Genomic DNA, 121,896 nt, shown 5'->3' with positions numbered 1-121,896 from the left:
GTACTAAGTGTTCAAAATCTGGTGTGTATTTTGCACTTAGAGCTCATCTCAAATTCGAATTAGCCACATTTCAATACTCAAGCCACACGTAGTTAGTGGCTATCTGTTTTGTGCTGGTCTCAGCCTCTGGGTAGTGCTGAGGTGAGTCCCCACAGACTTTTCCTGGTTCAGAGCCATTGTTGCGGTTGGACCAGCCCTCGTGGTTCTTTTTTTTTTTTTTAGGGATTTTATTTATCTATTTGACAGAGAGAGGCATAGCGAGAGAGGGAACACAAGCAGGGGGAGTGGGAGAGGGAGAAGCAGGCTTCCCACTGAGCAGGGAGCCCGGTGCGAGGCTCAATCCCAGGACCCTGAGATCATGACCTGAGCTGAAGGCAGATGCTTAAGGACTGAGCCACCCAGGCACCCCTCAGCCCTTGTGGTTCTTGTTATGATTACAAGATGTGCCCCAGCAACAACCATCAGGGAACTTTGAAAAAACAATGTTTATTATCCACAGGTTCTGGAAGGTACAAGGCACGCATGGGGGCCACACAGCAAGGTCAATATTGGCTTGACATTCATCTGTGAGCCAACTAAATTTCAATTCAGAAGCGGGTTTTTATCCAGCAGATAATCTGGTATTTTAGAAGGAGATTGTCGGCGTCTCCCACATTCTAGGAAGGTGGTCACATCAGCCCCACTAGGATAGAGTGAGATCCAATTCTGTCTCCATCACATGGCTCTTGACCATTTGGCAAGACAGTATTTATGGTCTCGATGTCAAAGGCTTTGCTCCCCAAACTAAAGACCTGAGGTGTGAACGTCAGGAAGCAAAAGTTAACAGCGTTCTGGTTTATCACTGCAGGCTTTTTTTCCACATCCCCCCCACCCCCACCCCACACCTGAGCTGTTTTAAACAGCTCTGGCATGTTCTAAACATCCTCTCCCCTCTCTTGATATCCCTCCTTTATTCTTTCTTCACTACCTTCTTCAAGCGAGAAGCAAAATTCAGTAGAAACTGGTTGGAAGGGTTGGGGAGACAAAATGGAAGGATAAAGAGTAGACCTTGTCCTCCTACCCCTGTGCCTCAATTCTGAAGCAGAACCAAGAGAAACAGTGGTGTGGCTTTACTCGGGGTCAGCAGGTCTGGCGTCTGGTGTGATTTCAGGCAAAGTGCTCCCCATCCTGGAGGAAAGGGTTAAGGACCAGCGGCAAGTCTGTGCTTTGGTCTGAGATGCTACGTGGCAGACAACAGGGTATCCGGCTACCTTCAGCATCAGACGTGGCATCCAGTGGCTGCAACTGGCCTCGTGAACGTCTTCAGCACATGCAGTGGGTCTTCTCCTTCGGACCCTGGGCCACAAGGACCGGCCTAGAATCCGGGGCCAGGCTGTTCAGGGTGCTCTCCCCAAATAAGTGCAGGCTGTTGCGGGTGATCAGCTCCCTGGCCATCAGCATGAAGACCTCGTCTATGTTCTTAGACTCCTTGGCAGATGTTTCTAAAACAGCAAGGAGGCCGTACTTCTCAGCCAGTGTGCAGGCATCCTCAAACAGGACATTCCGTTTTTCCCACAGGTCACATTTGTTCCCTGGGAGCGAGAAAGAAGCAAATATTCCATGGACGAACTAAATCTGTGTTGTTTTTTTTTTAATGAACCTTTAGTAGAAACATTTTAGTTCAACAGTATTCACGCGTGATTCATTCCTAAACAGCCATTGTGGGCAGATTTACTGAAAATGAAACCACGGATCGATGGAAAAAGAGCCACTGTCTTAATTCACTGTCAAATGAGATCCTGAGGAGCTGTGAGAAACGGGCCGGAGGTGTGTGTTTTATTGGCAGGGACAGTTGGAGCCTCTACGTTCTACGGAGGGACAGTCATTCCTTCCTTCTAAGTCTAACTAGGTAAAGACTGTGCCGGAGAGGGTGTCTCGGGCTTCTCTGTTATTCCTTCAAATCTTGTTTCTCTTTCTGCTCTCTTTTCCAAACCACAAAGGGTTGGATACTGTGGGATGGGGCCTGGGCTAGCTGAGGAGCTTGTGATGAGGATTTGCCGGATTGAAGGTACGAAATGAATAATGCAGGATTTAGCTACAACTTAAATATTAACAGGAGGCAGACTTTAAGTATGCAGTTCATGAATTCTGACAAACGGATATGCTCTGTAACCATCATTCCCCTCAGGATATAGAACATTCCGTATTACCCCAGAAAGTTCAGTGAAGGGTTTTGTGAGCATGGCCCAGGACTGGTTATAGAAGGAAGAGTGACCCATCTCTTTTGCTTTTCCACTTCAACCCTACATGCATCCAATCATTGGACTTTGATTTCTCTGAGGCAGGAATCTAAAGGTAAAATTGTTTTCCTGCAGGATTTGTTCTACCAGACATCAGGATTTATTACAAAGCTACTGTAATTAAGACGGGCCAGACCAGTGTTTCTCAACTTGTTTTTTCTCATAAAGGAGCCTTCTTAGACCCTTTTCCCCCATAATTAACCCTCCCCACCATGAAAACCTTTAAAGCTTTTCATTTTGAAACAATTATAGACTCACAGGTTGTTGAAGGAGGTCCTTCAGGGAGGTCTAGCGTACTGTTCATCCAGTTTCCCCACTGGTAACCTCTTGGGGAATGATCGTCTGACATCAAAACCAGGAAATTACCATTGGTACATCCCATAGAGCTTATTCAGATTTCCCCAGTGATACAATGCACTCCTTTGCATGTGTGTGCATGCATGTGTGTGCATGCAAAGGAGTGCACCGTATCACTGGGGAAAGATTGATGGATTGACATATATTGAAATTTAAAATATCTATTTAGGGGGCATCTGGGTGGCTCAGTTGGTTAAGCAGCCAACTCTTTTTTTTTTTTTTTTTAAGATTTTATTTGACAGCGAGAAAGGGAACACAAGCAGGGGGAGTGGGAGAGGGAGAAGCAGGCTTCCCGCGGAGCAGGGAGCCCGATGTGGGGCTCGATCCCAGGACCCTGGGACCCTGGGATCATGACCTGAGCCGAAGGCAGCCACTTAACCGACTAAGCCAGCCAGGTGCCCCAGCGGCCAACTCTTGATTTCAACTCAGGTCATGGTCTCGGGGTGTGGGATCAGGCCCCATGTCAGGCTCCACGCTCGGTGTGGAGTCTGCTTGTCCCTCTGCTCCTCCCCCCCACTCATGCTCTCTCTCTCAAATAAATAAACATAATCTTTTAAAAAAAATGTCTACTCAGGGGCGCCTGGCTGGCTCAGTTGGTAGAGCATGGGACTCTTGATCTCAGGATTGTAAGTTCGAGCTGCACATTGGGTGTAGAGATTACCTAAAAATAATTTTTTTTTTTTTTTTTTTTAAGTAGGCTAAAGTAGGGCTTGCTAATGCAGACCCAGGCTGCAGGTTGCAGGACTCCATCCCCCAGGCAATGTTGGCTCAGGGCTGAAGGAACCTTTCTTACAACTGTGTTCAGGCTGAGACACCACCTACCTACTGGGCTGGGCTGAAAACTGACTCCCAAAGATATCGGGTTCTATTCCCTGGAAACTGAATGTCACCTTATTTGGAAGACGGGTCTTTGCAGATGTTATTAAGAATCTCGAGATGGGGAGATGATCCTGGATTAGCTGGATGGGCCCCAATACAGCCACAGGTACCCTGATGAGTGGGCTGGGGGGTGGGGGGAGACGTCACACACACAGAGGAGGTAAGATGAAGAGGGACGTACACACTAGATGTTGTGGCCACAGCACAGAATCTGGCAGCCACCAGAAGCGGAAAGAGGCAAAGAACAGATGCTCCCCTGGAGCCCCCGGAGCCGTGCGGCCCTGCGGACGCCTTGATTTTGGCCCAGTGATACCGAGTTCAGATTTCTGGCCTCCAGAATTGAGAGAGAACACCCTCCACGATTTTAAGCTGCTCGTTGTGTGGTAATTTGTCACAGCAGCCCCTGGAAACGAACTCAGGCACATCTCTTCAAGACAGCTGCGTGCATATTCATAGCCCGGGAGGCCGAAGCTCAGGGCACAGCTCTGCTTCTGGAAGGCAGGGGTGAGAGCCTCTTGGGGGGTGGGGTGGGGAGGGATGCTGTAGGAGTGGGAGCTCCTGAGCTGGGAGTCGGGTCTGCTCCTTGCATCCCTCACTTTGAGCTGTAGGTGCTGGGCTCAGTGGCACTGGTTCTGCCTTTTATGACCTGCTCCGCCAACCTGCCCCATTGCCATGGCAGGTCAGCAGCACTGTCTGCCCAGTGCCCAGCCCCTCCACACACCTCACGATGAGCCGGGACACCTGGTGGAAGGGAAAGAAACCGTGTGTTTGCCCCTCGCAATCCAAGTCCTTGCTTGCTAAGTAAGGGCTGTGTGCTGGGCACCCAGAGATGTTCCTGCCCCGAAGGAAGGAGCGCCTCATCTTGTTAGGGAGACAAGACAGACACACAGGTAATTCAACAACTGTACAGGAATTTTCTGATCCGAGACAGGCCACGAAATAATATAGGCCAAGGACCAGGTGAATGGTAACAGTTGTTAGTAGTACAGGTGTATAATCCCTTGTCCACATTTCCCAAACCCAAAAACCTCGGAAACCCCTAAGTGTATTTGGCAATTCCTCTGACAGTAACATCTGCCCTAAACTGGCATTTGAGGTTTTTATTCAACCTGCTTTGTAGGACTATGTCACACATTTCACTGCACTGCCTAAGTAAGAAGGCATTTGACCTTGGGGTGTTGGCCCAGACCTACTGAGGGTGTTACATGACATAGAATGCATTCTTCTAAAATCTGACAGATTCTGAAGGCTGAACTCTTAGGCACAAAGAGTTTTTGCTGAGAGACCGTGGACTTGGAAATATAGCAGCAGTTGAAGTGGAAGGTTTGCCTGAAATCCTAAGGGGACAGATCGCAGGTGCCGAGGGACGTCAGGAGAACATCCTGTATAACCTATAAAGGAAGTTGGCTCCTGACCCCTCCCTCTGATGGGGGTACTGAGAGCTGGGAGGCCACAAACAGCAGAAGGGATGAGGCAAAGATAAGAGCCAGCCTTCTCGAGGAGGAAAGCGGGGTGCTTGTAGGCTGTGCTCAGGAATTTGTATGCTATCTTGGGGGCAGTGGGGGTCCACCAAGGATTTTAAACACAGGGACACTACCAAGGGGCTGGTCTTCCGGTAAATGGCCGGAGAGAAGGGGCAGTACAAATCGGTGCACAATCAGCTTTCTGACATTTGTGTGAAAGTCTGCGTCCTAAACTGACACATCCTGATCATCTTTGGGGGCATTTCTAGAACCAATCGTAAAGTGAGGCAGAGATGGTTGTGAGGAATGACAGACTAGGGTGTAGATACCACAACAGCTGTGAGATTCCTCGAAATCCTGCAACATCTTAGCATTCTTTAAAAGATTTTATTTATTTTACTTGAGATAGAGCGATCTAGAGGGAGAGAGCGAGAGAGAGAGCACAAGCAGGGGGAGAGGCAGAGGGAGAGGGAGAAGCAGGCTCTCCACTGAGCAGGGAGCCCGATGCGGGGCTCCATCCCAGGACCCCGGGATCATGACCTGAACTGAAGGCAGATGCTTAACCGACTAAGCTACCCAGGTGCCTCCATCTTAGCATTTGTTACCTCCTCCTCTGCCCCATCTGTGTCTGCTGCAGAGGAATTAGCAGTTAAGGAGAGTGCTGGGGGGAGAGTCAGCGAGGGAGGCCCAGGACATTGGAGAAAAGGCTTTGTCTTCCAAAGATAGCTCGGAAGGGAAGGGGTCCTGGGGGCATGCAGCTTTGCCTTGCAGGCTTCCAGGCCTCAAGGAACAACTACTTCATTGTTGGGAGCACAGGAATTTAATGGAAAAGAGATCCAGTCCACCTTCCTGGGAAAACTTAAAGTGTGATCAGAACGTCTTCATTCCCCTTAGTGAGATGCATGTTTTCCACCCTTGTTGTCCCTTCTCTGGGAGCTACCCCTGGTGGGGTTTCCTTCTGCCCCGGAGGTCATGGATGTCCCTCCCCGTTGGCTCCGCTCTCCACCCGGGGGGCCTCTGAGCCCCTCTATCTAGCACAGCAGAGCCTCATCTTTGCTCCACCAGGAAATAATGGCTTCCCCTTACTGAGGTCTTAGCACCACGCTAAGTGCTTCAGATATATCCATTCAACTCAACAGTACACCTGAAGCAGGTATCTGTTTCATAGATGAGGAAATAGAAATTTAGAGAGAGCAACGAGCCCAAGTTCAGAAGGGAAGGCAGAGAAGGAGCTCTGAACCCCAATCTGTCTGACTCCAAAGTCCAGTTAAATGCAGTGACTCAGAGGGCTCAGAATTGGACCTGGATCGGCTAAGCATTTAGTGTCACCTGTCACCAGCATCTCCCTAGCACGGCCCATCGTCCTCACACCCCAAGGGTGGGGCCCTGCTATCCTGAAGGATGCAGGACACCTCCTGAGCATCCTCCTTTTTGTTGTTCCCAGAAGTGGTTGTTGGGGAAGAAATACAGCTCTTTTGGGGTCAATGCTTATTCCTCGAACTCTGAACTCTGCTTGTAGAAGTGTCCTTTATACCAGAAGTCAAATTACAAAAGTTTCTGGTCCAAACGGGGGCCTTTGGGTGAGAAGCTGCAGGAAAGAGGCATCTCGCTCCTCCCAGAGAGACGAGGTGCCCTCCGTGGGGAAGCCTCACTAATCTCTCCCCCCTGCTTTCTGCCATGTGGGACAAGCCCCTCGGAGAAAACGAGGGGACGGAAGCTGAGGGGCATCTACTTTGGCAGCAGACTGTGGAATCTGGGGCTTTGGATCTGAGGTAGCAGGAAGGAGGGAGCGCACTCTAGGCTCTTGGAATGACTTTGTTTCTCAAGTTAGAGGAACGGCATGAGCTCCCTTCAAGTCTGTGCGTACGACAGGAGCCGAACTATGAATCAAAACGCCCTTTCTGGAATCATGGCAGTAATAATGAATGGGCTAGATGTGCTCAGAACACGTGCCAGTGACCTCTTCTAGGGCCCGCCTGTGGTCAGGCTTTGCATCCTGTGACCGCCTTCACCATCGGGGCCCAGCTCTTGGTCTCAGGTAGGCACCTTGCCGCGCACCTGCCCGTCCTTGGGTTGACCAGCAGCCTGGGTCATGCTTTGCCATGAAAAGAAGAAACGGGGATTGCCTTGTGAGCAAGGAGATACTGAGAGAATGAGGTCTGTAGCGGGAGCAGGTCGGAGATGATGTTTTGAGGGATTCCACGAGTAAGGTGTGAGAAGCAGCTGAGAGAGAGAGGGAACAGGTGCACAATACAGCACAAAGGGGCTGGCTCCCAGAGCCCAGCCCTGAGAGGAGGGTGCACAGGTCCTGCCTGTTGGTGGTGGCGGGCAGGGCGGCGGGGGGGGGGGGGGGGGTTGGAAGGGTGGGGGTTGGGGAGGGGGAGAAGCAGGCTGGCTCCACTGTGTCTCCTGCTCTGGCTGGGGCTTGATTGCTGGCTTTTCCTAGGTCCTGGGAACTTGCACCCTCCCCTCTAAGCCCTGAATTATTTGGAACATAGATGAGACAGTTCCTCAAACAAACTTCCTAGAACACATCCTACGGTCTATTAAACACTTACTTGGTGCCAGGCACTGCTAAGCAATTTATATACAGTATCTCATTAGAGTTTTACCGCAACCCATTAAGTATTAGTCACATCTTATAGATCAGGAACAAGGCTCAGAGGATGACTGGCCACAGAGCTAGGACATGCTTGTCAGAGGATGAATCAGCCATTAAACACGGTGTGTTTAGCTCTTTCTCAATCTCACAGCTAGCTGTCTAGACTTGTTCTGTGTAAACTTCCATTTGCCTATGAATCTCCTTAGGATCCTCTTAAAATGAAGATTCTGATTCAGGAAGTGTGGGATGTGGCCTAAGATCTTGCACTTTTCACAAACTCTGGCTGGTAACTGCTAGCCCACAGACCGCACTTTGAGGAGCAAGGGCCTAAACATCTTGCCAAAATGAAACAGCCACTTAGTTAATAGTCATGTTCATAGGAGGAAGGAAAAGGCAGCTCTGTTTGCACAACTCAAACTACTGAGAAGGGATGGAAATATACACCTTCTGAATATGCAGTAGGACCGCTCACGTTAACCGGCCGTTTCCTTTGCGCAGTTGAAGTTGCTGTTCATTTTGATGGTGGTTGGTCGTTAAGATTTGCTTAGGATCCTAGCAGTTGTAACGGAGTCATTCATGGGTGCGGTCCCAGGCCTGTGAGTGGCTCCCTTGGGGATTTGGAGCCGTTTGATATTGTGAACCTCAGCCTCCAGGGGATTTCCTGTGTGGTCTACACACCTTTGCATCAAATCAGTTGGGGTATGATGCCTTCATCGAGTAGCCCGGGCCCCATCCCAGGTGTCTGGGACCAGACACTCTAAGGTGGGGCCTTGGAAACCGTATTATTAACAAGTTCACACCCCACCACCCACATTCTCAAGTGAATCTGGTGGGAGTTTGGGGGCCACTTTGTGAGGTCCCGTCCACCACCTGCACTTTTATGATTTCACATTCCCTTGCCATCAGAAACACACAAAAACCTGAGCATCCGCAGAGGGGCCCAGGAAAGAAAAGCCAAATGCTTTGAAAACGCCATACCAATCAGCATAATGACCAAGTTCGCTGCTCCGTATTTTTCTATCTCGTGGATCCAGTGAGGAACAGACTCGAAGGTGGACTGTCGGGTGAGGTCGTAGGCAATGATGGCGGCGTGGGCACTGCGGTAGTAGCTCTGAGTGATGGTCCGGAACCGCTCCTGGCCCGCCGTGTCCCACACTTGCATCTGGAAGAGGGCAGGAAAGGGGGTCTGCATCAGGAGTTCCCGCGCCTGATGGGAGCTTGCTCACCTACTTCGTCTGAAAAAGGCAGTTTCCTGGGTCTCACTTGGAGATATTCAGTAGGTCGGGAGTGGGGCCCAGGGATTCGTGTTTCCTTTTGCTCCTCAGGGTGATTTGGATGTGCTTTCAGGTTTGGGAGCCACCACCTAAGGGACACTTTAGTCGGAGAGGTGGACCCAATGTCATGGGTCTGGTGTTCTTGACCTTTTTACCTCCATCATCCCTTTGTCTAGATTTCGGGGTTAACCTTTGGAACCTGCTCGTTGATCCCACTCAAGGTGATAACACTGGCTGAACCGTTCTGATTTTAAAGGACCACTCAGCTGTGTCTGTTTAGGAGTGTCCTTATGATAATACCTTCTCAGTGACCATCCCACGCCGGGGCACCTGATTATACACCCTCCCACTGTGTCTGAGGGTACCCGTTTGTTCACTCTCTCACACTATTTATAAAATATACTAATTAATTAATTAATTATTTCAGTAAGTAAACTCGGCACCCAATGTGGGGCTTGTACTCATGACCCTGAGATCAAGAGTCGCATGCTCTACCGACTGAGCCAGCCAAGAGCCCCTAAAGAAAGATGCAAACGTACCCCAAACTAGAGAGAATAAAGCAAGGAACCCTCATATAGCCAATATCCAGACTCAGTAATTATCAAGATTTCACCACTCTTGCTTCATCTAGCCCCTTCTGTTGATTTCTTTGAGGTGTTATTTTATTTATTTTTTATTAAAGAAATTTATTTATTTATTGACAGAGACACACCAAGAGGGAACACAAGCAGGGGGAGTGGGAGAGGGAGAAGCAGGCTTCCCGCTGAGCAGGGAGCCCGATGCGGGGCTCGATCCCAGGACCCTGAGATCATGACCTGAGCCGAAGGCAGACACTCAACCACTGAGCTACCCAGGCGCCCCTGAGGTGTTACTGACCTGGGTGAATCCCAGACGTCATGTCATTTCATCTGTGTCAAAAGTAGACGTTTTCATACAGAAGCACAATGCCCTAATCACTGCTAATCAGCTTCTCACTAACTCCTTGGTATCATCTAATATGTTAAAATTCTCTTGATTGTCTCCAAAATGTCTTTTTACTGTTGTTTTTATTTAATAAAGATCCCAAGCTTTACATGCTTTACATTTTCACCAACACTTTCACCAACATTTTCTGATCTTTTCTAACCAAATGGGTAAAAGTCTCTCACTGTTATTTGAATTTGCACTTTTATTTTTATTTTTTAAATTTTATTATGTTATGTTAATCACCATACATTAATTACATCATTAGTTTTTGATTCAAATTTGCACTTTTAAAATCATGAGTGAGGATGGGCACCTTTATATCTTGACATGAATTTCTGAGCTAGTTCTTATCGAATTTATGAAATAGCAATTGTGTCCAATCTGTGGATTGCCTACTTTTTGTATTTGGTTGTTAGTCTTTTTCTTAGATATTTATTGGGGCTCCTTTCATGTTAAAGAAATTAGCCTTTTGTCAGTTCCATATTTGCAAGTATTTCTTTACAGTTTGTCATTCATCTTTTGACTTTGTTTATGGTATTTTTGTGGATGTAGAAATTTGACCTTTATATCATTATATAGAGATATATAAACTTGGCCTTTAGGTAGTTATGATTGAGCGATCTTTTCCTTTATGGCTTCTGGGTTCTTGTCTTAAAAGGCTTATTTCCCGGGGCGCCTGGGTGGCTCAGTCAGTTAAGCGTCTGATTTCGGCTTGGGTCATGATCTCGGGGTCCTGGGATCAGCCTTGCGTTGGGCTCTGCGCTCAGCAGGGAGTCTGCCTGTCCCTCTCCCTCTCTCTCTGCTTCCTCATACCCCTCTCCCCCGCTTTGCTCTCTCTCTCTTTCAAATAAATACATAAAATCTTAAAAAAAAAAAAAAAGACTGCTGGTGCCTCGGTGGCTCAGTCAGTTAAGCATCTGCCTTTGGCTCAGGTCATGATCTCAGGGTCCTGGGATCGAGTCCTGCATCAGGCTCCCTGCTCGCGGGTAGTCGGCTTCTCCCTCTGCCCCTCCTCCCACTCGTTCTCTCAATCTTTCTCTCAAATAAATAAAATCTTAAAAAAAAAAAAGGCTGATTTCCCCATCCCACCATGATAAAAATAAATATTTCAATGGTCTTTTTTTCTGGTATTCCTATGATTTCATGTTTTATATTTAAATCTTTTATTCCTCAGGCATGTGTTGCGGTGTTAAGAACTCTACCTAAGGGGCACCTGGGTGGCTCAGTCAGTTGGGCATTTGCCTTCGACTCAGGTCATGATCCCAGGGTCCTGGGATGGAGCCCCACGTTGGCTCCTTGCTCAGTAGGGATCTGCTTCTCCCTCTACCCCTCCCCCCTGCTGATGCTCTCTCTCTCTCTCAAATAAATAAAATCTTAAAAAAAAAAAAAGAACTCTAGCTAAGAGAGGAGGAGCCAACCCCGTGCCTTTCTGACCTTCACTTTCTTGCCATCGATCTCAAGGGAGCGCACAGTGAAGTCCACCCCAATCGTGTTCTGCTGTGTCTCTGTGTAGACCCCAGATTTGAAATGCTGTACCACACACGTCTTCCCCACATTGGAATCCCCAATGAGGATAATCTTGAACAAATAGTCAAAATTCTCATCTGCTGCCCTGGATGAGCTGGAGAATTGCATGGCTCCTTGCCACCTAGAATGGACCTAGGAAGAAAAGAAGGAATCCAGCATCTTTTTAGTGAACTAGACACTGTTCCATCAGGCACCAGGCACTGTTCTAGGCACTCGGGATGTAGGACAGGACAAGAGAAAGGGAGGTTGTTCATTCATAGCACTCGCATTCTTGTGGGAGAAGGATATTAATTCCTGGTCAGGTACAAGGGAGCTGTCCCCACATGCCCACACCTAGTCTCCATGGGTTGGCATTGCTTTAAAATGAAGAGGTTTAACTGCCATTCTCTGTGGGGGCCAGCACACAAGCAACACTCTCAGATGACAACATTGACTGAAATCTTAGTCACTGAGGCGAGGAAGTACCCCATGCTCTGTCAAGCGCCCAGAGCAGGAGGATGGCAGGGGAGATGCCTACGGGAGGGTCCCACTGCCATTCATCAGCTGGAGAACACTCCTCGCTGTCATCCTAGCTTCGCTTCTCATGGGGAGGAAAACTCCCAACTACAGAAGACAGACCGTCCAGGCAACCAGCAACAAGGACCGGCAAGATTTGATACACAAGTCAGTTTGGGGAAGAGAGACATGGCCTTTTTCTTCTGGTTTTCTTGACCAGGAAATTACGATTTCGAGAATATTCAAGATGAAAACTATGTGGAGCACCTGGCTGGCTCAGTTGGTAGAGCACATGACTCTTGATCTCAGGGTTGTGAGTTCAAGCCCCATGTTGGGTGTAGAAATCACTTAAAAATAAACTTAAAAAAAACCCCAAAATGAAAACTATGGTTTTCAAGTGTTTATGGCATATTTTACTCTGGGCTGAGAAATAACTTAAAGTTTCTAATGACAGTGTTTCCCAAACTGATTATGTCACAACTATCTGAAAGAGATACTTAGAAAGATATATTGCTAGAGCCCATTCGAGATCTGCCAAATATATTTAAAGACACACACACACACACACAGGCACACACTTCCCAGGTGATTCTGATGACCATCCAGGTTTGGGGGGCACTGATCAACAGAATCACTCACCTGAAACTTTAGTCCCACCTCAGCATTTCTGCCTCAATATCTACCTGTACTTTGATATCTTTGATCACAGGGAACTTACTACCTCCTGCAAGAATCCACTTGGCATGTCCAACTCTAACTTACATGGGTTGAACTCTATCTCCATGGGGTTTCCATCTGTTGCCCCTCGGGCTGTGCCAGGACTTGGCAGATTCCGATTCCACATGACAGCCCATCAGAAATCTGAGGCAGCAAACATATCCCCTCAAGGCAAATATCCCTGGGCCTTTCAACCGTTCTTCACATGATGTTGTGTTGGGTCTCCTCATCCAATGTTTCATAAAAATACATGAAAACTTATCCCATTGGATGATTAAATTTGACATGCTTCACGTTGCTCCTGCCTTATGACACCCTCCTCCATTTCTTCCAGTTTTATTTTTTGGTTTTCTCTGAAGTCAGAAAAGGACAGGTCTGAATCATCACACAAATAAGAAAGCGCACAGACTCATAATCTGTACATGAAAACCCTGAGCTTTAAACAGATGAAGAAGGCTCCCATTCCTCTCTTGGACGCCTCTGAAAACCACCTCTGGCAAATGATGCAGCAGACAAAAGACCCAATGAAACCACTTTTTTCCTTCTGGCTTTTCAAATAAAGAAGGCCATTCCACTTCCGGTGTCATATCACTACCTTGAGCAGGGAGGGACCTTACTTCCACCTTCCCCCTGCCCCAAGCAAGTCCTCCGGGTTTGTTTCCACAAAAGCCCTCTTTACCTTAGCCGGCGCCCCCTGCAAGGAGAAATGAGCAGTGCCCACCCGCCGGTGCCGGATGCCCTCCACCCCGCATCCTGTAGCCTTCACCTTCCTGGTTCACCTGTTGCTTACCTGGCTCGCTCTCCCACCTCTGCTGGCAGGTAATGTTTACTTTATTCTCCTAGTTTTCCTTCCCGGCCCTCCGCGCCTTTCTTCCTCCCGCCGGGCCTGGCCGGAGTGGTGGGAGCTGGTGTTCGGTCCCCAGGTGTCAGGCTTGGCGACCTGAGAAAGTGAAAGGAAAGCGCGAGCCCTCCCACCGCCCTGGCCTCAGCTGCCGTTGGGTACAAAGCGCAGGGCGAGCCGCTGGCCAGTGCTCCCCACGCAGTCAGCTTGCCCTCCCGACATTCGGCACCTAGCAGAGCCAGACGACAAGGACTAGCCCTTAACTATTCAGCCACCCTGTTCCTTCCTTCTCCTCACCTTCTCTTTTGCAGTCCTTGCGTCCCGGTTTTTCCTGGGGTCCCTTGTTTGGCTGGGGTGGGGGGCGGCTAGTTGAGGGGGAGCAAGGTCAAGGAGAATACAGATCCAGGTCTTGAGTCATTTGGCTGTTTTGTGGACTTGAATAACTCTTTCTGAGGAGCCACGGAGAGAAAGGAGGCGACCCAAAGAGAAGATTAAAAAACAAAAACAAAAAGAAGAACAAAACAACTCTGAACTTGCATGGGAAGAAAGAGCTGAAAAACATTTGTTTTCCTTCCTCAAAAAATCTACCACAGAATGAAGGTTGATTTCTAGGTCTGAGAAAACCCAGAATTTACCAGTCTCCTACTGGCAGTAAAAGCATAAAACTTAAGTTTTTCCCTCACCGAGTCTGGAAGAGTCACCGCTTATCATATCTTAGGGACTAGATTTTCTCCATAATGCAGAATGTAAGGTGTAGGCAGTTAAGCTACCATGTGCAAAATGGAAACATCAGATTGATAAAATATTTAAATTGGTAAAGTGTTTTCAAACTGTGGGCTGAGACCTATTAGTGAGTCATGAAATCCATTTTTTTTGTGGGTGGCAACCAGCATATTTTTTTTTTTTTAAAGAAGGCTCCATGCCCAACATGGGCCTTTAATTCACGACCCGAGACTGAGAGTCATTGTGCTCTGCCGACTGAGCCAGCCAGGTGTCCTGCAACCAGCATTTTTACAGAAGAAACTAGGACAGAATTTCAGAATGTATCTCATGCGGTAAGGCTAAGTACTGTTTCGTACCCTGTTTGGGTCAGTTGTGTCCATGCATGGATGTACCCAGGTGATGTAAAATGTATCTCTTACTGTGGGTTGAGGTCTAAAAAGATCGAGAAGCACTGAAATAGAGGAGGGTTTATTCACTTTCCAAGAGCATTTCTTTCTGTAATTCCTTCAGAAAACCTGTAAGTTATAATTTCTCTTACCCCATATTCCATTTACGCGTCACTTTTCAGGAACCTCTCTTGAGTCATAAACCCGGTGCTGGCAGGTAGAGCAAGAAAACAAAGGCACTGCCGAGTGCAGCTGGGGCACGTTGTCACTTGGGGAGTCACAGGCAGACGTCTGTGCACTGAAAATGACATATAGTTCAAGATCCAGCACCCTGTATGGGCGGGAGGCAGGAAATAAAACCTGTTAGATGTGCATGTCGGTGAGGCTAGGTGTCAAAACGGTTTCTTCTTCTGGTAATGGTTACTGGGGAAGAAAAAAAAAGTCAGCTGACTCAGCCCCAGTACTTGGAGAACATCTAGAAGTAGAAATCAAATAGTAAAATGTCTAGGGCGCCTGGGAGGTTCAGTTGGTTAAGCGTCTGCCTTTGGCTCAGGTCATGATCTCAGGGTCCTGGGATCGAGCCCTGCGGGCAGGTTCCCTGCTCAGCGGGGAGCCTGCTTCTCCCTCTGTCCTCCCCCCTCCATGTTCTCTCTCTCTCTCTCCCTCGCAAATAAATAAATAAAATCTTAAAAAAAATAATCAAATAGTAAAATGCCTAGATGGTTATGGAAGTTAAGGAGAGAGAGAGATTCCGTCTCCCCCATTCTGACTTTCTCCACTAGACCCTTTCTGCCAACATGACTATGAGCGCAGAGAGTGTGGTGTGGGCTTCTTGGCCTGGGTGGTAGTGACGCAGGTTATATACTTATTTTATTTTATTTATTTATTTTTTTAAAGATTTTATTTATTTATTTGAGAGAGAGTGAGCTAGAGAGAGAGAGCACAAACCAGGGGAGGGCAGAGGGAGAGGGAGGAGCAGACTCCCCACTGAGCAAGGAGACCCTGGGATCATGACCTGAGCTGAAGGCAGACACTTAACTGACTGAGCCACCCAGGCGCCCTATACTTATTTTATTCCTCTCCACACATGCATACATAGACATATGTACATGCACACACATATGTTTCACAATATGTACACTTTACCATTTTAGCTTTTTTTTTTTTTTTTTGAGAGAGAGAGAGAGAGAGAGAGAGAGTGAGAGCCGGGGTGGGGAGGGGCAGAGGGAAAGGGAGAGAATCTTAAGCAGACTCTGTGCTGAGTGTGAGACCCAACAAAGCGCTCGATCTCACGACCCTGAGATCACGACCTGAGCTGAAATCAAGAGTTGGATGCTTAACCGACTGAGCCACCCAGGTGCCTCCATTTTAGCCATTTTTAAGGATTCTGTTCAATGGCATTAAACATATTCACATTGTTGTGCAACCATCCCTACTATCCATCTCCAGAACTTTTGCATCATCCCCAACTGAAACTCTACCCATTAAATAATAACTCCCATTTCTACTAACCATGATCCTACTTTCTCTCCCTATGATTTTGATTACTCTAGGTACTTCATGTAAATGGAATCATACATATCTGTCCTTTTGTGACTGGCTTATTTCATTTAGCATAATGCTCTCCAGGTTCATCTATGTTGTAGCGTGTGTCAGAATTTCATTCCTTTTAAAGGCTGAATAATATTTCATATATGCATGTGTAGGGATTTTATTAAGTAATCTCTACACCTAACATGGGGCTCGAACTCACCACCCCAAGATCAAGAGTTGCATACTTCACCAACTGAGCCAGCCAGGAACCCCTCCACATTTTTTAAAAGAAAAGTGAACCATTTGGCTGATTTGGTTTTGCTCACCCTGACATCACATGGCAAATACAAATTGAAAATAAGAGGCTTAATTCTCCCTTAGAAATAAGGGAAGGGAAGGGAGGGGCGCCTGGGTGGCTCAGTTGTTATGCGTCTGCCTTCGGCTCAGGTCATGATCCCAGGGTCTTGGGATCGAGCCCCACATCGGGAAGCCTGCTTCTCCTTTCCCACTCCCCCTGCTTGTGTTCCCTCTCTCACTGTGTCTCTCTCTGTCAAATAAATAAATAAGTCTTTAAAAAAAAAAAAGAAAGAAGGGAAGAGAGAAACTAAAGAAGAACTCCCACCTCCACCCTGCCCTTTTCTTTCTTTGTCTTTCAAAATTTCTTTCTTTGTCCCTTTCAAATAGATGAATAGCTTCGTAATGGCTAAATAACCTCTTGCCAGTCTCCTATCAGGAACCTTTCCAGGACCCGGGAGCCAGCTTTTGAAATAAACATCCGGGGAGTGCTCCAGGCCCCTAGTTCCCAAGCCTAACATCTGTGGGCGCCTTGCTCCAACTTGCAACACTATCTCTTGTCCTAAAGATATGAGAAGTTTGTTTCTCCTTTGAATAAGCCAACATAGGCAGTCTCCCCAATTACCATGATAAAGTTAGGACCAACTATATGTGACAAAATGTCCTGTCAAGTCTTCTCGTTTGAGGACTGGTGATTGTTTATCCTGAGAACATGCATGTAAGGGGTAGTATATGCTTGGCTGTATATGCGGGAGATTCCTTTCTGGCTTTTTGCAATCTGTTAGTTCATTGTTCATAATGAGCATCACACTCTGGTTTAATGCTTGTCCAGTAGTAAATCTGTTTTCTTTTTAAAGATTTTATTTATTTGACAGAGACACAGCGAGAGAGGGAACACAAGCAGGGAGAGCGGGAGAGGGAGAAGCAGGCTTCCCACAGCAGGGAGCCTGATGCGGGGCTCGATCCCAGGACCCAGGGACCATGACCTGAGCCGAAGCAGATGCCCAACCACTGAGCCACCCAGGCGCCCAGTAAATCTGTTTTCTTTCTCTGCTCTCTTCGTGGAGAGGTTTTCTCGGTTAGCAGATTTCTTTTTAAAGTTGTATTTCCCCAACAGTTGAAAGAGAGCCCAGGAGGGCAGCAGATTTTACTTGCAAGTCCTGTGTCCTAAGGCCTTTAAATTTTTCGAGAGGCTGTCAGGATCTTAACATTCATCTGTTTGACTGGGTGGGGGGGGGTGGAGCGCAGAACGGTGAATGATAGCGGCAGATTACTGGCCGCCTGCAGGGGCCACTGCATTTAATTAATTTAAACAAAAATCTAAATCTTATGCCCTTATGGCTGGCTACTCAGTAGCAAACTTAGTAGCGTTTTACTTTTAATAAAAAGAAAGAGCAGAGTAAAGCTTTTCTGAAAAAAGATGACCTAGATAGCACTTCTCCCCAGATGGATTATATCTTACCTCTCTCTCACTGCCTTTTTCCAGTTTACATTCCTGGCCATCGTCCCCTCCCCCAGCCCAGCAGCCAGGTTCACCGAGGCCTCCATCCTCCTCCTCCCTCCGCCTCCCCCGCCACCCTGGCGGCCTGCGGGTGCAGCCGCGGTCGGACTACAACTCCCAGCATGCCTCGGGGAAGGGCGGGTCACGTGAGCGTCCGGAAACCCTGGCCGCCGAGCCGCGGGTGAGGTGGCGGCACGGGCGAGGGGCTGCGGGCAGCGGAGCGGAGCGAGCGGGGCGGTGGGCCGCAGCACGGCCACGACGGCGGGTCTCGGGTGCGCTAGCCGCGGCGCGTGGGGTCCGACCGAGAAGGGGCCGGAGCCCGGTTTGGGGTGAGGTGTGGGGGCGCCGCCCGCGAGGGCGGTCCGCGGGGGCTTCCACGGGACGGGAGGGCGACGACGCGGAGATGCGGCGGGTGGCGGCCGGTGGGTGTGGCGCCGTGGGCTGGAGGGAGCGGCCGGCGCTCCCCTCCGCCCCGGGTCCGGCTCCTCGGTGCCCAGTGTGCGGAGCCGGGCGGGGCCGGCGAGGACCGCAGCGGCAGGAGAGCGGGAGGATCGCCGAGGGCCCTGGGGAAGAGTCGGGGCCGGGCCGCGCCACGAGGGCTCTTGTCCAGGAGCGGGGCTGTCGTCCGGACCCGGTGAGGGGGCGCTTTTCAGGTAGGGTGCGAAGGAAGGCTTTTGGAAAAGGTGATGCGCTGAGGCCGGAGGGGTTAGAGGCGTCTTAATGGAGTAACTGAGTTTTGTGTTCTGGCAACTGCTGTGGCCTCAGTCAAGGAATTTAGTCAAATTGCTTATTCGTCATTCCCTCGGTATTCTTATTTGCAGAATGTGGTCTGTTTATTCTCACTTTTGGCAGGGGATAATGGGAATGTGTCCGCAGGGTTTTTGGTGTTTCCTGAAATGTAAGATTGTAGGTGATCTCATAGTAACTTATTACTGAATGTTTATAGGGAGAAGAGTATGTCTCATAGTAACTTATTACTGAATGTTTATAGGGAGAAGAGTATGTTTCGTCCAGGGTGAACGAAATCTGAATCTTAATTGCCACCTTTCTTCAGTGTCTTGGTGCTGAATTCTTTGCCATTTGTTGGATGCTTACTGTGTGCCAGGCTCTATACTAGGAACTCTCTAAAATCATCTCAAAATTAATTCTTAAATAAGGGAATTGAGGCTCCGAGACTTTAAGTGGAGGGTCTGTGGTTACAACTCTAACTTTAATGCCTCTGTGGGCCACACGTGGCTTCACCTAGCGTCGTTCTTCCGTTAACCTTTTTTTTTTTTTTTAAAGATTTTATTGATTTATTTGAGAGAGCACGCGCAAGAGCATGAGCAGGGGGAGGTGCAGAGGGATGGGGAGAAACAGACACCCTGCTGAGCAGGGGGCCAGATGCAGGGCTCCATCCCAGGACCCTGGGATCATGACCTGAGCTGAAGGCAGATGCTTAACCCACTGAGCCACCCAGATTTTTTTTTTTTTAAAGTACAATCTATCCCCCAGTGTGGGGCTTAAACCCAGACCCCAAGATCAAGGGTGGCATGCTCCACCTACTGAACCAGCCAAGTGCCCCGAGAGGGAAAGATTTGTATCTTGAAACCTCCTTGTCTTTGGAATATGTTTAAAATAGGTAGGAAGAATGTAGTTTTAGGAACCCTGGAATAAGACAGGATAATTTTACAGGTAAGTGCTAAGTACTTTACATCTCTGGTAATGCAACAATTTAAGAAGAGAGAAAAATTACAGAAGACTTCAGTTTTGAGTAGAAGGGTTCAGGTAGTACAAGTAAGCGGCATCAAATGAGATAATGTGGGATGAAAAGGATATTTGCATAAGTGTCAAGCATTGAGGTGCTAAATTACAACATACACTATACTGTCAAAATAGCTCAACTCAACTATGCATTTAATACTCTTCCAGCTGCCTTTTTATATTTCAGTACACATAATCTTTTTACTTTGCAAATGTAAAAACTGAAGTCTGACAAATGAAGTCATTGCCCATTTAATGTCCTACTCCTTGAGTAATTGTAGTTACACTATTACTAGTAAGGTGTGGGTGTTTTGTTTTGTTTTGTTTTGTTTTCCGTTCTGAATTTATACCTCTAAGCCTCCGGTGAGATATTTCTAATTACTATGTTTTACTCGACTTGGGATATTTTAACCTTTTCTCTTATACGGTATAGTATAGAGAGTAGGGTCAGGTCTGGGTTTGAATGCTTGCTTCATCTGTTAAGAGATATTGCTTTGTAAAATCTGTTTTCTCATCTCTTAAGATGTGAGAACCTAAATGCAGTAGTTCAGGGCAAGTACCTAGCACAGTGCCTGGCACTTTGAAAGTATACGGTGTTGGGGCGCCTGGGTGGCTCAGTCGTTGGGCGTCTGCCTTCGGCTCGGGTCATGATCCTGGGGTCCTGGGATCGAGCCCCACATCGGGCTCCCTGCTCCGTGGGAGGCCTGCTTCTCCTTCTCCCACTCCCCCTGCTTGTGTTCCCTCTCTCACTGTGTCTCTCTCTCTCAAATAAATAAATAAAATCTTTAAAAAAAAAAAAAAAGAAAGTGTACAGTGTTGGTTATGGCCAAAGAACTAATTCATTCACAAAATCTTTATTGATGGTTCTGAATGCTCTGCTAGGTGCTGGAGATAATAGCCATGGGCTTAAGACAGATGAGGCCACTGCTCTTGGGGAGCTTACAGATGAACAATCCACATGTAAACAGTTAAACTAGAGTAATTCAATTGGGAGCAATGCTATGAAGGGAAGAAACAGAGAGAGATGAAAGAGGTCACTGAGTGCCCCAAGCATTGTAGATAGGGCCGTCAGGGCACACACTGAGGGAGATGACTTGAGGATGAGCCAAGAAAAGGAAAGAGCAAGCCATTTGCAAAGAACCAGGAGAGAAGCATTTCAGGCAGTGGAACAGCAAATGCAAAGGCCAAAAGCAAGAAAGGGCTCAGGGACAAGAAAAGAATTAGGTGTGGGGTGGTTGCCGTGAGAGAGAAAGAGTGGTACTGGCGAGGGTGGGGAGGAAGGTGGGCAAAGAGGAGGAAGGAAACGGGCTAGCTCCTCACTGTGTCATAGTATGGCTGGCTCCATCCTGCCAAAGACTTGGGAACCACACAGATGTCTGGTAGGAGATTGGAATGGGGTAACTCTCTAGGTGTGGATAAGGACAGATCTCTAACTTCTGATAAGTGAAGGAAAGAAAGTGACGCCTGGGTGGCTCAGTTGGTTAAGTGTCTGCCTTTGGCTTGGGTCATGATCCCAGGGTCCTGGGATCCAGCGCTGTTTTGGGCTCCCTGCTCAGTGGGGAGTCTGCTCCCTCTCCCGCTCCCCCTACTTGTGCTTTCTCTCTCTCTCTGTCAAATAAATAAATAAAATCTTGAAAGAAAAAAAAAGAAAAAGGTGCAGAATAGTGCGTGTGATAGGCTCTTTTGTGGAATTATATGAGGGGCTCTACCTGGAGTGTATGCACAGGCATAGATTCTGTGAGGATTTAGGAACACAGGGTGATGAAATCACAGAGGGAGACATCACTGTATGTACCCTTTGATGTCTTTTGATTTTTCTGCCTTAGGCATGTATAACCTATTGAAAATCAATAAAACAATAAAAAAAAAACAACCCAATCTCTCAAAAAGCATTGCCTCAGGCAGTCCCCTTCTTCATTCCTAGCCTCCTTTTACCAACCACAGCTGTCACCTCCACGGCTCTCCCCACCTTAACCTTCCTGTTTTACTGTGGAGGACTGGGGTATTCAGGCTTCAAAGGCCATGGCAAAGAGTTTCATTTTTTTTTTTTTTTAAGATTTTATTTATTTATTTGAGAGAGAGAGAGTGAGAGAGAGAGAGAGAGCACAAGAGGGGGGAGCGGGAGAGGGAGAAGCAGACTCCCTGCTGAGCAGGGAGCCCGATGCGGGACTTGATCCCGGGACTCCAGGATCATGACCTGAGCCGAAGGCAGTCGCTTAACCAACTGAGCCACCCAGGCGCCCAAGAGTTTCATATTTTTATCTGAGTCTTGGGAAGCCATCATTGTGATTTGAGCAGAGGAATGAGACCTGATTTATGTTTTAAGATCTATTTCTTGGGGTGCCTGGGTGGCTCAGTCAGTTAAGCATCTGCCTTCAGCGCAGGTCATGATCCCAGAGTCCTGGGATCGAGCCCCCAAGGGAGTCATGGGCCCCCAAGGGAGTCACGTCAGGCTCCCTGCTCAGTGGGGAGTGTGCTTCTCCCTGCTCAGTGGGGAGTGTGCTTCTCCCTCTCCCTCTGCTCCCCTCTGCTCCTGCTCTCTCTCGCTCTCAAATAAATAAAATCTTTTTTTTTTTTAAAAGATTTTATTTATTTGACAGAGAGAGAGATAGTGAGAGCAGGAACACAAGCAGGGGGAGTGGGAGAGGGAGAAGCAGGCTTCCCGCTGAGCAGGGAGCCCGATACAGAGCTCGATCCCAGGACCCTGGGATCATGACCTGAGCCGGAGGCAGACGCGTAACGACTGAGCCACCCAGGCGCCCCTCAAATAAATAAAATCTTAAAAAAAAAAAATAAGGTCTATTTCTGGCTGATGTGTGGAGAATGAGTTCGGGGCAGGGTAGATGTAGAAATAGTGAAAGCCTGCAGAAGGCTGTTGGGGTAGGCTTGGTGGAGATATGGGTGGTTAATCTTGGTGGTGGCAGTGGGGATGGAGAGAGGTGGATAGATTTGGGATGTATTTTGGGAGGTAATTAGAAGTGGGATGGATGTGGAAGCTGAGAGAGAAAAGGAAAAGTGAAGGATAAGTCCTGGTTACCTTGGGCAACTTGGAGGAATGGTGGTATCATTTATGAGGTGGGGAATATTGGGGGAGGAATGGGTCTGGAGGGAGGAAACGAAGAATCTTGCTTCAGATCCATGGCGGCATATCAAGTGGACGGTTGGCTGTACTGTTGGGAGCTCTGGAGGGTCCACATTAGAGCCCTAGTTCTGGGGGGTCATTGGCAGAAAGCCATCGTACCAGGTGAAGGAGAGAGAAGGATGCCGGAACTTTAAAGAGTGAAGTGTGAAGTTGTTGTTTTAGAGGTTGAGGAAGCAAAATAATTAGGAAAGTGTAGACATGCTGGGCAGTGTTGCATGTTCTTTGAGGTTTGTGGTTTTGAATCTAAAAAGTGAAATCGGCCTGCTTATGTGATTTTTCTCAGGCAAAACTCAACTCCTTGGGTGCAGGGAAGGACAGAGGCAAGCAAAAAATAAAGGGCCCCCAAGGGAGTTGGTTAGATTCTAAGTTAGTAAAGAAGGGAATGAGGACAAGAGGAGGGTAATGCATAATGGGAAAGTGGTGAGGTGACCAAATTGGGAGCCTTGCTGAGGCAAGATGACCGTTGAGTGGGAAGTGGGAGAGGGAAAGAATGTAGGGTGTTTGCAGTCTAGGTTGGGGAGGTCTTGTAGGTACTGGACCGGGTTTTGCCCACGGAGTGGGTTTTCAGTGTGGGGCAGAGGAAAAGATGGGTGGTGAAGAGGACAGGGGAGGGAGAGTTGAGCCACCTGGCTGTTGCGTTGGGACGGAAGCGGTGGCGGAAGGAAAGTGAGGCAAGGGGTTGTCTGCAGTGAGAGCGGAGTGCTGGGAGGTCAGGAGGTGACAAGACAGTGGGGCAGCGGGCAGTAGAGGTCCCCCCCCCCGACGCCAGCCTGAGTTCAGAGAAGCTGGGGTCTTGTGAGGAGGAAGAGTGACCGTGGGAAGAAAGACAGCTTCTCCTTGAGAGACCTCAGAGGGGGCAGGTCATCTGGGGGAAGGCAGGAGTCTGAGGCAAAGAACTCTCAGAGGAGGGTGACCATGTGGAGAAGTTCATTCGCTGCATATCTAGATTTCCAGAGAGCAAGATAAGAAGGTTGTGGGGTGAAGATTGGGTCAGGTGACATGGACATGGGGGGCGAGATGCTTTATTTTTTTTTTTTTAATTTTTTTTTAAGATTTTATTATTTATTTGAGAGAGAGAGAGGGATAGAGCACAAGCAGGGGGAGCAGCAGAGAGAGAGGGAGAAGCAGGCTCCCCGCTGAGCAGGGAGCCCGATGCGGGGCTCGATCCCAGGACCCTGGGATCATGACCTGAGCCGAAGGCAGACGCTTAACCGACTGAGCCACCCAGGCGCCCCGGGCGAGATGCTTTATGCATGCCATCTCCTTTCCTGCCAGCCTTCCACCCCGTCCACTTTCTAGTCAGTGTCTCCCACGGTGTTCCTAATACACAACAACCTGAAATCTTACTGATGTGGGGTTGGAATGGTCTCTGAATATCTATAGAAAGTGGCAGTTTTGGTATGCTTTATATTCCAAGGCATTGTTTTATAAAGGGGAGATTGTCTTCTATCTGGACATGTTACATGTGAAGCCATCTTTTATGTAACATTGATCACGCAATGTGGAGTGTTCCATCCTGGAAAATACCTTGTATGGGAGATCTTCTAGGACTCAAAAAAGCTTCATTATGAATCAGATGAGTTAATGATTATCAGCTTGTTTTGAAAAGTAGAACATGGCTCAGTGGTTTGGATCCTTTTTGATGGTGAGAATCTTATTTTTATTTATTTTATTTATTTAAAAAATATTTTATTTATTTATTTGACAGAGAGATACATAGCAAGAGAGGGAACACAAGCAGGGGCAGTGGGAGAGCGAGAAGCAGGCCCCCCGTCGGGCAGGGAGCCCGATGTGGGCTCGATCCCAGAGTCCTGGGATCATGACCTGAGCCAAAGGCAGACGCTTAACGACTGAGCCACCCTGGTGCCCCAAGGATCTTATTTTTAATAAGTTTGGTTTTTAATAGCTAATTCTTGTTCTCTTATGATAGTTGTATATTCAGTATCCATTAATTGAGAAAATACTAGATGGTAAGCTACTATGAATTTAGAAATACTTAAATGAATTTTGGTTTTATTAATTTTAACAGCATTTACATACACTTGAAAAATGTTAGGTTTGTTCTGTCTGTATTTAGAGCAGGAAAGAAAATGGTCTTCAGAAAGTAGGATGTGCTTGGTGGATTCAGACTTGGCAGAAACTCTCAGCACTTCCCCAGGGTCGCAGAGCTCACAGACGATTAGAAATTACTTCTGTGATGTAGGGAATATACGTGCAAGGCATTATTATTATTATTGTTAATTACTGTAATTACTTAAGACCAGATGCTATAATAGTATTCATTTTAAATGGCATTCTGCCAACAGCAGGTGAATATTTAAAACCATTTTCCCAGTGTACTTACTAAGCCCTTTCTCTGCTATCACTGTAGCTAAGGAAAAAGTGGTTTATTTAGAAATGAAACCCAGATGGTCTCAAACAGCTCGGTAGTCATGTGAAGTTATTAATGTAACTGTACAGCCTTGAAATACACAACCATTATTGTCAAAGCAATGTAATCCCAGTCTGGTAGAGCGTACATTTTTGGAATTATTATTTTACCTGATAAGTTACTGAACTTCATAAATCATATCCTTTTCTGAAGTACTCAGTAGTCTGTTTCGAGGTGTGAATGTGTTCAATTCATAGAGTTACAATTTACATAAAACTCTGAGTTGTTCCACTGGGGTCTCATGTTTAATTTAGGGGATGGAGGTAAATTTAGCAGTGACACTAATAGCTCTCCGGTTTGTAACTTTCTGGAATTACAAAGTTTATTTGTTACATCTTGTAAGTGGAATTTTTTAAAATCCTACTTGGCTCATTATTTTGTGAACATTTTTCAGGCAGAAAGATGAAATGAAATTAGCTACATTCTACCAATGTGGGATTGATTAATCCTGGGCAGGTCAGTGGCTAAAATAATTATCTTAATACCTTACATACATTGTTTATTTTAGTCTCCTAACTCTCAGAACAGATAGGCCATTTTATAGATGACCATCTGTGATTCATAAAGATTGGCTTGTCCAGGGGCACCTGGGTGGCTCAGATGGTTGAGCATCTGCCTTCAGCTCAGGTCATGATCTCAGGGTCCTGGGATCGGGCCCTGCATTGGGCCCCCTGCTCAGCGGGGAGCCTGTTTCTCCCTCTCCCTCTGCCGCTCCCCCTGCTTGTGCTCTCTCTCTCTCTTTCAAATAAATAAAATATTAAAAAAAAAAAAGATTGGCTTGTCCAAGGGCTTATAGCCAGTAAGTGAAACAGCTGTAATGTTTATATAATTTTAACCACCTCAACTTTGTACCTTTTATACAAAAGTTTCAGGAATGGCCTCATGGCGGCTGGTAAGGTTTGGCTACATCCACCAAGCCCTGGCTAGTGGAAACATGAATGTAACAGCAGTTACAAGGAGCACAGCCTTGAAAGCAAAGCCCTGTGACTTGTCAATTTCAGTATTGGGAGTTCTCGGGTTTGTCTCCTACCTGGACTACTGTAGTATGTAGCATACAGGTCGTTTTGTTAATTTAATTAATTTTTTTCCTAATATGCAGGTAAATTATAGGACTTTTCCAATGCTGTGGATGTTTTCCCTTCTGATTGTAGAAGTAATATATACCTTTATTGTAAAATTTTTAGGAAAGGATATAGAAAATTAAAGTTACCCATAATGCTTCTGCCAGAGAGAACTAGTGCATTCCTTATTTATTTGTAAATATTATGTAAACATAGAGTTGAGTTGATTATATGTCTTTTTTTTTTTTTTGTAAGTAATCTACGCCCAACGTGGGTCTTGAACTCATGACCCCGAGATCAAGAATCCCATGCTCTCCTGACTGAGCCAGCCAGGTGCCCCATTTTTTACTGTTTTTACGTGACATTTTCTCATGTCATTAAAAAGCTTTAATTCATCATGTCACATGATTATAAAATATTCAGCCATATGGCTCTACCATAATTCATTTAATCATTCCCCCTTTAATTGCATGTTTAGGTTGTTTCTGCAGACGAATAACTGGAGGCATTATGTTTAGATGCTTACTTTGTCAGAGCATGGTGCAGAGTTCAGAGAGGACCAAGGAGCAGTGAAGGGAAGTAGTGGAGATAGACGGATGGGAGTGGCCCTGCCTTTTTCCCCATTTCCTTATGACTGACACAAAGTTCATTTTTTTTTTGTAGTTTTTTTTTTTAAGATTTTATTTATTTATTTGTCAGAGAGAGAGGAGAGAAAGAACACGGCAGGCAAAGGGAGCAGCAGACTTGCCCCCAAGCAGGGAGCCCGATGTGGGACTCGATCCCAGGATCCTGGGATCATGACCTGAGCCGAAGGCAGACGCTTAACGACTGAGCCACCCAGGCGCCCATTTTTGTAGTTTTTAATTTTATTATGTTATGTTAGACACCATACAATACATCATTAGTTTTTGATGTAGTGATCCACGATCCATTGTTTTCGTATAACACCCAGTGCTCCATGCAGTACATGCCCTCCTTAATACCCATCACCGGGCTAACCAATCCCCCCTCCCCCCTCCCCTCTAAAACCCTGTTTGTTTCTCAGGTCCATAGTCTCTCATGGTTCATCTCTCCCTCCAATTCCCCCCGCCCATTTTTCCCTTCCTTCTCCTAATGTCCTCCATGTTATTCCTTATGTTCCACAAATAAGTGAAACCATATGATAATTGACTTTCTCTGCTTGACTTGTTTCACTTAGCATAATCTCCTCCAGTCCCATCCATGTTGATGTAAAAGTTGGGTATTCATCTTTTCTGATGGCTGAGTAATATTCCATTGTATATATGGACCACATCTTCTTTATCCATTCATCTGTTGAAGGGCATCTCGGCTCTTTCCACAGTTTGGCTATTGCGGACATTGCTGCTATGAACATTGGGGTGCATATGGCCATTCTTTTCACTACATCTGTGTCTTTGGGGTAAATACCCAGTAGTGCAATTGCTGGGTCATAGGGTAGCTCTATTTTTAAATTTTTGAGGAACCTCCACACTGTTTTCCAAAGTGGCTGTACCAACTTGCATTCCCACCAACAGTGTAAGAGGGTTCCCCTTTCTCCACAACCTCTCCAACATTTGTTGTTTTTTCCCTGTCCATTTTTGCCATTCTAACTGGTGTAAGGTGGTATCTCAGTGTGGTTTTGATTTGGATTTCCCTGTTGGCTAATGATGATGAACATTACAAAGTTCATTTTTTTAATATAAAAAAGCTCCTTTGACACATTATGAAAACTACCTTTGTTTATAGACCTGAATGCATCTTGTATTTCTTTAGGAGTAGATCCCTGGAAATTGAATTTTTGTGTCAAAGGCTCTTGATCAACATGGTCGATTATCTTCCTCTAATACTGTGTTTCACCTCCCTCGGCAGCATATGAGAGTTCAGGAGTCATTAGACCTTGAACTACATTAGGCACATCTTTTTTAACTATGCAAACGTTTTCTTGCCTTACTTAGCATTTCTTGTGTTACTGGTAAGATTGGAGCTTTTGATAAGCTTAATAGCCATTTCATTTTTTCTGAATTTCCTGTTCATTTCCTTTCCTCATTTTTCTGTCAGAATTAGTGTTTTCTTTTCTTTTTTTAAAGATTTTATTTATTTATTTGACAGAGAGAGACACAGAGAGAGAGGAAACACAAGCAGGGGGAGTGGGAGAGGGAGAAGCAGGCTCCCCGCGGAGCAGGGAGATTGATGTGGGGCTCGATCCCAGGAGCCTGGGATCATGACCCGAGCCGAAGGCAGACGCCCAACGACTGAGCCACCCAGGCGCCCTTTTCTTTTCTTTTCTTTTTTTTTTAAGATTTTATTTTTAAGGTGTGCACCTGGGTGGTTCAGTCAGTTAAGCATCTGCCTTCGGCTCAGGTCATGATCCCAGGGTCCTGGGATCAAGCCCCGCATCAATCTCCCTGCTCAGCGGAGAGTCTGCTTATTCCTCTCCCTCTGCCCACCACCCCGCTTATGCTCTCTCTCTCACTCACTCTCTCTGTCTCAAATAAATAAATAAAATCTTGAAAAGATTTTATTTTTAAGTAGTCTCTACACCCAGCATGGGGCTGGAACTCACAACCCCGAAATTAAGAGTCATATGTTCTTCTGACTGAACCAGCCAGGCACCCCTGAATTAGTGATTTTCTTATCAGTTTGTATGAGAGTTCTTTTTTTTTTAATTAATTTATTTTTTTTGATGTAGTGTTCCATGATTCATTGCATATAACACCCAGTGCTCCATTCAATACGTGCCCTCTTTATTTTTATTTTTTTTATTTTTTAAAGATTTTATTTGTTTATTTGACAGAGAGATACAGCGAGCAAGAGAGAACAGTGGGAAAGGGAGAAGCAGGCTTCCCACCAAGCAGAGAGCCTGATGCGGGGCTCGATCCCAGGACCCTGGGATCACGACCTGAGCCAAAGGCAGACGCTTAACGACTGAGCCACCCAGGCGCCCCAATACGTGCCCTCTTTAATACCCATCACCAAGCTAACCCATCCCCCCACCCTCCTCCCCTCTAGAACCCTCAGTTTGTTTCTCAGAGTCCACAGTCTTTCATGGTTCAATTAGAATTCTTTCTATTAGGATGTAATCTTTTGTCAAGAATTTTTCCTTTGGGGCGCCTGGGTGGCTCAGATGGTTAAGTGTCTGCCTTTGGCTCAGGTCATGATCCCGGGGTCCTGGGATCGAGCCCCACATCTGGATCCTGACTCAGCAGGGAGCCTGCTTCTCCCTCTCCCTCTGCCTCTCCCCCTGCTCGTGCTCTCTTTCTCTCTCTCTCTCTCTCTCCCTCTCTCTCTCCCTCTTTCTCTCTGTGTCTCAATGAATAAATAAAAATCGTAAAAAAAATTATTTTTCTTTTTAGGGACTTGTTATAAACACAATTATCTGGTGTCAGTTTTCTGGTGTCAGCTAGCCCATGTGATTTTTTTCAAGGTCTGATAATATACTGACTATTAATAAGTCTACACAATTCAGTTTTTGGATAGACTGCCTATTTTAAGTAATGTTGATAATGCATTTTGCCTTTCCAGAAAGAAGAAATGATGTAAATAATTCACTATCCAAACTTTAAGGTCAGAAGTGAGGAGGAAGGTCAGGAAGACTATGGCCTGGCCAAATATTTTTCAAAGAGGAACTCTGTTCTCCCGGTTCAGCCATCATCATGTTGTTGTGTTCCTGCTCACCTTCTTCAGGTATGTTCGTTGCTCAAACTGTGCCCTTGGGTTTTTTGGTTTTGTTTGTTTGAGGGAGCTAGTTATTGGCACAGCAAGTGTTTAGTGCAGTGATTGGCATGGGCTTATGAAATAGGCTGGTTATTCTTTCTGCTGTGCTTTCTGGTACCTCTAAGTAGTTTTCACGGACCATTTTGCCCATGTTTGGCAATGTCTGGAGGCATTTTTGGTTGTCACCAAAAGGGTGCCACTTGCAGTGGGTAGAGACCAGGGTTGCTCCTGTAGATCCTACAACGCACAGGCTAGCCTTCCACAATAAAGAATTTGGGGGGCCCAAAATGTCACTAGTGCCATGGTTGAGAAACCCTGGTTTAATATATGATTAAAACCAGGAGCTTCAGAACAAAGGGTGCGAATATTCAGGGAATGCCCTGTACATCCTTGAGCAGTAAAGATGGTATGAGACAATTGTGAGGAGCTCTAGAAACTCCTGTGAGATCCCGAGTGTTAGCATGACTGAAGGATCATCCATATTTATGATTCTGTGGCCCTCAGTGGCTCTCTTTGGTGGTCCATAGATGCCATAAATCAGGCTGTTTGGTTTTAGGAGCCATGTTACTTATAACCCTGAGACTCAGCTATTTTGATTATTTCTTCTGGGCAGATTTTGTTTGTTATTAATCTTTATTGAAGTCACCACAAATGATGTGATTTATTTGTTTGTTTGTTTTAAGGCAGAAACTAGGAAATGGCTCTCTGTGTAAGAGTTGATAGGTAATTTTGGATGCTTATGTTAGGGATATCCATTTTTGAGGGGTGAGAGGAGACACCAATGGGAGGAAAAGACAGGACTCCAGAGAAAGCTACTTAATGGCTAATGCATCAAGGGGCCAACGGTTGTTAAAGACTTAAAATTCTTGGGGCGCCTGGGTGGCTCAGTCGTTAAGCGTCTGCCTTCGGCTCGGGTCATGATCTCAGGGTCCTGGGATCGAGCCCCACATCGGGCTCCCTGCTCAGCGGGAAGCCTGCTTCTCCCTCTCCCACTCCCCCTGCTTGTGTTCCCTCTCTCGCTGTGTCTCTCTCTGTCAAATAAATAAATAAAATCTTTAAAAAAAAAAAAAAAAAAGACTTAAAATTCTTTACAGAACTGCCACCATGATTTAGAGTGGGTTGGGATCAGTCATACATCTATCTTCTAGGTGGAGGGGTAAGTTATGAGTGAACACGGGCTCGTAATGAAGAAGAGTAATTAATTTTTTCTTTTGCTTGGCAGAGACTGTTCAATTGATAGTTCTCATAAAGCAGTACTTTTCCTTTTTTTTTTTAAGAGAAGAATTCTAAAATTGAATAAAACAAATGGGACTATATCCGAGATTTTATTGAATGCCGTTTTCTTTGCTGTTCATTCAGTCGTATTTCTTTTCTCTTTTGCAGTTATTCGTTGCTCCACGCATCAAGAAAAACTTTTAGCAATGTCAAAGTCAGTATCTCTAAGCAGTGGACCCCAAGTGCTTTCAACAAGTCAATTAGACTGCCTGTAGAGGTAAGCAGAGCAAATGTTGGGATGGGTTTAGGAAGGGAGCTGTGCCCACCCCTAAATTCCTCTCAAGTTCTTCTACTTTGTTTCGTTCATCTGCCTAGGACTCTGAAATGGCTGTTTCCTATGACATAAAACCCAAACTGTTCTGCCCAGTTTCTTAGCTTGCCCTGACTCAGGCCTGTTTTATTTACCCTTGCATCCACCTTCCTTCTCACTGTTTTGAAGTGACACATTTCTGTTGAGGTGGTTTTTTAATTGAATTTCACAAGTACCTGTATTCATTTCTGCCTTTGAGATTTTGCTCATATTCTTTTGTATGCTCTTTTGCTTTCTTCCCACCCATCTAAATCTTGCTTTTTCCTTTGTGGCAAGACAAAATGCCACTTTTTCTTTTTTTTTAAGTCATCTCTACACCCAACATGAGGCTCGAACTCACGACCCTGAGACCAAGAGCCTTATGCTCTACTGACTGAGCCAGCCAGGCGCCCTGAAATTGCCACTTTTTCTCTCAAGTTTCTTCCCACCTTCCACTGATTTTTTCCCCCTCTGAAAGGCGTACACCATGTGTTACATAGTTTAATGTCTCAGTATTTACATACTTTCTAATTGTTTCATTTGTTTGTATCTTGCTTAAGAGTCTAGAAGTCAGGGCGCCTGAATGGCTCAATTGGTCAAGCGACTGCCTTTGACTCAGGTCATGATCTGGAGTCCTGGGATCGAGTCCTGCATCGGGCTCCCTGCTCAGCGGGGAGTCTGGTTCTCCCTCTGACCCTCCCCTCTCTCATGCTCCCTCTCTTTCAAATAAGTGAATAAAATCTTAAAAAAAAAAAAAAAGTCTAGGGGTGCCTGGGTGGCTCAGTCGTTAAGCGTCTGCCTTCAGCTCAGGTCATGATCCCAGGGTCCTGGGATCGAGCCCCGCATCGGGCTCCCTGCTCCACAGGGAGGCCTGCTTCTCCCTCTCCCACTCCCCCTGCTTGTGTTCCCTCTCTCGCTGTGTCTCTGTCAAATAAATAAATAAAATCTTTAAAAAAAAAAAAAGTCTAGAAGTCAGGGAGTATGTATCCACTTCCCTTGAATTCATTATGGATCAGGTGAATCCCAGTTTGGAATGGAGATGCTATTCTTTACAATATCCTTAGTCAATACACAAGTCCACTCCCCTCATTCTTTACCACATTCCTTGAGTTCTACTTATGTGGGATTATACATACATATTACTATTCTTGGCATGTCTTACTTCTTTTTTTTTTCAAAAAGATTTTATTTATTCATTTGAGAGAGAGAGAGGACAAGCTAGGGGAGGGGCGGGCGGGGCAGAGAGAGAGGGGAAGCAGACTCCCCACTGAGTGGGGAGCCCAACCAGAGCTTGATCCCAGGACCCCTGAGATCATGACCTGAGCCAAAGTCAGATGCTTAACCAACTGAGCCACCCAGGTGCCCCAGCATGTCTGATTTCTTAAAATATTTTTCCTCTATTTGGATCAATTAAAAGTTGATAGAGATCTGAAGGTTATAGGACTATCCCCTCAAAATGTGATTAAGTTACTCAGTCAATTGCTTATTGAGGGTCTGTCTTGCATAAACACTGTTCTAGGCAGTGAGTATTACCCACCCCCAAAAAAACCTAGAGAAAGGTTTAAAAGGAAAAAAAGAGCCTGTCCTCACAGAACTGATATTCTGTTGAAGATGCTCTTTTACGATTTTTCTTTCCCACCCCCCTTTATTTAAAGTTTATTTTTGGGTGCCTAGGTGGCTCAGTTCATGATCCCAGGGTCCTGGGATTGAGCCCTGCTTTGGGCTCCCTGCTCAGCAGGGAGTCTGCTTCTCCCTTTGCCCCTCCCCCCTGCTCAAGCTTGCTCTCTGGTGTGCGTACGCGCTCTCCCTCACAAAAATAAATAAATAAAAAATCTTTAAAAAAAAATTTTTTTGTTTTTTGTTTTTTTAGTAATCTCTACACCCAATAAGGGGCTCGAACTAATGACTCCGAGATCGAGAGTTGCATGCTCTTCCGATTGAGCCAGCCGGGCAGCCCTCTTGTACAATTTTTCTTGAATTTAAGTTATCAGGAACTTTTAAAAGAAAAGATGTTAAGAATAGAGGGCTAGATTTTTTTTTATGTTATGTTAATCACCATACATTACATCATTAGTTTTTGATGTAGTGTTCCATGATTCACTGTTTGCGTATAACACCCAGCGCTCCATTTAATACATGCCCTCTTTAATACCCATCACCAGGCTAACCCATCCTCCCACCCCCTCCCCTCTAGAACCCTCAGTTTGTTTTTCAGAGTCCATCGTCTCTCATGGTTCGTCTTCCCATCTGATTTCCCCCCCTTCATTCTTCCCCTCCTGCTATCTTCTTCTTCTTTTTTTTTTTTTTAACATATAATGTATTATTTGTTTCAGAGGTACAGGTCTGTGATTCATCAGTCTTGCACACTTCACAGCGCTCACCATAGCACATACCCTCCCCAATGTCTATCACCCAGCCGCCCCATCCCTCCCACCCCCACCACTCCAGCAACCCTCAGTTTGTTTCCTGAGATTAAGAATTCCTCATATCAGTAAGGTCATATGATACATGTCTTTCTCTGGTTGACTTATTTCACTCAGCATAACACCCTCCAGTTCCATCCACATCGTTGCAAATGGCAAGATTTCATTCCTTTTGATGGCTGCATAATATTCCATTGTATATATGCACCACATCTTCTTTATCCATTCATCTGTCGATGGACATCTTGGCTCTTTCCATAGTTTGGCTATTGTGGACATTGCTGTTATAAACATGGGGGTGCACATACCCCTTCAGATCCCTACATTTGTATCTTTGGGGTAAATACCCAGTAGTGCAATTGCTGGATCATATGGTAGCTCTATTTTCAACTTTTTGAAGAACCTCCATACTGTTTTCCAGACTGGCTGCACCAGCTTGCATTCCCACCAACAGTGTAGGAGGGTTCCCCTTTCTCCGCATCCCCGCCAACATCTGTCGTTTCCTGACTTGTTAATTTTAGCCATTCTGACTGGTGTGAGGTGGTATCTCATTGAGGTTTTGATTTGGATTTCTAGAGGGCTAGATTTCACACTCAGGCTTGACTAGTGTTGTGTGCACAGTGAGTATGTCTAAATGATCAAGTGACTTATCACAAACCTTCAGAACAGGGTGGCCTTAGAGGGGTCGTGTGCTCTGACCTCTCAGCCAGAATGGAATCTTTCTTTGTCATTATTGAAAGATGCTCACTCACCTTCTGCTTTAACACTTCGAGGAAGTTCTTTCTTGTATTGAGGGAAAACTATTCTGCTGTTTAATTTCGATCTTGGGTTTTCTTCTGAGCCACGCATAGTAGTCGATTCCTGCTACATGACAGCCTGCTGAATATTCAGAGAAAACCTCAGCAGGCTGAGGTCTGGAGGAAGCCAGGTACAAGTTTCCAAGAGTGTTTTTTCGGTGGAGTGCATGGGATGGATGTAATTCTTCTAGCAACAAGTTGTGACAACATTGGTGGAATCTTGTCTACTGGGGAAGGTTATTAGAGACTCAGCGCCCAGGGTTTTTATTGGGATTGGTCATGTAGGCGCCCTGTGCCTGGCACATACAAAAATTCCAGACTCTCAGAAGGAAAGCAGGTTCAGCATAAACCACATTGTTTGTACAAACAGTTTAGGTATAGTGAACCACTCTTAGCAGGGAAGGATGGGAACCCTCCCAAAATCCCAGTTCCCAGATGCCAGCCAAGGGGCTCACTTCACAAGTAGGCCCTTTTGAGGAGAACAGTTTCAGGCCTGCCGTGTTTTTTTTTTTTTTAATTTTTAAAAATTTTATTATGTTAGTCACCATACATCACATCATTAGTTTTTGATGTAGTGTTCCAGGATCCATTGTTTTCATATAACACCCAGTGCTCCATGCAGTACGTGCCCTCCTTAATACCCATCACCTGGCTAACCAATCCCCCCTCCCCCCAGGCCTGCCGTGTTAACTCTTTCCTGCCAGTAACTATGTCACATTATTAGCTCTTATGGGACTTGCATTAACTTTTCTGCTTAGCTGTTTGTTTTTTTACTCTAATTGCTGCTAAAATAGGTTTCACCATTCTGGTTTTTCAGAACTATGGATTAAGTAGTTTGGATGGATTGGTTATATAGAAGTCAAGTTCAGACTGATCCTGGAGATGTCTGTACTTCCATCTCTGCCATCATGGACAGAAGTGCTGACCTTCTGTTCCTTTCTTTAGACCTTAAGGTCTGGTTTTTTTCCTTTCTGAAGCCCACTGCTGGGAGTGGAGCGGCTGGGGCCATCTGTGCCTTTCACTCTTCCTGTGCTTCTGGGTCTGTAACTGTCAACCCTGGCCTCCCTTTGAGACCTCCTTTCTTGGCCAAAGTGGGAAACGTTCTTAGAACCAGAAGTTTATGTGGAATTATTCTGAAAAGTATTTTGCTTATATATTGTTAAACATTTCTTAAGTGTCAGCATCATCAAAAATTGCTTATGATAGCTTTCATTTTTATGCATAGCTGTCTTAGATGCTTTACAAAAAGAATTAAGCACACACAGTGTCTTTTCCTTGAGAATTTATAATGGATCCCTCTGATTTGCACAAACATTGAAAACAGCCAGTGAACATAACATAATATCTATGTATAGAGATAATAAGGGGTAATGGTTAAATTTGACAAGTCAGACAACTTGACTGAAAATTGTAAACAGAATTTTGTTCACTAAATTAAAAAGCCTTACCTCTCCAGACAGTACAGTCCTTCCATGAGAATAGTGTGGGGAGCCTCCACTGTCCAGGAGAGGGAAGCGGGATTCAGGGTGTCCTCAGCTTTCCGTCTCAAGCTCATCCACAGCCACTCTTCCCCTGAAGAACCTCACGTCAACTCATACCACTCACCGTAGGCAGAGAACAGACCCCTGAACGCAGGTCAGCATGAGCTCATCCTCTGCTCACCACTGCTGGTAGCTCTTGTCAGTAGGTCCCCACCCCATGCCTCGCCCTCACTCGGTGATGAACATTCTCGCTTAGGAAACCCACACTGTCACTGTTGGTATAAGCACACAATTTCGTGTTTCCAGGAAGTGCCTCAGCATGCAGCTGTTCTCGTAGATTCGTGCAAACCCTCCCCATCAGACACAGGAAAACCCCATGTTCACACGGGCCGGTGGGTTCACATGATAATTGTACATACACACAGGCCAGCTTAAACCACTGAAGTGTGTGGGGTTTCAGCATGGTAAAGTCATTTTGTCGGTGACTTTCACGAAACATTGGATGATTCACTCTGTTTATACGGACCATTTCTTACTAACTAGTATACTTGTCTTGATTTTGACTTCTGTGATTGAAGTAAACTTTCTTTTCTAGGCTTTTTCTGTTATCCTATTTTCTGTATCTTTGTGTTAGTCCTACTTGGTTTTTTTAGTTTTTGGTTTGGTTTTGTGTTCTATTTGTTAAGTAAGCCATCAAAAGTATATTTCAGCTGAATTCTGGCAGTGAAGCAGAAGAAAGCTGTTTCAAGTCTGTCAGTTCTTGTGAAAGCCACACCTGCGGGGAGTTTTGGTGACCTCTTGAGAGAATAAAGGAAAACTCCAGAAACTTCGAGCAGCCGCTTGAGGCCGTGGTCTCTAGCTCACATTGGTGTATGCCCAACAGGGCTTAGTCCTGGGTCCTGATGAACATCAGGGTCAAAGTCTGAGGGAAAATGTGGCAAAATAACTCTAACTGGAGAACTTTAGGGCCCCACTTAGCACACTGATGGAGCTTAGCTTTGTAGGCTCTTCTCTGTCATGGCAGCAGTGTGTGAGGTGGTGTTAAAGGAGCAAGACCAGTGCCATAAGCCACACAGAAGTGAGTCCCAATCCTTTAGAATCACGCTTTATATATTTTATAATTTTACTTTGTTTTAAAGATTTTATTTATTGCTGATTGTGATTTTTCTTCTTAATATTCTAGAGTCAGAATTTCTTTTCTGTGACAGCCCATCTCAGAAATCATTTATTCCTATAGTTCTCTAAATTTTTGCTCTGAGGATCCCAAAGAGCTTTTGGTTATGTGGGTTCATATTTTTAGATACTTAGTGTTTTAGAAACTAAAACTAGAAATTGAAAAAAAAATATATCAGTTTTCAACAATAAAAAGGGGAGGCTTGCCTGGGTGGCTCAGTCGGTTAAGCATCTGACTCTTGATTTTAGCTCAGGTCATGATCTCAGGGTCTTGGGGTCAAGCCCCGCGTCGGGTTCCACACTCAGCACAGAGTCTGCTTGAGATTCTCTCTCTCCCTCTGCCTCTCCCCTGACCTCTAAAATAAATAATAAATAAAATCTTTAAAAAATACATAGGTTTTTTTAGTTATTTTTAAGTGAATTAAATAAACTCATAATGTGTTAACATAAATAACATTTTATGAAAAATGATTTTTTGAAACAAAATCACTTAATGAGGAGAGTGGCATTGATTTACATTTTTGCAGATCTTACCATGTCTGGCTTAATAGAAGATAGTAGTTTTTCACGTCTGCTTCTGAATTCAGTCTCTTGCAACATGATCCTTTGAACTATACGAAGAGATTTTGACCTTTGACAGATACATAGTGGGAAGGGGAGAAGTATTTTAATAGCCTTTTCAGTTAATTGTGGGCATTCATCTTTGATACTACACCAGACTTTGACAAGTGGCAGTTTCTTAGAGGTTAGTTGCCATGTGGAATCTGAAACTGTATCAATTAACTTTTTATACCCTTACATTAAGATCCATTTGTCTGTCTTTACTTTGAATGGATTCTGAAGTGACAGGCTTATTTCGTTCTTTTTTGAGGAAATGTCTGCCAAATACCCAAATCTGAATAACTATAGCTTGTCTGTCAGTCATTCTTTCAAGTAAAAAACAGTCTCCTCGCTTGCACCTCACACAGCTGCCAAGTGCTTTCCCTCAGCGCAGCCCCGGTACTTTGCTGTGCCCAGTGCTGCTACACGCTCCCCACTCCGGCACACAGGGTGTTAAAAATAAGTGTACTCAGGGGCCAGATTTAGTAAAATTAGCACTTCTTACTGCTCAACAAAAAAAAATTTTTTTGAAGATTTTTATTTATTTGAGAAAGAGCATGCATGAGGGGGTGGAATAGAGGGAGAGCGACAAGCAGACTCTGCGCTGAGCACGGAGCCCACGGGGCTCGATCTCACGACCCTGAGATCATGACCTGAGCTGGCATCAAGAGTCCAGCGCTCAACCGACCGAGCCACCCAGGTGCCCCACTACCCCACAAATACTTATTGAGCATTTAGCATGTACCAAGGATGTTCTTAAGTGAAATTGGCTTTTTTTTTTTTTTTAAACTGTGACCGTGGCAGTAAATATAGCGATTATTATTTTTTTCCCCCAGTGCGTTTGCACCATCAAGGGAAAAGTTAAAGGGCAAAAGCAGATAACATTTCAGTATTGTGCAAATAGCTTTGACCTTGCAGACCTTTCGGCATGAGTGCCGGTTTCCTCTATTAAACCTCCCCAGGGTTCTGTGAGGGTGGGCAGAGGCTGTAGATGAAGGTGCTTTGAGAAAGAGGAAGGACTGACAGGTACCAGCGGGGACTGACGTGGTTCTTGTTGTGTTGCTCTAGATTTGGAGCAGCAACCATTTGTTTCCCAGCGCAGAGGAAGCCACTCTTTTCCTCGGGACACTGGATACTATTTTCCTCTTCTCTTATGCTGTGGTAAGTTTTAGAATTTGGGGGTTTTAGGTTGAGGAAAGATATAAATGGAAACGACTCCCAACCTTATTAAGTTTGTAAGGGATTCTAGAATTTGCTGACTGAAGAGAGTTCAGCATCGCTGAAGTTTATATTCTGTGTCCCTCCCATCCATCCATCCATCCACCCACCCACCCACCCATCCATTCATTTATTCATCCATTTGACAGATATTTACTGAACACCTAGCACGTGCCAGGTCTGTGGGAGTTCATCGATGAGCAACACAGGAATAATCCTTAGCTTTATAAAACTTATATTCTTGAAGTGGGATCTAAGGAAAACAAACAGTAATACAGTGCTATACATAAGCAAATAGAGAGTATGGTTGAATGGGGTAGGTGCTGTGGAGAAAAAAGCAGGAAAAGGGGAATAAATAGCTGTGGGTGGGAGTTGTGATTTAAGTAGGATGGCTGGGGAAGACCTCAGGTAGGAGGGGATATTTGAGCAAAGACCTGACGTGGGTGAGGTCAGGTTGACTGGAACAGAGTGACAGGAAATGAGGCCAGAGAAGGTATGGGGCTCAGACCTTTAGGGCTTTGGTCCCTTTATTTGGGCTTTGGCTTTAATCTTGAGTGAGATGGGAGCCCTGGAAGGTTTTGCACAGAGGAGTACCAGGATCTGCCCTGTGTTTGGACAGGCGCACTTGCTGCCCCGGGAGACTAGACCAAAGGGCAGAGACAGAAATAAGGAGACAGGTTAGGCTATTCCGATTTTGAGGTGAAGGATGATAGTGGCTTAGATCCAGGGTGGGAGTAACAGAGGTTGGAAGAGTAGGTTTTAACTGTGTTTTGAAGGTAGAATCTCTGTGTGGTTGTAGGGAGCAAGTCTGGTGTTTGCTGAATTAAGGCTGTGGGAAGTGGTGGTAGCCACTGGACCCATGCACCGTGAGTGGGCCTCCTTTCCTCCCAGTGTCTGATTTCCTCTTTTGAAAATGTGTAGTTATACAAAAGCCTTTTTTTTTTTTTTTAAAGGTTTATTTCTCTGAGTGAGAGCGTGTGTGTATGCGTAAGCAGGGGGAGGGGCAGAGGGAGAGAGAGAGAGAATCCCAAGCAGACTCCCTGTCAAGCTACACGGGGCTCAATCCCACAACCCCAAAACCATGACCTGAGCCGAAATCAAGGGTCAGACACTTACAGACTGAGCCACCCACATGCCCCATAAAAAGCCTTTTAATTACGAATGTCCAGGTGATGTGAAATACCCGGTGAAAGTCCTAAAGTACTCTCTGAATGTTTATTTGGGCAGTTATTGGAATGTCTTCTTCAAAGAGGAAACTTGTAGAAACAATTGGAGCAGACCTTAGATCATGTAGCCATGCTCCTCACCCTGGGCGTTTTCTGTATGAAATGCCAGTACAGGGTCATCTGGCTTTGGCTGGAGCACTCCCAGGGGTGCCTCTCTTTGAGCCTTTTATGGAGTATTTTAAGAAGCGGTGTAGTCTAGTGCAAAGACCAGCTCTTCCACCGTCAACTAGCTGTGTGAAACTTTTTTGAAATGGAATTTAACCTTCTTTTGATCTTTAGTTTCCTCTTCTATAGAGTTGTGATAATACCTATCCCTAGGATTAAATAGGTTTAGGAGATAAAAGGTACCACGAAACGTCAGTGATCATACTTCTTCTTTATATCGAGCTGCATGTTCTTCTGTGGCTTCCAGGTGTCATGCGGGCATTTGGAACAACACGGATGAATTGAATCCCCAATCTGAAACACTGAGAGATTTTCTTCACCCCCTTTACTATATATAGCATAAGACATGTGAGTGGCAGCCATAGAGCACAGAATCGAAAGCCTACAGGTGCCTCTTTTGAGGTTGTGACAGGTTGACCATAATAAGACACATCATGTAAATTTTCTCTAATGTGGATGTCATCAGTTGATCAGAAACGCTTGTATCTGGATTTAGGTTTTCAGTCAGGGTGTTGATTCATTTTACATATTTATGGAAGAAACTTAGTGTATTGCCCTGGGCTCTTTAGTCTGCCTTGCTACCATGACCCAGGTTTTTATTTCCGGCCATTCAGTGGGAGGAGAGCAGAAGGCAGAACATTTGTACTTACCTTCAACTAATTACCGTCTGTGCGTCCTACTCTCCCCGCCTCGTGAGGTCATGAAACCCAAAGGTCAGATTGAACAGGCAGTGTCTGCGCCCCAGAAGCTTCTGTGGTGCAGGACATGTTGTAACATCTTGATTCAGAATGCAGATGACTAAGAGCAGCCTCTGGGAGTGCAGATCACTGATCTTTAAGAGTTGATCTGTTCTAGAAAATGAAATATATTTGTGTGCTTGTTTTATTAGTATTCCTAGTTTTGTTCCGTTTTGTTTTTATTTTTGTTTCTCCAGTCTCCTTTTAGGCAGTGAGGGGGATCTACTTTTGGTAGAATCAAAGTTTACACTGGATTACGGTATTTTGGTGTGTGAGTTGGTTTATAGTATAATGTGCAGAAGCGCACTGTCATTTCATGGAACGTTTGTGAAGCTGATGGAGACAGTTCGTCTGGGCATAAGAATGAAGTTTAATTTTGAGTCACGTTAGTGTTTTATTTCCCTAGTTGCTTGTCAAAACATCTTCCTTTTGTCAGGCTGTGTTGTTATTAAGAGCTGTAAAATAAAATGCTTTATTTTTAGGGCCTTTTCATCAGTGGAATTGTTGGAGATCGGCTTAATTTACGATGGGTTCTGTCTTTTGGCATGTGCTCCTCTGCGCTAGTGGTAAGTTGAAAAGGTATTATCATCATCATCATCATCATCAATATCATCATCTTGGTCGGGTATTTTAGAATCCAAGTACCCCCCCATTTCTATATGTAGAATAGAAAAGTAAAATTAATCTTCAGGTTTTTTTATTTTTATTTTTATTTTAAGATTTTATTTATTTATTTGAAGGGAGAGACATAGCGAGAGAGGGAACACAAGCAGGGGGAGTGGGAGAGGGAGAAGGAGGCTTCCCGCTGAGCAGGGAGCCCGATGCGGGGCTCGATCCCAGGACCCTGGGACCATGACCTGAGCTGAAGGCAGATGTTTAATAACTGAGCCACCCAGGCGCCCCTAGGGGAGTCCTTTTAAAGTGAGATTTGGATCAGGCCCCTTCCATGACTCAGCACCAGAGCCACACATAAAGAGTATACGTGCTGCCGAAGTGAGCACAAGAGCCAAGCATAAACAGCACGGCATTTGGTGCTCTCGAGAACCGGGTCATGGCCCGCCTTGGCAGTTGTGTCTGTCACTGCACTTCACCACTTGGCTCTGGCCAAACTATTTTCTATGGTCCTACCGTATCCTGTGCCTTTCTGCCTCACTACGTTTGCGCTTGCTCTTCTTCCTGCCTTGAATGGCTCTCTTTTCAGCTCTCCATAGTCTCACTCAATGTCGCCAGCAAGTTATTGGCCAAATGGCACTTCCTTCACAATGTCTTCCTTTACTGACCTCATTCATTCTTAAAAGTAATCGGTTCCTCTTCTATGCTCCCCCTCCTGTGTTTCTTTGAAGGCACTGAGGTTGTCGACGAGGAAGTCCACTGATTTCTGTATCATTCTTGCTTTCCCCAGGAGTCTGTGGCACGGTGGTTGAGGTCACAGATTTCCCAAGACGTGGACTCCCTGGGTGTCTGTCCCTCCTCTGCCCTTTCCCGGGTGTGATTGCTGTGTGCTTCAGCCTCCTCGTTTGAGTACCTCCCACCAGGGCTGGTAGGGACGGTTATATGGGTTTCTGTGTGTGAGGCTTGTGGAACAACGCCTGGCTAATCAAGTGCCAGAGAGGCCAAGATCCACGTTTGATGCATCTTTTTTTGTTTCCTAGCTCCTAGTGAGGAATTTTTGTTGGTTGAGTGAAAGCATGGAGTTCGATTAGACCCAATTTTATTATTGCTTTCCAGTATCTGCTGTTTGAGAGATTAACGTACTTCACTTATTCATGGCCCGCTGACCCACACATATATACATATTGTTTTAAAACCTGTGTACATTTTTGTTTTGTTTTTTCACATTTTTTGAAAAATTGAAGTATGCGCATAAACTCACCCTTCTTGGTGTGTAGTTCTGAGTTTTGACAAACGAGTATAGTTGTGTCACCACCACTCTCCCCCCCACCCCTCCCCCAGCCTCTGGCAACCACTGACCATTTTTCTGTCCTTATAGTTGTGCTTTTTCCAGAATGGAATCCTACAGTATTGTACATACTAGTTTTTAGCCCATGCATAATATTCCAAAAGAAACTTTGACTACCGATAAAACATCCACTTTAGCAAAATGCCAAAAAAAGAGCAGTGACTTGGCGAATGCTCCTGAATTACTGAGCAGATCACAGGTTACACTGGTTCTCTTAACGATTGCAGTAAGGACCGTAGCTGGCGCGTCCTGGTCCCCACAGTGTGCATGGCACTGCCCTGACCACACATATGTGACCTCAGTCAGTCCCTATAGTAGTCCTCCACACACATGCGCCTGGGGACGAGAAAATGGAAAGAGTTGTCTAATGAAGTTGAACAACGAGGATTGAACTTCTTAGAGCTTAAGCTACGAGTCAGAGGGCGCCTGGGTGGCTCAGTCGTTGGGCGTCTGCCTTCGGCTCAGGTCATGATCCCAGGGTCCTGGGATCGAGTCCCACATCGGGCTCCCTGCTCGGCGGGAAGCCTGCTTCTCCCTCTCCCACTCCCCCTGCTTGTGTTCCTGCTCTCGCTATGTCTCTCTCTGTCAAATAAATAAATAAAATCTTTAAAAAAAAAAAAAAAAAAAAAAAAAGCTACGAGTCAGACAAGGGTAATCATGAACGAGCATGTGTTTGACGTCTCTGGTCAGTGGTGGCGGTCTCGTGGGTGTCTCACTCACTCGGTGCTGCCCTGAACAGGAGCATCTGAAGAGTCGGCACAGGTCTCTTAGGACCTAGACCTTTGAATGTGTCTCTTCACGCACAAATGTAGGTGTGGTAGGCAGTTCGGTGTCCCTAAAAGGTGTCTGTGTGGATGTCACATGTCCCCTTTTCTTCCCTTCGTCTCTCAGGTGTACGTCTTTGGCACAGTCACAGAATGGCTGCGTTTCTACAACAAGGGGTTCTACTGCTGTCTGTGGATTGTAAATGGCCTGCTGCAGTCCACTGGTTGGCCCTGCGTGGTTGCCGTTATGGGCAACTGGTTTGGGAAAGCTGGGTATGCCTCTCCCTTCCTCTTTAATTTCTCTTTTTAAATGGTTTTAATTTGAGATTACTCAGACTTGTCATCAATTTAGTCGATCTTTTTGACACTACCCACATCTTTTCTCTGTTTTAGAAAGTTAGACTAGTTGAGAGAGAGAAGCTTTTGTGTTGGAGTGCATTACAGGAAATGGTGTGGACTTGGGGGATGGCCTAGCCCAGTGAGGCTCGTTCTTTTTCTTTATTTTTTGAGCGAGAGAGAGTGCGCTTGTGTACGTGAGCAGGGGGAGGGGCAGAGGGAAAGAGAGAATCTTAAGGAGGCTCCACACCCAGCATGGAGCCTGACGTGGGTCTCCATCTTACAACCGTGAGCTGAAATCAAGAGTTGGGTGTTTAACCAACTGAGCCACCCAGGTGCCCCAGTGAGACACATTCTTTTTTTGTTTTTTTTAAATCAGAGAGAGAGAGAGAGAGAGAGAGCACAAGCAGGGGGAATGGCTGGCAGAGGGAGAAGCAGGCTCCCTGCCGAGCAAGGAGCCCGATGTGGGACTCCATCCCAGGACCTTAGGATCATGACCTGAGCCAAAGGCAGCCACTTTACCGACTGAGCCACCCAGGCATCCCAGTGAGGCACATTCTTAACTGGGCCATGGTCAGATTTTGAGCGTGGCTAAGGCATTACATCTCAATTTTTAATAAAAATCTTCCCTTTACAGAACATAAGTAACATAACATGATAAAATAAATCTCACATGCCATCCCATCATGTGTCTTCCTGTGGTTTTGCCTTCCCCTCCCCTTTTTGAGACTCAGTGGTCTAGTTTTACCTTCTTACATTAAAGGTGAAGAAACTGAGGCCAAAAATTACCTATGGGACTTGCCTAAGATCACATAACGAAGACTCTAATAAGATGCGGATGAAAGGAGCACCTGGGTGGCTCAGTCGTTAAGCGTCTGCCTTCGGCTCAGGTCATGATCCCAGGGTCCTGGGATCGAGCCCTGCATCGGGCTCCCTGCTCGGCGGGAAGCCTGCTTCTCCCTCTCCCACTCCCCCTGCTTGTGTTCCCTCTCTCGCTGTGTCTCTCTCTGTCAAATAAATAAACAAAATCTTTAAAAAAAAAAAAAAAAGATGCGGATGAAGAATGCCAGACTTTGGGACTTAAAAGCCCAAATTGGACATTTTTCCCCTAAACCTTCGAGTAGTTGTCAGATGGTATGTGAGTTTATGTGTGATGCAGGCCACGGCATGAGGGTGGGCATCTGCTATAGTATCTTCCAGGCTACCAGGAAGAAGAGCTATATTTCATTTACAGCGTGGAAAATAAGTTGAGATACCCAAAGACTTGGCTTTGTTGTTTGCCTTTTTGGTGACATTCTGATTTCAGGAATATTATTAATTTGGATTTCTTTCATTTTTCCTGGATAAATATTTATATATTGTGAGATACCCATTTATTTCATCTATGGCTCAGTCTTTTTTGTTTACTCTTTTACCATAGGCCAGTGTATGCAACAGACATTATCCACCCACCAAGTGATCAGTGCATGCTCTGCCTGGCTTCCCTTGGGTTTCCAGCCTCCCTAGTTTCACGATGGGAGTCATGATGCCTGCTGGCTAAGGATCTGTAACGTCATGAAAGTTCACCTGTGAACTTTCCTGTGGGTAGAAGAGTGCCACTTAATGAGAATACTCTGACTATACTTCAGTGTGCTAGTGAGTTCTTTTTTTTTTTTTTTAAGATTTTATTTATTTATTTGACAGAGACAGCGAAAGCAGGAACACAAGCAGTGGGAGTGGGAGAGGGAGAAGCAGGCTTCCCGCGGAGCAGGGAGCCCGATGCGGGGCTCGATCCCAGAACCCTGGGATCATGACCTGAGCTGAAGGCAGATGCTTAACGGAATGAGCCATGCAGGCACCCCTCACATTTTTTTAAAAGATTTTATTTATATGAGAGAGAAAGCATGAGCCGGGGGAGAGGCAAAAGGAGAGGGAGAAGCAGACTCCCTGCTGAGCATGGAGCCCAATGTGGGGCTCGATCCCAGGACCCCATGATCACGACCTGAGCCAAAATCAATAGTCAGCTGCTCAACCAACTGAGCCACCCAGGCGCCCTCAACTAGTTTCTTCTAAAATCATGTCTTTGGTTAGCCAGTGTTATTCAGAGCCTGACCTTCTGACTCTTTCCTCCAGGACCCTCTTGCTAGGTTTTATATATTTTATTTTATTTTATTTTATTTATTTATTTTTTTTTAAAGATTTTATTTATTTATTTGAGACAGAGAGAATGAGAGAGAGAGAGCACATGAGAGGGGGGGAGGGTCAGAGGGAGAAGCAGGCTCCCTGCCGAGCAGGGAGCCCGATGCGGGACTCGATCCAGGGACTCCAGGATCATGACCTGAGCCGAAGGCAGTCGCTTAACCAACTGAGCCACCCAGGCGCCCCAAGGTTTTATATATTTTAGAGGAACAGGGCAGGGCGTTTGAACACTAGGGAGAACATAGAGATTATCTAGTTCAAATTATTTGTTTTCCAGGTAGAAAAAGTTGGGGCCCCAGGGAATTAAGTGATCTGTTGAAGACATTGCCTTAAAAAGCTGTTAACTTCGGATGAATCATGCCCCTTTATCAGGGTCATAGTTTTTATTTTTTAAAAAAGATTTTATTCATACATAATCTCTACACCCATTGTGGGGCTCAAACTCACAACCCTGAGATCAAGAGTCTCACACTCTGCTGACTGAGCCAGCCAGGCGCCCCCAGGGTCATAGTTTTTAAGCAGATTTAGGCTTGGTCAAACTAACATGTACACTCGTGCAGTACCAAGCCCTTTCGCACATAGCACTGAGCTCAGTGCTGTGAGGAGCATAGCGTGTTCTAGCTGAGAGCACTGGCCGTGACCTGCTTGAGATTGCACAGCTGGAAGCAGCAGAGCTAGGACTTCTGAACAAACTATTTTTCACTCTGCTGTGTTGTCTTCCTGTTCGTTTCTAAGACTCCTTCTGTCTCAGTGAGGTTATAAAAATGTTTAAGGAGCTAAAAAATCTAGGGGCGCCTGGGTGGCTCAGTCGTTAAGCGTCTGCCTTCGGCTCAGGTCATGATCCCAGGGTCCTGGGATCGAGCCCTGCATCGGGCTCCCTGCTCCTTGGGAAGCCTGCTTCTCCCCCTCCCACTCCCCCTGCTTGTGTTCCCTCTCTCGCTGTCTCTTTCTCTGTCAAATAAATACATAAATTCTTAAAAAAAAAAAAAAAGCTAAAAAAATCTAGACCTAACATAGTATGATATTAATAGAGGGGCACCAGGCTGGCTCTGTTAGAAAAGCATATCACTCTTCATCCCGGGGTCGTGAGTTTGAGCCCCATGTGGGGTATAGAAATTCCTTATAAAAAAAACACATTTAAAAATATATGTATCAAATAGAATAAAATACAAATTTTGATGTTAAAAAAATCAATTTGGGGCACCTGGCTTGCTCAGTCGGAAGAGCATGTGACTCTTGATTTCAAGGTCGTGAGTTTGAGCCCCATGTTGGGTGTAGAGATTATTTAAAAATAAAATCTTTAAAAAACAAATTAACTCATCTTTCTTTTACCAACCCTACTGCCATTGCGTATGTTCAGAACTAATCATTTTTCTCTGGGACTGTTGTAATAGCTAGTTTTCCTTCCACTCAGTTGTTTACCTTTTTCTCCCCCTTTTTTCTAATGGCTTTATTAAGGTATGTAATAAGCTGCATATATTTAAGATGTACCATTTGATGAAGTTCAGCCTGCATACATCTTTAAAACCACCATCACAGTTAAGAAAATGGGCATATGCATTACCCCCCAAAGTTTCCTCATGCCCTTTGGTAGTTCCTCTCCTCCCCCTTCCTGTTACCTTCTCCTCCCTCCCATTGCCATCTCCAGGTAACTGTTGATCAGCTTTCTGTCACTTTAGGTTAATTTGCATTTTCTCAAACTTTATATAAATAGAATCAGACAGGATATACTGTTTCTTGTCTACTTTCATTCAGTGTAATTATTCTGAGATCCAGTCATGTCGTGTGCATCGATAGTTCATTCCTTTCTATAGCTGAGCAGTAATCGATTGTATCGCAATTTATCTTTTCGCCTGTTGGTGAACATTTGGGTTGTTGTCAGTTTTTGGCTATTACAAATAAAGCTCCTGTGAACGTTTGTGTACAAATCCTTGTATGAACATATGCTTTCATTTTCCTTGGATGAATACGTCAAAGTGGAATGGCTGGGTCATATGGTAGGTGTGTGTTTATCTTTTTAAGAAACCGTGGTCGGGACGCCTGGGTGGCTCAGTCGGTTAAGCATCTGCCTTCGGCCCCGGGATTGAGTCCCATGTCGGGCTCCCTGCTCAGCGGGGAGCCTGCTTCTCCCTCTGCCTGTTACTCCCCATGCTTGTGCTCTCTCTCTGACTCATAAATAAATAAGATCTTTAAAAAAAAAAAGAAAGAAACCGGCGGACTCTTCCAAAGTGGTTTTTACCATTTTACATTCCCATCAGCAGAGTGTAAGGGCTCTAGTTGCTGTGTGTTCTTGCCAACACATATGTGTGGTCTTTTCTCTTTTAGCTATCCTAGTAGGTATGTAGTACATCATTGTGGATTTAATTTGCATTTCCCTAATGTCTGATGATGTTGAACACCATTTTATGTGCTTATTTGCATCATGTTTTTGTGTGCATGAAGCCTCTTTTTCAAAAACTTTTTATCTTTTTTTTTTCCAAAAACTTTTTATCTTGAGATGATTGTACATTCATACTCTTTAACATTTTATTGGATTTTTTTTAAGATTTAATTTTTTATATTTATTTATTTTTAAAGATTTTAAAAATTTATTTGATATAGAGAGACACAGCGAGAGAGGGAACACAAGCAGGGGGAGCGGGAGAGGGAGAAGCAGGCTTCCCACTGAGCAGGGAGCCCGATGCGGGGCTGGATCCCAGGACCCTGGGATCATGACCTGAGCCGAAGGCAGACGCTTAACGACTGAGCCACCCAGGCGCCCTGAGATTTAATTTTTTTAAAGTAATCTCTACACCCAACATGGGGCTTGAACTTACAACCCCAAGATCAAGAGTTGCATGCTCCACCTACTGAGCCAGCCAGCGCCATTGGATTGTTTTTGTATTACTGAGTTTTGAGAGTTGTTTATATTCTAGATGTGAGTCTTTTACTAGATAAGCGATATGCGAATATTTCCTCCTAGTCTGTGGCTTACTTTCAAAATTCTCTTAACAGTGTCTTGTGATGCGCCCGAAATTGAACTTTAGTATAATATTAGGTTTTTTTATAGAAGATTTTATTTATTTATTAGAGAGAGAGAGAGTGTGCACATGAGAGAGAGTGAGAGAGAGCAGGAGCAGGGACCGGGAGAGGGAGAGGCAGACTCCCTGGGACCCTGGGATCATGACCTGAGCCTAAGGCAGACGCTTAACGAACCGACTGAGCCACCCAGGCGCCCCTCGTTTAATACTATCTTAAAGTGACCTGATGTTTTGTCATTTGGGTATACTTTAAAAAAATCTTAAGATAGAATGTTGATTCTTTGGAATGTGAACTTTCACTGTTTTGGCCATTTTGTATTTGAACTGCACCAGAATTCATTCTGATTCTATTGTCTTCTGTTTGTCACTGTTCTCTGTCTTAGACGAGGAGTTGTTTTTGGTCTCTGGAGCGCCTGTGCTTCGGTGGGCAATATTTTGGGAGCATGCCTAGCTTCTTCTGTTCTGCAATACGGGTATGAGGTAGGTATTTCCTTCTAACTTTTTCTTGAGTACATATAATATGTTTTGTTTTTTAGGAAATAATACTGTGGCCATCTAGAACACAGTGTAGAGCTGTGTTTGGGTGGGGCAAGGCTTATATTAAAAGTAGACAAACTTTTGAGACTTTCAAACACAGAAATTATTCATGGAAAAAATACCAAGTCTAAAGACAGTATAATCAATTGGGAAAAAAGTATTTGCAATTCATGTCACAGATCAAGAGCTAATCTCCCTAATATGTAAAGAGTACCTGCAAATTGATAAGAAGACCAACAATACACAAAAAGAAAGGTAAAGGATTTGAATGTGTTGTTCAAACAGAAATGGCTTCAAGGGGCACCTGGGTGGCTCAGTCGTTGGGCGTCTGCCTTCGGCTCAGGTCATGATCCCAGGGTTCTGGGATCGAGCCCCGCGTCGGGCTCCCTGCTCTGCGGGAAGCCTGCTTCTCCCTCTCCCACTCCCCCTGCTTGTGTTCCCTCTCTTGCTGTGTCTCTCTTTGTCAAATAAATAAATAAAATATTAAAAAAAAATAAAAAGTAGATAAATTTTGAAATAGTTCACCAGGTGTTTGGTCTCAGAAGAATTTTGGTCAAGTTTGGCTCAGTGAGAAGTCCTTCCTGTATTCCCAGTCACCTTTATTCCAGGCTTTTTGGCTTTGCGTCTGGATTATACTAATTGGCTCAGGTGGGAATTTTGGTTCAAGTGTGGCTCCCAGATTTGACTCCTGGAAACACTAATTTTGTCACTGTCTTTTCCAGAAATTTAGACCGTCTGTCCACATCAGGCTCCATTCCCTATTAAATAAAATTCCGCTGTGCAGCCTGGCTTTTGAGGTTCTTTAATCTTGATCTCACCTTTTCCTAGCGGTTTTATTCCCGGCTGTCCCTTAGCAGAAGCCCCCACTTGGACCATGCGGGAGGCTTTCTCTCTCATTCCCACCTGTCCCTTTGCTTCAGGCGTGCTGGGACAGACCGTCAGTTGCCTTTTCAGCTCTTCCTGAGGACACCGTGTTGCTGTGCCAGCATCTTTAGCTGTTTCCTTCGATCTGTGTTTCTTATTAGGACTGGGCCTTCTCCTTTATTCGCCTACTTGATGCCTTGTACTATTGTTTGGTGTATTGTTTAATCCCCTCAACTGGATAGAATATTTTCGAGGGCAGATAGTGTCTCTTGCGGGAGGCTCTGTGGGACAGAGAATGAGGTTTTGGAGCCAGTCCTGATTTCACAATTGTGGTGGTACCACTCACTGTCCCTGGGACCTTAACTGGCCTCTCTGAGCCTCCGGGGGAAAATGCGTGGAAAACACAAGTGAAACAGCTCTGTGCCTGGCACAGCCTGAGCACTCAGTGCTCATTTCCTTCCCCATTGCCCTCTTCTTCCCACCCGATCCCCCACCTTCCCCACATGTGCTTCTAGTGAATGTGCTCTAAGCAATATCCCAGATGTGCAAACAGCACCTCTCTCCTCTCTTCTCCAGTATGCCTTTCTCGTGACAGCGGCTGTGCAGTTTGCCGGTGGGATTGTCATCTTCTTTGGACTCCTGGTGTCACCAGAAGAAATTGGTGAGAAGCTGTCCTTTCTGTTCAGCACGTCTTACTGTTATGGGCGAAGAGAAACCTGAGGCCAGCACGGCCGGTCTCTTGTTCCCTAGGAGAACTGTGAGCTCCTTTCAGGGGGTTGAAGGAGTGGTATTTGCTGTTTGTGTCCCGTAGACACCGGTTGGCTGACTGGGCGCAGCTGCAGACGTTTGAGGGGAGGGAGGCTCGCCTTTCTAGATTCAGAGAAGACTCTGCATTTGCAAATGAGCTTTGTAATTGAGACACTGACTGGAAATTAGCATGATCTATTTCTCATTTCACTTCTTCAGACAGATTTCTCTCCCTTCATAAAAGTAATTTAGTTTGATACTTATCTGTGGTTACATACAAGCAAAACCACAGAAGCAAATAGATGTACAATTCCATCTTTTGCGTGTTATTGAAGAGACATGTCAGTTTAATTGTATGTTATTAACGTTTTCTTAAATGTAATAGAGATAGTATAATGTTGTTGAAAAAGCATTGCTTTGAATCTAGTTAGTAAAGTAGAATCAGAGTCCTGACTTTGTTGCTTATTGGCCGTGTGACCTTAATCAACTTTGGTTGACCTTGGCCTTGAACCTTAGTTGCTTCTGTAAAGCGGAGATAAAAATAATCTCGACCCCGTGAGTGATGATACATACAAAGCACCTTGCACAGTGCCAGGCGTCTAGAAGGCACTCTATAAATCGTGGCTCTTACTGTTCTAGGTCTCCCAGGTATCGAGGCAGGAGAACATTTTGAAGAAGACTCACACAGGCCGTTGATTAATGGTGCTGAAAACGAAGACGAATATGAGCCTAATTATTCCATCCAAGAGGGCAGTGCTGTTACCCAGGTCAAGGCAATAAGCTTTTATCAGGCCTGTTGTCTTCCTGGAGTTATACCGGTAAGGATGTTCAGATCTCCTTACCACACTCGTGAGATATTATAGCCTGGATATTAGCTCTACCTGCGATAAAGCATCTTGAAGTATTTAGCTTCTCTTTGATACTTTATTTTAGGAATATACGTTCAGAGGAATATTGTATAGTGCCCCTCAGCTCGTGTCTGGGGTGGCCACAACTTGAAATTTTATCTGCGTTCTAATGCAGAGTTGGTGTTCCTTTTCTGTGAAGAGCCAGATAGTAAATGTGTTCAGCCTTGGGGCTGGCGGGGGGGCCGTCCAGTCTCTACCACAGCTACTCACATCTGTAGAACACATGAAACCCTGGATGGTATGGAACAAAGGGGTGTGGGCAGGTTTGGCCCGTGAGCTCTAGTTTGCTGACCCTGACCCTGCATTCAAGTAAGAAGGCAAAATTAATGTTTTTAAATACGTTCTTTTTGGCCTGTTGAAGTAGTATAGAATTATATGTGACCAAGAGGGGTTTTGAGTGGTTCATTTAAGTCTGCCTTATTTGCCTGTATTCTTATTCTAGAAAAAAAATTGTTTGCCCTTTTATTAAAAGGTGCAGAACACAGTACTCCCAACAGTATTTCTTGGTAATGCATTCCAGTGTTTCCAAAACCTTTGCGGTCAGGAGAATTTACTAACATCTGAACTAAGTCCCTCCTTCTGCAGTTTTTCTGTCTTGATGTTTTGGGCGTGCCCGCGCGAGAGTGGAAGTTAGGAGGCCTAGGTTATATTTCCAGCTTACCATTAACTCTCTGTAAGGCCTGGGGTAAGTCACTCAGCCCATCCTTGTGTCCTCGGTGCCCCCTTCCCACGGAGCAGAGAGTAGTAACCCAGTCTACCCCGGGGTCTATAACGCTGGGTTACTGTATTGTGAATAAGCACCTGGTTTTGTTTATTTTATTGTCTAATGGTGCTTTACAAATGTCACCCCTCAGCTAGCTTCAGAGTCTGCATGCTTACTAGTCCCCTCTGCCTGTGCCCCCAGGCTGAGAGGTCCGACATTTGCAGACAGACAGTGAAGTGTGAGTGAGAATGTAAGTGTCCGTTTCTGCAGTTCTGTAGCCAAAAGACAATATATTATACGAGTGGAATGCAAGGTCCTTGAGGCCTGGTCTTAGGCTAAAGATTAGTGATTTTTAAGTAGTTGTTAAAATATTCTGCTGGTAATAGCTTCCTTTCTGGGACAGACCTTACATCTGTTGTGACTAAATATGAAACTCTTGCTACTCCTTTGTATTTCACGAGCAATTGTTCCCTGACTCGGGCAGGGATGCAGAGAAAACGGAGTTAACTTAATTCCTTTGTCTCTGGAGCAGGCTCTCTGGACAAAACGCCCTCATGATTGGGACTCGGCTCTCTAGGGGGCGGCCGTTGCCCTGCCAGGGAAGCGGTTTTACAACAAGTGATACCTAGGCAGTAACTGGCCGCTCCGGGGAAAAGAATATACTCTCCAGACACCCTTTGAAGTCAGCCTCTCTGTTCCTCCCCCTTTTTCCTTTGATGCTAAATGTCAGGAGTCCCTGGTAATAATGTGTTGAATATAGGAGTCTTAGCTCCACTGCCACTTTTAGTCCTCCAAGCAGAGCCACAAGGCCCAGGACGGTCATATTCTTTGATTTCTGACTCAGCAAAGATACTTTTTGCTTTTCCACTGGATGTTGGAATATAAGGCTTTTGGAAACCATAATGTGAAAGTAGTTCTAATGTCGCTGCTTTCCTTAGACCTTGAAACTATAGTTTCGTCACATTGCTCTCCACTGTTCATAATGTTAACTTTGCAGGAAGTAGAAGAACCAAAAAGGTGGGGCTGCTTGGAATAAAAGCTGTGATGTTTACTGGATTTCTTTGCTTGTGGTTAATGATAGTTAGTGGTATGAATACCTTTTATCTTTGTCTAAATAAAGAAACATGAGTGTATGCTCTCCCTTTGAGGTTCAAAACACTGCTTTGCTTCTGCCGGGGAACTGAAAGGAGAAGAAACTGGGGACAATTAAGAAATAGTCATGTGTATTTTTATTCCAGAGGCCTGCTGCACATGCCTTCCTGGAAGCTAATGGGGATAAAGAGAAGAGGGAGACTAGGTAAAGTCAGGCAAATGGGAATTTATAGAAGTGTGTAATTTTAAAATCAGGTACTATTCTTCCCAAACCCCTGTGTGTGGTTTTGGTTTTTAATTACATTAAGAATTGTGGTCCGTCTGTGCTGTTGTTTGTTCCTTATCGAAAGTCGAATGTTTTTCTTGTAGTACTCACTGGCCTACGCCTGCTTGAAGTTAGTAAATTACTCCTTCTTCTTCTGGTTGCCCTTTTATCTGAGTAACAACTTTGGATGGAAGGAGGCTGAAGCTGACAAGTTGTCCATTTGGTACGATGTTGGAGGAATTATAGGTAATGCCAGATGATCTTTTTCTATGAAGAGAGTTAGTCACTGGTAATATTTTACTGGGTTATGAAATCTGACATCGTTTAAAGTTTTATTACTTAGTCCACAGCCATTTTTCCTAAACCGTCCTACCAGTAAACAGCTAAAGTCTTAAAAAAAAAAGAATCCATAGAAAGGAAGAGCCAGCCCACGGCAGCCCTGTGATTTATAGGGCTCTTTTTTTCTCGGTTCTTTGTTTATGGATCAGTTCTTTTGTGTTGGGAAGCACAGGGATGTTTCCCTCTGTGATCTCTTTAAATGTAACCCTTTCGCACACTTTCAGTGATATCTTAGATCTAAAGCTAATTGTATGCCAGAGATCCAAGTTAGAACGTGAATGTGTTCGTTTTATCTACTTCCCACCTTCCCCACCACGCACAGTCAAGGAGGGGAAAATACTAGCTCAGTGTATGGATTTTGTCAGATCCTAGAGGTAGGAATAATAGTGGGGATTCATTTCTGTGAGTATTTTGCAACTGTTCCACCGCACACAGCAGATTTTAATAGTGACTTTTTGCTACGGCTGGAAGCATAAACAAGTACTTAAGAAACTCTAAAATAAGACCATTGTTACAGAGTGCACTTTATTGGGTGTTACCTATATGGCTATGGCAAAATCATAACATCCTTTCTGTAATGTTTGGGTTTAGAATTGTGGTAAGGCTAAGCTGCCCTGAGCACCTGAGAGCAGTGAGTCCTCCGGTGATACGCTGTTACTGTACTTGAACTTGTCTGCCCTTATTCTTAGATACAGAGCCAAAGGTGAGGCTGCCACCGTTAGACCTGACCATACTTCTGGGTGCTGCTGTCCAGTGAGGATGTACCAGATGTCCCATAGCCCCTATTGCTCAAAATGTGGCTGTATCTAAATGTGACCTTGTTGCTTAAAGGATTCACATTACCTCTTTCTAAAGATCCTGACCTGTTCATTATCCCCAAATCATAATCACTACATTTAATTTTAGTGAACATTTATTGGCTGCCACTAACAGCTCATGAGGCATGGTCTTTAATGAACCATCTTTTAAAATAAAAAGCAGAGGGGTACATGGGTGGCTCAGTCCGTTAGGTGTCCGACTCTTGATTTTGGCTCAGGTCATGATCTCAGGGTTGTGAGATTGAGCTCCATGTCGGGCCCTGTGCTGAGCATGGAGCCTGCTTAAGATTCTCTCCCTCTGGGGCGCCTGGGTGGCTCAGTCGATTAAGCATCTGCCTTTGGCTCAGGTCATGATCTCAGGGTCCTGGGATCGAGCCCCCGCATTGGGCTCCCTGCTCAGCAGGGAGCCTGCTTCTCCTTCTCCCTCTCCCACTTCCCTGCTTGTGCTCTCTCTCTCTCTGTCAAATAAATAAATAAAATCTAAAAAAAGAAAAAAAAAGATCCCTCTGCTCCTGCACATGCATGGGCTCTGTCTCTAAAATAAAATAAAATAAAATAAAATAAAATAAAATAAATAAAAAGAAAAATCAGGAAAAGCCTGGTTTGAGAAGTGAGAACAGCAAGGGACAGTGGGTGGTTTTGATGATTTTTTCCTTTTTCCTTATTTTGCTGTGTGATTCATGGTGTCCTGTTCCTATCAGCCTTTGTGGCCATTAACAGTCAGGTAATCTTCCTTAAAGGAAGCTGTGGAGGAAGCTTTTTTGGGAGAGTCAGCCATCTTTTTGGGTAGACCAGTGTCAGGATCCTGCTAGCAGGGAGAGAGTATGTGGGGAATAAGCTTCAGATAAACTGAGCTAAATCAAACGATTTTGCTTGTGATGCCCTCTTGGTACTTGCAGGTGGGACTTTGCAAGGTTTCATCTCTGACATATTACAGAAGAGAGCACCAGTTTTAGCTCTCAGTCTGCTTCTGGCTGTTGGGTCCCTCGTTGGATATAGCCGTGAGTATTCCCTTGCAACTGAATTATTTTTCTGATCTCTCAGGACTAAGGCATTTGCCATGAGTCAGTAATCAACCCCGGAGAGATGCTTGAGACCAGCTACAAAGGCTGATACGAGACCTTTGTATTGTCCTGTAAATGCCTGGTAAAAGTATCATCATGTAGTTTTATTTGTGTTGGGGAGGAAACTGGCATCTCTCCTGCTTTGTTGGTTTGTTTAAAAGATGCTTGGGAGTGTATCTGCTTTGTTTGAGGGTAGGCTCCAGAGGGCCAGCATTAGAGCCAATAAAACAATAAAAGGGAAAGGGTTTCAAAAGAGGAAAGATGGTAATTAGTAGGTTTGGTATATGTCCCTTAAGATGCTGCTGAGATGGGAGTAGAGTTTTTCTTCAGCTTTTAGAAGTCTCATTAGCTTGAGCACCAGCAAGAGGCAGACATTACAAATAAAAGTTGGAGTAGGCGGTGAAAGAGTTGTATCCCTTTGTTGTCTCTGGGAGTGATCTGTGAGGTCACTGAGATCCAGATCTTTCTGTGCTGTTCAGTGGGGGCCGATGTAATCTGCTTTTAAAGTCAGCATGCTGTTTCTGCATCTTTTCTCATAGGTTCTCCGAACGATAAGTCCATTAATGCACTTCTGATGGCGGTTACAGGTATGTCTTGTGGCTCCATTTTACTATACTGTTACTGCTCCCCTGTAAATAGAAAGGAAAGGGAAACCGTTTGCTCCCTCGGTTTGAGTAATACTAAAACCTTCATTATAAAGAGCTCCGATGGTAAAAGGAAAGCTGCCTACTTGAGATTCAGATTCTGTTTCTCTGCTATTATGTGACCTCTTCAGTCCTGTTGTTACGGAAGCAGTCCCCTTGGACAGAGATTTTTCTAAAATGTTTGATTGCTTCCCCAGCTTCCCTTATTACTTCTGGAGGTGGTTTAGGAAGACGCCACACTGGAAACCAATTCACCAGCTTTCAAAAAGGTTTTCCTGGGGCGCCTGGATGGCTCGGTCGTTGGGCATCTGCCTTAGGCTCCGATCATGATCCCAGGGTCCTGGGATCCTGGGATTGAGCCCCACATCGGGCTCCCTGCTCAGCGGGAAGCCTGCTTCTCCCTCTCCCACTCCCCCTGCTTGTGTTCCCTCTCGCTGTGTGTCTCTCTGTCAAATAAATAAATAAAATCTTAAAAAAAAAAGGTTTTCCAACTATGTTGGAATTGGTCAGTATTTCTCCACGTGAGCACCAGATGAAACAGTTGAGTGTAATTAGGGACCATGGTATAGAAAGATTATTTTTAAACTTTAGATCCTACTCAGGATAGTGAGAGCTGCTCATGATATGTGACATGGAACTCATTCCAGCCACGTGAACAGAGTCACATGGGCCAATTCCTGCTCAGTCCTCAGACAGCCTCGTGGGGAGCAGTGGCTGGTAGAACCGTCTGTCAGACGACAGAGCTTTTTCTCTTCTCACTTTTTTTTCAATATGTGTGGTTGAATTTGGATAGTCAAATACTCAGTTGATACAACTCTACCATAGTAGAAGTTGACAAACAAGTGTAATTAGTTATTGATGAATGCAGTCTTTACAGGATTAGAAAGGCTGTATATTCACTGTATTTTCTGTATCTTTGGTTTTTATAAACTATACCAGAATATCGTATAATTCAAGTAGGGCTTTCAGAAAAGTGGATGCTAACTAGTTTGAAGATGGCATGATCTGGAAGAGTTTTCATCTTTACTGTTTTTTCCCTCCCCCTTCTGCTGTTTCTCTCCAACATATTGATTAAAAGGTTGGGATAAGAGTTGTCTCGTCCAGTAGATTTCTAGCGGTGTGATGAATAATGTTTTAATGAGAACCTGTTTTGTTTATGACTTCAGGATTTTTTATTGGCGGACCTTCTAACATGATTAGCTCTGCTATTTCTGCGGACCTGGGTCGCCAAGAGTTGATCCAAGGGAGCAGTGAGGCTTTGGCGACCGTCACAGGAATTGTTGATGGAACTGGAAGCATTGGAGCTGCGGTGGGCCAGGTGAGGGAACAAGAGAGGGCTTGAAATTGAGTGGTGAGTAGTCTCTCATTGGTGGAAGAATTTACACCTGCCCTCTGGGCCACAGTAGGTGGCACTCTTGTTCTGTGTAGTATACTTTTCTGTGAGCCTTAGGTTTCTAATCTTCTTTGAGGTCAGCTAATGGGACCTAATGTGGAAGGTCCCTCTACATTTTTTAGTTTCTTCTTCCCACTTTTATTTCCAGATTCTTCCTGTCTGGAAATAAGCTGACACCTCATAAGACAGATCCTCAGTCCCAGTTTGCTACTCTCTTCTTCCCAGCCTGAACTTGGCACTCCGAGGGGCCACGAGACACGTGCTTCTCATTATCCCCCACCTGGCATGCACACCCTACCTCCTCTCTCATACCAGACACGCAAGTTCTTCTCATGGATCTCTTCCAGAAATTGCCATGGATTCGGCAGCTGTTCTCAGTCACTTTCTCTGCTTCCAATGACTGTGTCTCAAAGGGAGGTTCATAAATGTCTTGTGTCAGAATCATCTGGGTTATTTATTAAAGTACAGAACACTGAGCTTACTGCAGGCTTGCTGAATTAGAACCTGGAGATCTGTGTTTCAACAAGCCTTCCTGGTGATTCTTAGGCACTCTAAACTTGAGATTGTCTAGGCTAAGATTGGCCTACAGTAAGTAGTCAGAACTACCCAAAGGCTTAAATTCAGCCTTCTCTTCCTTGGGACAGTAGCGACTCATGCCTCTCCTAGGGTATACCTTTCCAGGTCATTGAGGGCTAATTTTGCAAAAAGAAGATCAGAGAATCATCTGCATAGATAAAATAGATGAAACTTTGGAAGATAATGAGATGTTTAATGGGCAAAGAAAATACAGGCAAAACCTCAGGGGTTGCCCAGTGGTCAAAGACATAGGAAGTCAGCAGTGCCGTGTAGGCAAGGGGAGGTGTTAGTCAGTGAGATCAGAGGTGTAGAGGGGCCAGAGAAGGAGAATGGAAGAAAAAAGTCTCTAAGTTTCGACACTCAGGTCATTACCGGCCTTGAATATTGCTGTTTTGCTTGCTCTGTGGGGATAGATCACCAATGTCTGATTGCTGGTGGTAATTGAGAGAGCAAGTATTGAGGAAAATAAGCCATCTTCATGCTTATCACTACCCAGCCATATGTTATATATTTATTTGTTATTGTGTCCCATGGTAGCCCCAGTACATATGACGGTGTCTGGCACACAGTAGACATGCTCATATCTGTTGAGTGGCTATAGAACGAATGGTTGATAGGGTTGATATATCAAGCTTAGCGTACTTGATTATGAGACTGAAGAGAAAAAGGAGAAATGTGCTTACTTGATTGTGCGCTGGAGTAGGAACCAAAAATTCTATTGGCTTCTAGTTCAGAGGTCTTTATATAAAGGGTAAGGGGTGATTGTATTGGACATCCTTTTCTGATATCACTGTATTCTCAGTTATCGTTTCTCCCTGATGTTTTTTTCATTAATCAAATGGGTGGGTTATATAATGAGCATTTCAAGGAGTTTAGTTGTTGTTTAAGATTTTTATTTATTTGAGAGAGAGAGAGAGAGCATGAGAAAGGGGAGGGTCAGAGGGAGAAGCAGACTCTTTGCTGAATGGGGAGCCTGATGCAGGACTCCATCCCAGGACCCTGGGATCATGGCCTGCGCTGAAGGCAGACACTTAACCGACTGAGCCACCCAGGCATCCCTCAAGGAGTTTATTTGTATTTGGAACGTCTCACCTGCCAGTATTTGGATCCCTAACTATGAACTTGGGTCGGCATTAGGCTCACTTTGGTGGTTGGGGAAATGGGATCTGGAGTAAATCATTGTTAGCTTTATTCATTCCTCTTCCATATTGATTTTGGAATAATTTCCCATTGCGTGGGGTATGAGATTCCAAACTCTATGACTTACCAGGCATTGGTGGTTCAGTGGTAGAATTCTCGCCTGCCAAACTCTATGACTTAATATTAGAAACTTGATGAGCCTTGTCCCGGCTCTTCTGATTTACCCCGAACAGCTTTTTTCCCCACCTTCCCTTGACTTCACAAGAAAAATGTTTGTTTCTCTCTTGGTTTCCATAGCGGTTGGTGCTTACCTCTAACAGAGTGCTTGTCATGGTGCATCACATTTACTGGTTTGTCTGTGCCAGACTCTGCGTTTCCTTGAGAACAGGAACTGTTTCCTTCATCTTTGTGGTCCCAATGGCTTAGTATGTTTTTGACACATAGTAGGGGCTCAGTAAGATTAAATTGTGGTATCTATCCAAGGAAAATGAGAACAAATGTCCACATAAACACTTGAACACATACATGTTCATAGCTGGATTACTTATAACAGCTAAAAAGTAGAAAAAAACCCAGATGTCCATCGACTGAGGAATGGATAAACAGAATGTCTGTATTCATATGATGCAGTAGTATTTGGCCTTTGAAGAGGGTATCTGGCACTTAAAAGTGGATAGATGTTATGTGGATGCACCTGAAAAATAGTATGCTAAGTGAAAGAAGCCAGTTACAAAAGACCATGTACTTAAATGATTTCGTTCATATGAGATATCCAAAATGGGCAAGTCTATAGGGAAGGAAATTAGATTAGTGGTTGCCTGGGGTCAAGTGGGTTTACAGAGTGACTGTTGATGGGTAGAACATTTCTTTTGGTAGGGGGTGATAGAAATGGTCTAAAATTACATTATGGTAATAGTTGCACAATTCTGTAAATATTGAGTTGTATACTTTAAATGGGTGAACTTTATGTTATGTAAATTATATGTCAATAAAACTGTTTAAAAGAAAGATAAAGTGGCAGAAAGACTTGGGAGCGCTGCTGTGAGCCCTTTAACGGGTGACTAGACCTCTGCTTTTTTGCTTTCCATTATGTAATCTAGGCTACATCACTCACTCATTTTGCTTTTTTTCCGCTTATAAATTTCACTGGTAGTGTGTGATGGAAGAACATGGGTAAACTCTCACATCTGTGGTCAGTTGATTTTTTTTTTTAAAGATTTTATTTATTTACTTGACAGAGGGAGAGAGAGCACAGCAGAGGGAGTGGCAGGCAGAGGGAGAGGGAGAAGCAGGCTTCCCACCGAGCAGAGAGCCCAACACAGGGCTCCATCCCAGGACCCTGGGATCATGACCTCAGCCGAAGGCAGATGCTTAACCGACTGAGCCACCCAGGCGCCCTGGTCAGTTGATTTTTGACAAAGGTGCCAAGACCATTCAATGGGGAAAGAATGGTTTCTTCACCGGATGGTGCTGGGGAAGCTGGATATACACACACGCAGGATGAAGGTGGACCCCTGGCCTTACAGCGTAGACAAAAACTGACGCAAAATGGATCAAAACCTAACTTTAAGAACTAAAACTATAAAAACTCTTAGAAGAAATTGTAGGGATAAATCTTCATGACAAATATATACAAATGGCCAATAAACACCTGTAAAGATTCTCAACATCCTTAGTTATTAGGGAAATGCAAATCAAAACCTCAGTGAGATACCACTTCACACCTATTAGGATGGCTATCACTTTACAAATAACAACAGAAAAGAACAAGCAGTTATGAGGATCTGGGGGAACTGGATCTCTGACATTGCTGGTGGGAATGTAAAATGGTGCAGCTGCTGTGGAAAATGCTTTGGTGGGTCCTCAAAAAGTTAAACATGGAATTACCATGTGACCCCGCAGTTCCATTCCTAGGAATATACCTTAAAGAACTGAAAACAGGACTCATACGTATATATACCAGTGTTCCCGGCAGCGTTATTCATAATAACCAAAAGGCTGAAACAAACCAAATGTTGAGCAGCTGATGAAGGACAGACAAAAGGTGGCATGTCCACAGTGTGGAATATTATCCAGCCATAGAAAGGGATGCTATTCCAACATGTGCCGCAGCCTTGAAGACAGTACGCTGAGTGAGGTAAGCCAGGCCCAAAAGGACAAATATTGTGTGACTCCACTGAACATGAAATCTCTAGAACGGGCAAATTCTCAGAGGTTACCAGGGGGCTGGGAGGAGGGGGTGGTGGGGAGTTATTGCTTAATGGGTGCAGCCTTGGTGTTTAGGGTGATGAAAAATTTTGGGAATAGATAGTGGTGATAGTGGTATAACACTGTGAATGTACGTAATGCCTCTGAATTGTACACTTAAAAATGGTTAAAATGGCCAATTTTATATATATTTTATCATAAGAGAAAAAGAAAATGGGTTAAATGCTATTAGATTCTTTTCGGTGATTGAAATAAAGTAAAAGAATTTGTTGTAGAATGTTAAAGCCATATAGAAATCCTCTGAGTCTAAATAACACCATTGAAAAGTGGGCAACATGCTTAAAAGAGAAACTATTTTTAAAGGCATCAATTAGGGGCGCCAGGTGTTAACCGTCTCCCTTTGGCTCAGGTCATGATCTCAGGGTCCTGGGATCGAGCCCCGCATCGGGCTCCCTGCTCCGCGGGAAGCCTCCTTCTCCCTTTCCCACTCCCCCTGCTTGTGTTCCCTGTCTCGCTGTGTCTCTCTCTGTCAAATAAATAAAATCGTGAAAAAAAAAAAAAAAAAGCATCAATTATACTACCTTTCATTGGAAGAAAGAACGATTAAACAGAAGTGGCTTGAGGATGTTCATCTTCCTCTCTTATTAGCAAAGTGAATAAAAATAAACCTTATAGTCATGTCATCTCTTCTGCAGTGTTTGTACTTGGACTCTGCCAGCTTACAAGAGGAAGGCCAGATATCTTAAGTAGGAACATGCACGTGAAAGCTTTGCAAACCGAAAACCATTCTACAAATCCTAACTCCCTTCTCATTTTCTGGAAGAGCAGTGTTTAATCTACCTTTCAGCTACTTCGTTTGATTAATTTATAAAGGATTATATTGTAATTTCTTTTTCTCCCTTGTAGTATTTAGTGTCTTTGATCCAGGACAATCTGGGATGGATGTGGGTGTTCTACTTTTTCATTCTCATGGTAAGTGAGTGTGTGCCTTTTTTAACTCCTGGTTTTTCTTACGAATTTAGTTCAAAGCATTTACTTAGATCACTTTTTAAATCAGCACAATTCCTGATTGCTCTTAATGACCCTTTTGTGAAAAGTAACATGTCATGAGTCTAAAAGATACGTTTTTTTTTTCAAGGTAAAAGTAACATGTCATGAGTCGAAAAGATACGTTCTTTTTTCAAGGTGGGAACGGGTTTTTAGTTTGCCCTTGACCTGAGCCTAATGAGTATTGTCATTTATAATTCTAGAAAAAGTGGTGAGAAACTTGCTAAAAGTATTAATCGGTGTACTCTTCCGGGGTACTCTCTCTCTGCTAGATATAATTTCGGAATTCTGAAGGAAATTACAGCATACACCAAGCAACATTGGGCTCAAAAAGAAGCATTGCTATAATTAACACTGTGGTATGTAGGTTCTAAAATGAAGAGAGTCTCTTGAGAAAATATTTGTCATGCCTTCAACATTCTTGGCTAGAATTGTGTACTTTCTGGGAACTAGCCAATTCAGAGCAAGGCCTTATACTTTTAAAATGTTGCTCTCTGTTGAATAAGTATGTGACCTCCCCTCCTACATTATTGGTACTCAAGATAGGTCTACTTGAGAGAGTCTGGTGACAGCTTCATCCACGAGGGGATGCATTTTGTATCCCATCCGTAAATCTAGTACATCCTAATTGGAGACAGCCTCAAGCACCCCAAGTCCAGCCATGGTCCTCCAGCCTTGTCCAAGGAGCCCAGGAGTTCAGCGCCCGAATTCCCTGGAGCTGCCTTAAGGCTATGTATTCTGCTATCACAAAGGATGCTTCTTCTGCCTAACTGCCTTCCAGCTTCTAAAGACTGGGCCATATGTCTCTGTGTTCCTATTCTGACATCTGCTAAATAGAGGGAAATGTCTCCTGATGAACCTGCTGTGTGATCATACAAGAAATTGTACTAGAAAGAAAACTGGATCTATTGTGAGAAGCACTGTTTTTAAAGTGAGCTCCGGGGGTGCCTGGCTGGCTCAGTCAGAGCACGTGACTCTTGGCCCTGGGGTCATGAGTTTGAGCCCCACATTGGGTGCAGAGATTACTTAAACAAATAAAAAATAAATAAAAATAAATAAAGTGAGCTCCAGTACCAATTTTTTGCTCTACTATGGCAAATTATTTAATTTTGTGTACCTTAGTTCTTTTTCTGGAGACTATGTGACATTAAGTTTTTAAAAAAAATACTAACCTCGATTTTCAAAATCATTTTCTAATTCATTAGAAAAGATCAAGTCATCTTTGTATGAAGTCGAAATGAATGCTGTCCACATTCATTACTACGTTCAAAACATGATGCTCTAACAGAGTTAATTAAATTATCAGTGCATATTTAATGCTTTTTTCTCTTCACAGACAAGTTGTACAATTTTATTTATCTCGCCATTAATAGTGAGGGAAACCTGCTATCTTATGCAAAGACGACAAGCTCATGTATTGAGTGAGTGAGTGTTGCCAGAAGAGAAGAAGAGAAGAACAATGGAAGACACATCAGGACTATTATTTTTTCTAATTCACCCTATTGGGGGTTGTCTTAAGAGCTCCAACAAAACCTCAGATTGTCAAACCTCTTTCAACAATGTCAGCCACTTGAGATGCTGACCAGTGGTGAAGGCTGGGCTGTTTTTCTGCACTACATGAGTTATTGTGGATGATTTTCTTTGTTGCTTCATAAATGTACTGAATGGCCTATCAGTCTGCCAGCCTCTTTATTTGGCCTGTTGAGATTTATCCTTTTAACCTGAAATACTGTCTTGGACTTGGACCCTAATTCTCCAGCCTGGACAGTTGAGTGGCCACGAGACGGTTGCACATGGTTTGCATCAATGACTGGCTCATTGGATCATTGGATTTTGCTTTGATAATGAGTTTGCCGAGAGCGGCTCATCTTTGAAGCCTCAAATCCTGGTAGAGTGCTCAAGCTGGATCAAGCATAAGCCTGCCTTGGACAAAGAATCCCTTTGTTAACTGTGGTGGGAAAAATCACACTACATGGTGACTGGCTCAGGCACTCTGTATCTGATTTAAAGTTAATCAGCTCCAGAAGCAGAAATGCCTTCAAATTATTGTCAGCTCGTTCTCTTCTGTCTTCATTCACAATTAACTTCGACTCCTGGAAGTACTCAGTCTTCCGTTCAAGGACCATAAGGTACATCATCAGTTGTCATGCACATTCCAAGGGGAAGCTCACAACCGAAGTACTCAACCCCAGATTTGCTCTCTGGGAACGTTAGGATCCACTAGGACGCTAATCTGCTTAGCCCTGTTTTCAGAGAATTGATCTTTCTCACAACCGGGTTCCTTGAGTTACCTCAGCAGAAGACTAGAATTAGAGACGGAGGAAAGACCTTTTGTCCTGGTACGCATCAAGTCTGTGACCTTGAATCACATCAGTGGGTTACTCGGGCCTCGGGACTAGGCATCTGCTCTTTAGAAGTTTGTAGCTTGTGTGTCTTCAAGGCTGTGAATTCTGTACAAATTAGCCCAACATTTTTAGGTCATTCTGTATATGTATTTTAAATTATGGACACGAACAAGGGGGAAAATGTGCAATTTTGAGGGCTGCCTAATTGGTGTTGGGTTAGGGAATATTTTTCAGCTTCTTGCTTTATACTCTAAAATGTGGTGTGTAAATTTATGAACTTGTTAATGTTATTTAATCAAGGAGATTTCCAATCAGTTAATTCCTCATTACTGACAAAAAAAAAAAGGGAAAACATGAAATACAGGAAGGGAAAATAAACTGACTTTTATAGTAAATACCTGTCCATCTGGTTATTTAAATATATACTCTGACTTCCTCGTTCTAGAATGTGGTTGATGCCTCATAATTTCCTGGGGTTGACCATTTACTGACCCTATGGTGTGCCTGGTTGTACGGAGAGCTTCTCCCTGATGGCCCCATCTCTGTTATGTTCTGTGAACACCTTCCCTTCCCCCTTTGTGTGAGATTGTGCTAAGTTTGGATGAGTGCCTGGTTGTAATTTAAGAATTGTCTATAGATGAATGCTATTTTTTATTATTTAACCTCCTTCTGACGTTTGGCTGAGAGTTTCCTCTCTGCCCACATAATCAGTATGGTGTAGCATTTTTGTGTCCTGACACCAACATTGTTTTCTTATCCTGTTTATTTTTATTTTTTACCCTATTTACACTTAGCTGGGTGAGTGTTCCCCTGACCTCTCTGTAGCCCCCAAGCAGTATCTGAAATGAAATTATAAATAGATAAGTGCTCAGCCCTGAGTGAAAGGATATATTTCATGATGGATTTTTTCCCTTATTGTTCTAGTTCTGGCAGGCTACATAAGAATCAGCTTTAAGGAACTCCTAACTTCACTTTCTTATTAATTTCCTGTCCTTGAAGAAAAGGCCATAGGGAAAGCTAATTTGGAGATGACAGCTTCTCTGACAGCTACATCTGGGATGCTCACTAGGTTGAAGAAAATCACTGGCTTGCCCTTTCTGGTCACGCTGTGTTTTCTTCTCTCCTTCAGTGTAGTTTCAAAGGAAGAAAGTCCCCTCCCCACTCCTGCTTATTCTGTTCCTTCCTGCTTCCTAGAAGACCGGAGTCCCATAGTCAATGTTCACACAAGAAATGCATCGTGAAGTTAATGGAGGATGCAGGATGCTCTCATGCATTTTCTCCCTCCCCTCTTTAAAACCTCCAGAAGTCTTCCCTGCCTCTCCCATAAGTAACTGATAAAGCCTTTTCTTATCCCTCCTAGTTCTGCTGACTCCTATCCTATTTTTCTTTGCACAACCAAACCCTTTGAGTTCCTGGATACCTCTGCTGCCTTTCCGGGTAGCCTACTAACTTCCTCCTCAGTGAGGTAACGAACTGTGTATCTGCTTGCCCGACAGTCCCGGTTTATTCCTGTTGTTCTGACATAATTATCGGCAGCACCTCCCTTCTCTACACGCGCCCCGGTTTGCACACCTTATCCTTACCCTCTGACCTCTTCTTTCCTCACCCTACAGAAACCGCACATCTGAAGACCATTGAATTTGGAGATCTTTTTCTCTCATATCTTATCTTTCTTATTTCCTCTCTTGTACTGGACACTGGTAACCACTCCATCTTCCCCAGGACTTTCCCCCCTGGCTTCTGTAGCATTTTAATTTATTGACTTCCTCTCCCCTTTACTGCGTTCTCTTCTCTGTTCACCTGCTGGTAGTTTCTTTTCTACAATAAGTGTCAGCAACTTTCCCAGATGAGCTGTTCTTCTCATCTACCAGTAGCTCTTGTGAATACTTAGTGAATAAGAAACCACTAAAGAGGTGTATGGCATCAGTTTGTTAAATACTATCTGGTGTATAGTGAAGAGCAAGTCTCAAGGGAAATGGACTCAAGTCCTATAACCTCAACCCCCTTGTCCCGTCCCCACACAGACCACTCTGCCAATTGCCTGCATGAATGGTTTTCAAGGTTTTTAAGTCATAAACCCTTTTGAGAGTCTGAAAGTCATTTACCCTCTCCCTAGATCAAAACACACATATGAATGAACATTCAAAATTTGTTACAGGGTGTTCATGGGCCAAAACTTGAAGCCCTTCCCTGGACCACAAAGTTAGAAACCCTGGTGCAGAGAACCAAGTACCACCTGGCATGAGGTTTTCCACAGTCTGGTTTCAAGCTGACTGGTTTCTTTACTGATTGCCACTCTACATGAACCTTCTACAAAATCAGGCAGGTTGGCTTATCACTTGCTGCAAATGGCAGTTGTGTTTTCATATCTTCTTGTCTTTTTTTAAGGAAGCACCTGTATGTAAATTTTTAAAAAGTTTTTAAAAAACTGTGATTAAAATACAGATAACATTTACCATCTTAACCATTTTAAGCGTATAGTTCAGTACTGTTACGAGTATTCCCGTTGGTATGCACACCTTCTTGTCTATAATACCCCTTTTTTAACTCTCAGCCTTGGGAATCTCATCTTTCCTCCCAGGCTTGGCCAGCACCAGCGAGTCCAAGAAACCTTTTCCAACCAGCCTGACTAGCATCCACTGTCTCGCCTTCCTTGGCTAGGAATAGCAGTATTACTTACTTGGTGCTTAGCTGTTTCTGTCTTAGCTATTTTTTACATCTAACTCCCCAAGGAGATTGTTGCTCTTTTTCTCCAATTTCCTGCATGGTTGGTACTGAGTAAATGTTGATCATGTTGGAAAAGGTAGAAGGAAAATGAGAGAGTGGAGGGTAGGCAAAGCGGGCTGTGGGTCCCTGACCCTGCCAAAGGCCCTTCCACTTGTTTTATGTACAGTACCGCCTCCTGCCGTAGTGGCCAGGTTAGGAGGCCGGCTGGCCTAGGGTGCATTATCCTCTCCTCAGGCTCCTCGGGAGACCCGTCAGCTCTCCCAGAGGCTAAGCAACGGTGAACAGTGAGCTTTTTGCTCTAGCGCAGATCCCATGCTGTTCAAGCCGATGTTTGTATTCCTGCTGCCGCCGGTCCATTGCTCTTTATCCGTCTCAGCCCCTGGCATCCTGCCTCCGGAGCTTTTCCTCATGACGCCGCTCCTTAATGCTCTTTCTCTTCTTTAAACTTCCAGAGCCGTTATTCGTAGACCACACAGCCTGCCCCAGGCTGATTGATTTTACTGCTCTATTTTGTTCCCTGGTTGTTTCTGGTTGTCATTTCCTCAATTAAATTGTGAGCATCAAAGAGTCAGCTCCATGTCCAAGGATGCACCCGCCATTTAATCAAGACAGCCAGTTTACCTTCCTATGTGGCCTCTTGCACTTTTAGATTGAGGGTCATCTTCCTTTTGCTTTTCCTTCGATGCCCTCATCACTTCTGGTGACCAAGTTTGTTTCAGCATCTATTGGAATAAATCAGATTAAATAGGAGATAACGATATTTATGTGAACATAGATAATATAGATCACTGAAATGGTTATATGCGTGTGTTATAGGTTATTATAGGCAACAGTATATATGTTATATGTAAATATATATGTTGCGTACACACACATACATACATACATATATACAAATATGTCAGGTCTAATACTTGAAAAGAAATTCTGTACCTGAGTACCCAGTGGTGTGGTCTTCCTATCATCCTCACATAATAGTTCACATGCATGTACGTCTTTAAAAAGTGCCCACCCACTCACTACTCTCTCTTATGCCCACCACATCGTTGTGAGACAGGCAGGACGTGTGGTTCTGTTCCTCAGATGGGAGAGCTGAGCTCAGAGACATTCAGTAGTTTGCCCAGGGTCACAAAGCTAGTACATGACAGAAGCAGAACGGAATAAAAACGCAGGCCTTTTGACCTAACTCTAGCATCTTTGCCATCGTACCATACGACCTCCTCTCATTTACTCCCATCCTAGCCTTACTTGCAAGGTATATACATTGTGCAACTGCTCTCATCTTTTCCGAGGCCCAGAGTGCCAGGACCTGAGCAGATCTTGCGTTAAACTGCCTCTGGCCCTGCACCTGCTGCTCGGCGGGGTCCCCCCCCCCGCCCCAGGCCCCTCAGAGCTGCTGCTCTTATGCCAGCCCATGGCTTCCTTCTGCAGTTGCCTCCCGCCCCAAGTTTGACTTTGTAAAGAACGCCTCTTCCCTCTTTTTCTCGATCCTTCTCCCTGAGGCTCAGGGGGACTCTGCCACCTGACAGACTCTTGTATTGTCATTTCTTCCCTCCTTCCGGGCTCTGGGATAGTCGGTGCAGGTGTGATGATGTCATGTGCACCCCTGTGCCAGGTCTGCCTCTTTCCTCTTGACCAAGATCCTTGCTTGGTTCCTTTCTTTCTGATGAATGCTTCATTACCTTTGAATGAGGGGCTTGCTTCTGAGATGCTGGGAGTCCGCTTTTTCGGGCCTGCTATTGCCCTCCTATTGAAGGAATAACTGTTTTTTCCTTTTGCCCTTCCCGAATTTCAAGAAGTAACAAAATCGTTTGGAACTGTTTTGAATCCCCTTTATCACGGTGGAGTGTTGATAAAAGTGCTGCCCTGTCTGACCAGAATGTTGTGGATTTTAATGGGATGATTGTATTTAGGTGAAACCTTTCAGCTGAGGACTTCAAAGGCCTTCACCTTGTTTAATAGTTACTATCACACCCTATAGAGGGACATCAGGATACCATAGTCCTAGATTCTGTGTGTGTGTGTGTGTGTGTGTGTGTGTGCGTGCACGCGCGCAATTGCTTATTTATTTAGCGATTTGTTTGTTTTCCTAGCCCCACCATAGACAAGTTTCAGAAACCTAACAGTAATGCAGTTGGTTTCCATGAAACTAACCACCTAATGAGTAGCATACATGAGTTGCCTTTGTTTTGTGGGATGAAGATGTTAGTGGGGATATAAAAGAACTAGAGGCAGGCGGGTGCGGCTGGGAGGTGAAGCAGCAGTGACTAGAGTTGAGTCCACCGAGACTCTGCCCCAAATGCCCCCAGAGCTGTGAAACAGGTTTCACCGTTGTTGGTACTACTAATTGGGTTCATGTAAAAGATGATCCTATGAATGAGCTCTTGGGAGGAATGAATGTAAGTGCTGCATCATCACCCAGATTGGTCATTTTAGCAGAACTTTGAAGAAACAAGTCTGTGTCATGACCGGAGGAAAGGTTCCTAATTAAGTTAAAATAAGACCAAAGCCCCCCCACCCCCTACTCCCCACCTCTGGTCTCTGCAATCACTTAGGCTATTGAAACAGCCTCTGGATAAAGGGATGGGTTAGTTAAGACAAGAATCTTTTCGAGAAAAGACTTTCAGGGGTGGCATATAGAAATGCCCCAGAGCTGTCCCCCTTCCCGCATCCAGCTCCTATTTGGCTCGGGCACAGCACTGCTACTTTTTGCCAGAGCTTCCGAATGTAGTGCTGCGGGATTGTGGTGGTTCTCATCTGTGAGGAGATTTTATATCCACAGTTACGTCTTCCTCCCTCTCCCCACCCCAAAAGAAGCCCGTCTTTCCCGGTCAGGCGGCTCATACTTCTTGACTCAGCAGGGGGAGACAAAGTCCCAGAGACCCTGCCTGCTGTACTTTCCAGCACCAGAGGGTGCCACGTGTTCTTTACATCATTATTGCTGTATATGTGGTTTGAAACCCTCTTTATTTCATTATTACCGTATATGTGGGGTTCCATTCCATACCCCCAGCCCTGCCCCCAGCCTCCTACTGCCACTGACGGCCGCCCAGCCTATTTTACGGAAAGAGGGAGATTCTCTGGGTTTTATGCACTTGGACAGTTCTGTCTCCTAGAGGAAGTGATGCCTTAGCTTCCCTGTAAATCTCACATTCATTTCCAGTCATTAAACTCTGCAAGCTCCTCAGTTGAGATCCTCAACCGTCCTCTTCACACCTTGCTGCTGCCATCCCTTCTACCGTGAGGAATGAGTCCAAGTCCAAATCCAAATGGATGGGCTACCCATGCAAACCTCCCCCTCTCTTTCCCTCTCTTCCCCCCCCCCCCACTAACTATTCCTTCCCTAACCTGGACAATAGCTTTGAATTATTGAGGTGAGAGCTAAAGGGTAGTCTACCTCCTCCCCACGGTGTGAACTCCTTCACATCGTCCCCTAACAGCTATCTGGTACCTGCACTTGGGAATGTTCTCTTCCGGTGACAGAGCACACCCTCCCTAGTGGGGCCATTCCATCGTTCGGTAGCTCAAATTGTTAGAAAATTCGTTCTCCTTTCCTTATTATTTCTTCCTTCCAAAGTAACACAGATGTATTTTTTCTCTTGGAATATTTGAGGACAGCTTCCCTCTCTCTTTTAGCTTTTTGGGCTTCCAATCATAAATTTGTATTGAAACTATTCCCCCAGCTATCGCTTTCTGATCACATCTACCAGTGCAGTTCTTTACTTTTGAAGTCCTCGACTATCTTTTTTGAGCTCTTCTTCTCTCTCCGATTTGATTTCCCCTCTCCTAATCTTCAATCTCGAGAACACTCTCTGGACAAAATTGTTTCATCTTCTGTGCTCCAGAGGCTCTTGTTCATACTCTATTTTCAGCCTTGTCTTTATCAGTCTACAGAACTCTGGAAAGTCAGGATCATCTTCTAATCATTTAGAAAAATCTCCTTAATACAGTGCCTGGTGAGTGAAGGTAGAACTTAGTGAATGTTTAATTTTCTCTGTTCTAGTTCTTTCCTTTAGAAAGCTTCCTTTTTCACATTTTTCTAAAACCTACAGATGACTACGGAGTATTTATCTCTAGCCCCAATTTGTTACTCATTTTTTAATCTTAAATTGCCTGGAGCTCACGAGGATGTCCTGTTGGCAGCCCAATTTAATGTAGTTCGTTTTCTCCACCCTGCAAATCCACTATATAACCTTCCTACTGGTCTGTATAATAAGCTACTTGGAACATTTTTGAACAACCTTGATTCTTCGTCATTAAGTAGCTCTCTCTTTTCCTGGACCATAAGTCCTCAACTGTGCCATAATCCTCATACTTTCTGGTTTCTCTTTAACTGTCAGTACCATCCTGCAGGCCCCCAGGTTCATAGCCTTAAGGATCATTTTTGACACATCTTTTCCTGTCTTCATGCAGCCAGCCTCCAGGTGTTGCTGATCGTTTCTTGCTTTTCTCATTCATTGTTCGTGTTGCTTTCTAAGCCACCTTCCTCTACCTGAATTATTCACAGCAGCCTTATTTTTGGTGTTCCCTGCCTAATTTTTGTCTTGTCCTGCTCCAGTCTGCCCCACATTCAACTCTTAGAATAATCTTCTTAAACATTGTTTTTGTGGTGTTACTCTCCTGGTCTAGTATCAAAAGTGTCTCTTTTCTTTACTGGATTAATTTTGAGATCTTGCATGAACCCTTACCTCCAGTGAGAAAATCTGGGAGACCAGAGCTCTGAGAGCAAGCATGGGGGACACTTCTCTTCCACTGATGTCTTGTTTGTTACAGTGTTGAACACCTCTCTTCCCTTACCTTTTATTTTTTAAATAACAACTTTATTGAGATATAATTTACACATACCATACAAGTCACCCACTTAAAGTGGGTAGTGGTTTTAGGCACATTCACAGAGTTGTACATCCATCACTGCTGTTAATTTTGGAATTTTTTTTCCTTTTTTTTTTTATTATGTTATGTTAATTAATTTTGGAATATTTTCATCACCCAGGAAGAAACCCCAGATTCATTAGCAGTCACTCTCCTTCTCCTTTCTCCCCAGCTCCTGGCAACTACTGATTTACATTTTTTAAAAAGATTTTATTTATTTATTTTAGAGAGAGAGAGAGAGCACACCAGTGCAAGTAGGGGGAGGAACAAAGGGAGAGGGAGATAATCTCTAGCAGACTCTGCGCTGAGCTCACAGCCCGACACGGGGTTTTCATCTCACAACCCTGAGATCCCGACCTGAGCCGAAACCAAGAGTCATGCGCTTAACCAACTGCGCCACCCAGGCGCCCCCTAATTTACATTCTGTATCTATTTGTCTATTCTGGACATTTCATATAAATGGGATCATAATAATAATATGCAATCTTTTGTGATTGGCTTCTTAGCATAATGTTTTCAAGGCTGTTCTAACTGGGTTTTCTTAGATTCTGTATTTGTCTACTTGGCATTCATTCATCAGAGGGCCAACTGTATTAACTGTACTTTCTTATTTTTGGCATTCTTTTTTTTTTTTTTTTTTAAGATTTTATTTATTTATTTGACAGACAGACAGAGCCAGAGAGGGAACACAAGCAGGGGGAGTGGGAGAGGGAGAAGCAGGCTTCCCACGGAGCAGGGAGCCTGATGTGGGGCTCGATCCCAGGACCCTGGGATCATGACCTGAGCCGAAGGCAGACACTTAATGACTGAGCCACCCAGGCGCCCCTATTTTCTGCATTCTTGATGCTTTGACATCTGTGGCCTCTATGACTGGACAGACTCCCCCTCCCAGGGTTAGCTAATTCTTAGAGATAACAAAGGACTCACCCTGGAGCACACTTTCCATATGCAAACGAACCAATCCAGAGCCCACACCCTGAACCAACCATGTACTTTATCCACCGCTCACACACCACGCCCATATTTTTGCCCTAAATCACCCCAGGGCCAGACAACTAGGGACAGCCCCTATTTCCCAAACCCTCTTGGAATTATTCAGACAAGCCAGTCCTAAACTATTTACCCTGTCCTGCCTTGCCTTTCCTGCAGAAAACGTAATAAGGGCTCTGGTTCCGGTTTTCTCCTACTCCTCCTGCCTCCAGATCCCAACCCGAGCTTCCCCGTGTGGCCCTGTGTGGCATGGTGAACCCTCCTCTTAGGAATTGTAAGTAATAAAGATCTTCCAAGGCATCCACCTGTCTGTGTCATCACTCGTAGCCTCCATGAATTAAAATCCGGCCGGTAAAATTGAGACAAAGGCTCATTCATGTTCCATGTGTTAGTTCTTCATTCCATTTTTTTTTTAACTGGATTGTATGCATACACCACATTTTGTTGATTCATTCTTCAGTTGATGGACATTTGGGTTATACCCACTTTTGGCTATTGTGAAAAATCCTGCTGTGAGATTTATGTACAAGTTTTGTGTGGTTATATGTTTTCAGGTCTCTTGGGTATAGTCCTAGGTGTGGAATTGCTGAGTCCTATGGTGACTATATTTAACATATAGAACTGCCAAACTATCTTCTAAAATTTTTTTTTTTTTTTTTAAAGGTTTTATTTATTTGACAGAGAGAAAGACAGCCAGAGAGGGAACACAAGCAGGGGGAGTGGGAGAGGGAGAAGCGGGCTTCCCGTGGAGCAGGGAGCCTGATGCGGGGCTCGATCCCAGGGCCCTGGGATCATGACCTGAGCCGAAGGCAGACGCTTAACGACTGAGCCACCCAGGCGCCCCCCAAACTATCTTCTAAAGTGGCTACACCATTTTACAATCCCACCAGCAATCGGTGAAAGTTCCAGTTTCTCCACATCTTCATCTGTACTTATTCTTGTGTGACTTTTTGAACTTAGTCATCTTCAGGGGCACCTGGGTGGCTCAGTCAGTTAAGCATCTGCCTTCGGCTCAGGTCATGATTCCAGGGTCCTGGGATCGAGCCCCGCATCAGGCTCCCTGCTCAGCGGGAAGCCTGCTTCTCCCTCTCCCACTCCCCCTGCTTGTGTTCCCTCTATCGCTATGTCTCTCCCTATCAAATAAATAAATAAAATCTTAAAAAAATAAAATAAAAAATAAACTTAGTCATCTTCATAGATTTGAAGTGATGTCTTATTGTGGTTTTGATTTGCAGTTCTCTAATAACTAATGATGTTGAGCAACTTTTCATGTGTTTATTGGCTGTTTGTATGTCTTCCTGGAAAAATGTTTCCTGTGCCCATTTTAAAATAAGGTTATTTGTCTTTTTATTGTTGGGTTGTAGGAGTTCTTTATGTATTCTGGATGTAAGTCCCTTATTAGATATATGATTTGAAAATATTTTCTCTTAACCTGTGGATTGTCTTTTCACTTTCTTGCTGGTGTCCTTTGAAACACAATTTTTAAAAAAAATTTTGATAAAGTCAGCTTACATATTTTTTCTTTCGTTGCTTTTGATTTTGGTGTCATATGTAAGATATCTTTGCCTAATCCAAGGCCATAAAGATTTAGTCCTAAGTTTTCTCTTAAGAGTTTTCTTGTTTTAGCTCTTACCTTTAGGTGCACGATCCATTTTGAGTTAATTTTTGTATATGGTATAAGATAGGAGTCCAAGTTCATTCTTCTGCATGTGGACATCCAGTTGTTTCAGCATCTTTTCTTGAAAAGATATTCTTTCCTCATTGAATTGTCTTGGCACCCTTGTCAAAGATCCATTGATCATTAATGTAAGGGTTTATTTCTGGATTCTCAATTCTGTGCCATTGACCTATATGTCTAGATGATCTCTATGTCTGTCCTTATGTCAGTACTGCATGGTCTTGATTTTTGAAGCTTTGTAGTGAGTTTTGAGAACAGGAAGAGTGGGTGTTCCTATTCTGTTCTTCTTTGTCAGAATTGGTTTGGTGATTCTGGGTTCCTTATATTTCCATGTAAATTTCATAGTTTGTCAATTTATGCAAAAAAAAAAGGCAGCTGGAATTTGGAAAGGGATTGTGTTGACTCTGTAGATCAATTTGGGGAATATTGCCATCTTAACAGTATTAAATCTTCCAGTTCTTGAATATGGGATGTCTTTCCATTTATTTAGGTCTTCTTCAATTTCATTCAATGATGTTTCATTGTTTTCAGTGTACAAGTCTTGTACTTCTTTTGTTACATTTATTCCTAAGTAATTTTTCTTTTTGAGGCTATTGTAAATGGGATTGTTTGGTTAATTTCTTTTCTTTTCTTTTTTAGATTTTATTTATTTATTTGAGAGAGAGTGAGAGAGCACAAGCAGTGGGGAGGGGCAGAGGGAGAAGCAGACCACCGCCTGAGCAGGGAGCCCAGTGCAGGACTTGATCCCAGGACCCTGGGATCATGAGCTGAGTCGAAGGCAGAGGCTTAACTGACTGAGCCAACCAGGCGCCCCTGTTTGCTTAATTTCATTTCATATTGTTCACTGCTAGTATATAGAGATAGAGCTGATTTTTGTATATTGAGCTTGTGTCTTACCCCCTAGCTGAACTTGTTTTATGTTCTTATAATTGTTTTCTGAATTCCTTAGGATTTATATCTTTTTTCAAGATGGATTTATTTGTTTATTTATTTATTTATTTATTTATTTATTTGTCAGAGAGAGAGAGAGCATGAACAGGGGGGCGGCAGGCAGAGGGAGAAACGGGCTTCCCACTGAGCAAGGAGCCCGATGTGGGACACGATTCCAGGACCCTGGGATCATGACCTGAGCCAAAGGCAGACACTTAACCTGCTGAGCCACCCAGGCATCCCTCTTAGGATTTTTTTTTTTTTTTTTTTTGTATGCAAGATCACATCATCTGGGAATAGAAATAGTTTTACTTCTTCCTTTCCAATATGGATGACTGTTATTTCTTTTTCTTACCTACTTTCCCTGGTTAGAACTTCCAGTACAGTGTTGAATAGAAGTGGCAACAGTGGCCATCCTTGTCCTGCCCCTAATCTTAGGAGGAAAACATCCAGTCTTTCACCATTAAGTTTGATGTTAGCTGTGGGTTTTTCATAGATGGCCTCTTAACTTTTTGTCATCTTACACTATCTTGTTTCTCTGTCTACTCTCTGAATTTATGGTATGGTGGAAAGAATGTGGACCTCAAAATCAGCTTTGGATTTAAATTGATTGTCTTATTAATTCTACCAGATGTTGAGTGTTGGACACCAGTGTATAGGAGAAAATCCCTGCTCCCAAACTGCTGTTAATACAGTGAGAGAGACCGTCATATGGATAAAACATTTTAGTGTGATAAGTGCTGTGATGGGGGTATGGCCAGGGCTGTGAGGAGTACAGAAAACAGGCCCTTGGGAAGATCAACTTGAAGATATGCCTAAATTGCTCTTGAACAACTGGAGATAGTCTTGGAAGAGAGGGAAGATGCGCAGAGATTGGGTGTTAGCTGGCTTCTGTGAACCACAGGTTAGTCTGTGAGGCTTGAGTGTGGGGTGCTTGCAAGTGAGGGGCTTGAGGTGATCCTAGGGAGATAAGTGGGGCCTTGCAAGCTTCTGAAGGCTTTGTGAGAACTGGATGGTGGTAGGGGAGGAGATGGATTGGTGGTGAGTGAGACCGTGAATGGGAAGATCTGGAGATAGGAGGTTATGCCTAAGCAGGGAAGAATAAAGGGCCCAAAGTAAAAATGGAAGAAGGGAAGAGAGTCAAGGAGGACTCAGAGGTGGAAGTAACGAGGTAGGTTGCACTTGACTGTGAGAGGTGAAGAAAATGGACTTGAAGAGAATGATTCTTGGGTTTCTGATGTGGGATTCTGGGTTGTTTGGTGGACTAAGCTGAGATTTAGTTTTCTCATCTCTAAAATGGGAAAAGTACTTCACAGATAATAGTATATGGGAATCTCAGCACAAGCACACGGTTGGAATTCAGGAAATACTCATTCTTTTTGCTTTCCCTCATTGTTTCTGTTTCTTCTGTTCTTTAAATGTAGGCCTTCATTAGGTTAGTTCTGCCTTCAGAATGCTCTTCTTTGCTGTGTCCCATAGTCCCCACTGGTACCCCTGTGTGGGTGACTCCCACATCTTTCTCTCCACCCTCATCTCTCTCCTAAGTATTTTTGACTGTGTTCTGGGCATCTGCACAGCCTCTTAACTTTCACAAAGGAGAACCATCCCCCAAATCTCTTCCCCCTCCTTATGTCTGTAAGCCTATGAATGCTGCTATCATTTTTTGTCATTCCAGCTTCAAATCATTTTTTCAGGTTGAAACACACATTTATCTCTTACGGTTTCTAGTTTTCCAGCATCATTTTGATGTCTTTCTCTCCTCTCCTCTCCTCACATTCAGTGAAATTCGGGCTCTGCTTAATCCCCTCCATAACACTGTACACACCTGTTTCCCTTTCTATCCCCATAGCACTGCCTTCCTTCAGGCTTCCATTGGTCCCATCTGAACTAAAACACTTGTTCTCTAGCCCTGGTTTCTCTCCCTTTTGGTCCACCCTGCGGGCAACTGCAAGGCTGAGCTCCTAGGAACTGACTCGATCATGACTCTCACCCTGTTAAGTGTCTTCAGTGAGTTCTCCACACCCACTGGATTGTTGCTTAAGGCCCTGTGTGTCCAAACCCTATGTGGTTCTCCAGTTTTATCTCCCCACATCCCTGTAGAAAAATGAGAGAGTGTTCAGCACCTTAAGTATCATCTCTGCCTTTTCCCTTGTGGAAAGTGTACTCGTTCTCCAAGTCACAGCTCATGGATCCTGCCTGACTTTCATCAAACCAGATATTCTCCTTCCTCATATCCTGTGGGACTTTGTGCTTCTTTAAAATGATTTGTGTACATATCTTATCTCTCCTACTAGATTTAATCTCTTCCAGGGTGCCGCCTTCATCTCTATAACGCCCCAAATGCCTTTCTCATATTCAATAAATATTTGTTAATGGAACGTACTACATTATCATCTTCCTGAAGCATGAGCTTTGCTTTTCCAAATGCCTATCCCCAAGGGTCTGTGACACAGGCAATAAGAGGATGAAGGGCAGCAGACTTTCCCCTGTGGATCTTCTTGTAATTTAATACTGAGGAGTAGGAGGATATTACAAAGCCACATTCTTATTTAAATTCTTGGTAGCTAAGTCCAGCAGCTTTTGGTGGGTTTGATATAGTCCATGTAACATTTAACTCTTTGTGTGGCTTGCTTGGGTGTAAGTCATCACTGACTGTACGGGAGCTTGATAGATTGGGGAATTAACCCAAGTGCTGTGCAGTTATGTAGAGCTGTAGGTACCAGTCTGGCTTTTGTTTGTAGAATCTAGAACTTAACGCTTATATACTTCTTCTTCTTCTTTTTTTTTTTTTTATTATGTTATGTTAATCACCATACATTACATCATTAGTTTTTGATGTGTTCCATGATTCATTGTTTGCGTATAACACCCAGTGCTCCATGCAGAACATGCCCTCTTTAATACCCATCACCAGGCTAACCCGTCCTCCCACCCCCCCTCCCCTCTAGAACCCTCAGTTTGTTTTTCAGAGTCCGTAGTCTGTCATGGTTCGTCTCCCCCTCTGATTCCCCCCCTTCATTCTTCCCCTCCTGCTATCTTCTTCTTCTTCTTCTTCTTTTTTTAACATATAATGTATTATTTGTTTCAGAGGTACAGATCTGTGATTCAACAGTCTTGCACACTTCACAGAGCTCACCATAGCACATACCCTCCCCAATGTCTATCACCCAGCCACCCATCCCTCCCACCCCCCACCACTCCAGCAACCATCAGTTTCTTTCCTGAGATTAAGAATTCCTCATATCGGTGAGGTCATATGATACATGTCTTTCTCTGATTGACTTATTTCACTTAGCATAATACCCTCCACGTTGTTGCAAATGGCAAGATTTCATTCTTTTTGATGGCTGCATAATATTCCTGTGTGTGTGTGTGTGTGTGTGTGTGTGTGTGTGTATACACCACATCTTCTTTATCCATTCATCTGTCGAAGGACAGAAAGGAGAACCCTCCTACACTGTTGGTGGGAATGCAAACTGGTGCAGCCACTCTGGAAAACAGTATGGAGGTTCTTCAAAAAGTTGAAAATAGAGCTACCATACGATCCAGCAATTGCACTACTGGGTATTTACCCCAAAGATACAAATGTAGGGATCCGAAGGGGTACGTGCACCCCGATGTTTACAGCAGCGATGTCCACAACGCTTATATACTTCTTAAGTACTTTCTGTCAAAATAAATAGCCAGGTGATTCACTTGGGAAATTACACGAGGTACACCCCGCCCTCCCCTGCCCTTCCCTGGAGGCTTCTCCCCAAGGCTACCTCAGCTGGGTTTGGAAGGAGGTAGCTCTCAGTCCCCGCTTTGGATTAGTGATTTCCAGGAACTGAGAAGGGAAGCAGGAATAGAAAGAGTTAGATAGTTTCTGTCTTCGGCTACAAAAACTCAAATACTCCGTTCCTATAGCACTTGTCTCCTGGCAGCCAGACAAGGAAGGAGAGAAACTGTGAAGGGTGCCAGGGTGCCAACAGAGCATCCGTGTCCTTGGCAGAGCTCAGAATAGCATTCATAGCGCTCAGTGATTCATCGTGCGCAGGCCTGCCCACCCATGATCTGAGTGGCTGGGGACAGGGTGAGTCAGGCCTCCAGCAGCTTCCTTTCCTGACTGCAATTCTGTGCCCTTCCCGGACTTGCTGGGCTGCGGAGCAGAGGGGAGGCCGATGATGCGGGAGGCAGGGCCAGCCAGGAGAGGCACTGCTCTGGTCCATTCCTTTTTGAAGGGCTTCCTGCTCCTGTCTGCACTAAGCCCTAGGGAAATATAGAGAAGAAGAGGAATCCTGATATTTGGAAGGTAGTGGTCATTTTAGGGACCTATCTAAATTTGGGGCCAACTTAGCCCCATTCTCTGGACATACTTCTATGTTGATCTCTACAATATCCCTCAGTGTTATATTCTTTGCTGCTTAAAGATTTTATTTTTTTATTTTATTTATTTATTTGAGAGAGAGAAAGAGAGAGCACAAGAAGGGGTAGGGTCAGAGGGAGAAGCAGACCCCCTGCCAAGCAGGGAGCCTGATGTGGGACTCGATCCTGGGACACTGGGATCTTGACCTGAGCCAAAGGCAGATGCTTAACCAACTGAGCCACCCAGGCGCCCTATTCTGCCCCTTTTAAATCTGATCTGCATTCTGTTCTCTTTGTCCCATTCTTCTCTCTTAATTCTTTTCCCTCTCCCCTTGCTCAGCAAGAATTATATTTATGTATGAAATCACAGATGTTGGATTTTTCCTTTTCAGGATAGCTTTTCAACCAGGTAGGTCACATCTCTTGGTTGGTCCTCCGCTATCACTAGCCCTAACTCAGAAGATATTACCAACACCAAATTATCTCAACACCAAATCCTAGTGTTCTCAGCACTAAACCCCCTAGGGTGGGTCCAGGCCCGGAGTTCACCACATTTGTCCCCCTTTGAGCTGCAGCAGAATCCCAGGTTGAAAAATCATTCCAGTGCCATACTTTGCTTAAAAATTGATCATTCTTCATCTGGTCAACCCAAGACAGGCCACGGGTCTCATGGTGTCCTTTAGGTAAGCTTCCCATTCTCTCATCACTGCACAGCTCTTGTTTGTAGCAAGGCATTTTTTATGTTTGTAGCAAGGCATTTTTTTCTCTCTCTTGCCACTTTCCCAGAACTGATTTTCTTGGATCCACTCAAATTCAAACTGTGACATGTCCGTGTTCCTCCTTCACAGTGGGAGCTCCTTGCCTTCTAGCTCCGCGTGTGTCTGTCACCCGAATCAGTCCAGGATGCGTTAGAGAAATCCAGGCACAGCTAGGTTGGGTGGCTTGTCTAGAGTGACGAAGCACCGTCTGAGTGAGAGTGATAATTTACTGCTTTAGAGGTTTTCTATTTTCCCTTCCTTGTGGCTGCATGGCACACGTGCTCTGAAGAGAAGGCAGCTTTCCCAGCAAAACATCCAAGTGCATTTATTTCCAAAAAGAGCTAGACAACATGAAGCATGGGGGGCTGTGTCGATTGCACCACGAGTGAGGATAGAAAACAGGAGGAGGTTGGGGTGTGTGTAATACTTCACTTTTGTACAGGGTCAACACTTGTCATAAATATGACCCGGTCTCTGGATCAAAGCTAAATCTAAGCCCTACTGGATGACCCACGTATTCCAGACATGTTACACAATCTTTTAAAGCACAAGGGATAGTTATCTAAAATTCACTGCCATGGGGGCGCCTGGGTGGCTCAGTCATTAAGTGCTGCCTTCGGCTCAGGTCATGATCCTGGGGTCCTGGGATCGAGCCCCACATTGGGGTCCTGCTCGGCGGGAGGCCTGCTTCTCCCTCTGCCAGTCCCCCTGCTTGTGTTCCCTCTCTCACTGTCTCTCTCTCTGTCAAATAAATAAAATCTTTAAAAAAATAAAATAAAATTCACTGCCATGGGATGACTTGGGGGTGCTTCAGTGTGAAGTGTTTTGAAGTAGCTTTCATTTTTATCCTCAGAGCAACACCGTGAAATAGGTAGGACAGAGATTTAGGCCCATGGTAAAGTGAGGACCCTGAGGCAAAGGGAATGAATGAATGAATGAATGAATGAGGCCATTCAGCATTTATTCCAAAGAGCACAAACTTGGTTAGCACAATTGAGATTAGACCCCTGATCTGTGTTTGATTTCTATCACACTGCTCTTTTTTCAGGAAACTTCTTTCACATAAGAGATGAGACCAGTCCATTTCCAGAAGGACCTGTGCTCTGAGTGGTTTTCTTCAAGCCATAAGGTGTTTCTCTGAATTATCCACATGCTCTTCCCAACAGTGGTGCATATGGTATCTGGGATTTATACTAAGTCCTGAGAGCAGTCTCCCTTCTGCAGTCCCTCAGGACTCAACTCCTCTGGCTCTGTCCACACCTTCCCAGACCCACTCCCGCTAGCATCCACTTGCCTTTCTCCTGACCCTGCCACTTCCCATCTAATTGGCTCCTTATCTTGTCAACTCCCTGGCTTGGGGGGGCAGGAGAAGGGCATGGTACAATACTTGCTCTCTGGAGATGCTTCCCTTTGTTCTGTAAGTAACTCTTGAACACCTGCTATGTGTTGGGTTCTCTAATTATACTACCTATCATCATCATGTTCATCTACTGACTTCAAGGAAGCCCTCCCTCTTCCTGTAATGAGTTCAGTGCTGGACTGAGAGCGTCCCACCTTCTTTATTACCATGCTGCCAAGGAATTGAACATCTGTGTTAGTGACCGTCCATACATCCCACCCTTCTGGTTTTCTAGACCTTAAGTTCAGTACCTGCATTTGCAGAACACTGCAGCTACCACGAGGGCAGTTAGGCTCATTGGACTTCCTAATCAAGTGGGAATGTCCCTCCTTCAATCTTTTCAGCTCAACATCTCTCTGACCACGTTTCACAGGATTGACAGGCTATGATCATGGCTCTCCTTTCCTTGCCCTTGCCTTTGCCCTTGCCAGACATCACTAATCAGTGGCCAGGGCACTTAGTCAAACTGAATCTGGACACAGATTTGAAGGTCCTCAACGTGAAACACTAGGGCCACTACATCTTATCATATTTGGCCTAAGGAGTTACAGCTATTTTCAAAACCTTTTGAGACCACCACCTCTTTCTCTCCTTCCCACCTACACTCATCCTGACCTCCAAGCCCTAGACTCTCGTTCTGCCAGTCACCCCAGGCTGCCTCCTCTTATTGCTTTGCAGAGCTCAGAAAATCCCATGGTTGACCATTTCAAAGATGTGCCTTTGACGGTTCAAGAATGCCTCACTCTTGGATTTTTGTTGCACTCATCCCAAGCATACTTAGAAGCCAGCCCCTGCCTTAAGCTTTTTCCACTCTCCTCAACTTCGAGTGCTGAACATTCATGGCTGGCCCATAGCGTGGCTCAACAGTCATGGGATTCTTCCCCTCTTGGCTCCCCATCTCACATTGGGCAGCAGATGTACCATCATTGAGCCATCAGAGAGAGTCTCATTTCTGATCTTATTGATGAGTAGGAAGCCATCTTCCTTCCTAGTCACTAAAAAATGTTCTCTTGACTTCCTCCTATCCTTTCCCCTTCACTTCTATGTGCATTATCCTGACCCTTTGCCAGGTGTCTTCACTCTGCTCCCCCTGGCATCTTCTTCTGCTCCATCGGTTCATTCTTCTTTCTTGCTTTAGTTTCTAGTCTCCTCCATGCTAGGAGGTTCTTCTACTTCAGTCTCTCCTAACCTAAAAAACAGATAAAATGAGCCAAAATGATGCCAAAAAAAACCCCCCTTCTCTTCAACTTCATTGTTAAATGAATTGAAAATCATCTACATCCTAAATAATATAGCCACCACCCTCTGCCCCATTCTGACACTCCCTCCCCCCTTGCAGCCATCAGCTTCTGCTACTCCTCCAACGAGCCCCCTCCCCAACGCTTCGCTCCTCTTCATTCCCATCCCATGGCCACTGTTTAGGGCCAGACCTTCCTTACCTCTCACCTAGCTGTCCAGAAGCCTCTGCCACCTCTTTCAATCTATTTTACATATTGATGCCTAGCTAATCAATCTGAGGGACAGCTTTGAGAACTTCATTCTGCTCAAAATTAAGTGGAAAATCCCCAATTTGGCAATCATGGCACCCTGGTCCTGGTCTCCTCTTACCTTCGTAGCTACCTCTCTATTTGGATTCTTCTGCAGCCAAACTGGATTCTGTATTGAAATATACCCTCTGTTCTTCCTCTTGACCTTGACTCATGCTTTCTCTTCTGGGGCAGCCTTGCTGTCTTATCTGTCCTTCAGTGCTCGGCTCAAGTTCCCTCACGTCCACAAATCTTCTAGTGATTCCCACAACCAGCTATGATCTCCTCTCTCAATCTCTTGAAGCACATTTTTGGAACTTCCTGAAAGCACTGTCATATTACTACTAATTGGTTTATTTCTGGCCACTGATCTCCTCGAGGATAAAGAATATATATTTTTAATTTTATCTACCTTCTCAGCCGAGTGTCTAGTGTAGAGCTTTGCATTATTGTTGAGTCCTTACTCAGTGCACATGAGATGTCCAGTGTTAATCACTCTGAGCCCAAGGTCTTAAACTGGTGGCCCACAGCTCACATAGTAATCCCTGACACATTTTGTGTAGCCGCTCTGGAGTTGGTTTTGTTTTGTTTTTGGTGGTGGTAAATTATGTAAAATATAAAATTTGCCATTTTAACCATTTTTAAGTGCCCAATTCAGTGGCGTTAATTATACTCACAGTGTTGTGCAACCATCACCACCATCTATTTCAAGATTTTCATCACCCCAAACAGAAACTCTATAACTTTAAGCAACAATTCTCCAGCCCCTGCTAACCTCCTATCTACTTTCTATGAATTTGCCTCTTCTAGATATTTCATATGGTGGGATCATACAATATCTGGGCTTCTGTGTCTGGTTTATTCCACTTAGCATAATGTTTTTAGGGTTCACCCATTATGTAGCATGTAGCAATACTTCATTCCTTTTTATTGCTGAATAATATCCCATCTATGATGTGGATAGACCACATTTTGTTTATCCATTCATCTGTTGATGGACACTTGGGTTGTTCCCACCTTTTGGCTCTTGGGAATAATGTGTCCCATTTTTTAATTCTTTTGGGTATATACCTGGGGGTGAAATTGTTAGGCCAGATGGTAATTCTATGTTAATCTTTTTGAGGAACCCACTGTAGAGTATTTAAAAATTTAAAGTACTTAGCAATTTTAAAAAATGAAGGATTACACATAAAAATTAGATTTTTTTTCAATTTCTCTTAAAAGAAAGAAAGAAAGGAAGGAAGAAAGAAAGGAAGAAAGGAAGAATGAAAGAATGTCTGGCCCTCCTGGGTTTACCAGGCCCACCTCTGTAGGGATATAATCTGCTGGGGATGAGTGGAGACCATTCCCTGTAGATGAGGTATCTGGTCTCCAGCTCAAGAGGGCCCTCCATGGGGGGCATCAGACATGGGCATTCTCTGCCTGGGGCCAGTCTGAGCCTTTGTTCTGGTTCCTTCCCTTTGTTATGTCTTCCCAGCTCTCCCATACAACCACTCTTTCCTTCTGCTGTGTTCATACTCACTCCATGTTCTTTGAGTACATACTGTTCCTTTCCCTTTCTAGGCTATAATTGTCTCAGGGCAAAGTACCTGTCTTTTTTTATCTCAGATTTATCAGAACCAACGGGCACATTGTTAGTACCCCAAGTCTTAGTTATATTACTTTTAAAATGGAATATCTGAGTTTTAGGGCAGATCTAATTTTTACAGTTATGACTAACAAGTCAACCAACTGCTACATTGCACTGTGGAATGTTATAAGAAAAGGGGAAAGAGTCTAAAATCGGGGAAATGAATTACAGATGACAGGCAATGAGGGAAGGGCTAACCACTTCCTCATTTAAAATATTTCTTCAAAAAAAAATATTTCTTCATAAGGTTTTCTTTTATTTTTTTGTCACTGTAGGCTGTAGTCTGATGAAAATCATCTAAAAGATGATTTATGGAAAACTGACGTACAGTATCGTAGAACAAGTTAATATGAAATAGAACTAAGATGTCATGTCTATAGCCACATGCAAGAAAAACATATACAAAAAAGTAACTTAACATGGGTCACCACCTAAATGTAGGAGCTAAAACTATAAAACTCTTAAAAAGAAACAGGAGTAAATCTTTGTGATCCTGATTCAGGCAGTGGTTTCTTAGATATGCACCAAAAGCACAAGAAACAAAATAAAATAAATTGGACTTCATCAAATTGAAAACTTTTGAGTTTCAAAGGATACCATCCAGAAAGTGTAAAAGCTCACAGAATGGGCAAAGTATTTGGAAATCATATATCTGATAAGGAACTTATATCCAGAATATATAAGGAGCTCTTACAAATCAACAATAAAAAGACAAATAACCCAAAATTTAATAATAGGCAAAGAATCTGAAGAGCTATTTCTCCAAGAGCCAATAAGCACATGAAAAAAGCTCAACATCCTTAGTCATGAGGAAAACACAAAATCACGATGAGATACCATATCCATTAGGATGTTTGTAATTAAAAAACTACAATAACAAGTGGTAGAGAATTTATGGAGAAATTGGAAACCTCATACATTGCTGGTAGGATCGTAAATGGTATAGCCACTTTGGAAAGTAGCCTGGTGTTTCCTCAAAATATTAAACATAGAGAAAATATGTTAAACATAGTTACCATGTGACCCAACAATTCCACTCTTAGGCATAGACACAAGAGGATGAAAACGTATGTCCACGTAAGTGTTCATTGTAGCATTATTCAGAGTAGCCACAAGATTTGAAACCACACAAATTTCCATCAACTAATGAATGGATAAACAAAACTGGTAATATGCACGCAGTGGAATATTATTCAGTCACGAAAAGAAATGATGTATTGATACATGCCCTAATGTCGATGCATCTTATAAACATTATGCCCAGTGAAAGAAGTCAGATACAAGAGACTGCCGATTGTAGGATTCCATATATATGAAATGTTCACAGTGGGCAAATCTATAGAGATAGAAAGTAGATGAGCATTTGGGGCTGAAAGGAGGGGCAGGGAATGGGGTGTAACTGCTGATGGGTACAGGGTTTCTTTGGGGGATGATGAAAATGTTCTAAAATTAGATTGAGTGATAGTTACACAATTCTGAATATATTAAAAACCACCGAACTATAAAAAAGAAAAAAAAAGGAAAAGAAAAAGAGGACTCAGACATAAAATGCTCTTCATTCCTTTTATTTTTTTATTTTTATTTTATTTTTTAAAAAATATATTTTTAAAAATATTTTATTTATTTGATAGAGAGAGACACAACGAGAGAGGGAACACAAGCAGGGGCAGTGGGAGAGGGAGAAGCAGGCTTCCCGCGGAGCAGGGAGCCCGATGTGGGGCTCGATCCCAGGACCCTGGGATCATGACCTGAGCCAAAGGCAGACGCTTAACGACTGAGCCACCCAGGCGCCCCCATGGCAGTGAATTTTAGATAACTATCCCTTGTGCTTTAAAATATTGTGTATCTCTGTGAACAGGGAAGAATGGGGTTACCTGAAGGAGAGGCCAGAGCTCTTTGGGGGATGTACTCATTTTCTAGGGCTGTTGTTCAAAGTACTACAAACCGGGTGGGCGGAGGGGGTTTAAAACCACAGAAATCTATTCTCTCACAGTTTCGGAGGCTTAAGTGTCAGTGGGTCCAGGCTCTGTCTTTGCCTCTTGCAGCTTCTGGAGGCGACGGCAGTCCTTGGGGTGCCTGGTTTATAGAGGCGCCCCTCCAGTCCGCCCCCATTGTCACATAGGGTTCTCTTTGTGTCTCTTCACATTGTCTCCCCTTTGTGTGAGTCTGTCTCTGACTCTGTTTTCTGTATTAAACAGGACACCACTCATCCTGTGTTAGGACCCATCCTGAATGAGTATCACCTCATCTTAACTTGATTACACCTGCAAAGACCCTATTTCCAAATAAGGTCACGATCACAGGTTGGGGGTGGAGTTCAGGATTCAACATACCTTTTGTTGGCAGGGCACACAACTGAACTCATGAAAGGACATGGGCAGAATGAGCAGCAGGGTAGACAGGTTCTTAGCAGGGCACGTTTCTCCTGTGAATCTTCAGCTCTGCAGCCGGCAGGCAGCGGTGGACACAGTGCTTGTGTTGGCTACACTTACCCAAAATGCTTCACTCCCTGGCCAACTTTATCTTTTCCAAACTGAGACAAGCCTTTTCTGGGACCCACTTCCCATTTGGCAGCCTTGACTGATGAGTGATCCACCTGGACTCTTCCATTCTGTCACCTCCTTTCACCAGAATGTTCTTGGGGGTGATTCTAACCAGTATTCACTTAAGATCTGTTTCAGGAGAGGTCAGTTTCTTACTCTTTGACAGAGGCATGTACATCACTTTTAGAGTTTATCTTTTGAGCTGGCTGCTGAAGTTATTTTAGACTCTACAGTTAAATTGACCCAGAAATCATTCCTCTTTTGACACTTCCTCTGAAATGTTACTCACTCTGACTCTTTAACTGAGGATTATATTGTGCTGTTTCTTGCTCTGTAATCTTACTCTGGCCTTTGACCAAAAGCAATAAAATAGGACCTCTATGTTAAATGGTACTTAAAATATATATAATTTTATTCTAGTAAATGCAATATCTGATAATTGCCGTGTACTCTCAGATAGTCATCTCGAGAGTTTCATGGAGGAAGTATGACCTCCTTCATACTTGGTGACCTGTGTGGGCCATGGACTGTTGGTTACTTTCGGGAAGATGTTGGAGAAGGGTCTCATGCCCTTCCTCCATAACCATCTTTATTTTTTTTTTAACTTTTATTATTTTTTTAAAAAAGATTTTATTTATTTATTTATTTGAGAGCAAGAAACAGCACGAGCAGGAGGAGGGGCAGAGGGAGAGGGACAAGCAGACTCTGTGCTGAGTGCAGAACCCCATGTGGGGCTCGATCCCACGACCCTGAGATTATGACCTGGGCCAAAATCAAGAGTCGGACGCTTAACTGACTGAGCCACCCAGGCGCCCCTCCATAGCTATCTTTAACCTGTATTTCAGTTCCAGTCAGTGGGAGTGATTATCACCCCATTTGTTTTCCTCTCCCTGCTTCCCGGAGAGTGGGAAGGGCCTGAGCAGGCAGGAGCTGATGCTTTGTGGAGGAGGAGGCGAGGCCCGCCTGACCCAAGTGCAGGGGGCTGAGGGCCAGAGCGGACTTGGGTGCAGGTCTGGAGAGCCTGGATTTGGACCACTGTGGTTCCTGGGCAGAGGCAAAGACCGATGAGCACAAGATGCGATGTTAATCCTTGGTTCCCCCCATCCCCGGGTACAAGTGGAGGTTAAGTGAACGGCCATATCCAAACAAGGCTGCTGGTGATATTTGAACAGCTTCAGCGTACTGCCCGTGTCCTACGGGCTGGGCACTGTGTAATGGTTTTACATGCCCTGGGTACCTGCCAACTGCCCTCACTTTCCGTCCTGCCTATGAGAGTAATTCATTCTTTACCTTGGGTGGGCTCTCCCATGTTGCTTTTCAAAATCCAGATTTACAAAATGCTCTCCGTTTTACAGTAAAGCTCGTTTCTCCCTCTTCCTATGGCGCAATTAATATACTGTATACAATTTGTAGAAAGTCTGTTTACAAAGGGCTCTGTTAGAAGATTCCTTTTCTTGAAAGCACAGAAACATGAATAACAGAAAGACTTGGAGTACATTGATAGCTCACTTATCACGAGCAATATTTAATGCAATAGAATTAATTGTACTACTAGAAAGGACTGGGACTGAGGTCCTAGGAGCTTTTTATAACTGGATTGAAAGGATCCATAGACTCAGCCCTGACATCCAGTCAGAACTGTATCTAACCCACAATAGAACCAGGGTGATTTTTTTTTTAAAACCTATCCATTAAAAAAGATCTTCTGAGGCGAGCCCCTTACTTCCTTTGTTAGTTTGGATCAGAGTCTAAAACCCTGACAAGTCAAAGATCCTTCGCGCCCTTGCTATGATTTGAGCCTGTTCCTTTTCTGTCATGTTCTCAGTGGAGATGGAAAAGACACGGTCACCTTCCAACATATCTATACCTGTTAAGTTCCTGAGAACTGCCGCCAACTGGCACATTTAAATAATTGCCACCTTCTCTTCCCGTGCGTGTTTCTGACCGACTGTTTATTTTCTGTTTTCTATTGGAGTATTTGGTTTCTCCGTGTTTCTTTTAAAAAGTTGCACCTCGGGGTGCCTGGGTGGCTCAGTCGTTAAGCATCTGCCTTCGGCTCAGGTCATGATCCCAGGGTCCTGGGATCGAGCCCCGCATCAGGCTCCCTGCTCCGCGGGAAGCCTGCTTCTCTCTCTCCCACTCCCTCTGCTTGTGTTCCCTCTCTCGCTGTGTCTCTCTCTGTCAAATAAATAAATAAAATCTAAAAAAAAAAAAAATTGTTTAAAAAAAAAAGTTGCACCTCAGTGTGTTCACATTCTAATGCCTGTAGCTTGTTTCGTATCTCCTTTCTCTTAAAAGACACAGGGAAGTGAGGGTTCTGTGGTTGAAGACTGTGGAGACAGATGGAAGGGAAGTCAGTCATAGTGTTAACTTGCAGGCGATCAGAAATCCCCAGCCTTCTTCAGGCCGAGGGGCGTCCAACTGAGGGCTTCTTGCTTAGTTCAGATCAATGTTCTGAGCTCACATGCAAGTTCAGTAAACATCACATCCCCAAGTTACCTGGAATTCTGAGTGAACCTCGGCTTGTTACTTTGTGGTCTTTATGCCAAGTTCTTTCCAGTACCCTTAAAAATTAAGCAGATTCTAGATGAGTGGCCCTGCCAAGAGTTTGACCTGCTTGCTGTCAACCATTGCTTTAGCCTGAATAACAACTATTAGAGCCCACCCTGTGTCCTGCGATGCGGTTTAAAGACACGGGAGGATAGAACCAACCTCGCACATTCTGGGCCAGCTGGAAGGGACGGAAGGGATCTGCTGCACCACTTGGACGATCATTCCTCCCGGGCAGGTGTCCCGGGTGTGGCCCCCCCCACCAGGGACAGCTTACAAACAACATTTAACAAAGTGTTAACTGCAGCCATGATTTTGTTTTAGCATGTATTAGAAAAAAGATAACAAGCACATCGACCCATGAGTCAGCTTTTGAAAACTATGAAATAGGTAAATATAGGAGGCAGCAGGTGGCCATGGATAGACCTGTGAAGGTGGGACCCACTTGCCTCAGGTGGGAGCCCCTGCTGGAGGGGCTGCAGAGACCCTGGGCCCTCGCTCTGCCAGGCGTCCCTGCCTCACCCCCGCTCTGCTAGTCCTCTTTTTCCTTCTTCATCACTCCCTCTCTCCCGTCTCCAAGATGCCCCTCTTCTGGGCTTCTTCCTCCACCCCTCCCTTCCTCAAGGCATCTCTGGTGGTCCTCTGGGTTTTAAGAGGGAGAAGGAAGGAAGCTCACATTTATTAGGATCATTAATTATTTTCTGGAAGGTCACAGACTTAAGTGAGGCATCGGCTGCTAGCAAGGCTTTGGGCGATTTCTCGTGAGTGCTTCTCAAATTTTCACATGTCTATGATTAGGAATCACCCGGAGATCTGGTTAAAATGCAGATCCGGGACAGTAGGTCTGGGGTAGGGCTGAGATTTTACAGATGCTGCTGCTGGTCTGTGGCCCACGCTTGGAGTGGCAAGGGCTGAAGGTATGGCTTTACTTCTTTAGATAACTAAGAACAGAGAAGGATATTTATAGGAAGAGGAGGAGTTCTGAAACCACCTCTCTCATCTGCAGTGAAACCAATATAATTATTAAGAATATTGTTTACAAGTCCAGCATGTCTCGTTCTATGGAAGGAATACGAGATAGTTCCTTATACCGACCCAGGCGGTTTGTAATGAAAACTTTTGGCTCAAATTGTTGCCAGGGCACTGCCAGGGGAACCAGCCACACACAGGGAGTGTGTAACCTAATATTACTGTGTGTGAAATAATGAGCTCCGATCTAGGAGAGGTAGGAGGTGTTCAGTTTCACCCCCTTGTTCAGGGGGCAGGCTAGTGCCCTGGTCTGGTCAGGCAAACCTGGGTGCTTTTCTCCCCCGCGCGAGGCTGCTTCGGAGCCCCTTTGTCTGGGGACAGAAAACTGGATTGTTGACTTATTCAGAGTATATTGGTATGTTCCCATTGCTTATGAGAACCAGAACTGCCAGTTTGTTCTGAAGGTTACGAGAGATACAGGATTACAAAACAAGCCAGCTAAATAGAATAGGACCCGGATGGAGGTCATGTTAAAACTCGGGGACTTTCTCCAGGGCCATGCTATTTGGAAAGAAATGACCCCTGATGTTATTTTACCTGCAAAGATGAGAGAGATGTTCTTGTGCCACACTGCGGTTTTCCAGTATCCTTTCTGTTAGAGCAGAAACATCTACAGAAGGAAAAAGGCAAGGCCATCTTTTCTTTCAGAGATTCAACGGCAGCCAGACCCTAAGCAAAAATTAGGCCTTCCCAGTGACACAAGGAGCCATGTGATTGTAGAATACTGAGTGCTAAAAAGGTTCCTGGAGGGTCACCTAACAGGATCGTGTTTAATCGCTGGGGTGGGGTGGTCATTTTTCTCTGAATTCTCTTCCACCAAAACACACCCATTCACCATCTTTCATGTAATTTCCAGGGATTAATGGGTTCCCTAACGAACCCACGGATTCCAGGTTAAAGACCTCTGATGTAGTACACTTACTTCTTTTTATAGATGAGAAAATTGAGGCCCAGAAAGAAGCTGACGGACCATTGGTTGCATGCTCACGATAAATAAGTTAGACCAGAGGATGTAAGTACCACGGAGGTGCATGGGGAGGCCAGGGGTGAGTCTCCCTGCATGACTGATTCCTGACAGCCCCAAGAAGCACACGGGCCAAGAGCTTTTTGAGGGAGTTAGAACTTGTAGCTGGGAGAAACTCAATATTTCGCCAAATAACGTTTGAAGAAAAGTAGAAATAATCGAGCCAGAATCTTACTGGACCTGGATTTTATGATGTGTTCAAAAGACGTAAGTGAGGAGCCCCGCTGCTACTTGGTCGCTGGGCGCTAAACTGCAGTTTGGGTGTATTTTAGGGCAGGTAATAAATTCCTTTCAGAGTTTGAATTCACATAACCACGTGAATCTTCCACATCCCTGAAAACTTACGTAGGCAAGATGCCCCATTGAAAGGGAAGTCTCAATTTGGCAGCACACTTTGGGGTCCAGCAGTCCCTGGCACAGTCTAGCTGCTCAATAAATACTTATTTATTTGTATAAAGGGGCTTTATTAAACATTATTGTAGTTTCCTGGAGAAGGGAGATGCAGGAAACTGGAGGGAGACCAGTACACAGTGTGCAAGTAAACAGTGGAAAGGTGGGGGTCCTAGTGAGGGACACAGTCTTGCAAACACGTGACCAAAAGAAGCGAGACACAGAAGAATACATACAAGGGGCGCCTGGGTCGCTCAGTCGGTTAAGCGTCTGCCTTTAGCTCAGGTCATGATCTCAGGGTCCTGAGATCGAGCCCTCTGTCGGACTCCCTGCTCAGCGGGGAGTCTGCTTGTCCTTCTCCCTCTGTCCCTTCCTCCCAATCATGTTCTCTCTCTCTGTCAAATAAATAAATAAAATCTTGAAAAAAAGCACATACACACAAAATGAAGAATGTAGGCCAGCGCTCCTCAAATTTGAATGTGCATACAAGTTACCTGGGAATCTTATTAAAATGCAACATTCTGATTCATTCGGTCTTGGTGGGGCATGAGATTCTGTGCTACCAGAGACTGGTATCACCAGGATCTTTTTCTTTCTTTCTTTCTTTTTTTTTTTTTAAGATTTTATTTATTTATTTGACAGAGAGAAAGAGTGAGCAAGCACAAGCAGGGGGAGGGGTAGTGGGAGAGGGAGAAGCAGGCTCCCCGCTGAGCAGGGAGCCCCATGTGGGGCTCGATCCCAGGACCCTGAGATCATGACCTGAGCCGAAGGCAGTCGCTTAACTGACTGAGCCACCCAGGTGCCCCAACCAGGATCTTTTTCAAGAGAGATCCAGGGTCCAATGAGAATTTCCTGGACTTATTTTTACATATAGTGAAGGAGACACTGTCAGAATGTGAACCTAGTAAGGTATTAACCACCAGTGCGGTTACTTGGGATGGGTCTGGGAAATCTGTCTGCTCACGGCACCTTCACAGATAGGTGGGTGGTAATCAGAGCCAAGAGCTGTGTCACTCCAGTGAAGTGACCAGGTGGTGACCAGCCCGTGCAGCCCACATTAGGGCGCCTGGCCTGTCTGCCTCATGGAAGCCACAGGAGGCCTAGGAGGGTGTTACTCCAAAAATCATGATGAGGCCTCCCGAGCCTTGCTCCCTTACCTGTCTACATACATGGGCGAAACTGGATTTTCAGCCATGACTGCTGCATAAATGAAGTAGGACATCCCAGTTCCTCTTTGTAATAAACCTCAGTAGGATATAGATTTCCACACACCAAACTCGTATCAAGAAACACCATTATTTTGAGTGAAAAAAAGGGAAGTCACATACAATATGGTTCCTTTCATGGAAGTAGTAAAACCAGGCAAAACTAGTCAATGCCTTGTTCAGGGACAGAGACGAAGGTAGTAAAATGTAAAGACAAGACAGGAAACAGAGACTACATGCTATAGGAGGTGGTCTCTGGGAGCAGGAAGGGTGGTGGAGAGGGGCCCAGGGAAGGTATCAGGAATGCTCTGTATTTTATGCTACGTGGTAGGTACACAGCTGTGTATTTTGTTATTATTCCTTAAACTGTATATATACACATTGTATGTACTCTTTTATGCAGTGCTCATAATCTAAAAACAAAAATGCAATACAATATCTTAAGGCAACATTTTATGTTGGGATTTCTTTGTGCTTTATTTATTTATTTATTTTTAAGATTTATTTATTTAGGGGCACCTGGGTGGCTCAGCTGTTAAGTGTCTGCCTTCGGCTCAGGTCATGATGCCAGGGTCCTGGGATCGAGTCCTGCATTGGGCTCCTTGCTCGGCGGGAAGCCTGCTTCTCTCTCTCTCACTCCCCCTGCTTGTGTTCCTTCTCTCGCTGTGTCTCTCTCTGTCAAATAAATAAATAAAATCTTAAAAAAAATTTTTTTAAAAAGATTTATTTATTTATTAGAGAGAGAGCATGTAAGCAGGGAAAGAGGTGAGGAGCAGACTCCTCACTAAGAGTGGAGCCCTATGCGGGGCTCCACGTGGGGCTTGATCTCACGACCCTGAGATCACAACCTGAGCCGAAACCAAGAGTTGGAAGCTTAACCGACTGAGCCCCTTTGTGCCCCTTTGTGCTTGATTTTTAAAAGTATATTCTGCGATTTAAATTTTTAAAAAATATATAGGAGTAAGCTGGCAACCCTAAGTTTTTGGAAGGACACGTTATTTTGAGATTCTGCCCCCCTTACTTTTTTGGTGTTAAACTGCCCTTTCCTTTGATGGCATTTTAATGAAATATTGGTGATAGTAACATTAAATCTGGGATTTAAAAACAAAAAGCTCCTCGGGCACCTGGGTGGCTCAGTCGTTAAGCGTCTGCCTTCAGCTCAGGTCATGATGCCAGGGTCCTGGGATCGAGCCCCGCATTGGGCTCCCTGCTCCGCGGGAAGCCTGCTTCTCTCTCTCCCACTCCCCCTGCTTGTGTTCCCTCTCTCGCTGTGTCTTTCTCTGTCAAATAAATAAATACAATCTTAAAAAAAAATAATAAAAAAATAAATAAAAACAAAAAGCTCCTTTACAGGTTAAGTAACAAATCCCCACCCCCATTTTTTTTTTTTCAAGTTAACCAGTCTGTGACATTCAAAAGGCTGGGAACTGCCAGGTGTAGACAATTTTTCTGTGGGAAATGAAGACATAGCCTTAGTATCCAGCTCTAAGGATTTATAGAAAAAAAAAAAAAGAAAAGAATAAAAGGGAAAGGGGGTGTGTGGCAGAATAATGGCTGGAGATGTTGAAAAGGATAGGTAGAATCTTCTAAAGTTTTTTTTCAAGAGCTTTTCACATTCTCAGATACATTGTGTGTTCGTTTGGTAATCTTTCTTGTGGTCTCAAAAGAAAGAAATGGAGTGGGGGAAACACAGTCACTCTGTGTTGCATTTAATAGGATACCAGCAAGTGCCACTGTGTTGCAACTTTATTTTCCCCAACACCGAAGCTGTAAGTACACTGCCACCAAGTAGCAGCATTCACAGAATCTGAGAGTTGTAAGAAGACTTAGAGGTAATAGAACAACTGTTATAATAACCAGCATTTATTGACCTTTTAGCTATGTGCCCTGTGTGAGTGCTTCCCTGACACCAGTATGTGCTCAGGAAAGGGACTCTGCTTTGGGAAAACAGAGTGAAAATTCTTTTTACTCTAAAAAAGAATTTTGCAGTAGTGCATTTTTTGCCTCCAGATGTCGTTCTTGGAATGTGCCCCTTATTGTATAAGCCACTTGTAGTTGGATATGTTGTTTCCTTGCAGGCAAAAACACCCTGACTAATAATCCCACCCACATATAGTGGATGGCTGCAATACTATACTACCTCTGTGGGAAGAACATCCAGGACAGTATTTGGAGGAAAATCTTCCCAGTGGGCAGAACTTCAGCAGATCACCTGGTTGCTTGTTTTGCTTAGAAGGAGAGACGGCTAGAGGTATGGGTTTACTTGTGGTTGTGGCTAATGGTTTGGCTTCATGGTCAGGGACTTGGAAGGATCATGGCTGGAGAATTGATGGTCTGGGGAACAGGTGGATGGTAGATTTCTCTGAATGGAAATGAAAGGGTGATCTCAGCAGAGGAGGATCTTAGTAATCAGGTAGACAGAATGATAGAACAGGTGTCAGTCAGCCTCCTTCCCCAGCCACTCCAGCCATTGCCAATGTCAGGGGTAAAGGTTATGCATGAGCTCAGAACCATGGACTCCCACTCACCCAGGCCAGTCTGGCCTCAGAGATGCGCACCGAGGCCCCAGTAGAGCATTATTTCCTGGAGTGGTTAGCCAGCTACCTGGTGACAGACTGATTACCCTGAGCACTTCCTCCAAGGGGTAGCATTTTGTTCTTGCTAGAACAGATGCTTACTCTGGTTGTGCCTTCCCTGCCCACAATGCTTCTGCCCAAACTGCCATCTGTGGACTTCGTGAGGACCTCATCCACCATCAAGATACTCCACAAAGCATCACTTCTGACTAGAAACTCTTTCCACCTCAAACAAAGGGAGACAGTCGGTCTGTGCTCATGGAATTCATTGGTCTTAGCATATTCCCCATTATCCAGAGGAGCTGGCTGTGGAATGGCCTTTCAATGACTTTCCAAAGCTAGGTGGCAGCACCTTGGTGTTGGTTTGAGGCAGTGTCCTCCAGGATGCCTCTGTGCTCTCCATCAGCATCTAATAGAGGCTGCTCTTTCCCCCATAGCCAGGATTCACCGCTCCAGGAATGAGGGGGTGGGAGAGGCAGTAGTCCCTTTCACTCTCCCCCTAGTGATTGTGCTAGGTTAGAGGTCTCAGTTCCTAAGAAAGAAAAGCTTCCACCAGGGACACGACAGTGATTCCATTGAACTGAAAATCGGTAAATCATCTGGCTACATTGGGTACCTCATGCCAGTGAATCAGCAGGCACAGGGAGGGAGTTACGGTCCTGCCTAAGGTAATCAGTCCTGACCATCACAGGAAATTGGGTTGCTACTACACCACGTGGATAAGAAGTGTTTATGCCTGGAATATAGGCAGTCCCTTGGGGACTGTCTCAGTACCTCATGTCCTATGATTAAAGTGGATGGAAAACTACAACAACCCAACTTAGGCAAGACTGCTGTTGGCCCAGACCCTTCCAGAATAAGGGTTTGCGTCACCCTGACAGACAGGAAACCACCATCTGCTGAGGTGCTTGCTGAGGGCAAAGGAGATACGGAAGAGATGTGGAAGGTAATTAAAAATGCTAGCTATGGGGCAAGATATGTGTGGCTCAGTCAGTTGAGCGTCCGACTCTTGGTTTTGGCTCACGTCGTGATCTCAGGGTCCTGGGATCGAGTCCCCCATCGGGCTCCACACTCAGCGGGGAGTCTGTTGAGATTCTCTCCCTCTCTCCCTCTCTCTCTGACCCTCCCCTTGCTCGTTCACTCTCTCTCTCTCTCAAATAAATAAATCTTAAAAAAAAAATGCCAGCTATGACCACATGACCAGTGGTAGAAAAGAGAACTGGAATCATTATAGTTGCATATAAATTAACCAGATATTTTTGTTTTCTTCCCCTCTCCTATGCGCTTCACATCTAACATAAGCCATGTTAAGAGTAATTAGAGTTCAGTACTTTGGTTACAGGATCACAAAGCGGGAGTGTGAATCAGTTACCAGAGGGAATACCACCTAAAGACAAAAAGGGGCTCAGCGTCTATCCTGGGGAAGGGCTAGTGTGTTTTGGGTGCTGTGTGGGAGAGCGGTCTCATGTCGGGTGGAGTCATTATTTTGTTATTGTCTTTATCTGGCAGTGAAGGACGGTTTAAAAGAGGCCCCAACTTGGGCGCCTGGGTGGCTCAGTCGGTTAAGCGACTGCCTTCGGCTCAGGTCATGATCCTGGTGTCCCGGGATCGAGTCCCACATCGGGCTCCCTGCTCAGCGGGGAGTCTGCTTCTCCCTCTGACCCTCCTCCCTCTCGTGCTCTCTGTCTCTCATTCTCTCTCTCGCAAATAAATAAATAAAATATTAAAAAAAAAAAAAAAAAAGAGGCCCCAACTTGAGAAGAAAGAGGGTCCTGTGTCAGTCTGGTGGGCTGAACTATGTGTCCCAGAATCCCTTCCCTGCATGTTTCCAGCTAGGGTGGGCCACAAGACAGAACTGGGAGGTGGGAGTGAAGTCATAGCCATTTCGTAGCTTACTCTTTTCACTTACCTGCTGGCTCACTCCATTAGCCCCTCAAGGTTGGGGCAGTGAGAACTGACACAGGTTTCAGTCCACTCTAGTGGGTTCCAACTTGTGCTGTGGATTATAGCCTGTCCTTACTCTCTTGTATTTTACATTTACTTCCTTCCTAATTTCCTGCCCTTCAGACTTCAGGCTCCAGCATCTGACCTCATGTATATGAAGACAAAACACACACATGATTGTTAACCAGCTCCCATGACTACTAAGATCAAATCTCTGCAAAATTACACACACGCACACACATCCTAATGGATCTGTGTCAATGATTAAACCTCTGCCATCTAAATAACATCTAAATTAGACATGCTAATAAGTTAACTTGATATTTTATTTTATTTTTTTAAAGATTTTATTTATTTATTTGACAGAGAGAGAGAGAGACAGTGAGAGAAGGAACACAAGCAGGGGGAGAGGGAGAGGGAGAAGCAGACTCCCCGCCGAGCAGGGAGCCCGATGCGGGGCTCGATCCCAGGACCCTGGGATCATGACCTGAGCCAAAGGCAGACGCTTAACGACTGAGCCACCCAGGCGCCCTAGGGAATGAGCTAGAAGAGAAATGAACATTGTCCAAAGGGACTATGTGGCTTCATATTCTCTTTTGGAAAGAGGGTTAGCGTGTTTTGGCTGTATAAAGAGTAATTGTATTATGTTAGGTGAATGCATGATTTTGCTGTGGTTTTTTGTTTGTTTGTTTTGTTTTTTTGTGTGGGAGTTAAATGTGATTTAGAGAGGCATGTATGGATGATAAGGGGTGGACTCTGGTGGTTTGTATTGTGTCAAATAGGCTGAGCCAGAACTACACTTCCCAGAATCCTCTTCTCTGTAGAGTTTGCCCAAAAGTGGGATTTAAATGATTTTGGAAGGCAGAACATAGCAATGGCCAATCCAACATCAGTGGGGTAGGGGAAAAGAAAATATTCTGCCTCTTGTGAGAAGTAGTGACAAGATACAGGGCATGGGTGCAGGGAAGGTTGAAGAATTAGGAAAATAAATGCCCTCTACCACATGCGCTAATTTAAATCTAAAGCCTATTTAATTTTATCCAAACTTAACAGAAGAAAGTAAAACTGAAGAAATTGCTGAACTTATGAAAAATGTTTCTTCACCACAAGAGATGTTAGTTCCTAAAATACTCCAAGTCTAAAATAAAAGGATTATGGATTCTGAAAAGCATTAGAAGTTGAATTCATTACAGTTTTTGAAATCACACTTCAGTTGTAGGCAGAACTGTTTTGCTCCAAACTGTAGAGACAAAGCGGCTGGTACTGCTCCGTTGTCTTCCTTCTCCCCTCTCCCCACGCCTGGTTTTGCTGACGCTATTTTTCTTGTAGTCCGAACTCTCTCTTTAACTGGGTTCAAAGCCTACCATCTATTCCTCTTTGCACCTCCTCCATTCTAGAGTTCTTTATCTTGATTTGTTGCGCGGCTAGATTTCATCACCTATTTTTTTTCTTTCTTTAAAGGAAGGGCTCATGGTGACTATAGTTTCTGAATTATTTCATGTGTGAGAGTTTCTGTCTGTTGCTTCAATGTTGGCTTGACCCGCTGTGACATTCTGAGGTCAGAGTTTTCCCCCTCAGACCTTTTTTGATGAACTTTGTGTCCTCTGGCACTGAATGTTGCTCTAAGGGGAGTCTGAGACCAGCTTGATTCCCCCCCCCTTAAAAGTGATCTGTTGGGGTGCCTGGGTGGCTCAGTCAGTTGAGCGTCCGACTCTTGGTTTTGGCTCGGGTTATGATCTCAGGGTCCTGGAATCGAGCCCACACTGGGCTCTGCACTGGGTGCAGAGTCTCCTCGGGATTCCCTCTCCCTCTGCCCCTCCCCCTGCCCGTGTACTCTCTCTCTCTCAAATAAATAAATAAATCTTTTAAAAAAGTAAAAGCGATCTGTTTTTTTTTCCTTCTACCACTATATCTGAATGATTCTTTTTTTTTTTTTTTTTCTTTAAACCTCTGAAACTCAGAATCTTAAACAGCTATGTCTCCTGTTGGTTTTACTAAAACAGTTTTCCTGGCCTATGCACTATCTCTTCAGTCTTCAAACTGAATGTTTCATTCAAGTCAGAGAAACTTTCCTATATCATATCCCTGTGTAATTTTAAGTTCCTTTTGTTGAGCTCTGTACACAAGGGACACTGATTATCCTTAATTGATAGAACAGCTCTGACTTCTATACCTGTCACATTCTAACTTCTTCCATCTCTGTCTTTTCCCTCTACCTCCACCCTCATCTTGTCTCTCCTTCATGATGGTGTTAATCTGATTTTTACCCATGATTCTTTTATTACTTTCTTTTCTGATTTATTTATTATATCTGTCATCATGGAATTTTGGTTTTCAATTTATTTCCTTAGCTCTGCAGCCTCCCTTTTCATTCATTCTCTTGTTTTATTATTTCATTTTTGAGTTTTGGTTTTATTATTATTATTATTTTTTAAAGAGTTTATTTATTTATTCATAAGAGACAGAGAGAGAGAGAGAGGCAGAGGGAGAAGCAGGCTCCCCGCCAAGCAGGGAGCCCAATGCGGGACTCGATCCCAGGACCCTGGGATCATGACCTGAGCCGAAGGCAGACGCTTAACCATCTGAGCCACCCAGGCACCCTATTATTATTATTTTTTAAGTAGGCTCCACACTCAGCGTGGAGCCCCACACGGGGCTTGAACCCATGACCCTGAGGTCAAGCCCTGAGCTGAGATCAAGAGTCGGACGCTTAACTGACTTAGCCTCCCAGGCACCCCAAGTTTTTGTTTTATTAAATTAAACCCATATTACATTGTTCTAAAATGTAAAACACTTGTATAGAATCTGTGTCTCTTATTTGGGTCCCAGCCTCCAGAACTGTGAGACACACATTTCTGTTGTCCCAGCCGCCCACTCTGTGGTACTCTGTTACGGCCGCCCAAGCAAACCAACACGCCCGGCCACCTTATTTAACCTCCCAGCCAGCCCCCAGCACTCTGTCCCTCTTTGCTTTATTTTCTTCTTTACAACCTATCCCCTTCTAATATATGCTATCATTGTTAAATTCATTTTGTGTATCGCCTGTCTCTCCCCCACTGGAAGGAGGCCAAGGATCCTTGCTTTGGTTCACTGATTTATCTCTAGGGCCTCGCACATAGTAGAAGCTCAATAAACAGTTGTTGAGTGAATGCATACAACCAAACCTGATGCTTCCCATATGCTCAGGAATGACCCAGTGTCAGGCCTGTTGAGAACTAATGAAACCACACTGACGATTGCTTTATGATTTTTTTTGGAAAATGTTTTTGGAGTCATTCATCCTTTCGGAGAGTATTTATTGAGAGCCTGCTACGCACCAGGTGCTGCTCTTGGTGGTAAGAGTATAACAGTAAACAAAACCCAGAGGGAGAAAGAGATAATAAGCAAACACTGTCGAGATGATGTCAGGTAGTGGTAGGTGCTGTGAACGTTAATTAAGCAGGGCGAATGTTCCAGAACATTAATTAAGCAGGGCGAATGTTCCAGAACATTAATTAAGCAGGGCGAATGTTCCAGAACGTTAATTAAGCAGGGCGAATGTTCCAGAACATTAATTAATGTTCCGGGTAACCATTGCCGTGAACCAAACCACCCTGAAACCGAGGGGCCAACAACAACCATTTCATGTTATTGCTTGTGGTCCTTTGGCGGACTGGGCCCATCAGAGTGGTTCTTGCTGGGGTCTCTCGTGCAGTGGAGTCGGCTGTTGACCAGGCCACGGGTCATCTGAAGGACTGGCTGGGTTGGACGCTGAGGACGCTCACTCACTTGGCCGCCGTTGATGTTGACTGCCAGCCGGGGGCTCAGCTGCGCTGACGGCCAGAGTGCCCACTTGTAGCCTCTCCAAGTGGCCTGGGTTTCTCAGCCGAGTGGCTCGGTTCTGGAAGGAGCTCTCTAAGAGCAAGTGTTCCAAGCAGCAGGAAGCAGAGGCCGCCGGGCTGCGAAGATCACTGTCACTTCTATCGTATCCTGTTGGTTAAGTCAGCTGCCGCAGGGCCCCCCATTTTCAAGGGGCTGGTGAAAGAACCCATGGGCTGGGCCTGATTGCTGCACACTTTTGGAAAACACAATTGGTGCCGTCTGGGTCTTGTATGTAGGTGGGCAAGCAGGAGAGAGAGCTGTTCCTCGTGCGGAAATCCTCTCTGCTCAGGGGACCTGTGAGCGCAGGCCTGAGGGGAGTGAGGAAATGAGCCATGTGGGTATCTGGGGAGGAGTGTTCCAGCCAAACAAGGCAGGTGCAGAGGCCCTGAGGCAGAGACCTGTGTGGCATGGTGAGGAATGGCTGAGGCGGGGTGGGAAGGCAGCCATGCAACCCGCACTTAGAAGACTCCGTGCGGGAGATACGTGCAGTGTCTTACCCCCAGGACAGAACAGTGCACAGATGCATGAAGGATTTTCCTTGGGCAGGGAGCCCTTGATGATGCTTCTATCCACGCCTGCCCCATGCTCCTCGCCTTCTCCCACCCCACCCTGACCCCGAACCCCCTGGTGCCCTTCGCTTCTTGGTCTCCACCAGCCCATGAGGCCTTGTCAGGAAGTCACTCTTCCTGCCCAGAAGCCTGGTGCCTGGCACCAGGTCACCCATTTTGCTCTGTTTGCTGCTGTGTGACTTAGGATCGGGCGTCCCAGAGCAAGCCCTGGCTCGTGTCTTAGCTCTGGTGGCACGGCACTCTTCCTTTCAGGTCAGGGCCCCTCCCAGACATAAAGCAATGGCTCAGAGCCAAGGGGGCCTAGGTGCCCCTTGGCTGGGACTGCAGCCTGCCCTGTCCCTTGCCCAGCTCTGGCCAGGCCCCTTCTGGGGGTCTGAACTCTTAGCCCACCACCCAACCCACTGGCTGGCTGAGCCCCGGAACCGTGACAACCCCAGCCTGAATCTAGACTCTCCTGACTCCCTCACTGTGGGGGTCATCTGGTTTGTTGGTTTGTTTGTTTGCTTGTTTGTTTTTTGCACCTAAAGACTGGCAGCAGGGGGACGAGTTGCATGGTGAGGGTGCCAATTCGGAAGCCTGCCTGCCTGGGTTTGGATCTGGCTCTGCCACACACTCATGGTGTTACCTTGGACAAGTAGTTTAATCTCTATGTGCTTTTTTTTTCTTCAATAGAGGGCTTTCACTGCATCTTTAAAATATTATAAATAGGTCTTAAGAATGAGCTGTCATTTTGTTATTTCCCTGGCTGGACAGCCCTTAGATCTTCTTCATCAGCCTGCTAAACTGTTCCTTTTTCAGAGACTTGGACACCATCCCAAAATATCCTGGTCTGTTTTTAACTTTTGTGGCTTGCAGAATCGATGCAGCAAACTGAATTTGATACAAGTTCGGTGTCTTCCTTTGAGCATTGACTCATCTTCCTGGGCTTGAAATTGTGAACAAGCAATGCCTGACTTCATTCAAACGTTGCTGATGTATTTCTCACCCAAGGAATTTCAGATTTCAACAAGAGCCTCACCCTCCAGAATGACAGTGTTGACCAGGAAGTGAGCACACAGATCTCATCTTGTCACAGAAGCCAGGATAACACCTTCCATCATGTTCTTTACACACCACCAGCCAACACAACCTGTAGGGAGTTGCTTACTATTTCCCCACCGTTTGTCCACCCAGAGCCTCTTCTTTTTCTTTCCAAGGAGACAGTTCTACACTGATGTGATTGAAGTCCCTCTGGGGCCCTTCACGATACCTGTGCATCCCTTCCCAGTGATGTCTACATTTTCTAGAATGTCAGTAGTCTGTGTGCTGAGGATGGTCTTTATGCTCACAGTAGATGTGGCGGAGACCCCCTCGACATGCTTTTGCTTCTGCATCTATAAAGTGGGGTGTATAACATTAGTGATGCCACGGGCTTGCTGTGAGTATTCACTGAGTTCCTGCATGTCAAGGGTTTAGAAGGACGCTCAGCACACAGCAGGTGTTAAGCATTGGCTCTAGTGACTTTACTCTTATCAGAGTCTGGGACTCCTTGCATGATGCTCCAGACCTTTCTGTGCTGCTCTCCAGAGCGAGGTCCTGTAGCTGGACCTCATCTCGAGGTCCCACATCCACTGGGCCTCTCAGGTTATTTTCCCCTCCCAGCTGGTCTTGCTGTCCTGATAACCCATCACGCCACCTACCTGGATCAGTTACTCAGAGAACTGAGAAGAGTATAAAATTTCATTTTGTGATAGAATTTGGCAGGAGCCCATTTGAATTTCCAGAGCTTGGACCAGGGGACTCCAAATAGGCTTTGGTACCTTTGGAGATAAAACAGAAGTCTTAGCCATTGACAGGCTTCAGCAGCGGCCACACAGTGGGAGCATTGGCTGACTAGCTGGGGAGGGTGGCGTAGGTGCTGGGCAGGAAGGGGCAGTGTGGTTGCAGGTTGCTAAGAGACCTGGCTTGGGTTTTTCTGTCTACCAGCATGCGGTATTTCGGGGTGCTTATGGATAAGTAGGGGGCCGGGAGGGGGGAGGCAAAGTCTCTGATGTTCCAGTGGCAATGAGCAGACATTGTACCTTTGTCCCTATTTGGGAATGCTGGTCCACTGAGTCCAGCTATCACAAAAGGGTAAAGAATTAAGGAACATTTGAAACCTTGAAATAGGCTCTGGTTTCTGTGTTACTTTTTTTTTTTTTAATTATTTTTTATTGTGGGAAAAATGCGTAACATTAAATTTCCCATCTTAACTATTTCGAAGTGTTCAGTAGTGTTAAGTATAGTCACACTATGGTGCAACCAATCTCCATAACTTTTTCATCTTGCAAAACTGAACTCTACAGTCATTAACAACTCCTGCTTTCCCCCTTCCAGCCCCTGGTAGACATCATTCTTTGTTTCTATGAGTTTGACCACTCTAAATACCTCTTCTAAGTGGAATCACACAGGGTTAGTTTCTCACTGAAAGCCTAGACTTCCTTTTTTTTTTTTTTTTTTAAGGTTTTATTTATTTATTTGACAGAGAGAAACACACAGAGAGAGGGAACACAAGCAGGGCGAGTGGGAGAGGGAGAAGCAGGCTCCCCGCGGAGCAGGGAGCCCAATACGGGGCTCGATCCCAGGACCCTGGGATCATGACCTGAGCCAAAGGCAGACACTTAACGACTGAGCCACCCAGGTGCCCCGAAAGCCTAGACTTCTTGAAACCTTTATGATGATCGCCAACGCATACACCACCCTCTTACTTCTGCGGCCTCTTCTTCCTCAATCTTCCCCTTCCCGCCTGTGCTCAGCCCACAGGTACTACCTTCCTCCCTATCCAATCTTTGGCCAGCATATCCGCCTGTACACTTTTCCTGGGTGGGCTCCCCCAGCCATGGCTCCAACCACCCCCTAAGAGCTAATGGCTTCTAACCTCCCTTTAAGGCTTTATCCTCCCTAAGCCTCTGTCCTAAAGCCCCTTCCCCTGGTTCACTCGTGCAGACGCCATGATTTCAGACTTCTAGCCCCTGGAACTGGGAGAGAATAACTTTCTTTTGTTTTAAATCACCCAGTTTGTGATAATTTGCTTATAGCAGCCTCAGGAAACCAATACAAGCCCCAAAGCTTTACTAATGCTATATTTCTTGACCTGGGTTAGAAGTACACGGGAGTTTCTTTATTATGGTTTTTAAACTGTACATATAAGTTATATATACATATATGATTTCAATAACAAAATAAAAAACAGCAAAAAGAACATCTAAGGAGTATCTGGGCTTTGAAAATGCGTTCAGATTGGGCCCATTTGGCTTGGGGGTTTGCTGGGTATGCCAAGATAGAGGCAGGTCTGTGGGGCACGTGTGGGAGGGGACATTCTGTAGTTGAACTTGAACGTCATAGATAATGGGATACAGCAATAGCTGAGGGGCTGTGGAAGGTTCATGTATTACAAGCAAGAACTTCATGTGATCATGGACCAGACGCCATTCCAGCAGGTGCAATGTCAACAGAAGGATGAGATGCCCTCCTTCTCGGGTGAAGCAAGCTATGCCCCGTCACAGGGATGGTCCTAGACCCAGGAGCTTAAGTGGAAGGGCCGTCTGTTGGGCTGGGTGTGCAGTATGTAGCCAGAAGGTTTCTTTCTTTGATCAGATGGGGGATGTTTGGGGAATAGCTAAGCAAGAGCCCGGTCTCCCTTGGAGTGGCCAAGGTCTGAGTACCCCCACCATCTCCAAGACTCTCATTACAATGCCGAGCATACCTGGCTCTCTGTTGCGGCCCCTGTGGACCTTCCAGGGAGAGGGGCTCATCAAGGGCCAGAAGCCAACCCCCCCCCCCCCCGCCGCTGCAGACACAGTGGCCAGTGGTAGGCCAGCACAGCCCCCACCCACCCCTGGTGTCACGGGACTTCCTCTTGATGTGCCTCCTTCAAAACCCCGTTGGCTTTGTGAAGCTGACCTTCCGGGCAGCTTTCCTCTTCCATTTTCTCCGCCAGGGGTATCAGGACTGTGTGACTTTTCTCTCTGCTTGGTTCCCTGCCTTGTAGTTAGAGGAGATAATAGCTATCCCAGGAATTGTCAATAAATGTATATTATTTTAGGTGAAAAAAATTTTTTTAAAGGATTCAAAAGTGAATATGGAATACCTTATGGAACTATGCTAAACAAATAGACGCTGGTTCTGAGTGTACGACAGAAGTGCCCTTTGGAAAGTGGGTAGAGATGGGAGAAAATCACTTTATACCCCTCTTAAAGCTCTGCTAAGTTCTGTTTAATGGATATTCTCGGAAGAGCTGGGCTGCCCTGCGGCTGCAGCCAAGTTGTAAAACTGTTTGGGATGTGGAAAGGTTAGTAAAGAGACCAATTGTACGGTCATTTCTAACGATCTGATGGGAAGGGTATTTGGAATGGCTTAAATGCTGGCTGCCGAGGAAACCAATGATCGGAAAAATAACATCACGGGGCTTTTTATAAGGCCCACTGGTGTCATGATGCAATGTGATTATTTTTTCTGACTTTCTGTTTTTGCCACAGGAAAAGGAAGAAGGGAGGGAATCAGAGGAGTGCTCAGATGCTTAATTACCAGTGCTTTTCCCAGATAAATTATAAACAGGCAGTTAAACAATTCTCTTGCTACAGCGAAGACAAAAAGCAGCCTTTAAACACTTTAGATATCAACATGCCCTAATTTCAAAAGCACTAGAGCTATGTATAACCCCAAAGATAATCTTTTTCTCCAAGGAATTATTAAGTAGAGTATTAAAAAAAAAAAAAAAAAGTAACCCCTACTGTCCATTCCTGGGCCTATAGCAGGCATCATTAATCAATCAAGGCAGATTTCCGCCCCCCCTTCCCCCATGGAACTGAGATGCTGCCCCAGAATTCTTCTCAACAATGTGTGCCTGACAGCTACTCTAAAGAGATCAGAATTGGCATGTGAGCTGAGCCAACTAAAGAGGCACCTAGTCTGGTGGTTAAAAGTGTTGTCTTTGGAGCCAAATCTCAGTTCAGCCACTTAAACTTTCAGATAAGGTTCCTGACCTGCAAAATGCAGATAAGAATAGTACCTATCTCATTGGATTGTTGTAAGGATGAAATTAAGTGCCACACCTAAAGAGCTTAGAACAGGACAAAGAGTAAGTGGAAGTAGTCAAGTAAAAATTTTTTTTTATTTTTTTCAGGATAAAAAGTTGAAGATCATTTACTGTGTAACCCTAGAGGAAGAACTAGATTAAGATTTAGTTGTAATCTATAAATTAAAGAATTATTCCACAAAGGTATATTTAGCAACTATGAAATGCCCAAGCATGTATAAAATGTTGGGAATTCTGTGGCTAGCAAGACAAGTAAGGCATCATTTTCAGCTAGGTGACATAAATCTTGCTCTGAGTTGGCATCCTTTGAAATGCAATGATATACTGACAAGTCATTGCTTTATATTCAGTTGTTTTATTTATTTATTTAAAGATTTTATTTATTTATTCGACAGAGAGAGGCACAGCGAGAGAGGGAACACAAGCAGGGGGAATGGGAGAGGGAGCAGCAGGCCTCCTGCCGAGCAGGGAGCCCGATGCGGGGCTCGATCCCAGGGCCCCGGGATCACGACCTGAGCCGAAGGCAGACGCCCAATGACTGAGCCACCCAGGTGCCCCTATATTCAGTTGTTTTACATCAAAATTCTATTTAATAGAAAAATAATAATTGAGAAGCTAAGTGGCCAATTAAATATGGAAAGCTACTTAACGTCATTAATAAACAGGGGAACAAATTAATACAACAGTGAGAGTGGGGGTGGGGAAGAGGAGAGAAGTAGAAGATCAAATGTAGGCATTCAGCATCCAACTATAAGGAATTCCAGCAAGAGAGAGGAGAGGCAAATAAGAGAGGAAATCTCCAAAGAAATAATATAAAAATATGTCCAGGCCTGAAGGACAGGTGTCTCTAGATATAAAGGTCTCCTGAAGTGCATGGCAAAATGAATGCAAAAGACCTTCACCAAAGTATATTATCATGACATTTCTGAATCTCATAAAGAAAAAAAATAACATGGTTGGGGGAATGTTAAGAACTAGTTAAATATACAAAGAAACAGGAATCAAAATGGCAGTAGATTTTTAACCTGTGGTGTTATACCCAGTTAATCTATCAATCAAGTACAAAGGTAGAACAAAGACCAAAGGTAGACTTTGGTGACTTGAAAAGAATACTTCTGTTAAAGGATGATATTTTTTTTTTAAAGGTAAAATCATGACTCTCACAAATATAAAGTGAACGTGTGTTAAATATTGTACTTAACTCCTTATTAATGAGTGAACCAGTAAGATGTTACAACCAGTTTAAAGAAGCCAAAGAGCACAAAATTTATATGGAATTAAGGAATTTTCTTTCTTTTCTTTTTTTTTTTGAATAAAGGAATTTTCAAATGAATTTACAAACAGGTATGAAACTGCCCTTTTGTATGGGGTGGGGAGAGGGACGTGGATTATTTATTTGCAAATCTATAGATCAGAATTATTTTTGCATTGCCATCAGTTATCTACAATTTTCAGAGTTGTAAAATAGCTCTAAGGCAGTGAAAGGCACAGAGCCCCCATACTATCAAAATCACGTGAGTCCAAAGGATGTGCTCTAAACAATACAGAGTTTTTCACTGAAGCACATTTTCCAAGTACACTCCCAAGTGATTTTTATTAGGATACTACTAGAGAATATGCACCATCAGAAGGAAGGAGTAAAATTAAAAAGGGGAGTGGAGGGGAGTCTGGCTGGTATGGTTGCTAGAGGGTGTGACACTTGATCTCAGGGTCGTGAGTTCGAGCCCCACATTGGGTGTAATTATTACCTTAAAAAATAAAATTAAGGGGCACCTGGGTGGCTCAGTCGTTAAGCGTCTGCCTTTGGCTCAGGCTGTGATCCCAGGGTCCTGGGATCGAGCCCCGCATCAGGCTCCCTGCTCATCCGGAAGCCTGCTTCTCCCTTTCCCACTCCCCCTGCTTGTGTTCCCTCTCTCGCTGTGTCTCTGTCAAATAAATAAATAAAATCTTTAAAAAAAATAAAAAATAAAATAAAAATTAAATTAAATTTAAAAAAGAGGGGGACAGAAAGAGAGCAGGAGATGGGATCCTCAAAACAGGGACTAGGTATCCAACACAGGAAGGTGTGAAGAGAAGTCCCTGGCTATAGGGGAGCATTAGGTCAGAGCCCAGCCAGCTCCGAGTGCAGGAGGAAGGAGGACTCCTGAGAGGCTCCAAGAAGAAGAAATGGAACTGATGTACTTGAACATATGGAAAGTATCACGGAAAGGCCCTTGGCAGAGATGTGAAAGCTTTTGAGAACACTAATGATAGGTAATAGAAGGCAAAGTGAATAAAAAAGAAGCCATCATTGACTTTAGGGATACTGGAGGGTTGCACAGGAATGGAGCTAAATAATGCTTCCCCGGCTCATCATAGTCATTCTAATGTAAATAACGACTATTCACCCACAAAGTGTGATAGGGTTATGTTGGGGCGATAGGGGAGGGGAAGTGATGGGTGTACCTGTGGGAGACTTAGGGACTCACGCACCAACGTCCGTGAATAATGTCTAAAAATGATAAATTAAGAAATAGCAGTAGAAGCATAGTATTCCTAAATATGGAGATTAAATGCCAGAGAAAATAGTTAGAAGCTTGCCAGTAGCTGCCTCTGGTGGTAAGAAAGCTTAGGGCAGGGAACCGCTGTTTTTCATTAAAAACTTATATACATGCATATACACATACATGCATATATATATATATAAAACTCTACATGCATTTATTAAAAATAAATTGGAAAAAAACCGATTTCACCTAAAAAAGGCATATATTATTAAGTGCTGGTGAAGTGTGGGTAATCTCAAACACTCCTCGTGAAGTATAAATTGGCACAGCCTTTTTGGAAAGGTCATTTGGCAGAATCTAGTGAAATTTTACATGTCCAAACCCGTCAACCCAGCAGTCACACGTCCTGACCTTTATCCTCAGAGAAAACACTTGCACACGTGCTCAAGGAAGCATGCCTAAGGATGTTCCTGGAGCATTGTTTCTAAGGTAAAAAAAAGACGATGCTATAAATGTCCAATAAAAGGGAAATGGCAGTACAACAGAACAAATTAAAAGTCTGGTTTCATACCGTGCTGCTGACGGGTACTGTATGTACCATGTACTAATTAGCTCTCTGATGCCTCATTTAGTGAAAAACACAAGTTCCAGAACAACAACATTAATGTTAAAATTGCGGCCACACTCACACAAAATGAAGCTATATATATATATATATATATATATATATACACACACACACACACACATATACATATGCACACACACATATATGGGTATATATGTATATGTGTATATATATATATATACACTCATTTTTTTTTGTAGGGCTGTATGACTTTATTTTATGTTTTGTTTTTTTTAAAAGATTTTATTTATTTATTTGACAGAGAGAGACACAGCAAGAGAGGGAACACAAGCAGGGGGAGTGAGAGAGGGAGAAGCAGGCTTCCCGCGGAGCAGGGAGCCCGATGCGGGGCTCGATCCCAGGACCCTGGGATCATGACCTGAGCCGAAGGCAGAAGCTTAATGACTGAGCCACCCAGGTACCCCGACTTTATTTTATGTTTTAATTCTAGTTAGTTAACATACAGTGCTCTATGAGTGTCAGATGTACAATATAGTGATTCAGCACTTCCACACATCACCTGGTGCTCATCACGACAAGTACCCTCTTTAGTCCCAATCACCTATGTCACCCACGAAGCAATGCATTTTTTATATGTTCACATAAGCATGTCTATGCACAGGAAAAATTCTGGAAGCATATATAACCAACTAATAATGGAATCAAGTGGGGACTTTACTGTCTTTGGCAGGGGAGGGGCAAAATGGAAATCTATTTTTAAATTAAAAAATTTTTGTGAATCATGGTAAAATACATGTAACATAAATTTACTATTTTAACCATTTTTAAGTGTACAGTTGAGTAGTATTAAGCACATTCACATTGTTGTACAACCATCTCTAGAACTTTATCCATCTTGCAAATCTGAAATTCTCATATCCTTTAACCTGCAACTCCCCGTCCTCCCCCTCCCTACAGCCCCTGGCAACCACCGTTCTTCTTTGTCTCTGAATTTGGCCACTCTACGTACCTCATATCCGTAAATTGTCCAGTGTATGTCTTTTCTGTGATGGGCTTATTTCATTTTGCTTAATGTCCTCCAGGTTCATCTCTGTGGTAGCTGGTTCGTGCTAACTTTTTTGTGAGAATATATACTTCTACTTGAGTGAAATGAAAAAGAAATACAGTTTTCAAAAGGAAAAGCAAATACACATGTAGAAAAATGAACTGGTAGGAAATACACTAAAATGTTCCTCCTGTATTTCTGGGTCGAGCCATTATGGTCATTTACATTTTCTTTTTCTTTTTTAAAAGATTTAATTTATTTATTTGAGAGAGAGAGAGAGAGTGCATGAGTTGGGGAGAGGGGCCATGGGAGAGGGACAAGCAGACTCTCCACTGGGCAGGGCTCGATCCCAGCACCCTGAGATCATGACCTGAGCCAAAGACAGACGCTTAACTGGCTGAGCCACCCAGGCGCCCCTACATTTTCTTTCATATTCTTTTTTGTCTGGATTGTATGTTATTTTAGCACCAGAAAAAAATACTAAAACTAGAGAGCAAGAAAGCATGCTATTCTGGTTTTGGCCCATCACCCCGGGCAGACCTGCCATTTGGAAAGCAGCATTTGACTCGGTGCCTGGAGATGCAGCTCTGTTGACTTTGGAGGTAGGGATGGAGTACTTGAGCCCAAGGCCTGGCCCCAGGGCATGGCTGTCCTCCAGCCTGGGGTTATGGCTCCTGAACAGGTAAAAAGATGCTCAATCTAACTGGAAACACACAAATGACAAGTTCGAGGACAGTGGAGTTCTATTTTTGTTTTGTTTTGTTTTTTGCTTATCAGTTTGCCAGAGTTTGATACTGTTTGTTGGTGTGTTGGCGAAGCCAAAGCAAAACAGGTGGCCTCAAACACTGTTGATGGGAAGGCAGATCGGCCCAATCTCTATGGCGAGCAGGAGCCACCAAAATTACAAATGCAGGGGAGTACCTGGGTGGCACAGTCAGGTAAGCCTCTGACTCTTGGTTTCGGCTCAGGTGGTGGTCTCAGGGTCCTGAGTTCAAGCTGTGCATCGTGCTCCTCACTCAGCGTGGAGTCGGCTCGAGTTCCTTTCCCTCTGCCTCTGCCCCTCCCACTCATGTGCGTTCTCTCTAAAATAAATAAATAGATCTTTAAAACAAATTACAAATGCACGTGCCCTTTGACTCAGAAATCCCACTTCTAGTAATTCATCTAACAGATACACGTATGGACAAAATTATATATACAGAGTGATTTTTGTTGCAGTGTTCTTTATAATAGCAAAAGTTTGGAAACAGCCAGTAGGGGACCAATTAAATAAATTTCTGTTGTTAAGCCCCCGAGTCTGTGTGTGGAGCTATGGTAACCGTGTGGTGGGGGGAGGACCAGAGTGGAAGGAGGATTTGCAAGGATGTCACCATATGGCCTTTTGTCCTCTGTTCTGTTTTAGGACAAAATGCCACGCCGCGAAATAAATGAGCTCTGTGCCTCAGTTTCCAAGTCTCTAAAAAGGAAATGATGATTCTAACCTCCTAGGGTCACTGTGAGGACTACAGGAGCCGATCCATGGCAAATGCTTCTATCGAAGCCTGGCACAGCCACGGGACGGGGGAGCTCCAGTGGTCCAAGTTGCAGCTGCCTAGAGACAGACAAGACATGATGTCGGAAAAGTCAAGTGCAATAGGAATACACCCAAGAGCGTTCTCTCGGGGAGACAACCAAGGACTGTGGGCAGGGCCGGCAGCCTGTTATATTGGTGGCTCTCCAAAGAGCCACACGGGCCGGGCTTCACAGCCTCGTGTGGATCTGATTGAACTGGTGGCCAGTGGTAACAGACGATCCCCCTTAAGCCCCGTCCTGCCCACACCAAGGGCGAAGACCCCAACTAGGCCCACTCCTCCATTTAGCCCTTGGAAGAACAACTGATGTTTAAAGCAGCAGAAGACAGAGGAGAGGACAAAGATGCCCCCTCCTCGTAAAGCCCTTCCCTGGGGGCCTCCTACGCGTGCGCTCATATTTCACAGGCTAAATCTCGTCACAAAGCATCCGTCGGGCAGCAGGAGTTGAGAAAGGACGTCTTGTAGCTGGCAGCCTTGCCGCCCTGAGTGACATGAATCCTACGGGTGATGAAAATGTTCTGCAACGGGATACAGTGGTGATGGTTGTGTACCCTTGTGAGCGTACTAAATACCGCATGGTAGGTACAGTTTAAAGGGGTGAATTTTGTCCTGTGAATTTTATCACAATTGTTAAAAATTGGACTTCCGGTACTAAGGAATAAGAAGAAAATGAATATTGGGCGGTGGCAACCATCAGTCTTTCCATACCTGCTTTTTTTTTTTTTAAGATTTATTTATTTATTTATTTATTTGACAGAGAGAGATAGCGAGAGCCGAAACACAAGCAGGGGGAGTGGGAGAGGGAGAAACAGGCCTCCCACGGAGCAGGGAGCCCGATGCGGGGCTCGATGCGGGGCTCGATCCCAGGACCCTGGGATCATGACCTGAGCCGAAGGCAGACGCTTAACGACTGAGCCACCCAGGCGCCCCTCCATACCTGCTTTTTAACTGCAACCACTTAGTTGCATTCGGCCTCTCTTGGCTTCTGGGCACCAAGGCCGGGGGATGGGGCACATGATTGACAGCCCGGGTCACGTGCAACACTCTATGGCTGGGGGTCGGGGGTCTGGGGCTAGGAGAAGCTAGGTAGACACACGGTTGTCCTGACATTTGCTGGGAGGATTTAGCTAGGAAGCTCCTGTGAAGTGAGGCTTTGGGACAAACCAGTATCGGTAGGCGCTGCCTTAATGAAGAGACAAGTGAACCTCTGACCCCTCACCAGTTTTCTCGGGGCAGTCATAGCTAGAGGGCCATTATTTACCTTCCCCATTTCATGACCACTTCTTCTCCATTGTTTTCCTCAGCAGCCCAGGCCAAGCCAGGTGTTTGCTTTCGAACTGAGATGTGTCCGCTCTTTGTAAGCCGCACCCCACACCGAGGACGGCTCTGTCCCTGAGATCACCAGGCAAGTTCTGTCTAGATGGGCCTGTGTTACCTCTGCACCCCAACTCTGCTCCTAGGAAAGAAGGGGGCGAGCGTACTGCACAGACCACAGGGGGTGTGACCAGCATGGGGCTTACTTAACTGCCTCTCCTGCCCTGTGGGTGTCCAGAGGCCTGAGTCCTGCCCCGGGGCCTGCAACTCAGAAGGAGCAGGGCAGGGACCAGGGAATGAGGAGGGGGAAAGAAAGGGTTAAAGTCTGTCTAGGTTTTTCAATGGGATGACACCAGGGTAGAGGGTCTGCCAAGAACAGGTCAGGTTCAAAACAGGAAACCCCAGGGTAGTGATAAATGGACACTTCTCTGTAGACTTTACATGGATCCCTAGGGAAAGTGCTGGAACTGATCTCATTCAACAGTTTTTTTGGTGGGTTTTTTTTTTTTCCATACAAATCACATTGAAGAGGAAGTGCACAGTGAGCTCTCCAGGTTTGCCAATGACACTAATATCTTCCAGGTGCCGAACTGTTAAGGTAATGGGGGAGGGGCAGGGAAATGGCCACAGTGACGGCCGGGGGTAGAGCGGCGTTCCAGCAGAGCAGAGTTCTGCCGCCCTCGGTTCTCTCAAGCCCCACGGATGCAGTTCCTGGGGTACCTGCGGCAACCGGCGTGGGTGTAGGCCGTGGGGGAGAGGTGGGACCAGGGTGCCCGCATCTCTGGTCCACCTGGGGGCTCCTGGAACCGCCGATTCCCTCCTGGCCTGTACACAGAAGCCGTGCTTCTTTTCTGGCTACCCCGCCTTCCTAGAATTCCTTCAAGAGCTGCCCTCTTTCCCTCTGTGGTCACCTCCGCCGGCTCCCTGCTGTTCCTTCCAAGTCCCTCCTCGCTGGTGCATGAATTGTAGATCTTCCCTAGCTCCTGACCTTAAGCCTCCTCTGCTTGGGTGATGTGTGGTGTGAGCTCAACCTGTCCCCAGCCTGGGGGCTGCATCCTCTGCCGTGTCTTCCCACTCCTTTGAATCGACCTGGCCCACCGTACCTCCCCTTCTCCCCGCCCCCACTCTCTTCCAACCAGCACTTGCTAGAACAGAGAAGCCCCACCTCAAAATACATTGCCGTCGAATCTCAGCAGATGCTCAGCGTCCCGCCAGTTCTCTGACGGGGGCTTCCACATCTCACCCTCCCCAAGTCCCTCATTTCTGCTGCAATCTTCACCTCAACATCAGGTGCCTTCTTCAGCTTAGCCTGCTCTTAATTCAGATATGCACCGAGGCACTTCCACTCCCCCTCTCCCCACTCCGACAAATGGTTCTGATTCTTATTTTCAGGCACCACAACCAATGATACAAAGTGTTCTAGTGTTTACTTTCCAGGCACCCGGAAATCAACCAGCCAGGCCTGGTCTGCAGAGACTAAGCAGTGCTCAGAGGTTCATAGGAAAGAGAAAGCCCTCTAAGGGTCCCATCCTGCTCCATACGTTAATCACAGGAGATTAAGCTGTAGCCTTTTGAGGGGCAAACTTTCTCAAGTTTAAATTGTTGGGAGGGCAACCAATGAAATAATTGATTTAGGCAGGGATCCTCAACGAGTACTGACATCATTCGGTGAAAACTAGTTGAGAAACAGGATAATTGCATGGTGCCTGACCCCACAGAATCACTTGCTAATCATGAGGGGGCTTTAAAAAACTTTATAAAGATCTGTGATCAACTGGCCCAATTTAGCATCATTAATAGAGGGACATATTATGGGGTTCCTGATGTCACATGAGTGAACTGTTCTTGCCCCAAATGGTTAATCTTAATCTGTTCCCCTTAATTTTTCAACCAGGGTTCTGGGAAAGAAATAAGCCAGTGACCTAAGGCATCTGTATTAGAGTTCTCCAGAAAAACAGAACCAATAGGGGTACGTGTGTGTGTGAGATTTGTTACAAAGAACTGACTCCTGCAGTTATGGGGGCTGAGCAGTCTCAAGAGTTACAGGTGGCATGGTGAAGACCCAGGAGAGCCAACAGTATAAATTCCAGTCTGAAAGTCAGTAGGTTCGAGACCCAAGAAGAGCCAATGTTTCCTTTCGAGTCTGAAGGTAGGAAAATAATAATGTCCCAGTTCCAAGGCAGTCAGGTAGGAGTTCCTTCTGACTCACTGGAGGGTCAGGCTTTTTGTTCTCCTCAGGCCTTCAACTGCTTAGATGAGGCTCACCCACATTAGGGAGGGCAATCTGCTTTACTCAGTCTACCAATTCAAATGTTAATCTCACCCAGAAACACTCTCACGGCTGCACCTAAAATAATGTTTGACCAAAATTCTGGGCACCCTGTGGTCCAGCCAAGTTGACATATACAAATCACAGTTTCCTTTGTATACAATGAATAAATTTCTCCCTATGAATCTAGAATTGTTTTAGTACAGATGAACCCCAGTTGAAAAAGCCCAGTTTAGAGGAAATAAAGGGATAGAGGGACAAGCTAAATGGCATACAAGGAAATAACCAGAAAAATCCAGAATGTAGGTTATTCTATAAAATAACTAACCTGGTTTCTTTAAAAAGTCAATGTCAAAAAAATAAATGGTGGGAGAGACTTTTCTAAAATAAAAGAGACATAACAACCAAATACAATTTGTGAACCTTGTTTAGATTTTGGTTCTATAAAAAAGAGCTATAAAATGTATTTTGAGGGAAATCTAAATATGGACTGGATATTAGATGATATTAAGAAATTACTGTAGGGGCATCTGGGTGGTTCAGTTGGTTAAGTGCCCAACTTTTTTTTTTTTTTTTAAGATTTTATTTACTTAGAGAGAGAGAGCAAGTGTGTGTGCATGTGTGCACTCTTGCATGAGTGAGGGAGGGGGAAGGAGCGGAGGGAGAGGGAGAGGAAGAATCCCAACCAAACTGCGCTCAGGGCCCAACCTGGGGCTTGATCCCATAACCCTGAGATGACCTGAGCCAAAATCAAGAGTAGGATTCTCAACCGACTGAGCCACCCAGGAGCCCCTAAACATCTGACTCTTCGTCTCAGCTCAGGTCTTGATCTCAGGGTTGTGAGTTCAAGTCCTGTGTTGGGCTCCATGCTGGGCATGGAGCCTACTTAAAAAAAAAAAAAAAGAAAAGCAGTTATTGTAAACTTTCTTAGATGTGAAAATGGCACTGTGGTTATCTTTAGGAGGTGCATACTGAAGCATTTAGGGGTGAGATCGTTTCTAAAACTTATTTTCAAGCATTTTAGCAAAAAAAAAAAAAAACCCAACCCTCATACATACGGATAAAGCAAAAGTGGCAAAATGTCAACAATGGTTAAGTCTAGGTGGTGGGCATATGGGTGAGCATTATGGTATTCTTTCAACTTTCTGTATGTTTGAACATTTTTGTAATAAGCTGCTGGGAGTGAGGCTGAGAGCAGTGGACACCTGGTGAATCTGATTATATCACAGGCATGGGAGAGGTCAATAATGCTGGACTTGGAAAAATCTCTTCATTCTGTGAGGCTTGGAGTAGTATTTTGGGCTGAATTGTGTCCCCCCCACCCCCACCCCAAATTCATATGTCGAATCCTAACTCCCCGTACTTCAGCATGTGACTATCTTTAGAGATAGGGCCTTTACAGAGGTAATTAAGGTCAAATGAGGTCACTGGGGGTAGTGTCCTTATAAGGAGAAGAAATTTGCGCATAGACTGGAGGAGAGAAAAGACAATGTGCTATGAACTAAATGTTTGTGTCCCCCCAGATTCATATTCAGCCCCCACCCCCTGCCACCCCAATGTGATGCTATTTGGAGATGGAGCCTTTGGGAGATAACTAGGTTTCAAATAATTAGGTTTGCATGGTCATGAGGGTGGGGCCCTGTTATGGACAGGATGTTTGTGTCCCCCACAATCATAGGCTGAAACTACATACCCCTCAGTGTGGTGGTATTAGGAGGTGGGGCTCTTGTGAGGTAATTAGCGTTAGATGAGGCGGTGAGGAGAGAGCCCTCCTGAAGGAGAATAGTGTTCTTCTAAGAGTCTTGAGATTGCTTGGTTCCTCAGCTCCGCACTCTGCCCCGTGAGGGTGCCACAAGTTAGCAGGCACTCTGCAACCTGGAAGAAGGCCCCGGTCAGAACGTGACCAGTGCAGGCACCTTGCGTCTGGGACTCCCACAATTGTCGTTTGTAAGCTCCCCTCCCCCATGGGTGGCGGTTTGTGCCAGAAGCCCGAGCTAAGACAGACCCTCCTGATGGGATTAGTGCTCTTCTAAGAAGAGGAGGAAACAACAGAACTCTCTCTACCATTCAAGGACGCAGTGAGAAGCCGCCTCTGAGCTGGAGAGAGGGCTGTCACCAGCAAGTGACCTGGCTGGCACCCTGATCTTGGACTTCCAGCCTCCAGAGCTGTGAGAAAACAAATGTCTGCTGTCTAAGCCCCCAGCCTGTGGTATGTGGTTGTGGCGGCCCAAGCAGACTAGGGCATGAAGTGAAGACACAAGAAGACAGCTATGTACAAGCCGAGGAGAGAGGCCTCAGAAGAAACTAACCCTACCAACAGCTTCACCTCAAACACGTCGTCTCCGTAACGGTGAGACGGTCCTGTCATTTAAGCCACTTCATTAGGTCAAACCCACAAACCAATACAAGTATCATGCACCATTGTTTGCACTTCCTTTAAATGAGACACAGCTCTCCCACAGGAAAAAGAGTTCAAATGAGGCAAAGTTCACACTTTTCTGTGTTTTCCTCTGGTTGGGACAAGACAAGTTGGCAGCTAGAGGCCAGCCACCTGAGGGACAGCGGAACGTGGAATGGGGACATACCCATGGGAGCCCCTTGGGGCTACCATGGTCTTCTACTTTGGGATCTTGACCATGGGCATAGAATTTGCTTTTTAATAATTATTTCCTCTTATTCTCCCATGCTAGGAATAGAATTGTATTTTAGGTTGTTTTGTTTTTTAAAGATTTTAAGTAATCTCTACCCCCAACGTGGGGCT

At 44.7% G+C, this 121,896-nt stretch overlaps 2 protein-coding genes across 11 annotated transcripts; one reads left to right on the top strand and one right to left on the bottom strand.

The window, feature by feature from the left end:
* Window positions 1–467: 467 nt before the first annotated feature.
* Window positions 468–14,840, bottom strand: RAB19 (RAB19, member RAS oncogene family). Of its 4 annotated transcripts, none has more exons than XM_078059643.1 (5): window positions 14,662–14,840; window positions 13,350–13,849; window positions 11,255–11,479; window positions 8,559–8,742; window positions 468–1,571 (listed from the first exon to the last, which is right to left on the bottom strand). In XM_078059643.1, exons 3-5 carry the CDS (start codon window positions 11,453–11,455, stop codon window positions 1,303–1,305), a joined length of 654 nt encoding a protein of 217 aa, XP_077915769.1. In that variant the 5' UTR covers window positions 11,456–11,479; window positions 13,350–13,849; window positions 14,662–14,840; the 3' UTR covers window positions 468–1,302. The 4 variants fall into 4 exon arrangements, with proteins under 4 accessions (XP_077915769.1, XP_035967208.2, XP_077915768.1 ...); XM_036111315.2 differs by lacking the exon at window positions 14,662–14,840 and adding an exon at window positions 12,605–12,912 and having other exon boundaries at window positions 13,350–13,916; XM_078059642.1 differs by lacking the exon at window positions 14,662–14,840 and having other exon boundaries at window positions 13,350–13,499; window positions 13,698–13,916.
* A 3,129-nt stretch (window positions 14,841–17,969) lies between these two features.
* On the top strand, window positions 17,970–66,655 carry SLC37A3 (solute carrier family 37 member 3). Of its 7 annotated transcripts, none has more exons than XM_078059637.1 (16): window positions 17,987–18,109; window positions 26,470–26,547; window positions 29,737–29,898; window positions 31,312–31,420; window positions 39,035–39,127; window positions 41,795–41,878; window positions 44,164–44,309; window positions 49,954–50,050; window positions 51,548–51,632; window positions 52,358–52,536; window positions 54,791–54,932; window positions 56,743–56,844; window positions 57,447–57,494; window positions 58,718–58,869; window positions 63,775–63,840; window positions 65,252–66,655. In XM_078059637.1, the coding sequence occupies exons 3-16, from the start codon at window positions 29,810–29,812 to the stop codon at window positions 65,342–65,344; spliced, it is 1,485 nt and encodes a 494-aa protein (XP_077915763.1). In that variant the 5' UTR covers window positions 17,987–18,109; window positions 26,470–26,547; window positions 29,737–29,809; the 3' UTR covers window positions 65,345–66,655. The 7 variants fall into 7 exon arrangements, with proteins under 7 accessions (XP_035967197.1, XP_077915766.1, XP_077915763.1 ...); XM_036111307.2 differs by lacking the exons at window positions 17,987–18,109; window positions 26,470–26,547 and adding exons at window positions 24,800–24,941; window positions 25,548–25,609; XM_036111304.2 differs by lacking the exon at window positions 26,470–26,547 and having other exon boundaries at window positions 17,970–18,109.
* Window positions 66,656–121,896: the final 55,241 nt, after the last annotated feature.

Source organism: Halichoerus grypus, chromosome 12, assembly GCF_964656455.1.
Source record: "Halichoerus grypus chromosome 12, mHalGry1.hap1.1, whole genome shotgun sequence".
Classification (NCBI taxonomy): domain Eukaryota; kingdom Metazoa; phylum Chordata; class Mammalia; order Carnivora; family Phocidae; genus Halichoerus; species Halichoerus grypus.
This window is presented reverse-complemented; position numbering and strand designations above follow the sequence as displayed.

Excerpts from the sequence above, each read along its gene's own strand:
- RAB19 (XM_078059643.1), bottom strand. The coding sequence starts at position 11,455 with ATGCAATTCTCCAGCTCATCCAGGGCAGCAGATGAGAATTTTGACTAT. Across the intron at positions 8,743-11,254 it reads TCGATGGCAAGAAAGTGAAG|ATGCAAGTGTGGGACACGGC; the intron begins GTCAGAAAGGCA and ends GCCCTCTTCCAG. Across the intron at positions 1,572-8,558 it reads CTTGGTCATTATGCTGATTG|GGAACAAATGTGACCTGTGG; the intron begins GTATGGCGTTTT and ends TCTCGCTCCCAG.
- SLC37A3 (XM_036111304.2), top strand. The coding sequence starts at position 29,810 with ATGGCCTGGCCAAATATTTTTCAAAGAGGAACTCTGTTCTCCCGGTTC. Across the intron at positions 29,899-31,311 it reads TTCCTGCTCACCTTCTTCAG|TTATTCGTTGCTCCACGCAT; the intron begins GTATGTTCGTTG and ends TCTCTTTTGCAG. Across the intron at positions 56,845-57,446 it reads GTCCCTCGTTGGATATAGCC|GTTCTCCGAACGATAAGTCC; the intron begins GTGAGTATTCCC and ends CTTTTCTCATAG.